Below are 144,179 nucleotides of genomic sequence, written 5' to 3'. Positions count from 1 at the left end.
ATTTTGATTTTTGGGGGGACATTCTTGTTGATTATTTTTTTAATCACTTTTGCTTTTGGATAAAGATCATGCCAAATGTCAGCCCTAGTCAAAGAAAACCTTTTTATTGGCAGGGTTTGTGGATTTCTATCACTCCTGCTCTGTTGAACTGATCAGATTAGATAGGATAGGGCCAAGATTTCTCTTGGCTGTAGTACTTTCAAATCATTCAGTGCACCACTGGGGAAAGGAGTGTAAGGGACAGGATGCAGAGCGTGCCAGATGAAAGCTGTTGCCTCTAGAATGGCCGGAGATAGCTTTCATGAAATGCCGCAGCGTCCCACATGCTGGGTGCAACCCTAACAACCTCTACAAAAAAGATTTTGTATTTACAGAATTCCTGCCTTCATAAGGGGCTTGGCAAAATGTATAGTACGGACAGTGAAGCAAACAGGGGCTTCTATATGTGTAGCCATCTTCACGGGGCAGAAGCCGATGGTCCAACAGCTGAAAGTGGTATTGTGTCAGGCAGTTGGGCACAAAAGGAAGAGTGACAAATCTCTTAGTCCATTGCAAATTGCATGAGAAGTTTGGGAACCTGGAAGGTTATAATACCAGTTAAAACTTGGCCGGTACAACAGCATTATCAGCGCCTGTTCTTGGGAGCAGTGCAAGCAATTCCTTGGTAGTTACACTAGGTCAGGACTTCGGTGTTCTCTTTCATTCCAAAAAGTGCAAATGGAAAGTCAGGTGACATTCAAAGCAAGATGAACCACAAACACATGAGAATGAAACCTCATATTCCCACCCATGAAAATATGTGAATAAATAAGTGTATGTATATATAAATATATAAATATATAAATATATATATATATGAATCAGAGAGGTGAAAACCTTGGATAGATTTCAGACTCCTGGATGCTTTCCAGCAACACTTTAGAAATACAGTACTAAATTTACATTGGTTTCAGTAATGCAAGCCTAGAATTTCCCCCTGGAGATCCCATCTGCTCCTCACTTACACGAAACCCCCAAACTGGGGAACAGCAGGGCAGACATCATATTAAATCACTGGTTTTATCATACCCATTCAGTTTTTTCCCTGGATCTGATGATCTGCCAGGGCAGAATGCTGCATCATTTGCTTCATCAAAATGTACAACGTGGCGTGCAGTAATCCAGGCAGCAGTGAGGTGCTAGGCTCAACGGCTGGTTGTTGGAGGATGCAACCCACGTAAACTCTTAAATGCTGAGTTCTTGGGAGCTGACACACTGGGGTCTCTCTGTCATAGTCAGAAATTAGCAAATTAACTAAGCTGGGAACAGGAGAGGAAGTAGGTCAGAAGTTTTCGTGGAAGTTAGTGGAGTGAGAATAAACTTATGAAAAAGAAGAGAGTCAGGCATGACACATGGCCAGGCTTTCACAGAAACTGCAGAAACGGAGGAGGCCAAGGCGACACGAGTTGTATGAGGCTTAGGTGACAGGAGCTCATTCATGCTCCACACAGTTGCTTACAGACTCTTTCTAAAGAATTATGCAGGAAAAACCCTGACTGTTGCAAGGGATCCAAAAACATTTTCTAAACACAAGCTGCATTTAAGCTGCCATTAAAATACTGCTTAGTTGACACTGTGCACAGCTAGGAGCAAAGATGAAAGGATCAGAAAATGGAAATCATTTTCTCTGCATGCCCTGGTGAGAAGACCACAGCAGGGCAGGGATGCATGGGGTGGTGGAGACGGAGACCACTGCGCCGTCCTCTTCTCTGCAAAACAGCGCTGCACACAAAGCTAGCCATCAAAATAGGGAGGATGGAAAGAATAGGAATATCTCGTAAAATCCTACCACAAAAGGCCCTTTTTAATTCACAAGAAGGCTAGAGGAAGGTCGAAGGATGACAGAGGACATCTGCATGAACAATCCCTTCCCTGGGCTCAAGGGGGCATTTGTGATCTACAGCAGCTCTGAAGGCAGCGGCTGTGCTGATGGTCACTGCTTCAGCTCCGTCTTTCGCTGGAAAGGCTCTGCTCTCACCTGCGTCTCCCCTGTCAGCATGAGGAAAAGGAATTTATCCTCTAGGCAAGCCTTTACCTGAGGATAAAAGCACACAAATTCCTTTCTGTGGACACCCACAGCTCCCCAGCTATCCCCTCCGATAGCTCCGCACGGCTCACGGAGCTGCCTAGCGTGACTGCTAATGAGCTGTAACATTTTCCTCCAGCCTCTGTCTCTCTGACAATTTGCTTCCTCACTTCAGCTGAGGACCCACCTCGGCTGTCCGGGGGAAGACGTGGACGCAGGATGTGTGGCAGCCCGGGGCTGATGCACCACCAGTGCTGCGAGTGAGCAGCCTTCTCCTTTCAAAGTATCTGGTGGGTTTTGTCCTGAGCACAAGCTGTTGGGCACTTGGCTGCAGGGCTCGTCTGGCAGGTACAAGTTGGTTTTGGAGTTAAACCATATCCCCATGTCCAACCATGGACAAAAGGCCCTTTTCCACCCAGACACAGTAGCAAATCTGAGAGGGGAAGGAGGGCAGGAGAGGACCAGCCAAGTGACGATGGTACAGGGCCAGGCCACAGGGTTGCAGACATCCTCCCCTCTCCTCGCAGAATCCATCCCCACCATGGAAGCGTGCACCAGCCATGGCCAGGCTGCCAGTAAATTTTAGCCCAACAGTTTTCCAGTTCAAAGAACTTCCATCACTCCGGTATCACCACAGACATTCTTGGATGTATTAATCTCTGCAGCACGGCTAAATGTCACAAATACTCCCATTTCACAGGTGGAAAGCTGAGGCATAGAGAGCAACAGTAATGCATGCAAGATCAGGGCAAAATAAACATTTTAACCCACATGAAAGTCCTGGACTGAATCTTCTCTTTCCCGCCTCAGAAGGTATCAGCAGATCCTGCCCTCCCAAAGGGAGCAGTCACCTCTCTCAGGTTAGAATGACCGAAGGGAGCCAAGACAGACAGCCTGAGTGCTACATAAATCACAGAAAAACAAGAATAGATCACAGAAACGCTGGCAGCCAGTTCCCACCTTCAACTGCCATAACACACTTCTGTACATTGTGTACATACTTCTGCACATACATACATTTCTCTATGTATGCAAATTTATTTCCCCTGTCATATCTGTTAGTAAAATCCGTAACATTGCCTGAAATAATCCAAAGGCACAATAATTAGAAATACAATGTTATAAGACGTGACGTAGATAAGGAGCACAGGGTGCCTACACGTGAGTCCGGCTCTGTTCCCTGTCCTACCACATGTTGACGTCTGACCTTGAGCAAGTTGCTTAACTTCTCCATGTCTTCAATAAAACCTGTCTCATAAAATCTGGATAATAGCATTAAACTTATCTACATCAGATGAAGGTTTTGATGCTTAATCAATACAGATTTGTGAAAAGCTCCGAGATCCTCTAAAAAAGGGAAATGTCTACGACAGGTTTCATCATTGTCTAAGAATAAGAGAAGGCAGAAGCTGCCCCGTTGACACGTCCATGCTGAAGTGGGGCCGAGTGTTGAAGGGGCAGCCTTGGCATGTTTGGGTTACAAAGGTCTCAGGTGGAAGCGGCCGCCAAGCTGCCAGTGCAAGCCTCACATCAAGCAAGGGCTTCTACTTTTGACAGGTTTTGGATCAGCTGCTTCTAATTTCAGAGACACCAAAGACCGTTTATTTCTGAATTCACATTTCACCCCTTCTTTCCTTTCCTTTGCCCCCTCAGGCTCTGGCAATTTGCTGTCGCCTAGTAGAGTGGAAGGAATTATTTCTTTGGCAGCATAGTAGCACCACCAAAGCTTGATGCAGTGCTGGGTGATCAATATAATATAATGAATATAACAATGTATTAATATTGTGTTTACCCAAGCACATTTTGAGAGTTATCCCTAACTTTTCAACTTTGAAAATAACAAGAAACTGAAGAAACAGAAGGACTTTCAGATCTCAAATCTAAGCAGAAAAATCCTGTCTGCAGAGGGGAGAAAAAGTCTGTTCTTATGGTGTCTCTTGTCTGAGCAGAATTAGGAGATCTCAAGGTAGATACCATCCTGCTGAGAGCTATTTCAACTCCTTCTGAGATACTCTGCTGAATTTATAGTACAGAGAGCTTCTGATAAGATAATCTGAATTAAACCTGATCTTCCAAACCTTCCTTTGAGACGCATGTGTCACCTGTATCTGCGTGTCATCCCTGGAAAGGCCATGGGCACTGGTCAGTGGTCTGCCTCGGACTTATCTTCAGTCAGGTCCTCTCAGAGCTCCAGTTCTTTTAGTTCAAGAACAAACAATTTTCTTCGGCAATATTTAATTCCGATATTTTTTTGGAGGTGTAGGAAATCGGCAGGTGATGTCCTCCTATTCTTCAAACAAATGATTCCTAGGTCTGCGTAACCTTCCTGACAGCAGCCGAGTAAGCTCTGCACACTTTAATTCCCAAAGATGAGCTGGGGATTCGCATGTTACTTACTGAGGTATTACATGGAATTTTAATAGGCCTTTAACAGGACTCCTGTGAGTTCAACAGCTGATCCAAACAAGATCTCTGCTCCAAGGCCTAATCCCATTATAGCCTAAAAGGATCTCCTTCAGAGAAATTGTTTTGTCTTCAGGCAGTGCTGAAAAGAAAGAGGAAGAAAGAGATGGATAGAAAGAAGAGACTGAGAGATAAGTTTAAAGAAAAAGTTATCTGAAAAGAGAAAAGTGATGCTAATGCAGGTAGAAAATTCTAAAGAAAAAAAAATAGAAGTATACAGCTTTTTTTTAATCTCACTAGTTAGCACTTTATGTCAAAATCCCCTCATCTTAACAATCACAAGAACTGAGTGAATAATTTAAAAGGAATAATTTATTCAAAGAACGTGGCATACTGATGCATATTCACATATTGTCTGAAGAGATCACAAAGTTCTCCAAATTTCATATGTTATTCAGATCTATTTGCCAGTCCCTTCAGCTGACAATTCTTTGCTTCCAGATACTTTACGACTTAACCCATGAAAGGAAGTAATTTATTCTAAGCACAGGCTTCTTTTGTTTGTATACAACACCTCCAAAATAAATCATTATTTCGACAACCACTCAAGTGATGCCACTGTACAGTTACGAGTTTCTCACAAGTACTCGAGTCCTTTTTTTCTCGTCCAGAGGTTAAATATCTGAATTCTGTGTGAGTACATGCAGGCACTTTCTTGCCCACATGCACTTCACATCACTGGCTCCTATTTGTTGACCCCTATAGAAATGAACAGAGCAACTACATTTCTCAGCTATAGAGCTCCCAAATCCAGCCAAGGATTTGGACAAAACCCTGTCACAGGTGATTAAAGGTGGCACAAGTGTAAATATGCGTTGGGAGATGTCAATGAGCAGGCGGCAGGAGTGATCTGTTATTTCTTTGTGGTTCTTAGCCAACCTGATGAAGCCAGGGCAGCATCAGGGCAGCCACACGGAGTTGATAAACACACGTCTTCCCCACATTTCCAAGGGCTGAGGAGCCAGGAGCTTTGCTCTGATGATCAGGTCAGCTGTCCAGTAGGCAGCCCAGACAGCTTAGGCATAACAATGTCTTCTTGTAATGAAAATGAAGACATTTCATTAAAGAGAAAGAATTATAACAGCGATAAAAGAGCTGAATGCATGGAAAAAGTCTTGGATCTGGATAAAAATTCTGTAAGTGATGCGCTGCACCCCTCACATTCACAGGTTTCATTGCTCCCCTCCTTGCCTGCGCTACCACGAATAAGCAAATGGCACCCACAGCTGATTGCCTCTCAGAACCGTCCTTCCTGGGTGCTGTAGCTCCTGCACATCGGAGCTGGCGTTTCTGTGGCATTAACGAGTGAAATGTACAGGTCACAGGCTGAAAACTATTAAGAAACAATTTGCTTCCACTGATCTGTTTGGGGCCTTCCCTGCATGGCCCTTCATCAGTGCTATTCACCGAGTGAGCACACTTCACCTCCTATGGGGCGGAGGTAATTATCCCTGGTGAATTAGACCCTCAATCACTGCTCAGGAGACACCTGGTGGGCCTAAAATACATATATACATATCAGTCACATCAGTAATTGTGGACGTATTTCTCACAGAATCCTTCTCCCCTGCTTTTTTGCCCTCCCTGCAATATGTTTCAACTTCATAGTGTTCACTAAATTAGCACTTATGGAAGTATTTCCATTTTTTTCTGCATCATGGCCAATTGCCTTCAGAGCCCTTCTTCATGTGGGTTGCTGAGCATCAGTTGCATTAGCCCTATGGGGAAACAGTCCAAAAGAGTGCATTTGCCCAAAGCTATAGAGCGAACATCCCTTCTCTTTCCCTTTTTTCTGGCTCTCTGCATCTCAGGTCCATGAAGTCCACAGATCATCTTACACAATGAGTCCCACCTTCTGTTTCCCTCTCCACAGACACAACCCTCTCGCCCAGGCTTCTGCTTCATGCATCTGCAAGGTAGCAGCAGGACCTCTCACTCAGTCTGTGGTGAAGTGTCCTAAGTGTGTCTAACAGCCTTAAACTGGGATCTGCCAAGCAGGGATGCAAGAGTTGTGAAAAGCAGGAGATGCTCTGAGATGGCACTGAAGGATGAGAGACTGAAACACTTCATGCTCAAAGAAGTCCCACTGGAAATACACTCCCCATTTGCAGCCTCATAGTATGGTCCTCATCTCACGCATTGGATGGGCCATATGAAGGAGGAAGCCTAATTTTTGCAAATATAAATATGGTGAAGAATAATTGGATTTTAACACAATCTGCACATCAAAAATCTTAAACTGATCTATATCTCGTTGTGTATCTCTAATGGGAAAGAGTTTTGTTCTGAATTTTGTATTGGCACTGCAGCCTGTGGTTTGTATGAGACACACCTGAGCACAGTCTGGACATGGCTTACCTGATGTTTCTGCTCCTACAAAAACTCTGGCTGCCTGCACAAGCCTGAATGCTCAACACTGTAGAAAGTAGACCTGGAAGGATTTTCAAGGAGTCATCTAAGGCAGGACCACCTCTACCTCCATCACATCTGGCAGATATTCATTCATTTAGAGGCCACCAGTGAAGGAGGACATTTCAATCGCCCTGCACACATAGTCTTACTGCAAGCTGGAAATGGGTGTTAGAAGGCATAAGAAATGTCACCTTCACTTACAAGTGCATTTGCTATTCTTAGGATATAGTTAAAAATCCTTTAGGGATCATTCCATATATTCACAGATTTAAATAAACTGGGATAACTTGGCTTGCTGGATTAACCCATTTGTAATCTGTGGCTGGAGGCTCAGCTTTAAGGGAGCGGTAACCAAACTGAGTGCATTTGTCCAGATTTCTGTCTACAGCAAGAAACCCTGCCAAAGGAGCCCGCTATGGTGATTCAGGTTGCATAGTACTATGTTTCTATTGGTCTCTCTATTCCTAGTCAAAAATAAGCTGAGAGATTCACTGGTGTCACATGAGAGGTACGATTTTTTTTTGCGAGGAGTAGAGGAAGAGAAAGTGGGAGATCCAGGAGCCTGTGAATTGAATAGCAGATGGGCTTTTCATTAAGAGGAGCTCCAAAACCTAATGAAATCAGTCAGAGCCTTTTTTACTGGCTTTGGTGGACTTTGGAGGAGGCCCTAATTTAGGCACCTAGCTGCAGGGACACAATTACAGCCCTTGATCTCGGTGGTGGATGTTAACAAGCACTTCTGTCACACTCGCAGGCGCTGACAGAAATTTGGGCATCATTTCTGAGTCGATTTTTGTTCTGAGACTGGCTTGAGCTTTGAACTCCAGCCTCAGGGCAATGCATACAGATAATGGATTTCCCTTCATCTGATATATAGATATTGCTGCTCATTTACTAGCTGCTGTGGTATTTGGTTGCTACAGTGTCCAACCATAATGTTTACAGATTGCAGCTGTACTGAACATGCCCAAAAAGATGCTGTCTAAGGCTGTTTTGGAGTGTTACTATGATCCGTGGGGTTTATTTTGTTTTGCTGGAGCTAAAACCAGTTGTAAAACTAGCCTAGCTTCCTAAATAACCACATTTAAATATAACTGAATTTAAGAAAGTGCAGAAAAAGCTCCATCATTGTCATATTATTCCCACTGGCATTTCTAAACAAAAATGGATTTACACTTTCAGTTTTGAAATTCTAGCTTATAACACAAAAAACCAAACAGGGATGAAGGTCAACATTGATGTGAAATGCAAAGCATCATATATCTTGATCATCTGCATCTCCCCACCCACTGCAGATGTTTTGTTCATGACAGTGGTTAAAATGTTGAATTTTCAATTTCCAGTATTTTTTTCTTTAGAAGAATTTTCTAGAAATACACTCTCTACTATCCTAATTCAGATACCATTTAACCTTTTCACATCTTCACATCCTGAAGCCTCAAAGTAAAATTCTGTTAGACCAGCAACAGCCATTCTGGAGACGATGATGGCCATGTGAATGGCTAGGGAAGGAAGAAAATAGAAGAAGGAGGCTGAAAATAGACGAGACGCCCCTGTTGCTGCAAGCAAACAATGTGCTTTGTCAGAAACATGGACTTGCGTTATATTTTCATAAAGCCACAACCATCATAGACTCTAGACTTGATTTTTTCTGACTTGCAGGAAGACTGAAAAACAAAGCAACCCCCAAAACCTGCCACACCACAGCCACACAGTAATTGGTTGGTGTAAAATATTGTTTGAAAAGAAAATCAGCAATAGCAAAAGAGAGAAGTTGTCCATAGTCCCTCCTGTTCACCCATCCACTGAAAAGAGAAAAAAGAAAAAAAAACCCTAACAAAAAGCCAATAAAATATCCCCAAACTGCCAACACATTCCACTAAGCATAATTTCTTGCCTGAAGTTAACACAAGATGGATGTTCACTATGTGTCATCACCTCCCCATCAGCCCTTCCTCTGTCTGGCATAATATCTCAGGGCCTAGGGACCAGGAGTGACACGTCCCAACAGTTGTTGTATTGATTTTAATTCTAAGTCAAGCTCTCTGTTACATACCTGATTCTACTGTAATATTAATTACAAAGTCTCCCTTTGCTCCGGCCCCGCTATGTCATTTGTTATCAAAATGCAGCCACGCAAGTGACTGTCGCCTCAAATCCATTTTTCATTAACACGAGTGACCAGTCCTATGTTAAGCATGTCTGGGTTCTGGATGACATTCGTTAAACACTGTCTGGTAGATCGTAAATCACTGTAGTGTTAAAAGAATTCCTACACTGAGCAGCAGGGAGCTAATCTGTGTCTGCAGGTTTTTAATTGAGTAAAACAAACGACGACGAAACCCTCTTTAGATGCACTCGAGTCCTTTCCATTGGATTAAAATGAGCTGAAACCTTTCCCTTTGGGACTGCGTGCTGGCTAGTGAAGGAAGGTGAGATCAGCTAAGAAGGGGCATATTGCAATAACCTTCTTTTTCTTTCCATCACCTCTGCCTGTTCAAAGGAGCCGCAGATGGTTAGGGATTGAGTAGGAACAGTACCAAGAAACTTAACAGACATCTCTGAGGAGACAGTCCTCACTGGCACGGAGCTCCAGTACAATCCACATGATGGATCCTTTCATGCTCTTTCTGAGAGTCCTTGTCCCCATAGCTCCAAGTCCCCTCAGGACACATGGTCATTATTCTTTCTGAAGTACTATGTGATAGCAGTGCATAGGGACTTCCATGTTAGTAGCTAAAAAACTGTGCCTATACCAGGCTGCATCATTGTCCAGAAAATGAAGAACTAAAGGAGCTTTGTAGGCATCCAACAGAGCAAACAGCTGGGAGAATGGGGTCACCCAGCTCCTCTTGTGCCTTTGAGTGGTCACCCTGGATCCCTGCACACATCCAACACACCACACATTGACTTCTCTCCAGCCCAGCTTGTGCTCAGGTCTAAACTTTCATGCCTGTGCTGAAAAAAGACACTGCTGAAGAGTAGTATGGGCTGCAGGAGAACAAGGTTTAGACGAGGAGAAGTAGGCAGAGCTTGGCTCAAGTGAGGATGAGGATGAAGCCCTTACTTAGGAAAAACATGACCAAGTATGTTGCTCTGTCCTACATTTCCAAGTTGATATTTAAAGCATAAATTAAAACTACATCCCTCACTGTCATTCTGCATTCCCAGAGCCACCGTGTTACTAGCCATAACATGGCCTGAAAGATTCAGACTCCTTCAAAGTCAGATATAAAAAGAAAATTATTGAGGCCAATAGGCAAAAATATCTTCCATGCACTGGGAGAAACACACAGAAGAAAAGGAGTTAGATCTCTCAAAGACTATCAATTATTAAGCTGAATAGACTGTAAAACTTGTTAGTTTGTAGTGCAGGGAGGCAGCATCACCACAGCAACTTAGATGACGGTCCAGTCCCTGGGAAGAGGAGTTGATGGAGTAAACTCAGGACAAGGACTTTAAAAAGCAGTCTCGATGCAGTTCCCCGCTCTGTGTGAAATGTCCTGTTGGAGGGTGTGCGGCTATCCCACAAACCTGACTTCACTTAGTCCCAGGCTGAGACACTCAACATTTACGTTGCAGACTTAAACTGAATGCCCAGCTGTCCTGCCTGTCTTAGGTCTCTGCATTAGTGCTGGATGAACTGTGCTAGGGCGAGAGAAGGTGTCAGGGGAATTTAGAGTATACCTGCTTTGTCCTTCCATTTTCAGTTTTGACTTCACTCTGGTCTTAAGCCTCTGTCCAAGGATCCTGGAGACACACTGTTCTTTCCCTTCCAATTTTGCCATTTTCCATTTGGTCAGCACTGACTGCTTTCCCTCCTGTGTTTCTTGTTATGGTGCTGTCTGATTTGTCTTCTTTCTTGTATGCTAGCCTCATCAGCGATGCTATTGGCAGGTCATTGGCACCAGTTGTGGGAAAAAGGCCCGTGTCTAACTTGTGCTCAATGGGAGATTGTTCCCAACCTTTCCATAGATCTGGGGGTCTTCCTTGCTTTGAGATCCTTCTGAGATCTCAAACACACAAGAAAAGCAGAAGGTGGTTTCCAAGAAGTTATAACCAGTGTAGTTGGGAAAGCCCCCTTTCTTCCTCTCTGAAAGGAGATACTCATAGTAATGAAGTCATATACATGAATCAAGCTTGTTAGATTTCTCTCTAGGCACGTTGCCTCTGCATAATATACAGCAATAGGTCCTATAAAAAAATAAAGTATGTTTGGCTTTCTAAATATTTTATCGATATAAATGTGGATGGGAATAATCCCATGTGGGGAACCCTGAGCATATTTCCCAACTGGATAAGATGAAGTTTTAAGGCAGGAAATTGTAACGGTAGGTTGTTGTTTTATTTTAAGCTTCAAATCCCATGTTCAGAGATGCGTAGCACAGCTCCTTTTTATGATATAATTAATCATCATTCCATTCAACGTAGTAAGAGGATCTAATGGGATATATTGTCCCATTTTAATGATAAGCACGTCAGATAACATAAATAGGTCAATTGACGTAATTGCAGTAAATACAGAAAAAACCCTCAATATTTCAAGATGAATTATGTAATTTACATAATTACGTCTAAAAACGGCATGTCACCGCTAAGTGTACTCATCTAGCCCTACCCTCTGCTTTCCTCCTTCCCGTTCGGCAGGAATGCGTTGCTAGACATTGTCATACGTGACTGGAAATTTCTCCAGGTTCTCCGCCTTTGTCAGAGACATTTAATGTTGTTTAGACAAGAGCGTTAGCTTGACTCGCTGGCTGCAGGAAAATGGCAGATTCCCAAGCTGAGCTCTCGGTCATCCTGCGTTGCATCAGGGGTCTGTGCGCAGGCGGGGGCTGTCCGAAGCATGAAGGTGGCATGCTGGAGGATGATAATCAGGGATGACACGGGGCTCAGCCAAGAACTGGATCTCCTTCTAGTACCTGAAACAGCAGAGCACTTGTAACATTTTATTTTTCTGAGCCATGTCGCTTATGCTGATGGGGGATGAAAGAAGGTGATGCCAGAGAAGCACAGAGCAGCCTTTTAGCCTGTGGCTCAGCCCTGCAGTGGGACTCACTGTCTTCTCCAGCAAGTGCACTCACAGCAGCCCCGGGCAGGGGAGTCCTCTTTCACAGGACAAAGGTTTCTGCTGGAAAAATAATGCAGTCATGTCAAAACATTAATTTGCTGTAAAGAAAAAAAAAAAAAACAAAACCAAAAACAACAAAATGACTGATCTCAAGGTGCCCAGCAGGAAAGATTTCATTAAGTCCACTTTGTGGACAATGTTCAGGCAGCTGTTGACAAGTTGGGGTGCTGCTAACCTGGTCCATCCCCCCCCCCAGCCCTGTTAGTTCCTTCATGCTGTGTGATTGCGATGATCTTAAGGGTCTTTTCCAACCTAACTGATTCTATGATTCTATGTTTTGCAGCTGGTTGCAGACCCAAAATCTCCCAGAGGAAACAGGAAAAATCTGTCCCAGGCTTTACTGTGTCTCTATCCAGATGAGACTGCTTTGCCCAGAACAGGGAGAAAAAGGCTGGCCACTCTCTCTGCGTCTACTTTTATTAGGATAAATATTTTATTAGGATAACTTCCCCCAAGTTATTCCACACTTCAGTTGAACAGTACCCGATGCAACACCTTTAGTACCCTGTTAAGCCTGGGTTTGTCTGCTTCTCCTGCAAAGAGGATTGACCCTTATGGGTGTATTTTAGCTGAAGTACATCCTTACATCCAGAAATCCAGGTTGTGGTCTAATGGGGGAAAGGGGAAATTTATTACATGTGTAAGAATGAGGATAATGTGAACCAGATCTCAGACTATTTGGAGAATTAGTCGTTTGGGACAAAAAAAAAAAAAAAAATCTAAATCATGTTTAAAGTTTAGGCAGACAGGTTGACACAGGCTTGCTCTTGTAGCATGTACAGCTGAATTCTCGTTGCTGGGGGAGGAGAGGGGGGTAAATCGAGCCAGCAGCCATTCCCCCTCCCTGTTTCCTTCCTTTTCACTTTCTCTCTCTCCTGACAGTCTCTGGGCTTGTCCTTGTTCAGTTAGCTGTGCAGCGAAAGCCATTTTCATTGCCTCCGTACATCTTACCCAGCCACGTCTGAAAATCAGGGGAGAGAACTCCAGCTGCTGAAGTGCACAATTTGCTCTTAGCTACAGTCCGGTAATTGAAAACTGTCATTCTGCGGGAAAATGGCAATGCCGTGCAAGAGCAGGAGCGGGCTGGAGTTTGTCACACTGCATCTTGAGATTTTGTAACTAGTTTCGGCTGAACTTTTCCCCCTCTGGGCTCTGATAGCTTGCCTGCTATTTACCAGCCCCTAGGAGAATTGCTTTAGTTATTTTGCTATTGAAATACTTTGCAGGTTGTTACGTTTGTTTACACTTTCTCTTGTTTCCAGGGCCAAGGCAGGGGGAGGGGGAGATGAAATTGGGTTTGAAGAGAGGGAATTTGGGCTAGTTCAAGGTTCCCGTGACCTTCATTATTTGTTTCTGAGCACAAAGACAGAGGGACACTGGAGGGATCAACAAGTTCTAATATAGATTTCAGTTATTAATTACCTTTGTTTTCTTGTTTGCGTGACAAAGGTTATATAATAATAATACAACAAAATAAAGTTGAGGAAGCAGAGAGTTCTGGGATGTGCAATAGCACCAAGGAAGGTGAGGGATGGAGGTGTGGGTCCTGCACATTCACAGCTGAGCAGCTCCATACTCCCTGCTCAACCACTTCCGATGCTGGACAGCGGGAAAATACATCTTCACCAGCAAAATATACAACTCTCCCTTTTGGCTTACTCCGAGGAGCAGAAGGTCTGCTGTCTGATTATTTTTTCCTAGGACGTTTTGCTAAAATGTCTTTCTTGGCTTCAAACCAGACTCTATAGAATAGGCTGTGACGGTGGGAATTAGGCTGGTGGCTCTATTTGAGTGACAAGTCCTCGTGCATCACTTACAGCCATATGCTTCCCCTAGGCACCATGCGAGCCCCCACTCAAGAGAAGATGCTTCGCTGAGCCTTCTCTCTCGCCTGCTGTGGTTGTTCTTGTTCTCCCACAACCTGCAGCCTATGAAGTTCTGGGATCCACGATGACCCTCTCTGACCCTGGAGGTGTCCTATGCTTCTTCTAAGGGATCCTTTATCCTCAAAAAATAAGTGTTTTCTCCATAAGCTCACTGCAATCTTGAAGATGTTGCTCCTTGGCATGTTTCCTTCATGACTGTCCTACCACAATACTTGTGTACTTTTGCATGTCTTATCTCTTCACTCTGAGTCAATTATGTCATGAGAAGATTTGGGTCTCCTGGCTACCAGCTCTGAGTTGTACTGTGCCTGGATGCCACAATGCCTGCCAGAGCACATTGATTTAAACAAGAAAGTCACATTCTTCTGCATTATAGACAGCAGCTTATAAAAAACCACTATAAATAGTATCCACAAATTAAAAGTTACTAATTCCAAGGTGAGATGTGGCAGCTCTCTCTTTTTTTTTTTTTTTTTTTTTTTTAAATAGGGGGGTGTTTATTTTTGTCTGGAATTTTGTTTCACAGCAAAGTTTGACTTTGATAATCTATTTTTTCAAAGTGGAAAAAAAATTAAAAAAACCTGAAACATCTTTCCTACCTTTAAAGATAAGTAGCCACCTATCTGGATAGCTGCCAAGCTATGACGGCAAATGCCAGGTGATGTCTGTTCAATTCCATGCAACACTCATGATAATGTCATTTCTCCTGGTTGAATTATTGATCACAATTGACATTTCTTACAACTTTTCTTCCTTTTTTGATTAAAAAGAAGAAATTTATTATCTGATCCAGATTTTTATATAGACTTTTTTTTTTTTTAACTCTGGCAAAGAAGTGGATGAATAATTTTCTCCTCTCTATTTTTCTGAAACTGGCTCAGTCCTTGTTTATGATAACATCATGTTTTTTTGTCAAGTAGTGTGGCTGGTCACCTCTGTCATGGGAATTTGTCTCAGTCCCAAACTGCATGGCAAATATTTTAAGTGAATAATGAATAGTCAATATTGACCTTCTGGGATCTCTTCTCACATGAATACTCAGTGTCTCCTCCACAGCCACCGCCTGGCCATAGTGGGGCTGCCTGCTAGGCTCAAACCCCCTTTGAGATACAACCATCTGCTCCGCTTCTGTCAGAGGCACCCTTGCAAAACGCACGGAAGCAACCCAAAAATCCCCAACAAGACATGAACTACTGTCTGCAGGACTGGTGGACTGTGAACATTACTGTGTCACCTTGAAAACATGTATATTTTTCTGAAAAAAAAGAGGAAAACTCTTGTCAATCTCAAATAGCTGGACTAAAGGGAAATGCTTAGCTAGTTGTGTAAAAGGGAGGGGCCTTAGTAGGGACCTCATGTCTTGCTAAGATGGTTATCTGAAGTTATATCAATCAATCAGAAATGCTCAGTTCAGGCTCGCAGGGCTAGGTTGAGTTTTGATGCAATTGGAGAATGTACTTTCCTGCATAAGCCAAGCATATACCGAAGAGGATTGATGACAGAGCTGCAGATCTATTAGGTCCTCCCAGTAACTCATCCCAGAGCCCGGCTGGAGATGACTGCTGGGATGCATTAAATGGCTTTGGGCTGAAACGCTCACCTTAGATCCCTTAGATCCATTTGGGGAAGCGGAAGAAGACAGGACCTGGAGATGTGTTCTCATTTAAGACACCAGGGTTCGATCCAAGGAAGAAGGTAAGCAAGGAATACAAGCTCCATGGACACAACCTGCTCAAACCCCTGCAATCTGTCAGATCATTACCAGTGGTGCATGGGAGCTAAAGCTTCTGGCCCGCAGAGGGAACAGATCTAAAACTGAGCTCGGCTACCTGGTGCCTAGGGCTGTGGAGGGCTGGGAGCCTGGGGGAGCAGTGCAGATTTTGGATTATCAAAAATATTCCTTCTAGGCCAGCTGTAGCAAAATCCGAGCGGCTGCAGTTTCTCACGTTTTTTCCCTAACCCTCAACAACTGTTTTCTCCTTGCTTTAGTCAAAATAAGCATCGCAGAGCACACTTGTGGCAGATAGGACTAGGACCAACAGGTTGCCTTCTGAAGTGTCATTCACAGTGAGAGATGTGGCTGGCTGACGTGCGACAGCTCTTCTCCTCTGATAGAAGAAAAAGGCCTTGCCAGCTTGCTAAGCAAGGATCAGGGAGAAGAGGTTTTGTACAGCCTTTAAAAGTTCCATATCTTGAGAACTGAAGGAGTTCTGGCTGATTCTACATTGTTTTGCCATCTTGATCCCCCAAATCTTCCTACCGTGGGTAAAGATTACTGCTGCAGTTGCTGTCTGCATGCAGGTGAGTGCGTTTGCCTCTATAGACACTCCCTTTCCCACGAACCTGAAGTGGCCCTTTTGTCCTCCAGTGGGACAAAAAGTAAATTCTGTAATTAGGGGAAGGAGGCGAGACAAAGGGAAAGGCTCTGATGGGAGCCTCGGAGGAACAGAAGGTGATGCATTGTGACAGATGCCTTTTGTGATGCTGTTTGTTAAACACTCTGCCACTTCCCTTTGATCAATTCCCCAACCTGCCTGTAGGCTCCCAACATCTGCGTGGCCCCACAAGACAGCCGCTTTCCAGAGATACAGAGGAGAAAGGGACTGCTGGTGCTCACCTCTCACCATCCCATCCCAGCAGCTGAGCTAATGCAAACTTCCAAACACCCCTCCCTTCCTCATCATTATCTCGTGTGGTCTATAGCTAGATAGATAGCCCCAAAATTATGCTATAGAGCTCCCTCTCTTAAAAAAACCCTCTGCTATAAATGTCGGGCTACTTAGTTGTATACCTGTACCCGTCAGGAGAAGTTACAACTCTGTGTGAGTACCTTCTTCCATGCATGGTTCTTTTCGAGCTCTGTTACCTCTAGCTCTGAGGAAGGTCGGTGCCTCTTGCTGTCTCTGCAAGAGCGGGCTGCCCCCCGCGGCAGAAGCAGAGGTGCTGGGAAAAGGCACGAGCAGCTCCCTCTGTCCTTTCTTTCCTCCTCCTTCTCGCTTTGGGGAACAGAAAGGAAAATAGCCATTGTGGCTGGCATTAAGGCAGATGGCAGCACTAAAACTAAGAGCATTAATTACTACTATTATTTTTAGCAGAAACATATTGCAAGCAGCATGATTCAGAGCTGTCCAAGCCCCTGCAAGAGGCTGAGCACTCAGAGCCGAGCAGGAGGCAGCTGGCAAGAGCAGGGAGAAGGGACTGGCTGCTCCTCCGAAACTTTGGGACACCATCATTTATTTACACTGCACCCTCAAACAATTTCCAGGGACAGATATGCAATGGATCTGAATTCAAAATGGGAAAGCTCCCGTATTCCCACTGTTAGAAATCAAAGCTTGGGTGGGATCATGCTGTTGCTTTCACTGGCACGTTTCCGTGGGCATCAGCAATGTTCCTTTAGATGTACAGCTTTGGTGCTGTAAGTGGGAGACAAATCAGTCCGTGTATTTTAATCTCTAACATTTTATTGGCTTCATAAAACACGGTATGAGGTGCTGTATGAACAAGAAGTGAGCAACAGTCTTGGCTTAAAGAATTTACAACCAGAGAGATAAGACAATGGTTGGAAGGAAAGGGAATACTCATTTTATAGCTTGAGAGCTGAGGTATGCTGGGGAGGGTTCAAAGACGCTTGTACGGCTCCTAATCACAGGAAACACGGAGATCGTATGCAACTTGTGCTTCTAATATGTACGTGCTACTGGAAAGGTCATAAAGAGTCAACAGCAGAGCCGGTAACTGCAAGCAAACCACTACTGCAATGATTTAAGCACAAGGTCAATCTTACCGCTAAAGCGCATGCATTGTCCAGCAAGATATCTGAGGTAAGATCTAAGCATGGGCTTAAAGCAAACACTTGTTCAAATGTCTGTCTAAAAAGAGATTAATTTAAAACTATTGTCAAAGGTAAGTGTGTTCTTCAAGGGTTGGTTAAATTGAGAGACAGACTTGTTGTTGGAGTCAAATAGAGGAGTGAAAGAAAATGCTTGTCAAATATATTATTCTGAGGATTCTGTGTTCACTCATTAAATCATTTATTAATGACTCCTGGAGAAAAAAAAAAAAAAAAAAAAGAAAAAAATCACCAGATAGATAAGTTATTTAACGAAACCCCACAAATTCAGCATGTAGCACATTCATCAGAATCTATTCAAGCAGTTTCAATGCTTGGACAAAACCTTGTTTTTTCATCTAATTTCCCAGGCAGGAAGACTGCCAAAAAGTGCAAATGATGCTGCAAGAATGAAGAGAGGCTTTTCAGCGGCCAAATACCTAAATGATGTTTACACGGACACTTAGCATCTCACTCCCTAAAAGACACATTCCTATGTGTCAGTTGGACACAGGATTTATTTTTTTTAAATGCTGATTTTGGAGTAGGGGGGAGACAGGGTGTATTTGTCCACGGGACTGAACATATCACACTGGATTCATTAGAGAGGGATGGATTGGAGGCAGCAGCTCCTCTGTGCTGAGCTATTGAAAGTGAAATGGGATAATTGCCACAGTTACAACTAGACTGATCAAGCTGAGAGAAACAAGTTTCAAATTGTACCAATCAGCCCTAATCCGAAGGAGTTATTAACAGAGCTCTACCCTGGTGAGTCCGCATCTGCTAACTTGAGATAATGATTTATATCACCCTTTATGAAAGTTCCAATTTATCCTAATTCAATAAGCGAAAGCCAGCAAGCTCGGAGGGAGTCGCAGACAAGGATTCAGTGTGAGCCCCTCAGCCGCTCTCCTCCTCCCAGGCAGGGCAAGCGGCTGCTGCACCGTGCCATCCACTGCGGGAAGCCACGGGGACAAAAGGAGAAAGAAATACAGAGTTTGGATAGGGTTTTTTTAATATCTTCAGGTGATGTAGAATCAGAAGGTGCATACGCAGATCAGTGTGATGACTGAGCCTTCAAAACTCTTGAACTGAGGATGCGGCAGGGGAAGGGCAGACGGTGCCTCCACCGGGACAAAAGAAGCAATCCTGAACGCCTGGACAAGGGAAGTTTTGTTAGGTCCTCAATACAGGACACGAAAGCACACGGCTTCAAAGGCCGTGGGCTCACCTTGTGTCAGCATGCACGTTTTTGTGGACACAAGGCTGTTTTGACCATTGTGGGAGATCTACCCGGGATGTGGCTGTTGGAGCCTGAAATACCCCCAGGGACAGAAGCTAGGCACTTGTTAGGAGTTACTCCCTTGAAATAGTACATGGGATTTTCTGGGTTTTCAGCAGATGGTGACACCGTAGCCCCAGCTATCACACAATACACTTCAACAATCCCGGGCTCTTTGGTGAAATTCTTATTACAGCCCAATTCAGAGCTGCCACGAGGCTGCTCTAACCCGTCCAAGTCAAATGCCACCACTGACTCCCACACGTCCCTTACAGCCTGCTCACAAAAACACGTTAACTGATCCCCTCAGGATTTAAAAGGTGTATAATAGAAGGACACAACCACTTTCATTCTCTGTTGGGTCCTGCACTAAGAGAACCAAAGCATCAAGATTTCTGCATATTGTTCTTCTCCTAAGGGGAAGCTTTATGTTATTTGCTGTGTTTGCACAGTTCTAGTATCTGCAGTGTTTGCTTGGCTTTCTTTTATTCAAACACATTTGTTCCAGTTGCGTTTCTGACCTATTTTACTGTTATTCTGTGAACACTTATTGAGTGATAGTTTTTGCCTTTGTTTCAAGAATATTCTGAGAAAGTAAAAATACCGCAAGCACTTCAGCGACTATTTGTGCACAGGTTCACAGGCAAAAGGGCTTTTCCCTCTTTTTTTTTTTGAGGATACCTTAATATTTGATTGACTTTCTTCTAACTGTAAAATTTTTGACCATCCGGTCAGAGCAGAAACAACACCTGACAACTGAAATGGCCGGTGATACTCTGCCAGGAGTAACTATGCTGTAGCTGGACACAGAAAGGCATTTGCAAACAGACTGGAGAACAAGATTTACATGCTGACCTAGGAGTTACTATTCAAACTTACGCTCCTAAACTGTTCAGCAAACAACGTTTTGACGAGAGACACCGCTGATGCCCATTTATAGGCCAATCCCGAAGAGTTCCTGTCCCCTTCCACAAAATACAATACTAGTCATAATTTCATATGTAAACTCCAGATCTAGGTTTTACTGCTTTACGCTATTTTGATGGCTACAGCAACCGCCTTGAACCTCCCTGAGGTTACTGCCCTGATACTGTGTTGGTTCATTAGCTGCTGAACAGGGAACATGCTGCCTTTCTGGAGTGATGCAAGGTAGCAGTACTAGTGCATGTCTTCTTAGCAGCCTGTTGAAATATTGACACAAGACTATTTCCCATCAAAGTTAGAACCATCAGCCAGCTTTTTTTTTTTTTTTTTTTTTTTTAAGGACTTTAAACAGTATTTGAGTGAATCGTCAACTGCCATTGATGCTTACCCTATTTGCGTCAGGCTGTTTGGGAGCATGATATGCTACCCCATTCTATCTGAACCTGGTTTTCTGCCAGCTTCCACATCATGTAGCCTGTAAAATACGGTGGCAAAACTTCGACAAAAGGAAAAAAAAAAAAAAAAGAATGCTGCAAGGGAGAAGGAAAGAAGTTACTGTCAAATGTTAATGACATGTTTCTTGCAACGTGAATGAGATGAAGATTGGGTTGGGGCAGGGGAGAGGAGGGAGGTGAACCCAGCTCTGAGTATAGCTGAATTTTTAGAGGCACAGGTTGAAAGGGAAAAAAGTGAAAAAAATCTCATGTTCCAGCTGAAAGAATACAGGAAATTATTTGTTCCAAGACCAGTTTCTACTCAGGACAAAAACAGCATCCTGAAGGGTCTTTAGGCTGCTGAAAGGGGGATCTAAATCCCTGGGCTATCCTGTCCAAAGCAGGACTGATCGCTCCAGTGCAGAAGTGGTTGTGATGTATAGCCAGGCCACTATGTTGGCATTTCTCATCTGCTGTACAAAGACTCGGGTCATGCAAAGCAGTGAGTGTGGAGCTGGATTCTCTTCCTTTTGTCACATTGATTCATGTGTTATCTAGGGTCATTAGTTCTTCCATATGGAGATCCATTACTGCCAGCAATTTCCAAAGCCCAGTGAAATGCCTCATACAGCATCTCCATAAAGTGAAAATGATATCAAGACCTTGTGCAGCACAGTCTCACAAAGTTGAAAGTGTCTAAAACATGTTCCTCTTTCTCAGGGCACCCTGAGTTTTCTATTGATCACAATGAATTAATGCAGGGACAACAGAAAAACTCCCACAATATATTCAGTATTCATCTGCTCTGCAAAGATGGATGATTTCTTACCAGCTTACAGTTCACTTAATTGCCAAGCAATCCCTTAAAAGCACAGCTTGCATTTGCTCTGCCATAACCACTTGGCTGGTTGATAGGACTCTGAGGTTCAACCACAAGTCCCGTTTAATCTCCCTATGACTTGCTTCAGCCTGGAAATAGTCCAGCAAGAACCCACCGGGGCAGAAATCTGTCTCCAGCCCTGTGATAAACCCACTGAGCCAAATACTACCTGCACCTCCAGAGAGTGAAGGCCCACAGTGACCCTGAAGCCATTCGTCATGACCATGGCACATCCAATTTACCTGCGTGCAGATGGTTCTTAATGAGAATTAACTCAGAGAGGGATGAGGGAACCCAGAGTCCCGATGCTGTGATTTACTGAACCCCACGTGAGGCCTCAATGAATCAAAAAAGATGGGTCTGTGCTGCCAGTGGAAGCGGTTGTTGAACACCAGACAGGCTCTGGTGAGCCGATGGAGGTGGCCGAGGTGGTGGCCTGGTGGCAGCAGGCTCCACGGAGGCTGTCCCCTCCATGCCCTGGTGCCTGCTCCCCCCGCACCAGGAGAGCCTGTACGTGCTCCCTTCCAGCTCAGCGTGTGCCAGATGTCACAAGTGTTAGACATTCAATCTATAACAATAAGGGAGACGTAAAAACAGTAACTATTAAATATTTATCAAGATTATCTGTTTGACCTTTATTTTTACAACTATTTGCACGCTAGCAAGGAGCTGTGGAGGCTGGCTGCAAAGAGGGGGCTGCGAAAGCAGCTGTGCCTGGTGCCACATCCCAGCTCTTGCTTTCTGCCTTCCCATCTTCCTTCCTTCCCCCCTCCTCCTCCTCCTCCTCCTCTCACCTTCCCTCCTTCTTCTGGGCATGCTGGGAATAAGCCCACAGGGCTGATAAAAGCCTGAAATGGCCACTGTGGTTGGCATGGAGCAGATGGCAGCGGTAAAGCTAAGGGAGATTTCATTATTACTATCCGATTTAGCCAAAGCACGTCACAAGCCATCCAACAAGGCACCACTTCCCAAGCTCGTTGCATCTTAAGGAGGCAGCACAAGAGCTGAGCAGGACTGAGGAAAGATACACCCCTCTCCCTGGTGTGTATTCCCCTTCTTTTGTCCTTTTTTCCTCACTGTAGTAAGCTTCTCCTGTGTAGGCACCGTCCTCCTCCCATCCTTGTTCTGCACAACTTCTCAGGATGGGGGTGGACTTCTGCGTCTCCAGGCTTCAAGATGAAAATAGAGAGAGCAAGGTGGGAGGGGGGATGAAAAAAGAGATTTCAATTGACCCTCGGTTTCTGTTTGACCGTCACAGCTAATTGAATTGCCTTCAGTCAGTGCCAGACTTTGATGGCTGCCTTAAGAATAGGGCTGGCAGAGTAACAGAGGATGACAGCTGCTTTCTGCAGCTGGTTCCAAACCAAGGAGCAGGTCAATGAGCATGGATGAACTGGGGCTTGAAAGCAAGGGAGTACATGCGCATTCGCCTCCCCGACATGGGCTGAACGATGGGAGAAATTGCCATTTCTCTCTCTCTTTTTTTCCAATTCAGCATAAAATATCTAGACAAATGTCACTGCATTATGGTAGGTGTTGAGTTTTTGAGTACTTTTTTTTTTCCCCTCTTTCCTTCCTATTATTTTTCTAAGCCCATTTTTCTGCCCAATGGCCGGGATGGAATCAGTAATCGAAAAGCAGCACTGCTGAAATCAATTGAAAAAGTCATTAAGCAGCTGTGGTGTAAAAAAAGCTTCCCCTGCACTGAACTCTGGAGCTGGCCCCATTCATTCACTTCTCCCCAGCTTGCTCCGGCTGCCCAGTTGGGACACCGTATCCTGAGGATCCATTGGCTGCAGCCAGGCATGGAGGAACCAGTCACCTGTTAAATTTAGATTTCTTGAATCTGCCAACAGCCTGACACATTGATAAACAGCCGCGATTTTTAGCAAAGGTTGGGAACGCTCACTCACTCGCTGTTAATTGCTTTGTGGTACTGAACCATAAAACCTGCAGTGACTCAAGCCTGAGCAACCAGTGATGCAGGCGGTGGTGACTCGCCGTAGTGAGATCAAGGTCCCTCCATCACTCTTCAGACTGCGGGCCAGTTGTATCACTCTCAGAACAAAACCTCCCAGATTTACAACTGGCCCAGCTGCTGCGTCAATAGGAACTAGGATCTGCGGCCACCAGGTTGTCACCGACAGAGCCGGACCTCCCAGCCAGCGGCCACCAACCCGTGCCGTGATACACTGCGGCAGGGAGCAAAGGTGCTGCAAGTACAGGGCGCGTTCGTGGTGCTGTGAGTAAAAAGGAAAGGTCGGATGCTTTGAGAACTCCTTGCTCGGGCATCTCAAAATGATGGTGTCCGTATGAGCTCAGGGACAGAGCAAAGGAAAGAAAGTAGCACTGGTGGTTGGATTTCTGAAAAGGAAAGAACAACAACAACGAAGTCTTGCCCTTGCCCAGATCTGAACTCTGGCCCTGAATACTGAGAAATCAGACTTGTTTTTTTATTTATTTTTTCCTAAATCTGGCCACAGATATTTTGATAAGTTATGTGAAGACTATAAAACAATTTATTATGATAGGCCATTCTACTCTAAGCTGATGCTCGAATACTTTCTAGAAAACAAAGGCATAAGATACAGCTAACTGATATCTACAGGAGAATGACCTAACTTGTCAGTGAAAGTTATTGTTTTTTCACCAATGAGTATTTTTTCCAGCTTTCATTAAAAAAAAGGAACAAGAGCAAATCCACTCTTAAAGGATACAGCTTTCCTTTTTTTGCCCTTTTTTTTTTTTTTTTTAAAAGGGGATATACCACAGATTATTTCTGATGGAGCCAGTCTAATCCTTGAATGGAAGAAATTAGCATGACAATCAGTGACTCCTCTATAAATAGAGCAATTATCAGGAGAAAAATAAGGTCAAAATGTATTTACTAGCAATTCAAAATCTTAGTGAGCCACTGAACAAGTGATTTGCTATAACATGGAAATGTCCTGGGGGTATGAGTTGAGAAGCAGAACTATACATGCCGTTGCCTGCAATTTTATAACGTGGAAGTGTTTGAAAATGCTGTCTTTCAAGGCTGTGGGCATAAGGCCAGCTATTTTTCTGGCATGTAAATGATATATCTCTTTAAACTTTACAACTCAAAGGTATCCCTCCCATCAGGGGATAATTAATTAATGAGAGAATAGAGACGGGGCAACAACAGAAGATACTGATATAAACTGAAGAATCTCTTATTCTTATACTCCTGCTTAAGCACTTGTTACTTGGATTGTCCCAAGAAGTGTAACAGGCTGGATGGACTTTGGTCTCTTCTAAGGACAGCACTCATACATCTCTCACTAACAGATGGCCACTGTGGTGTGAAAGACAGAGAACGTTTCACTCATACTATTTTTAATGATTCAACGACTAACCCACTAGAGTTATTCACTCTATTGGGATTTGCAAATAACAGAGGTTGATCTGAAAATAGGGCAGATCTCTTTCATGATAGGCACTTAAAAGGTTTAAGTTGCACCTAGGTTTGTGTCCATACATACAGATGTTAAAAGTTAAGGAGATGAGCAGGAAGAATCCAGAGTCAGACAAAAAACTTGTTGTGCTTCCCCCCTGAGAGTGAAAAGTGGTCCTTTACAAGACACTGACTTTTTCGAGCTGACCTGAAAGTTTCTACAAAGTTTCGGTAGTGGATGGTGTCTGGGAAGGGTTTAAGATGTTGATGGTGGGGATAGAGTGTCCCTTGTGCTGAATAAAAAGATGAATTGTCCTTTCTGTACACACTGTTCAGAGTGGGTTCCTTACAGTACGGGCCATCCATCTCGAGCATCTCCTGGGGCTCTGTGAACATTCTCCTTTGCCCACACCATGTGCATGCATGGCTCCTAGGAGCCGCTGGGATGAGAGGGTACCCGAGTCCTCAGGGGCACTGCTGGTCTGCAACCAGGCTCTGTCTTTGTGCTCAGGATGAGGAGTCTGCAGTTCCACCATGGCGTCGTTCACACAGGGGGTGGCACTTTGTCTTCCCTCTGTCCTCCCTGTCACTGTGCCAGGTCAGAGACTGTGCATAGCCCCAGTAATTAAGCCAGATAAATAAAATCACATTGCTCATAATTACTGTGGACAATTTTGTGTAATTAGATGTTAAGTGTGGTAGCCACTCTCCTTTATGGCCCTAGATAAGTACCTGCACCTTGACTTGGAAGAAGCCTGGTGGAAATATAACTGCTTTGTTGCTCTCTGTGTAATTAACTACCATTAAAGCCACTAATTAGATCATAAGTTTTAAATAAGATGCCCTAATTATCTTTGGTACACGGTGAACTGATTTGCTGGGGCAAAGCCTTCCAAAATGAAAAAATATCTTTTGGCAGCTCTCAGGGTTATTTTTATTGTATTATCTTTCTATATCTCAGAGTCTGCACGAGAACGTGTTACAGGTGCGCTGCGCACTTGCCAGTGAAGAGGTAAATTTGGTGCCCACCGGTTCCTACTGCACTGGAAGACCCAGCCTCGGGGCAGGAAGGCAAAGGAGTAAGTAGAAACCCCCAGCAAATAATCTGCAAATAGGTGCAAGTGTATGCACACATAGGGGAAGTTTTTACTTCCAGAAAGGAATGCAATTTTGTTGTGATGAAGATGTTCTTCATCTGTCTTCTATTTAAATTTTGCTTTTGTTGGTAATACTGCACTACAGAATAAGTTTAGAAGATTTTAAGTAAAGCAATTTGTTTCTCAATTCTGATTTGGTTTACGCAGCTTTCTGTGAATTGTCCAGCCAGCCAGCTTTCTGAACTGCCAGGCCCTAGGAGCAGAGACCACAGTGTACACAGCAAAGAGAATATAATCTAGCAAACACCTGCATCTGAACCCTGATTATGAAAAAGTTTTGTCCAGTTGAAGAACAAATATTCCATGTGGTTTAGCATTCAAAGCTATCTGACTTTGCATTTCATGAGTTTCTGATGTTTGAGCAAAGGTGAGCCAAAGCCAAGGCAATTCATGGGGTGAAGACCTGCACAGAGATTTCATGGTGTAAATACAAGCGATACAGACCCAATAAATATTCTCACTGAGCTTTCCATCCATTCTAATTGGGAGAAAAATGTATGCTAGTCTGGCACTCCACTGTTAGCTCAAGGTTTTAGTTCAATCCTGTCTTGGATTCTGAAGAACGAGAACTGCAAAAAGCCAAAGAAAGCTAAAGAACGAGGCTGAAAAGGCATGGAAGGGCAGAACTGAGCAGCAGGAATCAGTGAATGCCCAGAAAGAGCAACCACATCTTTCTTTTAGCCCATTTTCTGTTTCCCAGGGTCAGGTGAAGCTGGAAACTCCTCAGGGTGGGACTGAGTCAGGGCAAAGTACTCCAGCTCTGAGAAAAAAGCCCATGTGGCAGTAGAAACTAAGATATAGAGACAGCTCTAAATTGTTTCATTATTTTGTGCTTGTAATACCAACCCTGTGCTTGGACACAGGTGATAAGGGAAGAAATATGGTTTGATACAAGCAGTTTCTCTATGGCAGAAATACACTATGCCGTTAAGCTTTTGTCCTCGTCACTCAGCAAGGGAGCCGAGGAGCTGGGTTTTTATGAAATCCCTTAAGCGAGCCAAAATTTTGCAGACCCGAGACCACTGACCCTTTCCCAAGGCAACAGCCTTCTCCTACCCTCCCTCAGTGAGTCTCGGATAAGTGACCCTCTGTTCTCGGAAAACCCTGCAGTCACTTTCCCTTCCCATCACATCAACAGAGAACTAAACTCCGGTATTTACGGAGCCTGTGCTACATGAGATTTCACTCCTGCCATAACTTGAAGTTCCCTTGATTAAGGGAAATACTAGTTTATTTTCCCTCATCTGATATATCATTTGATTCCCGTGCAGGTACAACACTCCATCAATAAATGACCCTTCAGGTTTTGAAAGATGATTGAGAAAGATGGAAGCATTTTAAGACAAATCAGTCTTTTACTTCAGCTTTCCACATGGTGGTGGACTTACTTGTATCTAATCTGTTTATATTGAATTAAGAGGCATATTTCAGCTTTCAGAAAGGTCTTGAAATCCAGGGCCATTTCTGAGAGGCCTGGGTATTATTTGCCATTGCTTCCTGCAGCTGCCAGACCCTTTTAGAGGTCTGAATCATGACATCGATGTTGTAATTTAATGTTTCGTTCCTGTGAACACCTTTGGCTCCCAGGAACGCTTTGAAAGGTCGAAGGAAATTTTAAGCAGTCCCTTGCCTCTGTTGCTGCATACCAAAATAAAAATATGAATAAAAATACAAAACAGCCCCTAGTTAAAAATACTTGCTCATGTCCCAAAGACAGCATACTGTATTATTTACTGGGAGGGCAGGGAAGCTCGTTTTGCTGAGTACAGATGTCTAAGACAGGACTGATCTTTTACCCTTAAGGCAGCTCCAATAAAAGTCAAATAAAAATGAGCCTCCCCCACTGTGGAGCGGAACACTCTTCCTCAGCATTCCTCGTTTTACTTAGAAATGTTCGCATGTCTGAAAAGAAAAAAACCAAACTTATCTGGCCACTCTGGTGTTTTTCTTCTCAGTTGCCCTGCTCCTTTTTCCTCCTTTCTCTCCTCTCGGGCTGCGAAGGAGGATTTCGGCAGCCAGCCTGCCGTCAGCAGAGCAGCACCAGGTACTTCTGGACCTGCTGGACTTTGGGTGAACGAAGGGAGATGGGAATCACCCCAAACAGCTCGGAACTTCAGCTAAAAGCCCTGCAGAGGTAGGCGTGATTGCAGACTAGACATTTACCCGCTCAGCAATAGCACTGACGTGCTCGTATGCACTAATATCTTTCTGATTCCTGTTGACCGTAAGGGAAGACTGCCGTCCTCCTGCCTCCCTGCCCCGCCACAAAGCAGCACCCTTGGCTCCAAAAGAAAGCGAGCGTCTGTGCCTCTCCTTTTACCTGTTGGCTGAGCACAGAACAAGGGAAATGCACATGGAGCAGAAAGTTGTGCATGCAGGTGGTAAAAAAAAAAAATAAATCACTCTTTGTAGTACAATCCGCAAGTTATTTGTTACACCTTTAATTCCTAGATGAATCAACAGAAAAAAAAAATAATAGTCCTGTGTTCTTATCCTCTGGTACCACGGTACTGCTCAGCCACTCAACCCCAGCAGCTTAATATCTTTCATACAGAGCCAAAATAATGCAAGTGATAATGTTGTGTTCATGACTAACCAACAGGTAGCTGAGCCGAGCACACAAAACAATGGCAGCAATTATGGCCCCTTCTTCATGACTCACGGCAGGAACTGAACTGCTGCTAAAGAAAGCTTTTGACACCCTCTCCCCGGTCTGTTCCCACACATATGCCTCCTAGAATTTCAATTTAAGATTAAAAGTGCAATGTGTAATTAATTGGCTAAAAAATCCCTTCCTGTACAATAAACAGCAGTGGGCTGCAGGCCCTGGCTGGGTGCACCATTTCTGTAACTGCTGCAGCAGCTCTTCCCCCTTTATTTTGGGGTAAGTTGTAGGACCTTTTGAATAGATACTTTCCCAATATCCCGATGTGCTAATAATAGGCATCACATTAATAGCACTCCGTTGGGATGGGACATTCAATGAAACTGGCTTTTACAGGGACAGCAGTCACAAAGCAGCTTTGGAAAGAATATAAACTTTTGGGAAACTACCTAATAAAGCATTTTCTTAGGATCGCTAGGGCAGAGCTTCACTGGAAGCCTGACTTGTAACAGAAGTTAAGTCTGTGTCTCAAAGCTTAATCTTTTGCAAAAATGTGCCACTTGGCAAGATGCCTGTTGTCCTGCGCTCCGGCTAGGACGGAGTTCCTGTCCACAGGAAGCTGGGGGGGACCCAGCCAGGACAGGTGACCCCACTTAGCCAAAGGGCTATTGCGTGCCACATGACGTCACGCCCAGCACAGAACGGCGCTGAGCGTCCGGCCGCGGGCCGAGCCCGTTGCGTGGTGTATCACCCGCTTGGCAGGGGCCGTGCTAATCCTGCCCTTGGCATTTCCTCTGCCTTTGCTGTCCCAGGAAACTGCCCCGATCCCAGCCCGGGAGTTTTCCCTTTGCCTTCCGAGTCTCCTCCCCAGCCCGGGCGGGGCGGGGGCAGCGGGCGGCCCCGGGGGCTCGGAGCCGGGGATGCGCCGCCGCTCCTGGGGAAAGAGACCGGGTCATTTTGGTTGCAAAGAGGCTGAAAGAACAACAAAGTTGTCGAGCTTTTCTTAGAGAAACCAGCCCGAACAAAACTCGGCTCATCCCGGGCAGTCGCTGTCTCCACCTTCCCTTCCTGTCCTACCCACAGCAGTGCTGGCTGCACCTTTTGGAGCTAAACTAATCCCTTTCAAGTTTACTTAAAAGACTCCCATTGAGTTCAAATAGGTATCAGATCAAGCTTCATTGACTCCCGCTGTCACAGAGGCAATCACTCAGCAGGAATGGAGGGAGGCGATGCTTGTACGTAGGGTTTATAACTCTCCAAGGGACACGGAGAGCAATTACCCAGAGTCCAGCCTGGTGCAAACCTGGGCAGTGAACCCACTACAAAGTGCTTGGGTCTCAATATCCTCAAACAATTTCTCCTGTGCTATTAAACACAAGCTTTCCCTACTGCCCAAGGTAGATAAGGATGTAGATTTTGCCTCCAGCATGCCCCGTCGTTAGACGGTCTGTCAGCTCCAGAGCACTCCCGTTCACTGGAGCGGCCCATGTAATTATAAAGGAAGGGTAATTGAAATAAGGAGAAAGTAACACTTGAAAAGGAAGCAAATGATTCAGAACATGCAGAGCCATCCACCCACATCAGCAGGGTCAGGAGGTCTATCAAGCTTGGAAGCAGAAATGCTTTTGTCTGGAAGGAAAGAAAAAGAAACCCTAATAGGATATATTTATAATCGTAACTACTGGAACTTCTTGTTTTCTTTTTTCTTAAAGCAATCCCTCTCACTTGGCAAGATGAGGAGCAAGGAATATATTTGAAAGAGGAACAACCTTAACCAGCAGCTGACAGCCCATGCTGGACGACACGCAAGAGACCAGGAAAGGGTCTGGTGCAAACCACCTCCAGCAGGTCTGCCTCCACCCAGCGCTCCTGGCTTCTAAATACAAACCGAATCCCACTCCTTCTCCCTCCAACCACATCAAGCTTGGTCAAGAAGATACCTTTCCTTCTTTCTCAGCCCTAACAAGCAAGAACTTACAACAAAACCAATTCCTACAGGATTTGCAAGCCAGTTGTTTCAATGCCAGTGCCTGGATTTCTGGCCCAGGTCTGCAGACTAAGCAGGAGCCTCAGAAGCTGTAAATTGACATTGCTCCATTGACTTCAGCAGAGCTGAAACCATTTGCACTTGCAGATGATCTGGTCCACTGTTTTATATACTCATTTTTCCCCCTCAATTGCTTTACAATCACACCCATGCCAAAAATATTTTAGTGTCCTAGTGTGTCTCTGAAAGATTTGAGAGCACCAGCCATCCTCCAGTTTACATATCTGACACTAAGAACAGGGACAGAAAGTGAAGAGATGCAGGTTACAAAAAAAATCCCTGGCAATGCCAGAAAGAGACACAGACCTTCCAGGTCCTAGTGTGGCATGTGCTTCATATACACTGGTAGATTCTGATGCTTATTCAAGAAACTGTTTAAATATTGTATTTACATTTGCTGAATCTTCTAATGTTGGTCTGTAATTAGCTGCAGATTTAACCAGAAGAACCAGCTATGAGTTGATTTACTTCATTTTGACATCAGGAGTGAATCCAGGGTTCCCATCCATCCCATTAGAGCACAGAAGGCTCTCAGAAACTGAAAGTTCAAAGGTGAAAGCCTCCGAAATAGAAAATTCCTAAGGGACAAATCCAAAGCATGTGAACCATGGATTAGAAATAAGCTTCTCCATGATTTTCAGTGGTTTAGTTCAGACTTTTTTTTTCTGAACATAGGCTTCCCAGGCAACATTGGATGAATTAGATCAGTGTGGATGCTTACCTGTAAATTATTATCTCTTCTCTCTTTGGGACAGTCTGCATGTAGAACAGTTTCCTATTACACACAAACACAGAACCTGTTATAAAATATTTTTCTCAGATAACACTTCTAGGAAGCACTGACTTAAGGAAGTGTAAGCAAGCATTTTTAGTCCTTTGGAAAGTATTTTATGTATTCCAGAAGTCTTTCAGTTTTCTAATCACACCTTTTTCATAGTCTGATAGTTTTCACTTTTAAAAAGATCTGATATTCTAGTAACTCTTTTTTTTTTTTTCCTTTTCCTCACTTCAGCAATTTTAAATACATCTTGTCACAGGCCAAATATTTTCCTCATTCCAGTTCTTCAATAATTTGACAGATCTGCGGGGAATTTTGCCCTCAAGTTGGATTATTTGTCCTAGGAGTGAGAAAGAGAACTAGAAAACACCTTCACCTCTCCACCAACTCATGGATGGTGGCCAATGCCCTGTGGGGGTGGTTACAGCAGTGGAAGCGGAGCAACTGGCAGCGTAGAGGCAAACCCATCTGGGCTGCCCCACTGTGGCCAGATATTGCTGCCCGGCTAGAGAAGCTGGTTGTAAAGGTCCGTCATGTAGATGCCCACGTACCCAAGAGTCGGGCCACTGAGGAACATCAGAACAACCAGCAGGTAGATCAGGCTGCCAAGATTGAAGTGGCTCAGGTGGATTTGGACTGGCAGCGTAAGGGTGAATTATTTCTAGCTCGGTGGGCCCATGACACCTCAGGCCATCAAGGAAGAGATACGACATAGAGATGGGCCCGTGATCAAGGGGTGGACTTGAGCATGGATGCCATCTCACAGGTCATCCATCAGTGTGAAACGTGCTGCAATCAAGCAAGCCAAGCGGGTAAAGCCTCTGCGGTACCGAGGATGATGGTTGAAATATAAATATGGGGAAGCATGGCAAATCGACTGCATCACACTCCCACAAACCCACCAAGGTAAGCACTATGTACTTACGATGGTGGAAGCAACTACTGGATGGCTGGAAACATATCCTGTGCCCCATGCCACTGCCCGGAACACTATTCTGGGTCTTGAAAAGCAAATCCTGTGGCACCCCAGAGAGAATTGAGTCAGACAATGGGACTAATTTTTGGAACAACCTCATAGACACCTGGGCCAAAGAGCATGGCATTGAGTGGGTGTATCACATCCCCTGTCATGCACCAGCCTCTGGGAAAATTGAATGATACAATGGACTGCTAAAGACTATACTGAGAGCAATGGGTGGTGGGACCCTCAAACACTGGGACACACGTTTAGCAAAGGCCACCTGGTTAGTTAACACTCGGGGATCTGCCAATCGAGCTGGCCCTGCCCAATCAAAATTTCCATGCCCAGTAGAAGGGGATAAAGTTCCTGTAGTGCGCATGAAGAATATGTTGGGGAAGACAGTTTGGGTTATCCTGCCCTGCTTCAGGCAAAGGCAAACCCATCTGCGGGATTGCTTTTGCTCAGGGACCAGGGTGCACTTGGTGGGTGATGAGAAGTCCTGTGTATACCCCAAGGGGATCTGATTTTGGGTGCAAATAGCCAATTAATTAAATTGTATGATGTTAATTGCTATATGCTGTATCAATGGTATGACCACAAGAATCACCCCAAAACTAATGAAGGATAGACTTTGAAACTGAGCAAAGTATCACAATAACGGAACTAGAACTGACTTCAGCAACTGGTGCCCAGGAACTTCATTGAAAATCACATCTTTGACACACAGACTGTGAGCATGGACCATACCAGATACACCAGCTGTGAAACTCCGGATGCAGCATGCACCAATCCAGCAGCACACACCATTGCTCCCGCCCTGAGAGACTGTCAGGACAGATGGAGCCCAAAGCCACGGACTAAATGAACTCGACGGACATCCTAGAGCCATGGCCCACAGAGGAAGGGAAGGAGATCTGTGAATAATCGGGGCATGACATGGAATGAGGGGTGGATAATGTCCTGGTTCTGGCTAGGATAGAGTTAATTTTCACAAGGAGCCAGGCTGGCCAGGGGCTATTGCGTACCATGTGACGTCATGCTCACCATAAAAAGGGGGGTAGCCGGGGAAGGGCGGGTTCCGCGTGGCTCCGGGACGGGCTGAGCATCCGGTCGGCCGTCGGATGGGTAAATGGCTTTCTGCTCCCGCCCGTTGTGACTCTCTGTCACCAGCGCTGTTGTGGGCTGTTCCCCTCTCCCTGCCCGTCCCAGTAACCCGTCCTCATCCCAGCCCGCGGGCTTTGCCTTTGTTTTCCCATTCTCCTCCGCATCCCGCCGGGCAGGGGTGAGCGGGGGGGGGGGGGGGGGCACACGGTGCTCAGCTGGGGCTGAACCACGGCACAAAGGTAATTTTTTCTTCCTGGTTCATGAAAGTTCACTATACCAAAGAGCTCAAAGCTTCCATTCTAACCACACATCTTGGAGTCCTTTAAGACTAGCCTCATGCCATAGTAATGCTAGCCAACAACTACAGATAACAGCTAACCCAAGTTTACCGTTGTATTTCTAGGCAGCATTACTTATGCCCTAGACTACAAGAATTACTAACCTAGTTTTCAAATAATAACCTGCCTACAATCCTACTATAGAGATTTCCACTAAAAAGCGCTAATAATAGCCTGTATAGACTGCCTACAGAAGAGCTCAGCTATTTTTAGGAAACATAACCATTTCCATCTTGCTCAGTCACAAAGAGCAAACCTTCCCCACCACCAGCCATGCCCTGGTCCCACCAAGGGCACCAGCAGCTGCTGCTGGTTCATGCTTTGATTGGGAGCAGCTTTCCCAGCAGGCACCTTTCTGATCCTCAGCCCCTTAAATTGGGGTGGGGAGGGCAGGAACCTCCTATGTAGTCTTTATGTTGGAGGAGGAGGGAGTAGCTGGGTCCTTTTCCTGGTCCCTTTAGGGTTTTTTATTGTTTTTAGGGTTCTGTTTTCTATGGATGATAAACTTTAAGAAGTTCTTTTTATACTTTTTAAGGAGAGTTAGGCTGCCTGTTACTGAGTTTGTTTCTCTTATACTAAAGACTTGTCAGAACTAGTAAGTGTTTTATATAGGCTTTTCTTTTTCAAGACCATAAAAAAATCTGGCGTTCCCTGGAAGAAGGTACTAGGAAGCAGGTAATTGGGAAAAGCAATTCATGTTTGTCTTTATTTTTTTTTCTACTCTAGGTGGAAAGTCTAGGGGATATATTCAGATGAGCAGAGAGGCTTTAGTGCCTTAATAGGCAACTCCTGTGAACAGTTATGCTAGACTAGGGATTTTACTACTCCTTGTTCTGAGCCCATCACTAGTAGAGGCTGCTGATTTCCTGGGACTTGGGATACTTTTAGTATCTGTTACGTGTTTGTTGGGTCAGCAAGCTGTGGACTGCAAACACTTGCTTTGGGAGGTGATGACTTCCTAAAGAGCAGCTCCTCCTCCTTTGAAGGCATCTATCAGTCTGCTTCCAGATGGAAATGGGGGAAGGTGCATGACTCCAGAGATGTGCTTCAGTGCTGTGGTTTGTTTATTTTCTGGGGCCCTTCAAGAAAGGTCAAGATTATTTTGAGATGGATGGCATATGATGTCCCTGCCCCAAAGAGCTGGTGTTTAAGAAAATTCACTCAAAACTGTAATGAAGAGAGGGAGGCGGCTGTGGCACAATCTAGTCAAATTATATTGATAATATGTAGTAATTATATAGCACTTCACATGATCAGAGCACTTTACAAACATTAACTAATTTACAGCATTTACTGAAAACAGATGTGCTTTTTCTGGGAAAAAGAGGGAAACACTGACTGTGCTGGCAGTAGAGAGCAGCGGTCAGGTTGTAGTCTCCAGTTTATGAAGAAGCTGGAAGGTGGTGCAGGGCTCCACAGAAGGACCTTTCTGGATGTCTTGTAACTACTTGCACCTCTAGCTAAACCATGTCAACAGGGAGAAGTACCTTTGTGTTCTATGGTAGTTCCTGAATATGAATGATAACCTTATTTTGTCAGATGATCATTGAATGTCCAAGAAGAACATGGACTGCAGATGAAGACAAATACACTGCTCTGCTGTTGTGATCATCAACCTCTGGTAACACTTGGAGCAAGACAGCTGACGGCAGCAGCAACCCATCTCTGGTGGAGCAACAAAAAAGGTATGGGTGCCTTGGTAGACCTAAGGTTGTATTCTGAATTTTGAGTCTTGCTTTGTCTTCCTTCTTGGCTTTCTGTTTAACATTCTCTGCATACCCAGCTAGCCTCGTGTGCTTGTAACACCACCAGTTCATCTCACATGGTACTGTGTGTTTAAGCAGTATGCAGCTATAAATTGTATTATGCTGGATGCCCTTTAGCGGCATGGTAAGGATGTTACTTTGACCCTTCACCCTGTGTAGCCTGTTTGCTCACCAAAATGAGTAGCTTCTACAGTGAATCTGGTACAGCTTCTTAGAAGGTACTGGAAGAAAAATGCCTACAAAACAGGGGTGTGAGAGCACAAATACCTGAAGTTTCTGTGATAATTTCCTTTTCCCTTTCCTGTGATCAGCCACTGTTTTCTTTGCCTCCTGTTTTCATTGCAGAGTAATTAAAAAAAATATGTTTACTTGACTAAGTATTTTGCTATCAATACCATACACATTAACCTCACAAATTAGCCTTTTATGTGGTACTGTATCAAAAGGCTCTTGAAGTCTGACTGAATTATGCTTTACATCTTCACCCTGTCCCTTGTCATTGTCACCTCCTCAAAGAAATTAATCAAGTTTGTTAGGCATGACCTCCCTTTAGTAAATCCAGGATGACTCTCTAAACAATCTGTACTTGCCGAGTGTGCTCCCAGATTGTCCCTGAGCAATGAATGTAGACTTCTGCACAAATACAGAGATTGTAAAAACTGTGCTAAAGTGGTGGAGGGAAGGGTGAACCTTATTATGGGACTGCAAAGCAGAATCTGGTCAAGGATGAGGGGCATGTTGGGGTAGGAGGGAAATTCTTGTAATGCTACAGGTAGGGATTAAAAAGTGTACAAGATGGTAAAAAAAAAAAAAGCTGGGGGATGCTTCAGCAGTGTTGCAGCCTGGTACTGAATGGAAAGAGAAGAAAATGGGAGGGTTGATGCTCCAGGGCTGGGCTGTGCCACAGAGCGCTGGAGGGAGGTGGCAGAGCCAGAGGATTTCTGCAGCGCTGCAGTAAAAAAGCTGAACCCTGGAGCAGGGATGTGGGAGACCAGGGAGGCTCTGGAGCTGCTGCAGCGCAGGGCTGGGCGGCAGAGCAGTGCAGGCTGCGATGCTCCAGCCCCAGGGTTGCAATGTAGGAGAGAGCACGGAAAAGAGCTGGGGAAAAAGGGGTTTCTGGTAATGCTGCAGTGCAGAGGAGTTGTGCAGAGACGGGGGAGGGAATGCAGGGAGCTTGGTGTAATGATGCAGTGCAGAGCAAGGAAGAGGGAAAGCTGTGCTGCAGATCCTAGAGCTCAGGTAGGATTTGGGGAAGGACCAAGGACTGGATGCTGTAATGTAGTAGCACAACAGCTCTGGGTATTCACTTGCCTCTGCCATTCAGAGCAGGAGGGAGGTGACATTTTTTAGGGCAGGGTCAAAAATTGTTCATTTTATAAACTAGTTTTTATTTTTGAGTCTTTTAATGATTCCTTTTTTCAAGCTTTTTTCTTCCCTGAGAGGGTGGAATTTGATTTGACAGGTGATTCTTGTGTCATCATATGACTCCAGGAGCTGGGGCTTTTGGAAAAAGATGAGTGATGGGTTCTGCAGATCTGAGCTTAAGAAGCAGAGTCACAGTGCCAGCAGGAGCAGAACTGTGCTCATTTGATACTGCAGTGATTGCTTTCTTTTAATCTCAGTTTTCACTTGCATTGCATGTTTTGCTCAAGGAACTCTTTTTTGCTTAAAATTGCTTTCACCCAGTCTCATATAAGATTCTTCTGTCTTAGTGTGGTGATATAATGGATTTACTGGACAAGCAAATGTCCACAGTTTTGCTACAGAAATAAATGAGGCCCTTAGCAAACAGATTATTTTTCCAATTTAATATGTATGTTTTGCTTGTTATGTGTCTGTTGGTGCTAATAATGCTTGTGAGGAACTCCAGCAGAACTTGCAGTAAACCTTCTTGAAGTCAGGAGAATGTAATTATTCTTTTTCACTTGGTTTCTGTTTCCTTTCAAGTCTCTATGGTATTTTTCTGCATTAAAGCCTAATGGGTTACAAATTCTAGTTTAGGAGAGGAAGGCTGTACTTGAGGGACAGGAACAGATGAAGCACAAAAGAGTGTTGCTTCCTCCGGTAGCACTTGTCACAAATCAAGAAATTCACTGAACAAAAAATGCTGAGGCTTGGAAGTTACTTTTTGTCTTAAACTTAGAAATGAGAACTGTTTAAAAAATATTGTATGAGAGATCAGCGTGAGGATATCTTGTGTGGTGGGTAGGAGCTCCACTGAGGATGCAGAAGGACAAGAACTGCAGATGGAGCTGGGACCGTGGGCATCGCTTCCAGAGTGGCCGGTGAATACGTAGCACTGAAAGGACTGTTATCTTTTGCACATATCCAATTAGACGTCAACCCATCCCAGAAATTCCAGCCTGCACCTGAAATACTCCACAGAGTTTTCAGTGGAAGTGCCTAGCCTTCCTCAGTGTGTTTCTGGAAAGGAAAGGGCGGTTTCCGTAATTAATTCTGATGCCTTTAAGTTCTAGCTTAGTGTGCTCATGGCTGAGACTCTTTCATCAGGAATCAGCACAGGTGTGACTCTACTCAAGTAACATCCTCAGAAGCAAACCTACGTGTTGCCTGAGAGCAGGTCTACATGACCAGCTGGGAAAAGTGCTGTTATTTGCTATCATCTCCGTGATATTACTGCTGGAACTGTTATTACTCCCCACTACAATGTCCTAGATTGTCAGAGGGAGCGCTCCTCCAGAGCTCTAAGGCTGTTCTTCAAGGAATTATATAGGACTCTTTCAACAGGTTGTAGTATGAATCACTGTCATCTTGGCCCCTCCTGAAAGAGGAGCAAAATGCAAGAGGAAATGCTTAGCTGATTATCTGTTTGGATCTGGAAAAAAGCAGGGAGGTTGATCTCTTGACTGATTATTCACTGGTTTAAACATTGGCTAGGTCTTTCCTCTATTCAGTTGCCTGCCTTCCTTATTCTTTCCTCACCAGGATTAACAGATAAGAAGATGGAGTGCTCATGAAAAGTGAGAGGTTTTGTTAGTAGATCTGTTCATCTATCAAAGTCCAGACTGCAGCCTTTTGTAAATTGACTCTGCTACTTTTCTTCTTTCATAAATTACTTTAAAAAATAGAGACAAAAGGCTGCCAACTGTGTTAGTTCCTGGAAAAATCCTTCTTCTGTTTAATATACAACTCTTGAGAGACATTTAAAAGTGAGATGCAGCCATGTGTGAATGCCTGCATATATACTGAAGTGCCATATCACATGAAGAATTTCAGCATCCCACATGGTGACTTTGCTGCGGATTCCGTTTTTTTTCTGAAAGAAACCTGTTTCAGGTTTGGGGAGGTGTTTGTGGTCAGCCCTTCAGAGACTGGGCTCTTCACCCACCCACACTGACTGTATCATCTAGGGTGATGCTGGTACCCGAATCAACTGTCTCTTCCCAGTCGTTTCAGCTTGGCTGGGCACAGGAGATCTGCAAGCATGTTGCCATGTCTACAGCCCTTTCTTTATATCTGTGGTTTGTGGACTTTGCTATAAAGACCAAGATTCTGAATTCATTTTCATTTTTAGCTATTGCCATTTCCTGGGTCTTAGGAACTCTGCAGAGGAAAAGTCACTCACTGTCTCATTTCTAACCACGTGCATGCCTCTGCAAAATCTTGTTGCAATGGACAATTGCATGAAACATGCTTGTGGTGATGGCACTCGAGGTATGGATTTGCCATACTTGGAGTCATTTAGACAATGTGATGATAGGGAATTCATGTGGCAACAAACCCAGAGGCAGCTGTTGATCAGAGCACGGGAACTCTGGAGGTTCATTGATAAAAATCACACCGCCTGCATGTTCATGTGAACCACTCTAACCTCCAAAATATGACTCAAATTTGTAATATCTTTTCACAGGAGTGTGTTTTCTTGATATTTCCTCTCTGCCTTCCCCTGTATTAAGTCGCTGCTGCTGTCAAAGCATCTGCAGGGAGATCTGAGTACTGAATAGCTCATCTCTTTTCTGAAACAGGTGGTGATTCATATCTTCTTCAAAAATGACTTATTTTTGTTGGGAATTTGAGGTTTTAACTTCAAGTCACTATTTCTGTTTTGCCTTTCTCTGCCAGAGAAGTTCTTTCATACCTGATATTTTCCTACTCTGAATCTTCATTCACTGCCATGGCATCACCTCTTAATCTTTTGGCTTAACATATTAAGTGTCTTTAGCTGCTCTGAAAATAATCCTTAAGAGTGAGCACTGTGACCCCTCTGCGCTTTCTCCATTTCCTGCTGGGCATTAACACGATGCCAGCATCTATCAGTGGCAAAGCATCAGGCATCCGTGATACAAGGTTGAACCTCTGATGAGGGCAGGGGTGAACAGAAACAAAAGGCCAAGCCAATGCATTTTAAATTCTTGATTTCCAATGACGCATGGAGTACTGGAAACTGCTAACTAGAGTGAAGCAGAAGCATTTTTGGTGCAAACAAACACTTAAAATTTCTGTGGTATCTGGCAGGACTGGTCCTAGGACACCAGTTTGATGGACTCCTTGTGTGCTGTGCATGAGAGCAGTGCCTTCAGTTGAGATAATGCTACACATTAATTTAGAAACTTGAAAAATTGAGGTATGGGAGCAGAATCTGAACTAAGGCATACATCTGGAACAGCAGCTTCTGTCCTCACAGGCACCAGCTTTGCCCCAAGACTTCAGTCCCTTTTCCCGAGCCGCGGTGAAAGGACCGTGCCACGTTTGCTGTTGTTGTCGCCTGTGGGAGGCACAGTCCTGCTCAGCCACCTTGTTGCAGCTGGGAAAAGGAGACAGTACTTAGACTTGGACCTTGTGTTCTGATTTGGGACTGCAGAGCAAAAGGAATAAAATGGGCAAAAAAAGGATATCAAACATCAAAGGTAGCTAAACGCCTGGAAAGGAGTCAGTAAAAAGCAACAGATGGGAAAAAAAATTCAAGACAGCATCTTTTTGCCTAGAGGTTAATAGCTTGAGAGATGAGTGTTTGTTCCCTCAACTTTGCTTTCATTAGAAACCGCTGTTTGCAAGACAACAAAATAAAGATTTAATCTGCAGTAGATGTACAGGAAAAGATTGGCATTTGAACTGACGGAAGAGTTGGCAACTGTTTGACACCTAACTTTTGCAGCCTCTGCTTGTGAACACTTCATAAACAGGCTGAGATTTTCCTCTCCACAAAATAGTTTCATCCTTCAAAGCTGGTCTGTGTGCTTGGAGTCGGCTCTCTTCAGCCACGGCTGCCCGGGCTCCTCGCTGCCACGCTCCCCTCTGCGATCACTTTGCAAGATTGGTCCCCTCAATCACACGGTGCCATTTCACCCCGCTCCCCGCCGCCGCTGAGGAGTGACGTCTGCCTGGGATGAATTTTGTCACAAATCTTGATTGTATTTTATGCTCCAGTGCGTTCTGTTTACAAGGGCAAAACCCTCTCCTCCTGGCACTTTACACCAGGCAACCTTCCCTTACACAAATGGGTTTTTCCAACAGGAATAAACAAATGCAAAGCCAAAGTTGTTTTCTATGCAAGAGTCCCTGGAATGCAAGTAAATATTTTTTTTTTTCTCTGGCTATTTGACCAGCCTGGGGTGACAGGCTAGCAGAGCTGTAAAAACATTTGTCAGACAGTTTTGCAGACTATTTCCTTTCACTGAGCATTGAAAAAATTGTATAGGTGAGCATCAGAGTGGGGAATTCATCTGTGTTACCAATGAGGAAAATTCATACTTTTTAGTTGTCATGAAGTTTGCAAAGTTGCTTATGTCGGCTTTGGTTTCATTGTCAGACGACTTAGTTCCAGTTGAGCTCTTCCACTTAAGCTGTTAAGCAAATGAAAAGCAAAATTGTCACTTTTAAATAGAGTCCACACATAATCACATTTTGAAATGGTCCTCTGTGGTAGGAGCAGAAGTTGTGTGCATTATAATATTGAATTTTAAATAATATATTACACAATAGCTTCCAATTTGATTTGGGGGGATATATTTTCATGAATTATTGAGTATTTGATTATTGTAGAAAGCCTTTGCTGTTATGCACTGAAACTGTCACTCTCCCAGGCCTATGATATATGAGTTTGGTTATCAATATTTAAAGTTACGGTCAGCCTGTGCGCACGGCTGCTGATACTGGAGACACGGACTAATCAGCAGTAATGTATATGTGCCTCCTGTCTCTTGTTTGCCAGGCAGGGCTGGAGCAAATTGAGTGTAGAAGATTCCCAAGTGATTTGTGGACTGGTTTGTCATTCTGAGCAGAAGCCCCTTTGACATCGCTGAATAGAAATAAGGTGAAGAAAAGTTTGCTCTGCTTTCAGGAGAGGAGGTATACGAAGCCTAGCAGGTAGCAGGCTTCCTCTTGCTTCTGTGGTGATAAGGGGCAGACTCAGTAGTTTTTGTTTAAAAAAAAAAAAAAGAATTGGCAAGCATCGAGAGAGTCTGGGGAGTAAAAATTTACTGTCCTCTACCAAAATATTCTGAGTTACTGCATATGAGCCCAAGCCTCTTGGAGCATTGTTAACCCCAGAGACACCTTGGAGACTTGTGTGCAAGTAGGAGGTGGGCTAGGAGTTTTGTTCTTCAAAAAAAACAACCCCTATCGTTATGTGGAGAACAGCGTGTGTGCACAGGGCTTTCATTTCAAGTAGCGTGCCCACACAGTGTGGTGTGTGAGGGGGATTACAGGTAGAAATACTCACGATGCACTTGTAAAGCAATATGCAAAGCAAATATTATGCAGCAATGAAGAAGTTAATCATCTGTCGCTTAAACTGTGGGAAAGCAAAGCCCAGTGCTGAGTGACCTCCATCTCTTCTAGATGGTGTGGAAATGTAGATGATTGCACACAGGTTAATTAGAGCAGGTCCAAACTGACTGACTCCAGTGGGACTGCTGCAGGATAAATTTGCACCCAGAAGTTTATGGCGTTGCGCTGCGATTGCAGATGCGAGAGAACCAAAATAAAAGAAGCACTGTTGCAGCTAATGTGCTGACTTGTACTTGTCTAATTGAGGCTGGATGTGCCAGTGGGTAACAACAAAGCCGACTACAAATATTGTGCTACCTGTCGCTGTGGAATCCCTTTATGAATTGAGGAGCGCTGTGGTTTAGCTACCTGCTTTGCAAACTGCATATTTAACTTTAATTCAATGATTTGGCTGAGATCAGAGGCCAGAGAAGAGCCCAATAATTCCATTTCTGTAGCTCTTGTATAAGACTGGTTCAGTTTTATTTTCAAAAGGGAAGATAGAGGAAAGAGGAAGGGGAAGGAGCTGCTACGCAAGCGTTTAAAAAGGTGAAAAGAATAGTACAACTTTTTTCCTTAAAGGAGGAGGCAACTCTTGTGGTGTGGAACAGAAGCCAAAGACCCCTTGGTTGTCCTTGTATTGCTCGTGTATTTAGCAGGTGTGTATTAATCATAATCAACTGTATACTGCAGCACACAAAGCCACCCATCCCAAGGCCTGCATGTCCTTGACAAACTGTTAAATATAGCCTAATCAAAAAGGCAGACTCCAGTAATTACTGAAGAATTTGCACCTTGGCAGCTGCTGAAAGGTAGCAAAGATGTTATAAACAACATCAAAATCACAATTGCCACTTTTCTCCCCTGGAGCCTTTTTGAACATCATCCTTCATTCCCCAGGTCTGTGCACAGGCGAGGAGCAAGGGAAGATCAGAGAAGGTTGTGGTGCTGCCTCTGTGGATGAGCGGGGACGGCAGGGCAGAGCAGTGTGGTCTAGTGGATGGTGGTGGCTCAGAAGGGTAAATAGTCATTGTTATGCCTCCCATTTCCCTCTTCTTTTTCCTCTCATTTCCCTTTTGTGAGTCCATCTCTCCTGGCCCCTCCCTTGGAGAAGGGAATATCGGTTGGTAGAGCTGTAAAAGCTTTATCCTTTCTGCTGACTCTGCCTTTCCCCAGAGATGTTTTCCCTCTCGCCGCTGATTGCGGTGAAGTTTGCAAAAGTTAAAAATGATGCTGATTGGGAGGTGTAATGAATCAGAAAAGCTTCGTGTGGACAGAGGAAGGAGTCTCAGGGCATGCTACACTATTTATATGCACTTCTTCAGGAACTGCACACCTTCCTAGTCCAGATCTTCCCTTGCCTCCCCCTCCTTCCTTATAGGAGATGGATTTATTCTGTGACTGGGGTCAGTACTGCTGGCTTTTATTTGGTCAATTTGCATAAGCCTGCAGTAAGTGAAGAAGCTGACAGGGAGGTGTTCCTTTCTGTTACTCTTATTCTCATAATTCAGCTCATAGCTGTGCTTGGCCTTTGTGGATGGCAGATTTCCAGCTGATGCGCTGTAATAACATGCGCACAGGTTTCATATTTAAAAATTCACAGAAGCTGAATAATTACAGCATCCTGCCTAGCAGTATGTTTGGTGATGTGTCCTGAAGAGCCTTGCTGACCCGAGATGTTTTAGAGACCAGGGAAGGGCAAAGATGCTATGAGCCTTTGTTTCCTATTAACTTTGTGGACTCAGAAGAGGCAAGGTTGTGTCCCCAGGTGACTAGCACAGGTACAATAAACTCTAGTTTTTCTCAGTTTCCTTCCTCCTATCGCTTATCTTCACGAAGGTTTTAAATAAGACCACTTGCGTTTATAACCTGCTGCAGTTTCTGCATGGCTTCATCAATAATATATTTCTACCTATTTTCCTGACTTAGGGGAAATGTGAGATTTGCCTCTTGAATATTTGAGACTGGGCTCATCTCTGGTTCCTAAACAAGTTCTGGGACAACTTTTATCTTTCCTTCATTACAAGGGTTGTCATTCATGCCCGTAAAGTGACAAAGCCATCCCTTTTGCTATGCCTGGCCTCTGCAGTCAGAGTTTGCCCTGGGCAAATCACCATCTTATGTTAGGGGATGTTTTCTCCCATGTTGCTCCAAGTTTTTTTAAATAAAGCCTTCCTCCCCTGCTGCAGTGTCCTAGGTTGTGCTGGGACTACTGAGGAAACTACTAAAGTTTCAAGAACATCTGAGCTGAATCTTAGCTCTAACAAGGACAAGTTAGAGGTCCTAGAGCATCTAGGGACTCCCTTGGCTCTCCTAAGTGGAAACAACCAGGTTAAAAGGGCATCCCTTGATGTATTGTGGAAGAAGACTTCATAAAGTCCTATCGGAAACAGAAATCCATTAAGAATTTAAATACATACACATACTGTCCAGTAATATGCTGATGCTGCTAGATATTATGCTTTGTCTTGGAATATGGGAGAACTTGGGCAGTGACTTTCTGCAAATAATGTCTTCTAGTATTGTTCTAATCGCTCATGTGCGTTCAGCTTAGTCCTGTATCTATAAATATTTTAGCCCTGTTACTTTTTACCTAGGTTCATTAAGCACTTAAAAGCTCATAACTGAAGCAGCAGAGATGGAAGCAGACCCCCATGCTCTACAGAGCACTAGAACTTCTGTGCTGCACTACAGCATTTATAAAATGTTTTGCCTGGGTGTGGAGATGGCACTGGTTGAGGAGCGTTTAGAACATCTTAACTCTATTTCTGTGTTTTAATAGATCTTGCTTTAGTGAACAATTTCTGCTGCCTTAAGAGGATTTTCTGCTGTTTCTTTTCTCTTGACTTATCTGACATGCGCAACCTTAACTACAGCTTAACAAAGGCTTTTGGGCTATCTGGGTACCAAGCTCTATTCTTTTTCTGCACATGATAGCTCTATAGAGGTTTAAACATAGAAGTATCAGACATGTTTTAATGCTCGAGGACCATTTCCTAGCAATTAAAGGAGAGAACTGAAGGCATGAGCCTTTTCCTATAGCTGTTAACCACAGCTGCCCTTTGGCTATTTGGGAAGCAGGCTGAGGTAGATGCCTTGGCTATTTTAACACAGCTGCAAAGAACAGACATGCTAAAACAATTCGAATAAATACTTGTATCTCCAAATGTGTGTTTAGTCCATGTGTGGAAGTATGGCGTGATGTTCTATGTAGGCTGAAGCATAGGCGTTACCACGGATGTGGTGGAGGAATTTCCTAGGATGGTCTGGAGGATGAGGCTGTTGCTGGATAAGTCATTCCGTTTCGTAGCTCATGGTGAGATGGTTCTAATGAATGAAAAAAAACCCTCTGAGGATAAAACACAGCCATAAGCCCTAGCTGTGTGGCAGAGATCACATGGGATCTTCTCCTGGGGAGTCTCCTCTTGGCACTGAACCTGCCTTGGGAGATCAGGAGCATGCCTGATGCTGTCTTTTTGAGAAGAGATGGTCTACCAATGGCACAAAGTGAGGAGAGCTTTATTCACTGGGAGAGCGCTGACTGTGCTATCAGTCAACCCTCATACAAGCCTTGAGTTATTATTAAAGAGCCTAGTAATCTAACACCTGCTCTGAATCTTCCTTTCTGAGGGCATAAAAAGCCACAAGATCAGCCTCAGCAGTTTTGTGCATCTCCAGGACTTGTTAAATCTATCTCACTTCCTTTAACCCACTTCCTGAAATCTTAAGCATCAATGCTTTATGCTCTGGCTTGTAAATGAAGCTTGTTATTATCATTGAGATAGTGTTTTTATGGCATAAATAATGAGCTGAAACAGGGGAAGAGGCGTTGTGTGGAATTACTGCCTGAACTGAGATGGAAATAATCAATATGTCCTCACTTACAAATCTCATCTGCATGTCGACTCCATCTCCCTGGCTGTCTCGCTACCAATTCATTGCACAGGAGGCCCAATAAAACATGCTGGTGTCATTGATCTGTTTTATTCATAGCTGAAGATAGAAATGCATCATTCAAAATTAATGGAAGGGGCTTCTACTTACTGCCTCATCCAGATGGAAGTATCCCACAACCCAGCATGGTTGGAAGAGGGAGGTGGGATTCAGCAAGGAGCAGCATGTTCAGATCCATCACAAGATGAGCGTGCTTCAGGGTCAACCTCTGGGGTTTGGAACTGATGTTGTGTCACCGTGTTGGGCCGTATGTGATAGAGTGAAAGCAAAAAGGCTTTTTTTTTTTTCCTTAGGTCATTTTGTATTCATCACTTCATATAACCAAGAAGTTTGCAGTGGAAGCTGTGTCTGCAGTTTCAGTAGTTTTGTCTGGAGACATTTGAGAAGTTAATGAAAGGCTAGGCAATAATGGCATAATTAGGTATTTGTGGCATCCATGGGGAAGAATTGATTTGTGATGTATTGATCATATAAAAAAAAGCGTGGACATGAAACATATTAGAGAAAGTATTTATCAAATAGCAGAAATTTTGGCAGGTTCTTTTACATGGACAAATGGAGGGAAAACCAGCACTGAAAATGTTACCTAGGGAGAGAGAAACTCTTGTATCTCTCCACAATTGCAGCTACCTCTCTGCCTGATAGAAGGTTCTTTTTCTATTTATATGTGAACACCTGGAGAAACTCAGTAGTCTGTCTTCCTCAATTGGTAATTAGAACAGAAAAGGAGTGTGGAAATGATCATGTGCTGTGGATGACCTAATGATGCTGGCAAAAATCCTTGCCTAGACACCTCAGAGGAACACTTTTGTTGCTGCTGTGTAAGTCTCTTGAAGAGGAAGTAGTGTCTGATTTGAAGTTCACCTGGATGAAAAGAATTATTTGGGATCTGTCTCCAATGGTCACTTAAAAATGGATTTAGGGAAAAGTGTAATTAAAAGGAAGAAACCTAAGTTTTCCATTCCTTACCCATTCAAAATGACTGATCAACCTGTGATGCTGTTTCTTGTCCTTTTTAGGTTCTCTTGCAAAGAAATTGCCAATTATTTGCTGAGGAGAAAATATTCCTTAGAAAGCAGTTTTCTTTTCCAGGTATCTCATTTGCGACCTACTTAAGCTTGGCTATCAATCTTGGAGGTGAAAAGCAAAGGAAATCTATTGCATCAGCTGCCTGAGGGAGGAAGGAGGTTTGGTTAGTAAGCATGCCTCTAGAAGAATTTCCACTCCTGTTTGCTTTGTCATCCCTTTTTCTGTCCTCAGCTGTAGTCAGTATCCCAGGGAGCCTTTTTACTGTGATAATCCAATATTTATACACAGAAAACATGGTCCTGCAGTATAAGATCTTCACTCACTTTGTCCTTTGCAGCTAGTTTTAGATGTTGTAAATCCGAGTCTGTCCAGCCATACTATTTTTACAAATGGAGTAAAGGAAAAATGAGATCAAGGAAAAATGGCTGATGAAAAGCCAGTTATCTCTTAATGATATGGGTGCTGGAAATAGTTCAAGTTACTCTTCCATCTGAGAGAGAACAAGACCTGAAAATAGTACAGGGAGCTAAAGACTTAAGTCAAATTTATAGGACTGAGCTGGCTGCCAACAGACTGCCATGGAGTAAAGTCTAATTGCATCTGCAAACAATGTAGCCCATCGATGAGCACCGAGAGGTCCCAAGTTCTTCACTCCCAGACCGAAGCTGAGCCTGACCTGCCACCACAGAGTGCTCCCAGGTTCAGATTTACTGTGGCTCACTGCAGAGCAGCAAGCCAAACCTTCTGGCTTATTGGAAAATCTGCTTTCAGACACAAATTGAGTTCAATAATTGCTCAACCAATTGTCCTTTTCTTGAATTTACTGCATCTAGTACATATATAGAATATTTTAAGAGCTTCTCTCTAGTGTCTGTCTTAGTGGGAGCCAAAGCATTGGACTACATGGTAGATCTTAAGCTAGAATAAAGCAAGGGACACAGTTCAGCTGGCTTCATGGAGGACTCGGTATGTGAGGCTGATAAGAACTTCTCTGGGTACCAAAGTGTTTTCTTTCCTAGATTTCAAAATGTTTTCTAGTTTACCCTCATCTCCTTCAAGCTCCACTGACTTTGATTTTCACTGAACTTTAAAATAAAATTAAAGCAGAAAACTAAGGGTGAGGACTATCGCTGAGGACAATTTCCCCATCTCCGTCGTCTGAGAGCTTGAATACACAATGGGAGAGGAAGGTACAGCGGAGAAGGGAAGGAAAATAACCGTTAATCGCAAAGTTTGTTCTTTCCCTGTTTTTATTTTAGTACTTGTCAGGGTCAATCAGTGCCTTTGCTAGGTCTGCTGGAAGGCAGCCCTCTTGGCTAAAGCTTGCCTCTACCGCTGCTCCCTGCAGAGCGCACAGCATCCATTAAGGAAGCGAAGGACATGTTTTGAGGGAAGCTTCACCCTTCTACGTGTTTAATATTGTTGCAGGTCTGATAGGAAAGCTGAATTGGAAATCTTGCTGCTTGTGTTCCTCTTTGAACAATTTTCTCCCCTGTTCCTTTATTCAGTTGAGTCTGTCACCCAGAACGTGGCCCACTACCAGCTGTGGCTTTGGCACATATCGAGTGTGCATGCTTTATGTTTTTCAGAATTTTAGCAGAGGTGAATTGTGGCTAGGCACCAGCTTTAGCCTACCTCAAAAGCCTGGCTTTGTATTCCAGCCTGGCACACAGCCTACGCTGTACCGTAGCCTGGCAGCGTGGGCTTCAGTCTGAGACTATTTTATAGGAATGATGGCTCTTGAAACAGTTAATTTTACCTTTTTTTGTTGAGGTTACAATTAACAGAATGCAGAATTTTCATTTCAACCAATCCTGTATTTAGTTTTAACAAATTCCAAGTTTAAAATATTTGGAAAAAAAAATTGGAGGCTGGCAGGTGATAATACGAGACTAGTTTGCATAGAACAATTAATCCTGTGTATTTTAGCATTCCTTTTATGAACCAGTATGAAAAAATAAGTTTGAAATCAAATCTTTTTGAATCGTTTCCCACTTTCCCCTGAGTTCATTTTTAGTATTAAGAAAACTGCCTTTTATAAATGTTTAAGCACTAGAAAACATCAGGTGGGGTTGTGGAGATATTTTAAGTGTAATCCTTTGAGTTGTATTTTGCTTCCATGAAGCATCGTAACCCCCGTAAATGTCAGTGGAAATTAGGCATTTATATTAATGGAGGCTCCCCCCCTCCCCTCTTCATTCTTAAAGGTAGGGTTTTTGCATTGCATCAGTGATTCAGAAGCAAGACTGAATTTCATCAGCATTTCCTCCAAAGGAGGTTTTGCTTGTTTGAGAGATCTGCTGGCAAGCAGCAATTGTTTAGAGGGGCTCTTTACAATCTAATTTACAATGAAACAAATTCAAATAATATGCAAAAGTAAAATTAAAAAGTGTATCAATTAACATACAAAAGTAGAACTACAACACATGTTCAGCTTAACAACTCCTCGGAGGGTACAGCAGCTCATAGAAGGGAAACAACACTAAGCGTGCAAAGTGAACGGCTCCTCAGGGGGTGAGGAATGGGAAAGGAAACTCAGGGTTCCTATTAGAGAACCAAAAGCAAACAAGATTTGAGTGAACTTTGTAGGTGAGGGGTAAACCCAGCCTAATAGTCTCTTGAAACTATCCTGTGCCTGAAAAAGAGCTTGCCTTTGGATTGCTTTGGGTTGGATAAGCAGGATGTGGTATTGGATGTCTGGGGTTGTTACTGGGACTGTGTTAGCAGCTGAAGATCATAGCTGAGTGGGATCCCATTATGCCAGGTGTTGTACCTCTTCAAAGATACTGCTCTTGTACTGAGCAACTAATGGACTTGAATTTTTATATATTTTCTGAAAGCCAGTGTGAAAAAGGAGATGTTACTGCTGCCCCATTGTGCAGAGTAAGGCAAATGAAGTGACTTGCCCAGAGCACAGGCTTCAGCTCACCTCTCCCCGGTCCTGAATTAGCTGTCACTCATCTAAACTGATGTCTTGCCACAAAGCAGGAATATTGCTTTCTTCTGCAACCCTATCAAAGCAAGAAGGATCTCTGGTTCTGGGCGTATTCCATCAGAAGACGTGGTGGCGTTGGCTATGACCATCCCTATAAAGCGCAGAGGTCGCCATCCACTTGACATGGCCCCGGGGCTATAGAGGGCTCTCTGGAAAGGAGCGAGGACTTCAGATGATGTCTAAACGTGGGATGTCTGTGGAATTGGTGTCATCTTGGTGTGAATTCGGCTGTCTGCACCACCTTATTCCAAACCAAACTGAATCCACCTCTGGGGTGGTTCATCCAATTAGTGAAAAAGCTGATGAATTCAGAAGGATTACAAGCATGGCAACACAGGATGTTTGGCTTTGCGAAGTCCAGGGGGAAAGGAAAAGGGTGAAGAATTTCTGTTCTGTAGCCAACCCCAAAGGAAGTGCATCAGTGCTTGTCTGAATGTTAAGTGTATAATTAAGCATTTTGCTGAATCAAAGCTTAAATCATTACTGTAGGCAAGGATTGTGTCCATATTTTTATCTCTACACAATAGATGAATATATTCACATGTTCTCTCAAATTTCAGTAGAATTTTATTGGGTGTTTTGGTATTAGTGTAGTTGCTAGGCATCTTGAAATGTTTTGTATGCCAGTAATGATGTCATTATAGAATATATATACAACTTAAATTTTAAGCAAGTGATAATTAAATATTACATGACATTCCTATTTCCTGCAGAGCCCACAGGCTGTCCTGTTGTCAGCTCTCAGAGCAAGGGTGAGCCAGGTCAGCATTTAGGAGAGGACCCCAAGGGGGACTGTGGGCAGAGGAGAGGAAAATAGATATTTTGGGTTTTTTTTTCTCCTGTTGGGGTGGTACTTGTTGACTGTGTGACTGTATGGTAGGAGTTGACATCTTGCAGGTGAGATGCTGACTGGTGTAAGGTGGGTTTGAGCCTGTTCCATGGCTGCGGGATCCAAGCCAGGGCTTGGGGAGCATCTCGTGACTCATGCACAGCAGGTTGTGGTACCATCCTGGGAGCCAGGAGAGCAAGGACTGTCTGTGTCCAACTTCAACAGAGAATGCTCTTTGCATTAATCACTGCTCAGCCCTGTTTCTTCTGCCTTGACAGACCCTACGCTGACCATTTTGGACGATTAATGATCCAATACGCTTTTTTTAAGGCTGCAGGAGCATCATACTCAATGTCAGATTTCAGCTTGGGCCATTTGTTTTATTCATTTCTCCCACTTCTACTAGTATTTCAACTCAAATCACCCTTTCCTTTTCCCGTTTGTGCTATGTATTGTGGTTGGTACAGAAATGGGGTTCCTGTTTTACTCACAGGTGCCTGCAATTCGCTGAGTGACTGAAGTGGTCCTCATATAAAAGGTTTGCAGTGGGCTTTAGGATCTGTCTGCTTGAGAAGCACTATGTATAATGTGTTTTTATTAATATTGCTCATCATGCTGAAATAGTTACCTTTTCCAGATGAATCATCACTGGCATAGCATTATTCAGTATATTGAAACTACCAGAAAATAGTGTTTTTCTAGGAGTAATATTCTCTCAGCACATTAGTTAGTAAATGTCACACACAAATTGCTCATGATTTCCCTTAGATCAAAGGAATATTTCATAACAGGTGCAATATGCTTTTTTGCCTTCAAAAGAGAATGTGAGAGTCAGCACGAGATACATCCTATGGAAGAAGCTGTCTGGGATAAATCAGATTATTATGAGGGATGTGTAAAAGGAAGGACAGTTCCTATTTGAGATCCTGCATGTTGTCCGTGGTCTTGAAAGATGAAATATTTTGCTGTGGTGTGTAGTACTTGAAGGACAGACAATGCCATGACTGCAGGTGTTCTCACTAGCAACTCGGGAAAACTTTGTTCTACTTTTGTACCCAGTCACACACACGCTAACATATAACTGATTATGCTGTTGGCTTTTTCTTTCCCTCTTCCTACCCCATCAACAAGCAATGCTGAATTGCTTGCCACACTAGATTGTGGGGTGCAACTGCAATGGGGGAATAGCAAAGAATTTTGTGGGGTTTATAGTGGAAGTGGAGCTGGGTACTGCTGTGTCAAATGGCCTTTAAAGCTGAGGATTTATGAGATGGTTCTAGCCTCCATGCTTCCATGTGAAATCCTGGAATACGTCAACCAAAGGGTAGGAAAGAAAGATCACCATGGTGTCTGGATGTTTGGACCTGTAGCAAGGCTGGATATTCCTGTGAATAAAGAAAAGGCTCAGCAGTGCATTTCGTAGGCTGAAAAATGAGATGTAAATCTTCTGTAGGTGATACAGCCTGGCCCAGGACCCCCAGGACACATCCACCTCGAGCAGGACTTTTTGCCACATGCTCTGGATGAGAATCTTGGCGTTTCAGAAGTTTGGGGTTATCGCTGCCGAGAAGCGTGAAGCCAGGTTAGACGGCGTCTGCGATCCAGCTTGGCAATTTGTGTCCTTATGACCAAACAGCAGTGAAAACAGGTAACCTGATTATCTGGGTGGAGGAATGTAAACACTCAAATTCAGACTTATTCGAGGTTGCATAGTGAATGTATAGCAGGGCGCAATGGAGCCAGCAGTTTGAGACTCAGATCAGCTCCCTCCTCCCACAGCAAAAAATCTTCTGCCCACACAGGTCTCAAAGTTATTAGCAGCTGTTTCCAAGCTGAAAGCTGCTTTCTGAAATTGGAGCATAAAAATAATCTTTCTCCTTCTACTCAAGCTGAACACAAACCTCTGCGGATAGAGGGGAATGGAGAATTAGGGAAAGCAAAATATTCCTTTTTATTTAATCCTGTAGCAAAAATACATCCTTCTTAACAAACAGAAAACCTGTGCTGCTATAGATCTTGTTACTAAAAAGGAGTCTATCCAAGCAGTCTGTCCGCCTGCCTTTCTTGCTGTGCTGGTACTTTTCTGAAACTGTTGAGTCTGCATTTTTATTCCTCCTCACACTCTGTATCCAGAGTAAATGATGCCAGACTCTATCAGCGATCTGGACATCTTTCCCATACCATTTGCAATCTTGGCTGGGGGGGAAGAGGAGGGAGAAGTTATCTGCTTCAGTTTAAACACTATGAAACAAAACCATTCCCTACAAGAAAGCAGTAGAGAGCATCTGAATTTTACATACCTTGGATGGAGGAAGCATAACTTTGCTGTCCTTGAGATTGCTTGTTCTCCCTTCACACTATGTTTATTGTCAAAAGATCATTTATCAGCCCAAAATGCAGGAAAAGCATAGGAACTTCATTGGAAAGTCTGGCAGAGAAGCAGCAGGCATGATTGCTTTGCTCATGTCTTAGGGTCTTCCCCAGTCCCCCTTCTTTATGTCTTTGTGCAATCCTGACAATAGGACTGTTTATAGTGTCTGGTTTTACTAAAAAAAAAAAGTCTCAACTCAATCCTGAGCAGGGCCTGGGAGGTGTGACTATTATAAGTAGTAATGAGAAGCCAATTGGACAGGTCATAGAAAGTAAAATTTGTCTTTTTTCCCCTCCAGGGAATTCTCTAGCCATGACAGAGCAAATAAGAGATCCTAAAAAATAAGGTTTAACTCACTTGATTTCTTAGCAGATAGAAGTAGAGGGTGAAGTGCTGTGCGCCATGTGAAGTATTACTGAACTATTGGGTGTAAATAGTGATTTATGTTCACCTAGTACCATCACTGAAACTCCTAGCCATCTGATCAGCTACAGATGCCTTAAACCCGTGGTAGCAGAAACCCTCTGTGTTGCCTCATTCGAGCAGCAAAAGACAAGACCCTGATATTTTACCGAAAGGAGAAAAGACGCTAGGCTTTATGTGAAAGTTACTTTAGAAAAATTTGCTTTCCTTGTAGAGAAAGGGTTCTCAAGCATGCCATTCTCGGAGCACAGCGTGCCTTTATAGCAAGCAGAGCCCGTTCGTCCATGTCACCTTAGCTTTTAGCTGTTACTTTGCTGATATCAATTAAGGAGGAAATTCATAAAGATCAGTTAGTTGCCTGTTATTCCCGCAGCCCCAGAACTTATGAAATTATGGGTAACTCCCAGCTAGAGCAGCTTGCTGCTTAGCTCACATCATAGCTGTTTGGGCTTTGAACTCGATTGCTTTTAGTTCAGTCCCTGGGATTTTAGCTAAGGTGGGTTCTGTCTCGTTTTCATGTGCGAAACCTAGATGACACCCTCATGGAAATTAAGACCATGTTCCCTTCCCCACTGGGAAATGTTACCCATGCTGCCGCAGGTCTTTTATCAACTTATGTATAAATCCAAATAAATTAGAAATATCCAAATAATGTTTTCCTGCTTGCTAGTGGGCAGGTGGCATAACCTTAAGGAGATTAAAGGCTTTTCCCCCTCTTTAGGAATAGTCATTTCATTCTATTTTTAGAGGTGGAGACTGTCTTTATCTACCCAGAGAGTTGTCCTTTACCCAACATATGTAAATAACAGCCAGCATTACCGCAAAAATAGAATGAAGCCTCTTAAGTCCTGCACGTTTGGGACACTTCCAGTGACAAAGCCCTGTAAAGTGTTTTCTTTTCCTGGCATGAGGATGGCTTGGTGCCGTGCAAGGCACTCAGTGCACCCGTTGTCTGCTGAGTATTCCAGCCCGTGTCCCAGCAAACGGGCAGCCCTTGTAGTCATTCGGCTCACGCCACATCGCTGTCTGGGAGTCCCTCATTTAGCGATTTATGGGCCATGTCAGCGTAATTTAGTGTCTTAATACTGCTGGTCAAGGACCATCAGCGTCTTCTAAACCTCCGTTGTCCTTGGTAGGGAATGGAAGCAGAACTCACTCGGAGTCAGCTCTCTGGGCAGCTGAGGGACAGTTGTGTTGAAGGCAGAGCTGATATACATCCTTGGAGATGAAATTATGTCTCTGCTGACAAAATTGGCTTAAAAAGCAGCATTATAACAAGAAGTGAGAAAGAGTGAAGTTTGAAATATCCACTTGGTGGGTGTCTGCTGTTCCCCGAAGGCAGGGCCGTTGCAGAATAGGCAGATGAGCGGGTGAAGTGCTCGAGCAGGGCTGTCCTTGGACCTTGCTCACTGGTGCCAGCCATCCCAGCTGGACAATCATTTCCATACTCAAGGACATGGAGAGAAATGAATGGTGAAGTGTTTCCAGCAGCACTTGAACTCTGGGGTAGAATATTCATGGTTCTATACTTAGGATGAACCCCGCTTTCAAGGCGAAAAGAAGTTGTGTGCGCCAACTTAATCATCTGAACAAGCCTTTCAAACTTGCTCTAATCTGTCCTGGTTCACGTAGTACAGCAATCAAAATAGTGCCCTGTAATTCAAAGGTCCACTCACCAGGAAGGGTGTTAGAGGTGGCTTTCTACTGTTACGAAGGGAGACAGTAAGAAGGAACTGTCCAAAAATCTACATTAAAATAGAATAGTAGCTTAAATAAGAGGTTTCTAAACAAAAAGTAAGGGCATACGGAACTGGGGATTACCTGAGTGTGTGTCTTCTCTGAAGTACTGCAGGGGAAGTGACATTATATTCCCTTTCTGAAGGATTTGGGGGAAGGTTTATATCCGTTCTGTCTCACAGAAAGAAGTGCGTATACCCTGGCGTTAGAGGTCTGTGCTGCTGGACTCGGGTCCTCCAGCCCTTTCTGCCAAGCTCCCAACGGGAGGCTCTTCCCTCTCAGCGGGTATTTGCTTGTTTGTTTTTCTAAGTGGGCTTTTGTTCCGTTTAGATGCTGAGTGGATTTTGCACAGGATGTAGCACTGTGGAGGTTCACATGTGATTGCTCTTAGTGACTTCTAATAAAAAAAATAATCATTATTGTCATTATTTACAACAAAAACATTCTATGGTGAAGCCTTTTCTAATTCCACTCCCTGTTCCTCTGGTCCTGTCCCCTGCTGTTGCTCACAGAAGGTCCCGGAGAGAATCACTTTGCTGGTTTTCAGAGTTTTTTTCCTGTTCAGCCTTGCTCCTCTTCTGTTGGCTTTTTTTGCAGGGAGTCCAGGCCAAGGACACGTAGTGAAACAGTTTGCTTTGCAACTGGTCTTCTCAAGCCATGGGGAGGCAGGGAGAAAACCCTCAACTCTGGCTTTGAAATTCCCCATACAGTGAGAGCAAGGCTTTTTTTTTTAATTTTTCTTCCAATAAGAAATTTTCGAGGAAAGGAGTGAGGAGCATTTTATCTTGCTGATAGGAGAATATTAAAAACACAGGAGGATGCCGTGAGAATGTGTAACCTTCGTTGCTCTGAATCCAAAGAGGCAAGAGATAAAGTGCCAGTGCCTTTGTCCTATTAGCTGGTCCTGTTTACTGTGCAAGTCTGTTGAGGTGTTTAATGACTTTTCACATCACCATGGGGACACTGAGACAGGAGAAGCATTCATTTCCAGTCTTCTCTCTTTCTCCTCCTTTTTTTCACTCTTCTGCCTCACTCTCTGATACTCTTCCATGGTGTCTTGGCTGCCCTGAATTCACGTGTAATGTTTCTATTTGCTGTGCTTTTGTGGTAGGCACCATCTCTGGGGCGATGGCGCAGGTTAGCGGTAGGCAAGCAAAGGAATTGGCTGTGTTTCATGGCAAGAGTGTGCTGGAAAAGCATCGGCTGGTGTTGCTGCAGCAGAAATATGGGAGGGATGTCCAGTTTCCGAGGACTTCTCCAGTCCCGGCACTGCCGTGCTCCTAGTGAGCTGCCTGTGTTTGCTGGTGAGAGCCCTAGGCCGGCCGAGCTGCTTGGCAGTTTACAAACAGCTCTGTGTTCAAAAGTTCACCAGGATTTATGACGTGATGGTGCTGTGTGAGTCATCAGCGCTGGGGACTGAACTCGCAGACCTCTCGGTCTAAATCCAAGAGCTGCTACAGCCCGAGGTAAAAGGCCACTTCTGTGAGATGGAGGTTGCAGGAGAGCCATAAAACACTCGGTGGCCCCCTCCCTTTGGCAGGGAGGATGGTGTTGGCTCTCCCCTCAGAGCAGTCTGGGGGAGATGTGGGGGCTCTGCCCTGCTGCATCGCCCGTGGTCGGTCCCCCACGCCGTGCATCCCCTGGGGCACAGCAGAGACCGGGAGGGAGGAGAAGGGCGGGAAGAAAGTGCTCCCGAGGACCAGGGGAGGTGAGGTGCGGAGGCAGGCGCTGGGATGAGGGGTCCTGTGTTGGATGCAGCAGCTGGAGCCGAAAGCCCCGGGGTTACTGTCTCTGCAGCGTGGGCAGGCCCCAGATGGGGCTCGCTCTGTGTGCAGGGCAGCACCCGGGAGCAGCAGGTCTGTAACAGCAGCGAAAAGCTGCTTCAGCTGCCTTCACGCTACTGACTTGAGCAGGTACAGGCAAAATGGATGTGTGTGCTCGCTCCCTTTATCCACAGCTCCCTCACTTCAGGTCTGCAGATGAGGCTTTAATAGCAAATACTGAGAAGGTTTTACTACAAAGGCCGTTTTCTCCTGATAGCTCACCCTTGCTCAAAACAAACAGTATGAGGGGCATGGAGACAGGCTGCTTGGAAGTTCAGCAGCAGCCTGTAGCCTTGAAGGTGTGTGGCTGCTGCTTGGTTTTCTGCATTCTGGATTCTGCTGGTGTCCCTGTGTTTAATGGAGACGCTGAGGAGGGGATGGGAAGTGAATAGTCCCTCTGTTTTTGTCGTGTGTAACCAAACCAAACAGCAGACATCGGTAGGACAGCAAGTCACAGTGAATTACTTAGAGAAGGTGTGAATTTTAGTGGTTCCTTCTCTGCCTAGCAGAGGCATCGTGCTTGGCTCCTCTGGATGCTACATAAGCATTAATTGATCGGGTGTAAAACGGGACTGGCGTAGACCTGGTCCGGCAGTGCCAGGCTGCAGCAACCTGCTAATGTCGTGTAACTGCAGTGTGACCCAGTGGCTGCACTTAGTGTGGCATGTGGCGGCTCCAGGCAAGCCGAGGGTGCTTGTCTGAGAGCAGCTTCTCTAGGCACCATCTCTTGCATCCTGATCTTACATCCTGATCTTGCAAAGGCAGCCCACTTCTGTGTAAGTGGGACTGTTTGGGCATGCAAAAGAAACATCGTGAATGTGTCTGTTGGGAGTCAAGCATATATACCTGTCTTGACCCATACCTAAGAGAGTCAGTCTAGATGTCTGCACATCAAGCAGGGCTGCAGAGTCCAGTGGCCTTAGAGGCACTGCATGGCTGTGGTGGCGAGAGGTGACTTGTGAAACGTCCTCTGAGAACTTAATCTTCTTCTTGGTGGTTGACTCCCTGGAGCATGGTGATAAGACATCTGTATGTGAGACATTGCAGACACCCGCGCAGAACAAGGAGGGCTTTGGTTTGCAATAGGGCCGGTGGAAAAAGAAAAAGGCTTTCTGTTGCCCTTCTCCACAGCCAAACTATCAAGGTTTGGAGCTCTGTTTTCCTTCTGATGCAGTGGGATGATGAATTGCTTTGTGGAGGGATGTGAACATTGCCTGTTTACGGCCCAGTGGTGAACCATCCCTGCAGCCGCATGTATTTGCATTACTGATGCTGGTTGCACCTCACATGTTTCAGGTGACTGATTAGTCTACCAGGCTGTTTCTGACTTGAGAAGTCCTACCCTTAATTTGAACCAGAAAGGTTTCCAATGGGGAAAACCAATAAGGTCTGCAAGAATTAAGTCATGGGGGAGTTCATCAAGGGTCCCCATCCCGTGGAGCAGAAGCTCATGGAGGTGTTGATACTGCCAGCCTGCAATTATAGCAGTCTCACTGTAATTGCAGCGGATAAAACTATGGATTTATCCCCATTGTCTTTTAATCAGAGCTCAGACCATGGCCAATATTAGAGATAGAGTGATAGACACCAAAAACATCTTGAGAAAATAGTATGTGTTCCAAAAATTGTGATTTTATCAAAAACAAAATATTTTGCTGAAAGGATTCTGTTTCAATGATAGTTCCAGCTGGGAATAGTTGAAACAAATCATTTAGATTGTGTTTTGATACCACTTCAGTGTTTTGATAAAATAAAAAGTGCCAACTGCATTTATTATGACAGTTCACACTATAATAAATACAAATGTCTATGGCCACTGTTTTGTAATATATTATACTACTTTGATGTGACCAGAATGGACCATTTTCCTATTAAACACAATTGAAATAAAACATTTTAAGTCACAAATCATATCTCAAATTTTAATTCAATGAGAAATATAAAAATCTCAACTTTTTTCCCTGAGTCAGATAAGACGACAATTTTCTATATAATTCATTCTCCCACCCAAGTAATTTTTGATTCAGAGAAAGAGGTGAGAAATAACCTACTTGACAATTCTGAAATAACTTATTCAACAGATTAGAAACTGATGGAACTTGTTCTTCTGCAAAATTAAGTGATAGGGTAAGGCCACATATGTGCATGTGAATATGGGAATGAATGTGTATATTATCACTTATGGTAGTTGACATTGGGATCAGACCCCTTCTGTGCTAAATATTGCACATTCCCACAACTTATCTCAGTAGATGAGGCAAAGGAAAGATATAGCTGCACAGCGGAATGCAGTTGGGTGTGTGACATGTTTTAAGCCACCTTTGCTAGCATGGGCTGGCGATCAGACAGCAGCAGGAAAGATATGAAAGCTTTGGTATGGCCAATGTACTGGCATAAAAAAAAAAAAAATTTCTTGGAGGTGCTAGGGATGTGTTTGCTTGTCCCTTTGAACGGGTGATAGCAATGTGTGGAGCACTGTGGTGGCCTGCAGTCTCATCAGCTTTGCAGCAGAGCAGAAATTGTCCTCGCATCACCTGCATCCTCAGTGTGTATCTCTGCCACGCCACCCCCGTGCACACGCGGTGGGAGGCTGCTGCTCTTTAAAATGAAACGGGACCTCTGAGTTGATTTCAAAACCTTCTGAAGACTGCACTTATTTAAAATGTTCTGATTTTTGTCACCATCCTGCCATATAAAGAAAGTTGCAAGCCCTTTTCAAAGAATAACCCCAGCACACAGAGGAGTACAGAGGTTTCCTAGGAAAGAAAAAGGATGTTGGTACTCCTGTGCCTTTGTACAAGCACAGACTCTGTGTGTGTATATGCTGGCTGAGCCCATCTTAGTCAAACACAAGTGTGTTTTGTGAAGTACATTGCTTGAAAGACCCTGAGTCAAAACATGAGTTATTTATGCATACATAAAATGAATCCTCAAATGATTAGCTCAAGAATGCATGTCCTGCAAGTAATTGTTGGTAGTATTTTAATAACAAGAAGCAAGATCAGGAGAAAATTCTGCTCTTAGTTATTTTGTTAGAGAATGTGGCTGCTAGTAATGAAATAATAATTAATTCACCGAGTTACACATTTGCTTTATTTATAGATGTACTCTTTACTTATACATATTTTTATTACTTAATATTTAAAACGCACTAAGGGCATGTAAGGTGCAGTAGCAGAGCCCGTGTGCTGCTCAAATCCTGTGCCGTGAGATGCTCTGGAAAAACCTCAGCAGCTTGATTTGCAGAAGGGGTCACATCCCTGAGTTCTAGTACTGGCTCAGCAGTAGCCAAGGAGCTGTCTGGGGGGGATGGATGGTGAAGTTTTGGATCCCGCTGGAGTCGGGAAAGGGCCAGAATATGGCCCAAAGCAGGGCTGCTCGTCTGGGCTGGCAATGACGCATCCCTGCTGCACACTGAGCATACGAAAATCGTGGTGTAAAACATCAAAATCATGAAATGTACCAAAGAAAATAACAGCATATGGAAGATTCCTTTTATTTGGCACACTTGCTTTTGAAAATTTAGGAGCTACATTTTTAAGCCTTTCCCCCTCCTCTTATTGAAGCAAGGAGGGTTAGAATTTTGCTCTTAATTATTTTTGCAAAAGAGATAGTCAGAAAAATCCTTTAATACTTTGACTGAAAAATACCAGTTTATTACAAAATGTGTGGCACAATAACATCTTTCAGGGTTGTCTTTTGCACACATTTGCACCTAGATGTACCCAAGTCTGTTTGTACAAGTAAGGGGTTTGCTCAAGTGGATTTTTTTTTGAGGGGAAAAAAAAAAGGTAAAAATCTATCTGCAAAAGTTGATAGGAAAACAGACTTTTTAAAATTTTTTTTTATTCCCCCAAGAGGTTTACAATCTGGTCTCTGAAAATAAATGGGTGAGGCCAGTAGTCTGAAAGCACTGCTGAATGATGCAATGATGTGTCTTAAAGCAGTAATATTTCATGGCAAATCATCTTGCTCTAAAACAGACGAGATGCTGCCATTTTTCTCTAACTGCATCTGTCTTCTACTTTTCTTACCTTTCTCTCCCAGCAACCTGCTTCAAACCCAGCCTAGGGCTTGGCGGCTCTGCTCGGCTGGTTTGGGAAAGTGATTTTTTTTTTTTTTTTTAAGTCTTGGTAGCAGGAGCCAGTCTGTAGCAGTTCACTTGCTCGATGGAAAGTCACTGATGGTAGAGAAGAGCAAAAACCGTGGGGTTTTGTATCCCAAACAACCTCTCAGTGGTAGGTACGGTCTCAGAGCTGATGCTCGAAGGCACGTTGGAGATCTGCGACGCACAGGGCGGCAGGCCTGATTGCTGTAGGAAAAGCCATGCGGTTGAATGGTGTGGGATGAAAACAGTCCAATATTTTCAAACTAGGAATTTCCTGAGAACAATTCAATTTAGGATGGGGAGGGGAGCCACGAATACTGTCACTGATTCTCCTTCCTTTTCTCCTTCCTCTAATTTGGCCGTTTTTCAGAATTTTTTATAACAAAAGTATTGTTTCAGCTGCTGCTTCTGAAAACACCTGTAGGCTTTTTTATTTCTCTTCAATAATCAATCTTATTTTGAAATATTTCCTTTGGAATATTATTCAGCTAAGAGGATTGGAAGGAGAAAAAGCAGTAGCAATGACATTTTCTTCTGTAAAGTCTTTTTATACACAGACACACCGACAAACATCAGAAAGATTTTAAGAAAACATTGCTTAAACAATTTTTAATCTCTGTGGTGGTGGTGGGGGGGAAGTCATTCTCTGCAAACTTCTGCCGCCGGGCTTCTCAGTGACTCGTGCAGGTGGATGATGCATTTTGGAGCACGATCTCGGAAAAGAGATACTGGCTGCTTTTGCCTCAGGTTTGCTTTCCTATGGCTGTGATTCTTGCAGGGATATTACCAGAGACAAACCTTCCCAACCCGAGTACAGCATCACACAGCTGACTTACGTGCATTATGGGTTTATTTTCACTTTCCTCTGAAGTGTCAGATGTAGGCTATTGCCCGAGGCAAAAAACCAGACGCCGTGTACCGATGACCTTACCCAGCGCTGAAAACCCTGCGAGCCGAACGCGCTGCTGGTTTCTGGCTCAGGAGTCGTATGGAATTGCTGCAAACCTTCTCCTGTATTGTTATTGGGTTTAGATGAACACAAGGTAGGTGTGCTAGGACCGGGCACTCCGGGGCTGTAAATGCAGGGGGTGCAGCTGGGGAAGGGAAGGAGTGGGCAGGGGTCTGGCAGGAGGAGAGCACAGCCCCTTCCCGTCCAGCTCAGCCGAGTGGTTTGCTGCAGGCGGGCTCAGCACCAGCAGTAAAGGGTAATTTCTGTGCGTATGAAATGTTAGTGTACGGTAATGCGTAAATACGACTGGCAAGCCCCTCACGGGTGTACCTGGTGCTGTGACACTGCTGAAAAGTGTTGGTGCTGGTTTTTTTTATCCTTTTCCTCGCCTTTCAGTGAGTTTGCTCTTTGGATAGGGCTGGTCTAGGGGTCCTTCGCCATCCTGCCCACCCCGAGCAAAATGCCATCGCACCTTTTGCTGCCCCATTGCCTCTGTGTGACTCCTTGCTATTTATCATCCAATTTTGGAAGGGAACAAGAAAAACCAACCCAGCCCTGCGCTGCACTAACGTTGTGAGCTTTATTGGCTCTCGCTTCCATCTAACGCTATTCATTAGCCTGAATATTTGCAGCGGGTTTGGTAGCCTGGGCAGAACGCATTGATCTTTTTGCTTTCTGCTAGGAGGCAGTGGGAAGGGGGGAGAAGCCGGGGAGGGAAGAGGCATCGACTGGTCTGCAACGGTGACTCAGCTGGAACTGCTTGGCAGGGCTCTTTACGTGCTTGGGAGAGGCAATTGCAAAGCATGTTTTAAAATGAAATTTGCAGGAGGGCTTCCTTTCAGCCTGGCAGAACTGTCGCTGTGTTGATTGTCGTGGGTTTTGTGTTGTAGCTTTTGCAAATCTGTCTCGTCTCGAAATAGTCCGAAAGGTTTATTTCACCTCCCGCTCCAGCCAGAAGGGGTCTGAATATTTGCGTGTGTGCGCGTGTTTTTATCTCCAGCCCTGCAGCGGTTTCAAAAGCCGAGCAAATGCTAAACATAAATGCTTGAAAGATGTTGGGTTTTTGTAATGCCCCTCTGGTTAAAAAAGAAAAAGGTAAATGGGAACAAAAAACAGAATAGAAGAAAACTGCTCTGTGTACAAGGGAAAGAGAAAATGTAAAGAAATAGGATGTTGAAAATGAAATGCCCCAAAACAGCTCCTCTGCAGACAGAAAAGTACCTACACCGTAAGCCTCTCTTCTTCTCTTTCTCTTTTTTCTTTTCTTTATGAAGATGCTTAGTTTGTAGCCGACAGATTGATGGTCCATTATACTTATTTACACTCTGGCAGAAGTGAGTCAGGGTCACTTACAACGAAACCCCCATTAAAGGCTCTTTACGAGGCCGGAGCAGCATTAAAAGGATGTGGTGGTCCAGAAAGCAGGCTGGTTCGCAGCCCCTGTCTGTGAGAAGCAGCATCACCACCATAACACGCTCCTAAAATGTCTGGCAGGCCTCTTCGATGGCTCGCTCCTGCAAGTTAATGCTGCTGCTTCCAATAGCCGTTGCAGCCCTTGAGATTTATCGATTCGAATGTGCTTTGGGTCCTGAAGCCCTCCGGTGTGAGTGGGAGAAGGGTTGCCCATCTCTGGCTCCACAGGTCCTGGCTTCATCGCCCCTGTCCCGGGGGTCTGTGGGGTTCTTCCCACCTGCCCAAGCAAGCCCAAAGGCAGTAACGTCACCAGACGTCTCGCCCTGTCCTTTGGTTTCTGTGATGAGACAAGGCGCTCGGTTCGCAGTGCTGTGTGCCGGCGTTACCGTGCAGGCAGGCTCGGCCGGGTTTCCTGGAGTCCCTTCAGGCAGTTGTTATGCACAGGACCAGGAATGGACCTACGACCTGTCCACACAAATTAACAGAAAAATTCCCCTAGGATTTCACCTCCGGAGTTGAAAAGCTCCATATGGAGCTATTGTACCTGCGAGGCACGTATTTCCCATCACCTTGCAGGCTACAAATGGCCTCTCCGATGCTCCCTGTGAACATAATTTCTGCCGCAGGACTATTGTAAAGTGCTGTGGGGCAAATTGCTCACGCATCTGAGCTGTGCTGGGTGCGAGCTGAGGGAAGGAGGAGTGCCATCGAATATCTCAGGGCAGTTTTTGCACGTGAATATTTGGTCACGGCAGCAGCAGGCGCTGACCAGGCTGGCCTGTGATCGGGGCTGCTGAGTCTTGACCGGCTGCTGGTGGCCACAGGAGGGTAGTCTGGTAGCCAGGGCCTGTGGAGAGTGGAGCAACCCCAAGCAATGTTGTCTTTTTCTCTCTAGGTTAGAGTCTGCTACAAGCACTGCAGAAGCCCTTTGCCATCAAAGGATTTTCCACCATAGGGAAATCCCTCTGAGACCACTTTGGATGGGGTTACGGCTCCTCCGCATTGCCAAGAGCGTTGCCAAGTGACCAGATGGCACTAGAGAATCAGGCCTCAAAATATTAGTCAAAAAGCCCATCTCCTCCTCCCCTTCAATTCCTTATGTGGCTGTTGGCACAGAGAAGATTTCATGTTCCCGGAGCTGGACGCTTGTCAGCATCCTCGCCGCTCACCCATCCACCCACATCCACCCCCCCACCCCCTGAACAAGCTGCTCAGACTACAGATGTGATGTGTCTTTAGCTATTGAGTACCCTTTACTAAGGGATTTGTATTCAAGAGAGGTTAGGTTATGTATTTGTATTGCTTTTTTTTTTCTTTAGCGTACCTTGTATTTAATTTGGCAGAAAGCTCCGTTGAAGCTGCTTTACCTTTACTACATTATTATTCAATTGTATTTCCCTTGATGAAAAACCTGGCAGTGTGTTGCTCAGTGACAGATGTGCTAGCTTTGGTTGAATCACCACCACTAGGCTTATTATCAGTTTTACTAATGTTTGCTGTTTTACACTATAACAGGTAGGGTGATTCATTCAGTCAAGTCAAACACACAGACACACACATATGCATACACAGATTTAGATACTCCCCGCACACACATACACAGAGGTGAGTCAGCCTAAAATGATCCTTCCTTTATGCATTTCTTTGACAAAATGTTCCTGGATTCCCTGCCTGTGTGTCCCTCCCTCACTGAGCAGCTACCCATGAGTAAATACCGCTTCCTAGGCTGCGGGGTGTCTGCCATAATTTGTCACCAGGACAAAAAAAAAAAAAAAAAAAAAATCCTTGCTAACCACAAACAGCTCTGACTCGTGGTTAGGTCACGTTTGTGTAAAATTAATGGAATGCTTCTTCAGTGAATTCAGGTTGAGGAAATTCATATTATTTAATCCAGAAGTTTTGAATTTACTTTTTGAAAATGGCTTGTGCGCTCGGGGAGTTTTCCCTCTTTTCTACGTGCAGCAGGGACTTGTGACTGTTGAAGTTAATTGTGTGGGTTAAGTGTGAGCCTGAGCCTGTTTTGACGGACCAGACTCCCTGATCCCTTGCCGTGCAAATCCAAATGCCTCTGCAAAGGTGCTGGTACGCCGAGGCCTCGGGGAAAGGCCATGCTGCCTGAATATGGAGCCCCATCATCCATCCAAGCTTTTCCTGTCAACAGTGTGACGAGTGCGCGGGTTGCAGTGCTCAGCGCAGGTGAGCCCACTCTGCAGATGTTTTGCTGCAAGTTTGCCTTCCATGGGGACAAATCCTGTTCTTGGATCCCATAATAAGAACTTTATATAACATCATTTACTGTCCTAGGTGTTTAAAATATCCCCGGCGCTTCCCAAATGCAAGCGTCCTAGCTTCAGAGGAGCTCGTTCCTGGTCAATGGACTTCTCCCTGCAGGAGATGGAGTTTGTGGTGGGTCTGGGAGGAGGATCAATCCAAACGCTTCAGAAATTGCCATCTGTGTCGCAATCCAATTCAGTGCTCCAGAGAGCTGCTTTATTCATCGTGGTTTTCTCAACTCACGATGTCAGAGAGCCTGAAGTGTTTGCAGATTTAATTCTGTACATCCATACACTGCGAAACTGTGGTGGTTGTTCCGAGTTATGTCAATCTCCAGAGGCTGCAAAACTGGGCCAGGAGTCTCCCAAGAACAGGTTTCTCATGGCCGTGCACCCTCCAAACTGCTCGGTCTCCCAGGTTCCAAGGTGGACTTGGCTATGCAGTGGAGTGCAGCAACAAAAAAAAAATAGTTGTTTAAACTAGGAAAACTTTGGCTTTGTATTTAGTGTGATTTTAAGGGACAATATTAGGCAGTTTATATTATATACAAACCACTTGGTCTCTTTAATTAAAACTCAGATGGACTAGTTGTAAAATAATGAATGTCTCACTCTGCAGTATTGAAACTTTGTCTAATGAATTCTTTGCCTTGTCTGCCTCTGTTTCCATCTGACATCCTGTATTCATTCACAAGGTGTTCCTCTTAATGAAAACAAGGTCACACTTTCAGTATTTGATGGCCAAGAAAGGAAAAGGTGATAGAACTGCAGCCTTAGAGAGCGTGTTATTTTTTTTTCCTCCTTCCATAATTGCAAAGAACTTCCACTGATGTCGACAGGACTTAAGCTTGAATAGCAAGAGGAGAATAGGTGCCAGATCGGACCATAGGACAAATTGGAGTTCAGTCTAGATATTCAGTTTCTTACATCGATTTTCCACTTTTGTCTGTCGTTGCTTTATGGGACAATAATACCAGTTCATAAGAAGGAAGCATTTGTTCTTCTCTGCTTATAGGCTCATGTCTAATACTTATTAGTAAGTAATAGTGATGTTGCATACAGAGCGTAAATTTGGGATCCAAACCTTGCAGCGCTGCCCTCTGTACAGAAACATAATAGTAGAGGTGCCTGCCCTGGCAAATGTACCAGCCAAAGAATGCAGGAAGGGAAGTTTTTTAAAATTCCCTTACAGATAGGGAACTGAGGAAGAAAGGCAAATTGTTTTTTCACGCTATGCATGGGTTGTGTGGCAGTAATAGAGCCTAAACCCCCATCCCCCTGTGCCTCAGGGTACAGCCAGAACTGCTGGAGGAAAAGGTGTAGGGCTGATCTAGCAGTTCCACGCCACCGTGTTCTCCAGGGCCGTTTCCTTCACTACTTGGAGCAAAGAGTTATGCTTTGGTGCAGCAGTGTGCAAACACTTTGCGCTTTGGAGGTTCCTGGTCTCTTGCCTGTCTCTGTGGCCTCCTGTGAAGCTCCTGAGCATCCACCCCAGGTTGCTGCTCTGCTGAGTTCCCTTCCCTTACTGTAAAGGTTTATTCTCAACTTCCCACCACAAGGTGCTGCCCCTGGAATAGTTTCACACTTGAATATGGTAGGATGGGGTTTCAAGAGCCCCATTGTCTTTCGTTATAGGTCCCATCTCCCAAAGCGTGTGTGTGTGTGTGTGAGGTTGTGGTGCAGAAATCCCATGCTGAAGTACCACCTCGTGTCTGCTGCTCCGGGGAACAGAACAGGTCCCTCTCTGGGGTGCCTGACGGAAACTTTGCTGGGGGTGGTTTCTGGTATGGCAGAGGTGGGCTAGGGAGAGGCTGTACATACAGATGTGCTAATTAAAGACTGGTCATTTAATGTAATTTAGGCAAGGGCCAGTGATTAGTAGTAGTCCAGAAGGTGATAGCTTCTCTCTCCTGATCCTCTGTAGCTCAGCTATCAGATCATGAGCCTCCAAAGGCAGAAATACAGATCCGTGATTTTTATCTCCTATCGCATTTTCTTAAATAGTAGGAGTTGCCTTTCTCTGTTGGTCTGTCTGTGAGAGCTTAAGGCTTTTTTCCTAGTTCCCTGGGAACCTGTGATTGGAAAAGATAATTATTTAGCATACATTGGCATAGTTCTCTGATTCAGCCCTAAGAAAAGTAAATGGCCCAGTACATCTGATAGCTAGCAGGAAGAGCTGACTTGCACTGCAAGGTTTTTCTCCAGAAACAACCTGGAAAATAACTTTGAGCAGCACGTGATATTGGGAAGAGAGAGGTGGGGAAGGAGGAAATCACAATCTGCTCACAGTCAGCTGGTAAATATTACCAAAAAACCAGGCAAAAGTTGCAAAATTATTATGAATTATTTCCTGTCCTCTATAGAAAAAACCAAACATTCGAGCACCTCCAGAAAGCCCCAACACGTAGTGCCTGCCAACTGTAATGAGTCCGGGAGCTAATCTGTCCAGGAGGTGAGTGTCAATGCCAAGAGGGACACATTCGACTTAAGTTCCTCATGACATCCACCTTCTGGGGACACTAAGCCAATTTACCTAATTCCAATGAAATTTCAGTAATAAAAGTAAAGGTGGCTTGCTGAGCAGAGGCTGGGGAAGGATTAAAGGCATTTGCATTAATAAATAGAGATGTTATCGTGGAGAATTAATGTTCTTTGATATAGATCTTGGCAGCATTAGAAGATGCTAGGTACAGTGCCTCATTATCTCTCAGAGGTTAAGGGGTCGGCCTGAGACAAGGGGAAGTGATTTATGCAGCATCTTTGTCAGAGATATGAGAATATGTATGAAATAATAAGATTTGCAGAGGCCATTAGTAAAAACCTCCCAGGATCCCGAGGTCTCGCATTGCACTAGATTCCCTGTCTCTGTGCTGTACATCATTCAAGCACTTTCTTCCTTTGCTACGTCCCATCTCTCTCTCTCAGCCTTTTTACATCTCATAATAGGGTTGTTCCTTCCCCTTCCGGCATCTGGTAAGCAAACATTATTTAAAAGGGGTGGTTAATCCAGGAGACAAGGGAGGTTTTCTTCATTTGATATTTCTCCCCCTTTCTCTAACTCCTTAGGAGATACTGGCTTGGGAGGTGACATTTAGATGAAAAGGACAAGTGAAGAGATGTGTTGAATAGTTCAGGTATTAATTAAACCATCAAGGACAAATGAATAGATGTGTGGATCTCTTCTGCATGAATTGAGAACCATGCAGGTGCACTTTGCAGGAAAAGTACCAACCTGCTACCCCTTGGATATTGCTGGAACACTAACCTGCCATGAGCAATGGCCAGTCCTGGTTATGTCAGAGAACTTCCCTCTGCTCTGTAAATACCACAGTCTCCACATATCTGGGATGACATTTTTATGTCATCTGAAGGATTTGCTGACAGAGGGAAGGACAGACCCCAAGCAATGCTCAGTATCTCACAGGGGACGTGATACCAGCCTAATACTGTATATGGTATATTATACAGTATAATACATCTCACACAGTATAATATTGTATAATTTCTGATAGTTAGAAAGTGAACACTTCCAAGCAGCAGCGAAGACCCAGACGTGCGCACAGGTGACTCCTCACATTGCCTGAAGCTGGCATCAGGCTGCCAAGTCGAAAATTCTTTGCCAGATGCTGCTTTCCTGTACAAGTCGACAATATCTTCAAACACTCGTTAGAAGGGGTTTTCTGATTGCTTTCGGTTATGATGTCTCTCCTCTGATCCCATTCAGGAGCATTTCAGAGAGGGTCGCTCCTGTGAAGCAGGCGCTGCTCATCCCTTGTCTGTGGTGGGACCAAAGTCATGGGACAAGGGGCAAAGTTAGCGGTGACTTGTAGACGCACAGTAGACCAAAGAGGAATGGTGAGGGTGGCACTGCAGACTGCAGTTAAGAAACAGTCACGGCTCAACATTTCTGACTGTAAATTCATCCTGGGAATCGGTGAGAAGGGACTCAAACTGACCTCCTCATTGAAAACAGACCTGGATGAGCAAAACATAACAATTTTAATTCCTACATTGTAGAAAAAACATAATAAAACAGGACTTTTAAAAGCTTGTTTTCTCTAAGAAAATGAAGTTTACTTGAGAGCATCGTGTGGCCGTGGTGTTCTGATTATCATTTGAAAGTGTCCCATTTAAAAAAAAATAAAAAAAATAGGAAGATGGAGTCCTAAAAGCTATTGATTTTGTACACGTTTTCTAAAAAGAAACAACTGAGTAGCAGAGAGAGATCTAAGTAAATGAGGGAATCTGTTGATGGAGAGGCTGAGACTGAGCTCAGATCCAGAGAAGCCATAGAAAAGAGAGGAAAAAAAACCAACCAAAACCCAGTTGTCATCACTTCCGCTGCTGTGGGACTACTTGGATGACATAGGTGTCCCTGAAGTGCTCAGAGCTAAGGATGCCCATTAAGGAAACATTCAGATAATCTCCACTTCTGTACTCAAGAGAAACCGCCGCAGCACAGGCCCATCGCAATCTTTCCTCCTCTGCATCACAGCAGGAAGCCACGATGGACTTCAAGCACCACCAGCAGGAATTAAGCGTTTAATTGTCATTTATGTTCTAAGGGAACTGGGCCCTGGGCTGCACCGGCTGCTTTAAAGTCTTCCCATCTTCTCCCCTCTGCAGCGCTAGGCTTGTCAATATCTTTTGCTATCCAGAATCGGGATAACAGGCAAAGTTAAAAATAAATTGGAGTGCAAGGGAAATGGACAGAAGGATCTGGATCAGATCAGATGAGATGGTCTCTTTGCACCTTTTCACATTTTGTTCTATTTTCTTTCCCTACTTTTCCCCTACATTTCAAGAGAAATGTAATGCTTTTGAGCAAAACCACCTGAACTTTTCATTTTTAAAAATATTCTCTATAATCCCATCCCATATAGTGGTATTTGCCTATAAAAAAGTGGTATTGAAAAGTTGCTGTCCAGCCCTGTAAAAGTTATCATTTTTGTTAGAGACTATCCTGGGTCTGTCCTGAGCCTTATTTATGGACTCCTTGATTTTCAAAACTGAATGCTGTCAAATGGAGTGTTTTTTACAGTCTGTCAGTGAAGAGAAAGATCATAAAGGAAAATAAGAATGGAGACTATTATAAAATAAGAAAAGCAGAAGCAAAACATAGGACTGTATAGGAGGCAGGAGACAGAAAAAAATATAGCAGAAGATTTTGTTATAATATAATGAATGTTTTCAACTCATTTGGACCAGCCCATTTCCTATATGTGTGGGTGTGTGGAGGTTGGGATTGCTTTGATTTTTGTACCAGACCAGTTCATAGGAGATAGATAACACACTGCTAGAGTGAATGAAATTATACTCTTTATACCTGTTTTCAGCATAACTTTGTGCAGAAATGAGCACAAGATCAATAAAAATGTGTGTAATGAGGAACCTCCATCACCTGAGATAGCAGAACAACTGCATTACCCCAAAAGAGAGAATATTAGAGGACTTTTACTCTTTGTATAGTCTGGGTACTGCGGGTGAAGGGGAGGGAATTTCACCAGCTGGTATACACTCCTCCAGTATGTCCCCTCTCCGAACTGGGTTGCTGAATGGTGGGGAGCAGCCTTCCGTGGTGGGGGGTAACACCACCTGGGATATTTGCTACTCAGCTGCAGAGCTTTGAGAAGGCAAACAGGCCTGTCAAGAAACTGCAAGTCTGTTTTCAGAGATTCTTTGAATGCTTGGGAACTTGAGAAGTTAAGAACTTCTTCTTTTAACATTAATTTTTTTGTCTGCTATGTTTATATATGACGAGCTTATGCCAAGGACCCAATTACGATTTTTTTATCTCTCTCCCTTCTTTCTTCTCCACTTCTTCCTCCTACCGTCATCAGGGACACCTGGAAACAATAAAGAGTTGTTTGTTTGGTTCATCCTTCTCCCCCTTATTTTCTTGTATATTTGATGTTGTGAAAGCAAGGCTGTTAGAGATCCGTTAAGCAGTGTTTGTAACGGAAGAGAAGTGTTCTATCTGGTTTGAGGAAGATAAGGCACATAAATCGAACTCACCCTACATCTAAACATTTCTGCAAATAGCTGAGAAGGAGACAAACATGTAGTCGCTTTTACTACGTGCTGCATGCTCCGTCTTGCCACCACTGGAAGCCAGGAGAGCTTGAGAATTGAGATCAGAAACTTCAGACAAGACTGATGAGCAATTTTCCAGGTTGGAAATAGGTATTTACAATAAGATAATTATTTTTCTTGCCACTGTATTCTTTATGCAAGAAGCATCCAGCATGTGCACCCAACCAGTGAGGCCATTGTGCAGTAATGATCCGTTTGATAATTGCCTCCTCTGGGTTTCAGAAAGGCCTGCTAGTGCCACCTGCCTCAGCCATGGGGCTGGGGACAAGTGGGTCCTGTCTTTATCCAGAAATCTGTCTGGAGAGCCCTTTTCACAGGCGCAGCTGTCAAACCAGGTCTCCACCACGAGTCTTGCCTGCAGGACATACTGGATGCCAGGGGAAGCATGAGAGAGATGGATTTGAAGAGGGATATGCAGCCCGACCAAGCGTGCTTTTGAGAGGGCTGCCCCCCGTTCCTCGGCGTCTCCTTCCTCCTGGCTTGGTGCCTCCTCCAGCCCATCGCGAGACCCAGAAGCCGCAGCAGAGCAGGGACTTGCCGGCCGTTGTAGGTGTGAGGGGGTCAGCGCAGATGGAGGAGCAGGAGTCTCCTGCTCTAAGTAACCTTTTATTTTGTTGTGTTTGTCCTGCGAGCATCTATGAAACCGGCTTGATCTTATGCGTCCCTGTGGGATGTCCATACCACTTTCTTTCTTTCACATCTTCAGGATTTTTCTCCCAAGAGATATTCCAGAACTTTTGTTATAATGCAGTTCACAGCTCATAGGGAAAGATACGTGGAGTGTCCTTCTTAGAGCTTTAGCCTGGCTGCCTTGGCTTAAATGATACTCTTACCTTTCAACAAACTTAATATGGATTGGAAAGACTCCCAGCTGTAGAACGTATAAATTAAAATTCTCCTCGAACAATCAGGAATGAGACTATTTATTCTCACTCTTGTCCCAACCTCTCAGAAACCCAGGTCAAAAAATTATCCCCTGCATCTGAAGGAACGGATGAAATGTGTGCCATAGCCCTCGACAGACAGCATCTTCATGATCTGAGCTCAGAACTGAGTTCCCAGGTAGATAAATCAGTCCCCTGCTAAATGATAAATAGTCCTTGGATTTAATCTGTACTGGAAGGGGCTTGTAGGTAGTTAACAGGTTAAAGCCTCTCACCGAGTACTCAGGAAATGCCTTTCTTTGGACTTCTGGCAAAATTGTTTAAGAGATATATTGCTATTGGGTGGGCAATCAGGTTTAACCCTATCTTAATTAGGGACTCCGCACCTAATCATTATGGCAACTGTGGCACAGCATTCAGGTGTGCCCTGTGTTCAGCACAGAGGAGCTGGAGGGAGCTAAACTAACACGAGTCCTGCGCTTTTCTCCAGCTCCCGCTCCGTGGCACCGAGAGTCATGGTTTTGAACATCCATCTACGGGTAATTCTGTGTTCCTGTCCTAAAATACAATCCCTAGTAGACTTTTATGGCTCTAATCTGCCCCCCCGCCCCGAGTGAGAAGCCACATCGTCACAGAGCCCCCACTTTGCCAACTGATCGGTTTTAGTATTACGTGGGAAAAGATTTTGGAGAGGCAGGGGAGAGTTGGAAGGATTTTAAAGAAACACCTCAGCAAAAGAAGAAAGAGCTTGAGAAGGCAAACCAGCCCATTAATCCCTTCCCAAAGACAGTTTAACACCCGTTAGGAGGTAGACACAGGGTGTATTTCCCAGCACCGACACACAGACTTGGCCATGGAGTTAAAGATGTCAACTTACTGTTTCAGGGACTGACACAAAACTCAGGAGTCCATTCCCCTTTGGGATGTAATTTCTTAATATATTAAAAACAAAAGACACAAAATGTTAAAGATGACTTAAAAAAAATGTTACTAATAACTCCCGGGGGTCAAGAGATCTACAAGTGTACTCATCTATTTCTGACTTTGAGCCAGAACTACCAGGGTTTTTCGCTTTAATATCTCTGGTCTCTGTAGCTGTGATGTGCTGCCCATATTTTAACAAGAGATTCTGACAGTTTTGCCCTCTGAGTCTTACAGAAATCTACTGTCCCGGGGGAGCATGCCCTTGCAGAAGGTTTATACTTAATTTGTTTTTCTGCTCAAACAGAATCACTTTCTCATGGATGTTTGCTAGGCAACAACAGCATAACTGTCCTTTTCTACAGAACATTTGTGCTAGGCCTGGTTGAAAAACTTTAAAATCCTGTGAAGAGTCGCATCATGCTGCTGTTGCGTAGTTTACATGGCGTAGGTATGTGAAAATCAAAATTAAATGTTACATAACATTTTGAAAAGGGAACCAAGGAAAGATCCAAACGTCATGTTCCCAGGATATTTTCTCCAGTTTTGAGATCATTGAACTGGTCTCGTGCTTTTATTTTTGATCGCTGCATGAAAATTTTTTTAAAAGGTTTCTACCAAAATTAGGGATGCAATCTGTGTGTTTATTTTACACTGCCCTCCAGCTTTTGATACCAGCTTCAAATTCTCACTCTGCTGCTTCCAAATCTATATCATATGGATATGATCCATTTTCATTTCACAAGAATTTTGCCTGCTGTTTTAGGATCCATCTCTCTAAACATCATCTCTGCTTGTATCATGCTGCTGAGCTCAAGACCGGGTGAAATGGCACAATTTTAAACCAGATCTGTCATTTTGATGCAACTTGGTCCATTTTAATGCTCACATTAAACTGTTTGGTTTTTTTAGAATTAAGGATTAGTCACATCCACCAAAGAAAAGAAATTTCCCAACAGACTATGAGTTGGAGAGAAAAATTTAATACAAAATTTAGAGATTTTACACTTCCTGGCTAATTTATCTGTCAAGGAAGGAGATTATTGTTAGACACCTCCATGGGCTTTGTCCTTTTAAAATCTTGTTCTGGACATGCTGTATCCTGAAAAGGTGGATCATGCACTTAGTGGGGGCTGAAGATGCGGAAATGCTCAAAGTTGCCTCAGTCACGAGGACCATGGGCTTTGTTTCGGATGATGTCCTCCTCAGGGTAGTGGTCCAGCTCTGCTGGTTCCCATGGGAATCCTCGGTCAGCAAGACCAGGGAGGGTCGTCTTTCTATAGCTCCTGCCTCTAGGAGAGACTGAGCAAAGTAGACACGTATCGGCAGACCCCCCGTTTCATGTCTCCGTTTCCCGGAGTGCCTTGCTTAAAGGGCCAGGGTTACACCGCCCAATAAGGTACCTTGAATCCCCAGCAGCTGTTCTTCTCCAGTGTGAACGTTATTAATGGGCATAATCCATCAAGTAAGAAACTTGAGGAAATGAGACTGCAGAAATGCACCTTTATGACTTGTGAAAGCTCAGTTGGCTGTTGACAGGGCTGAGGAGTCTTAATAAGAGGGGTAGAAAAAAAAAACCACACCTTTATGAGGAATTAATTTCCTGTCTCCATTATGAAGTGCTGGGATGTTCATTTAGCATGCAGTAGGTGGGTGTTAAGATTAGAGCTGTGGAGGAAATGGATATCGGAATGTGCTAAATCTTCCTCAGTGCCAAAGCAAGAAGCTCTGAGAACTTGCTGATGATCCTTCTTCATTTGAGCCAACCCTAACAATATCTGGCCAGAAGCGGGAGGCCAGTGGCTCCCATTAAACCCATTCTTCCTATGTTCCGAGCCCTCAAAATAGATGTAAAATATGTCAAGACCCAGAAGAAGAGAAACACAAATGTTACTGATGAGAAAACTTTAAAGAAGTCTTTACAAATCCCTCCTTAGCACTTTGGGATTCACTTTGTTAGGTTAAACCTGTATTTATAGCTTCCTTTACGCTCTTTATTGTATCCAACGCAGGTAGTCTTTGGTAAGAAAACGGAGGGACTGAACGTGTGTTGGAGAACTTCACATCTGCAGCCCTGGAAGCACTCGAACAGAGCTCTGCTAATCTGGTCAACAGACCGAAAGCTGATCTGATCTAGCGACGTTAGTCGCAAAGTACATTGAAAAATCTTACTGTAGGTCTGATTTCAAATATGAAAAGTGCCTTTGTTTTCCTCAGCCAAAAAGAAAATGGTTTGGGTCATCTCATGGAAAGCCGTAGGCACGCTTTGGAAAACACTCCCCTCCCTCCATAGTCAGGGCTAGTTTCTGCTTTGACTTTTTCAGGAAGAATTAGGTTTCCAACATCCCTAATGTCATCACACTGCTGCCTTGGACGGTCGTGTCTGTTGATAATGTACTCCCACGGGGAGACATTAGATATTTAGGGTGAAAGCTCTTTGGAGCAGAGCACGTTTATTCCAGAGTGCCTTCATCCAGCACCTGGTGCAGTCCCAGGTCTGAGCTACCACCCCAACAGAGATGATAATCAAGGACATCTACCTTTATGGCTGCTGTAGCATCTTGTCGCCATCAAAGCCGCATCCCTCGCGTCTCATGCGGTACATTCACTCTCTCTTGTTCTCCCCTTGCAAAGACAGACATTGTGTTTGGTGTGATAATGTAACTTAAGGTCATATTTTGCCTTCAGCCATCAGCATGTGCAAATGCTGTATGACTAATGAGGCAGTCTCAAATGACTATCCCGCACTGTTTTTCTACAAGATACTTCGTTGTGTTTGCAATCCCTCCTGACAGGTGGTGAGGAGCTGTGTTTCCCCTGGGCTTCTGACTTGAGCTGGAAATCCAACAGCAGCGCGGGTTTCTGGCCATAAGGGACTTCTCTCCCCTCCTCTCCAAAAAAATGTGCTAAAAGGAAAATCTGCCTTTTGGTTTGTCTGTCTTGCTTTCAATTTGTTTTCAGCCCCTTTTCTTTTCCTTAGGGGACTCTTTTCGCCAGCTCGGGGAAGCTTTGTTCTTTCTGGGATGTCAGAGGGCAGCTTGGCCAATTCACGTGCCAGGACAGACAGATGTGGAGAAAATCGGACAGCAGCAGGATTGGTGCATGGCCACAGTGCTGCGAGATGAAATAAGGTTCTCCTCCCTAGCCCTCTCTTTCATGGGCAGAAATGACTCAGCTTGACAACAGAGAAAGCTTTCAGACAAGCGAGGTTTAAAAATGATAGATTATAGCGTGCAACTCATCAATGACTCAGCTTGTCAGCGTTCATCACTTGAACTCCGACCCTTCCTCCTCTCCTCCCAAGCCTGCCAGAGGTCTTCTAGCCCTGGATCGTTGCCAAGGATGAAAGGGGCAAACAGACAGTATTTCCAGACACTGTGCACACTTCTGGAGCGTGCATTCCAAGTGTGAACTTTAACAAAGGTGCTTTTAGAAAAGACCTGCTTTTCAGGAAGCACCGAGTGTCTCTTCATCTGAAAAATCAGGTCTCGTTAAGGATGTCCATATTGGGCATCTTCAAAATATGAAAGCTAAGAAAAAACCCCTAACTCCTGACTCAGCTTCCTTTGGAAAAACACCCTAAGGAGCTGCAAGGGACTTTTCAAACCGTTGTCTTAGAGGACAAGTCCCTGCTGGGTGAGACCGATGCTTCTGGTGTACACGTGGACCAGCAAGCTTTCCCTTTCTCCTGCTATAATGTAGTTTGCAAAGTTTCTTTCCCATTCTGCCTTACATTTCTACAATTCATTCACTCCCCGACATCCGAATCCACGTTTCTGCTTTGCTCTGAACTAGAGAGAAAAAAAGCGTTGATAGAATTTTGTTTTGATCGGACGCCTGACCCTCTCTCCTCATCTCTTTATTTTTTTACGTGTTGAAGGGGATCCATCAAGATAATTTCCTGTTATTAGGTCTGAAGTGTTTTGAATTTGAAATGCCTTTTCACTTAGAAAGAATTGATGCCTATAACTTGTAATGTGTTAGCAGTTTCATACGGTGCCTGACAGCCCAAACTACATTACAGGTAGCTAATCCCAGTTGCTGAGCTCCATTAAAGACTAGATCATATCTGTTAATACAGCTATACTGTTTGGGTCATTGTGCTGATGTAAGGAGCACAGCTGCCTGGAGAAAGATTATGATGTGAGGGGACATCTTTATTCTATTTTAAATGGGAAAAATGTATGGGAGATACACTAGTCATGATTGATTAAAGATATGAAAAGGATTTTATGAGCCTTCTTATGCACTCCGTGTTTCTCATTCTGTTTGTCATCCCTCTGTGTTTGGTAAATAAATAAATACATAAACCCAAACCTTGAGGATAATAGGAAAGACAGAGACTCGTAGCTGTTCCTCTTATGTTCAGTGGTTTTTGTTATGATGGGCTAAGGACTGCAAGTCTCAGGAATCATTTCCCAGCTCTGGCACTGATCTGCTACGTAGTCCTGGGCCATCTTTTCCCCTTGTATCTTCTCCCACTATTTTTTCATCGTATCTGTTGAAAATTATAAGCACAATGTGGCAGTGGCTTTCCGATCCTCTTTGTGTGTGTGCGGTCCCTATCTTACTGGCAATCCAGTCCCAGCTGGCGTCTCTCTGCACCGTCCAAGCAATCTCTAATTCCCCATCTACTGGTTTTCAGAGCCGTGTGCCATTTTGCCAAGTAAATACTGATACCTCATTTCCCAGTACTAGCTGTTCAAGGGACACTCTCACCTAAAGCCTTCAACCTCCTTATCTTCCTTCTCCTTATCAGTAACATCCAGGGTTTGAGATCCTCTGCACCTAGAATAACACCTTCCTTCTTCATCTTTCCACGTGTTGAGAAGTTTCTGCATGCTGTGCTATAGCCGGTGTTCATCTGACTCCTTTATCTAGGCAGAAGCATAAACCGTGCTGTCTCTGGCTCTGTACCCATCTCACCACTATTGCCACGGCTGTTCATGTCTGAGGTTGTTCTCTGACAGTGCAATGTATTCCTTGGCAAGCTTGGAAAGGAAACGGTCTTATAAAAAAAAAAATAAAAAATCACATTAAGCATAGCATGTGTTTCATGCTCCTTTAGCATCTTATCCTGCTGCAGAGTGTTGTAATTCCCCTGGCTGCTTTTGAATTTCATGTCACACTTTTAAATGTGGTTTGGTACATTCTCTACATGCTCTGTCAGTAGAGTTCTGCCAATAACCTCAGCACACGAGCGCTAGGGAAGCAGCTACTGATTCTGCTTCCTTGCGTGCGGAAGTGTGTGGATGTCACAAATGTAGATATGTTCTGCATGGGAAGGAGCTGTCTTCCTACTGCTGGAGCCACACAGGAGCCTCTTCTCAACAAGGCTGGGTTTTTTTTTTAACTGGGCCACTCATCTGCAGTTCTGTCTTGAGCCACAAGTAACGATAGGACGTGCCTACAAAGGGATGCTTGAGTATGTTAGTTTGAATTAATTTCTAAAGCAAATGAGTCAAAGCTTCTTGTAATGGTCTTAAACATTCTCACAATGAATTTCATAAAATTATCTTGAACTTGAACAAGGTTTGACAAGTCCACTTTGAAAGTTCATTCAGAGGAACGTTCAGGAGTTTCTTCCACAGAGACACAAAACCCCTGGCTGTCCTTAAACCAAGCCAAATCTTAACCATCGTATCTTTGCTAGGAAACAAGAGAATGCGTGACTGTGGAAACCAGCTCTTGAAAAACCTGAATTAATGATGGAGTTGGAGTCGACCGCTGAGACCAATGGCAGAACACAGAAAACAGCTAGGATCTTTGGGAAAAGGTGGGAAGGAAAGTGCTAAAAAGCACTTATTCTCAGTGGAAGGTGAGGGTAGCACAGATCTGGTAGGAGAGTAATGGTGTATATTGACCTTCAGCCACTCCTGAGTAAAGGGCGGTATTTCTGCCTGTTGTCTAACAGCAGCCTCATTTATTCTGTCTTCCTATAGTCCCTTTGGAACGTAGTCACCATTTATAAGTGTGCCCGATGTGCCAACACACTGCCTCTGTGTTGGTTGCACAGGTATAAAGGAACCAAATTCAACTCCTCCCTGGTACTTAAGTATATATTTGATTTGAAGACAAGGTAAAGGCTAGATTTCAGAGCAGTCTTGCAGACGTGCATTGGTTCTTTAAGCCAAGAAACAACAATCCGAAATCGTTTGCCAAGAAAGCCAGCAGATACTATTCCAATGAGAGAGGAAATGGATTTTTAAACTGAGAAGTTTTTGTTTAGCCACAGCCCTTCTTCAGGGCAACATCACAGCTGCAGATGCAGTTTAGATAGTTTGAGGTGTTTGCAAAGATTAATTAGCTGCCTAAATGGGAACTGAGCTCTGATGAAAGTCTGGCCCTTGTGGGTACTGAGCCTCAGGCTCAGTATGCTTTTGAAAAATCTCACCCCAGAGGACTCAGTGGATGCACTTTTCTGACCTGAGCTCATGCATTAGAGAAGAACCGTAGAGTTATTTCAGTACTTCCAGGAGTTCAGGCTCATTCTTTAAAGTGAACAACCTAACGCTCTCCTGGTTCTCCAAGAAGTGGTGAAAATCCCCAGAGAGTTTCCTTTTCAGAGAAAGTTCATATCAGGTGGCAAGTCTGGATAGACAGCAGACTGTCTGGATGTAGCTGTGTATTGGAAGGGGTATAACTACATACATAACTACGTAGTGGGAACCCAGGCTGCAACACCTTCCTTTGACTGATGTCCTGCCTTGCTCCTCCGCAGCGCAGCCTGCCCGGCCCTCTCCTCTCTGCAGGCAGCAGGGTGAGCCGGGCTGCTTCCCCGCCGCCCTGCCCGCCTTGCTCCCCGCCTCCCTTGCCTGTGCTGGAGCCCTGCTTTGAGGATGCTGCTGACTTAGTGCATTTTTGCAAACTTGCAATTTCACGCTGCATTTGTTGCTACGGCAACATAAGGGGGGGGAGTTCAAAGTAGGGGAAAAAAGTTAAAAAAAAACCAAGCAAAACTCTTGAATCAGCCCCTTATTTTGTGCGTTGCCCGTACCAAGTTGGACACGCAGGTTCGTTAGGAGCGGTGTCTGTAAGGAACCTTTTTAATACCCCAGGCACTTTGGGGACCTCATGGGGATCCAAACCTCTTGCCTTCCCCTCTTCCCCCCTTAGAGTTGCCTTCTCCCATCTCTCTCTTGCTGGGTACCCAAGAGGCGGGTGCCTTCGGCAGCATCCCCAGACATACCCTGTCTGAGAGGCGGCTTTAGCAACGAGCCCTGCTGTCTTTGCAGGGAACGGCCAGTCACTCGCTGGGCTGGCACCAGCCTCCAACAGGCATGACAGCACCGCAGGCAGCACTGCTTTACCTTTATCTTTCATCCCAGCAAAGGATCCATCAGGAAGGATGACGGAGCGCTGGCTTAAGCTTGCCTACGTCCCTCCACCCCCTCCTCTTTCCAATCACCGTGGCTAAAGGAGCAGCAGCCCTTAAATGAAAACTTTACGGCGAAGAGCTGCTGACACTTTTTCATTATGAAGATACATGGGGTGGCTGGTAGCTAATGAATGTCAGTGCTCAAAAGGATAATCTCTGCTTCTCTCTGATACAATTTAACATCGTATTTCCCTAATTTGAGGCTGATTTAGTCGCTGGGGTATTTGGATGCCTCTTCTATGGTGCCGATAGTTAATTAAACAGATGTTGCAGAGGGAATCATTAATTTTAGTGCTGCAGATGGGAGCGGAATGACTTTGTGAAGTTAATGTTTCAGCAAAACAATAGGCTTCTGTCATCAGTTGGTATAAACCAAGTAAATTAAGAGAACAAGTAGAGTAAAGGAGATAGCTTCGAAAGAATATCAATTATTCATTTTAGAATTATACTTTTTTCCCCCATAAATCATCATGCAAGGAGAGGAGGGGAAAAAAAATCTGCAAAAGCTGGGCAGAGGGCAAGAGAAGAATCCCCAAGTTAGCAGCCCAAAAGAGAGTTTATCGCTGCTGCTGCTGTCTCACTCGAGCGTTGCAGGGCTCCGGCATCAGCACGAGGAGCCAAGGGCTCGCGAGGGGCCAGGCAGGACAGCCTCGGGGCCAGCGGCTGGGGAGAGCCTTTGGTTGTTGCCCTCAGTGCAGCTTCAGGCAAGTCCAAGAAAAATTGTCAAGAGCACCTGAAGTCATCTTGATAAAGACAGACGTCTTTTTCCATGCTTAAAAAGCAGGTGGGCACAAGCATCTTCTTTTTTTTGAAGTTTTTGCGCTCCAGGCTGGGTGTCCCATACCTAATGACAAGGTTTCCTAGGGCAGCTGGCTGGATTTTCAAAAGTATATGGGTATGGGGACAGTTTTCTAATCGGAAGCTGACATGTTTTATAATGTTTAGAAACTTCAGGGCCTGTGTGAAAAGCTCCTGAACACTTCTGAAGAAATTGCTGTAGGGTTGCACCTGTATATCAGATGTGGCTGATCTGCCGTGGAGTCTATGGCTGGATGTGGAAAAACTGCAAAAGCTCGAGGTCTTTACGAGTTTCTTGCTGGCATTAAATGCCACTAATTTCTGTTGAACAGAGGTTCCTATATTTGAACTCAAATCAACAGTGGGACAATCCAACCGCCTCTAAACCATAAAACGGCAGTGGCAGAAGAGGATTGGGGAAACAAATGAAGTCCATCTATTGTGTTGGAGTTAAAGTACTACTGACTTGCTTGAGTGCCTCGTAATATGAAAATTATGTTTCTCTTTTAGAACAGATGAGTCATTTGACCACTCAGACATCTATATGAACACTTCTATGTCCATTTATATTATCTTTCTCTTTCTCATATGTGCATGTTTTTTCCTTATTACCAGCTACTCCTTTCTCCAAAAACAATAATCAGTGGTTATTCTCATTTATTTGATAAGGCCAAACAATTTCAGTGCCCAGAAAGTAATTATGAATTTGGCAGTTCTGATTAATAAATCTTTCATGAAGCATGATCCATTTTGTCCATAAACAGCATCTTCCAGAGATTCATTGAGAAAATATGAAGTAATAGAAAAGACACAAAGTGAAAAAAACCCCACATTCTTCCTGGCAATAAAGTCCTGATCTCAATCTTACATGTGTAAGGTGAATTTCACCATTGGATTTATTTCTTTAGCACTCAGTCTGTACTCACCATTTTATTTTAATGCATACTGTTCTTGTTTTACTCTTTCTGGCTTTACAATGCCATATACTAAGTTAGCTCCAGCTTCACAATCAAAATGTCCCAAATTATTTTTAGGAGCTAATTTCTGTCCTCAGCCTTGCTGCCAGAGTAGCATTGCACAGCTTGAAGGCCTTGTCCTGTGTTACAACTGAACTAGTTCTTGCATCAAACACCTGCTAAATTGGCCAAAGACTGGCTGAAAAAGAGGTGTCTAGTACATTTTGAGAAACCATCAAGTATCCCAGCTAGCTGCCAGGATGCCAGTCTGCTCTTGGTCCTGTGCTGTTTCTGCCAGCCCAATGCAGGTGTTTAGGATGCTGTAGGGTCCCTCAGGTGATGCTACTAATCTTTCTTTTAGCCAGCTGAATTGGTCCCCTTAGGCATTGCAAAGAAATCTCTGTGGTATAGACTTCAGCAATAGACACTGAAGTCACTCATAACCAAAGAGAATAAATTCAACACATCCCAAAGTGACCTGTTGAAAGACATGAAAGAGGCAGTGATTTTTGCCTGGTAAAGACTGAATATGAGGGTGCTGAGAACGCAGGATCCTGAGACCTGTCTGCTGTTGCAATATATTACACTGAATTGAAGGACTTTGGCCGCTTCCTTTAGGAAATATAATTCTCATTAAAGGCATGAAATTGAGCTCCTTGGAGACCTAAGCTTCGGTCTGCTGAACAATCCGAACATAAGTTTTCAGCAATACCAGCTTCTCGCTGTATGTGGTTGTGTCTCAACAGTATGCTCCAGGGATTTGCTTCTTAGAGTGAGTCCTAGGGCTTGCTGTGTTTGTTCACTGGAGTCTCTTCAACGCCCGCTCACTGGGATGGCTTTTCCAGCACAGAATTCTCCAGGGATCTGGATCCCAACCATAAGAGTGCCTTTGTTTCCCTCTCCCCCAGCACAGGTCACCAAGCACCTATTGAGCAATAGTTTTTGGGCTTTCCCAGTCCTGCTCAAATAAGGAATAAGGTGTCTTAAAGGGAACTAGATCTCACCACAGTTGTGGTAAAAGATGTTCACAGTGCACTCTGTCTTTATCTCCTCCTCAGGTCCTGGAGAGCAGATGCTCCCTGGGGGTTATAAAGACTCCCAGGCGCAAGGGCACCTCAAAGCAGGTGGTTCAACAGCATCTTCCCCTCATCATGTCCTCTTGGATGGTATCACAGTGCCACTTCGTGGTAAGCTTCCTTGGAACCACCAAGAGCATCGGCTGCATAGGGCTCCCCAAAGAGCACACTGGCCCCTCTCCTCATCAGGGAGCCTTAGCATCCTGCTGCAATTCCTTTTCTCCACACGGCATCACCTGCCAGTGGCGTCTGCCTCTGCAAGAGGTAATTGATTCCCTTCCCCTTTAGAGCCCTAATTAAAAATGCGCTGTATTAAACTTGAATGCATTGGAAACAATTAGCTTCCTCTTTTGTCTCCTCATTTGAGTCGGCAACGCGAGGCAGCCAGGTGTCACGTTCAACAAATCTCCGTCAAGTGATTGCTGTGGAAGGAAATGAAGTTTGAAGAACTCCTTTGCTGCTCCTGACGCGTTGGCTCTGACCTTCTCGCACTCTTAGCTTATCTCCATGGAGATGCTCATTTTGCAGATTGGCTCCATATTCTGCCAGCAGCCGCATCGCGTGGAGGCAGAAGGCAGGGGCCTGGGCAGAGAAGCGAGGCTGTTTCGAGGATTCAACGCTGTTCTTTTGAACACGACAGCACTTCAAAACGGACAGTGGCATCTGATTCTCCCGCAGAAACCATGTGTTTTGAGCCTCTCTAACCTCCCATGGTTAGCCGAGACCTCAAAAGAGGAGAATTTTAGCTTGGGCTACAGGCTTCTGTGGCATATCTGTACCTTGCTGCCAAGTGGTAGAGTGGCCCTCCTCACCCTGAGGACAGGTCTGCACTTGGTTTCAGAGAAGCCTGATCATGCCCATACTCTTTCCAGAACTGGAGGAAAGAGGGTGACATTTGCTCTGTCCTACAACCAAGAGAATTACGCCTGTCTACAGGCAAAACGTACTGCTGGAGGCACAGCGCTGCATGGCTGCTGGGGTTTTGGACACAGGGCTACCGCCACTAGTAGAGCTGTTCATGATGCGTAGATTAAAAATAATGGTTGGGACAGGGGGAAGAGTTGAAAATGTTGTAATAGGTCTACAGCTGCAGAAGTCTCTGTAAAATGGGAAGCCCAAGGTGAGTGTCTGCTCTCATCACCCAGCTCCAAATGCAGCTTTGAGCTCAGGTGAGACCCACAACAGCACAGCTCCCGTGGGGTCTGAGGGGGGATCTGCACCCTCCACAGGGAAGGGAAGTATTGGTAGGACTATGCTTAGTGCGCTTAGTAAAAACGCTGGTCAGGAAATTTTCAACAAACCATTTTTCATCAGAAAATGCTGATTCTTTGAAACAGGCTTTCTGCGAGAATAAAAGGGCAATTTGTCCTCATTTTGGCAACTCTAAATATTGCAGCAGCTTTAAGTGAAAAAAGAAACCAAGAAAAGCCCTGCTTGAAAGTTGGGGGTTTTTCCCCTTGTTTTAGGTTGTAACTTTATTATGATGAAAAACAAAAGAAAATCAAAACAAATTGTGTAAAAGTGAAAGGAAACTTTTAAGACTGACATAAAAATAAAATCCATTGATCTGACTAGAGGTATTTTTCCCCAGTGTTTGTTCCTACCGTTTTTTCTTTAACTTCAAGTACTAGAGAGTGGAAAGGGATGGCAAGATCCCACAAGAAGGGAAGAAGGCTCTCAGCCCAGGACCAGCCTGTGGGCCAAGCTGTGTGTCTGCAGCAAGTGGCTGTGGTGAATGACAGGTTACAGCTTCCCATGACTTTGGAGATCGGAGGTAGAATCCGTTTTAGGGCCAAACCACTTTGCTGGCTTGCCTGGGACCACCTGCCAGGAGGAGCTGGGGGAGTTAGCAGAGCTCAGGGGTCGTTACACCAAGCTCAGCTGCAGTGTGTCATCTCACGTAGGAGGAGGGAGAAGGTGGTGCCTGAGACTTTGGCCAAGTTTCCTCTGAATTTAAATGCCGACTCAAGCTGAAGCCAAGGCTCTGCCTGGTGCCAGATCGCTTCCCAGCCAGATGGCACCTTCTGAAGCTCTTCAACCTTCATCCAGGCTTCAAGGGATGCAGTGAAGGTGTTTACAGGCAAGTGTCTCTTCCTTCTTTCCTCAGTGATTTCAGAGCCCTGCCTGCAGATTTATGCTGGTGTGAGCTGAGAGCAGAGCATGCTCTGAGCTCCAGAGCTCTAGCATCTCCTCTTCTGTTGGCGAGAGCAAGTCTGAATATTGACATGAGGCTCCCTCCTACATGCAGAAACCTCTGTCCTTTTCTCAGCACCACTTATACTTTTGTCTTGGTTGTGCCCTCACATCAGGCATCCCTTAGGGAGTTAAAGCACTGTCTCATCTCTCCACATCGGTGCTATGCAGTTGTTGCTGGAAGCAACAAGGATTTTCCTTGTTTGTTTGTTCTGCAAAGTTTTGTGGAGATGGATTTGTTGTTGTTTTAAAAAGATGTATTGAAGAAAGTAAGTTAGAGTTGGAAATGTGCACAGCAAGGGGGAAACGTCATTTCCCATGCAGCCAGCCTTTGGTGGAATTAAGACAATGAGTAGTAAAATCAAAAGCAGAAAATGTCTGAATACTTAGGATAGGTCAAGACCTGAATGGTGAGGGAGGAATGGAGCAAAACATCTGTGCCGTGGGCCTCAGAGCCGCAGCTCTGAGAGCGGATGGAGTTTTGTGCCTGTGCATTGCTGCTTCCCCCTCCCCAGCCAGGTGAGTGGAGAACAGCCCCTCCGGCTCAGCAAGGGGCTGTGTACGTGTGTAAGTATGTATGGATTGCGTGTGCATCTATGTGTGTTCATAGTGTTGCCACACGTGGATGAGCTAGAGACATCTGTCCCTCTGAGAAGTAAATAGGCTGTAAGCTGAAGTGGAGCCTGTTCTCAGCCCTTTTCTCACCACCCACGTCTGCCAGTCCACCTCCAAGAACGGTTCTTACTACCCAGTGTGATTAGTGTCTGTTGGGATCAGTGAGAAGGGCTCTCATTCAGTACAATGCAAGTTAAAATTTCTTCCCGTTGTGCCAGAAACTGTAGGCTCTGTCTGTTGCAAGCCAGCGATAGTTCTTCTAACCTCTGTTTTTCTGGCTATTTCTGATCCCACATAAAGCTGAGAACATGGCTGCAATCTTCAATCCCCACTGAAGGAATAGTTGTCTCCCTTCTTAATTACCTTTTTGTGTCAGGACAACATGGGCTGGCAGTAAGAAGCACAGGAGAGATCCTCCTCGTTGAAAATGTGTTGGTGATGGAGTGAGTTGAAAGATGGGAGAGGGATGGTGGGACCAAGGAGGAGGACCGAGGAAGAAGCAGAAAGCTCATACATGAAGAGGTAGAAAGACGCCGTTACAGCTCTGACGTTGAAGAAATGCTGGCTGGAGAAGCAGCAAAGGGGACAAGCCAGCCCTTGTTAAAGGTCCCTGCCTTTTTGTAGAGGTGATAATTTGGAAGATCAGAGCCTGGCAGCAGAGCCTGTCTGGATGAGAGTGAGAACACGTCCTCCTTCCCCTTTAAAAAGCAGAGGGAGCCACAAAGCAACCATATGGAGTTGCAGCAGAGTTTGCCAACACCTTCTGGGTTTTGGGTTTTTTTTTTTTTGAGGGCCAGATCCAATAAAGGACATAGTTAGGCACAGTTTTGCTTTCTTTTTAAGCACCTGAAGTGAACTACATGTTTTAGAAGGTGGATCTAAAAATCTCAGTGCTAAAACAGGAAACGTGAGGAATACTAAAGAATGTGATTTTCTGATCAAGTTAAGAGAGTCCAAAGACCTCTTCCTTCTTCTGAAGACCTGCACAGGATTCCCTCTTTTTATTTGAAAAATCTATTGCTGCAGTGTGCATGAGACCACCTCCCTGGTGGAAATGTTCCCTTAGGAAAAGGAAGACCTTCAGTCCCGTTCATCAGGCTGGGTGGAGGGGTGTCACACCAGTACCTTCTCCCTTCCAGGCAGGGTCCTACCCACTGTGCAGAAAGTGGGGTGTGGAGGTTCTCCATCCCTCCTGCTGAGACCAGACCTGTTGGGGACTTCAGCGAGCCCTCGCAAGGAGGGCTGAGTTACTGTAAATCATGCAGGAAAAGGGAGTGGTAGATTCTGGGCTGTGCCCCGTTTGTCACTTATTCATTTTGCTAGATAAATATTGAGTTAAAAAACATCTCCTTCCACTGATGGAGAGGAAAGGAGCCCCACATTCCACCCTCCGCCCCCCTTTACCTGGTGCAATGCTACTGTTGGTGTCAGGAGGCATTTGCAATTATTTCACAGAAGCTGCACTGAAACAAAGAGGATGGTGTAATCCATTTATCACAAACTACTCCAATTCCTATCTTACTTAAGAGAGGAGTCAATTAACAAATGAAAACAGAGTACCAAAACACTCTCTCCGTTTAGAGCACTACACATCAGCAAAACCCTGCTAGCAGCGTGGCGTGAGCGTTGTTTTCCTGGATGTGGCTTTGGAGGGGACGGGAGAAAGTAACACAGTCTGGGATTCAAACTTTGAAAGTGGGCTGTTATCTTTATGATGAGATCTCTCTGCTTTTATAGCTCCATCACCAAGGTTTTCTAGCTTCGTGGATTTGTCTGCCCAACAGATGTGACAGAAAGAAGTATTAGCTTTACAAATGGGAATAAAAATGACATATACTGAAAGCCAAAGCCGGTTAATGAGAAAGGATTTTCAAAATGTCACTCATCCAGTTGCCCACATTTAGTTTGTATTTCCAAGAACTGGTATCTCTTTTCTTTCCATGAGAAGTCCATTTTCAACTAAACTTCCTTCAGTCTACTTCTAACCAAATAATTATTAGTTTCCAAATTAAAGTAATTGAATTTGTTAGTCAAATTACAACCCAGCAAAAAGGAAACCACAAAAGTATTTATGACTTTATTTTATCTTTATTAAGACTAACAAGGTTTGAACAGAAATGATCTCTTGACAAAGCCATTAAGAGCACAGACAAGATCACAGTCTGTAACACATCTGAAAGGGCACAGCAGAAAAGTCAAACGCTCGTCTTCTGGGAGACAGAGCAAAATTATGCTGGAATTAAAGAAAAATACAGCAACTGAAGGGCCAGTCCTGCAATAGTATTGATAATTATTCATTGCTTTTTTTAAAAAAAGCAATAGATCTTAAAGGTTTGGGGGGTGTGGGGGGGTGGTGTATGTTAAGAGTCTGATGGCCATGACCATTTCAAGGCACAGAAAGGTGTAAATGCTCGGGGTAAGGGCTCAGGGGACACTGCTACTGGAGTGTGGCTGTGTCAAATCCCAGGGGTGTCGGGGTCCCTCTGCGATTCGGGCAAATCCAGCTGCACCAGCAGGGCTTCATGGCCGGGATGGGACACATCTCCTTGCATGGCACCGGGCAGGGCTGGGTGCAGCCAGGCTCCTCCAAAGCCCCAGCGAATCTCCCCCCAGATCCACACCTGAATGTACCAAGTGTTTCTGGAGCCACCTGGACAGAGCTCTCCAAGGAGGAAGGCATACCATTTCTAGCCCCAGGTAGCTCTTTCTTTTCAGTGTGCACAGCCTCAGCTTTGAAGATCTTGGGAAAATGAGTGGAAAAGCCGATGGGGTCTCAAAACAGCAAAGTTGTAATTCCGCTGCAGGGATTTCCCAGCTGTGTGCTCTCCCCCTGCTTCCCCTGTCCCCTTATTGCCCTGTGTAAATTTGAGAGGTGACTTGAATGATGTCATCGACTGAATGATGCATGGTCATAAAACCTGCTGATGTGAGCACATTTCTCAGCTCTGAGATGCCATCTACTTAGTTGGCCTGTCTTCAGGGAGAAATTAAAACAGCCTGAGGGCTTCCCTGCATCTGACCCCCCTTTCTCCTCTCTGCACATAAACATGCCCTTTGGGCATCTCTCTGCTGCCTAAGTGTAAAATGGACCAAAATCCAGAATAAAATTGGAATGAAAAATCAAGCAAAAGTATGCAAGCCTCCCCTTCAAGTGAATCTAAATCTCTGCAGAGCTCGGAGAGCCCTTGGATCATCTGCCTGACAAAGTAACCGGCAGGTTATCGCCTTTATAATCACGGGAGCTCATCCTTTCTGGTTGTTGTGGGTGCAGGCCAGTGAAGATGGGGAGGTTTATGGGAGCGTGTAAGAGCTCTGCAGGCCCGCAGGGAGGGCTGGAGATCAGAAGGGATTTGGGGAGAGGCCAGGCATGGGCTTGGGGGAAGGTTTGTGGCTCAGGCAGGAGGGCAGCTCAGCCAGAGCAGCCCCACGTGTGTGTCTCTTCTTTTTCTCCCTTGCTCTCGCTGCTGACTTTCACTGTGACATCCCAGCTCTGCCAGCTATTCAGCAGCCTAATCTATTTCCAGTCTCAGCTCTTGCCTACTAATGTGTTTCAGGCACAGAAATTTCATTAAGGCTGCACTGATGTCCACAGGCTTTAGCCATGGACTTCATTGTTAAGTGGGTTTTATTTCAGCCAGTGCACAAATTACCCCCGGTCTTAGGTGGGAGAAGGGGGGGTGGGTGGGGATGGAGGAGGTGTACAAAGAAGGAAAAGAAGCAAAGAAAAATCCTTTCCATCCATCCGGGGTTGTCGTCAAATAGCTGCCCCTGTCTTAATGAAAATAGATGCACAGAGATGAAAATGAACCAATAAAGACCACATTTCACTAGTGCTGTGGCAGTGTTTAACACTGCCAGGGATGAGGGTGAGAGTCAGAAATGCTGCCTTAGAAATGCTGCTCGTCCCAGCTGCCCTCGGAGACACCCAGCCTGCTTTCCTCGCTGCCTTCACCCCGCGTGCTGACCTTAATGTTTCATTTAATTGGAAGCATTTGGAAACTCAGTTCTCTCGTTCAGCTTTGTGGAAGGTTTTAATATGGGGATTATTTAGCCATTAGCTCAGGCTCTCCCTTTTTCTGGATTAGGATTCCAACAAGCTACTTGTCTGATTATCCTCGGTGACATGGATAGACCTGAGCAGCAGAGTTTTGAGCTGGAGCCAAACTTATTTCTCATTTGGGGCTGTGGCTCAGTTCTTCCATTCTGGCCTTTGTTCAGACCCCCTGGCACCAGAAAGCCGTCTATAATTCCCATCCGTGGCCTCATCTGCCTAGAAAAGGGAGCTCAGAGAAGAAGTTTGCACTGCTTGGAAACGGCTAGGAGAGGATTTTATGTTCCCCCAGTGACAGAAAAATCCTTCCAAACATATGAATCCCAAAGATTCAGGTGAATCTACAGTTCACGTCATATAGGAACATCTAATGTGTGTGCAAACTTATTCTTAGCTATAGTCTTAGAAGAAACTTTCTTCCCTTTCGCAGAGAGTCTGCCCTGTATCATTAATTCAAGTGAGGATGCTGCTGGATTTCAGTGGTTGTGACTCTCTGCTGTGGCACAAATTTTTTATATGGGAAAGGAATATAAATAATATCCTCAGTAACAATGGCAGGTTAGTCAGTCACCCCGAAGCAGACACAGGGTTGAGGGAATGTGGATGCTGGGAAACCAGAAACTCCACAGGTCCTCCCTGTGTGGATGCTCCTGATTCTGCTCCCAGAAAAGCCAGTGTTGATCACAACTGCAGAGTAAAGCTAACTTTGACCCCTTTTGGAAAGACTCCTTAAAGCTTCTCTATATTTTTATTATTCCTATTCGGAATTTAAGTCCAATTGTGGTTTTTCAAACAGTCCTGGGGAAAAAAAAAAAATAATCTTTTCCTTCTAGCAGAAGGAAGTTTGCTCTGGCATCAGGTGTCTTCAGCAGAGCCCACAAAGCTCTGTGCATTCACTACGTGGAGGGCCATGGGTGACAGGGAGCGTCTTATTTGAAGCTAATCAGAACAGCACACAACAAAAGGAGCAGCTGTCATCTTTTCCTTACCCTGAGCCACTGCTTGATGGATCAATCAGATCAAAACATTTTCAGAAGGATTTTTTTTTTTGGTAAGGATTTTTCGAAGCAATTTCTTTTCCTCTAAAATGCTTCAATTTAGAAAGGAAATTTGTGAAACTGAAACAAGTCCTGTAGGTTTGTAACAGAAATAAAACTCATTTTTCCTCTGAGAGGACATACATTTGGCAATCCATACAGCTCATCTGTGAGAGACAGAAGCTTTCTAAACATCCAGCATGAAATTTTTCCAAAATTCACACAGCACTAAACCAGTGCATTCATTTTGTTCTTTGTTAGTATAATCCCAGTTGCATTTCCTCGAGGGTTTGAACTGCAGAGCCCCGTTCATGACCAGACAGTCTCAAACGGGATTTCAGCTGATCGTTGCAAGCACGACACACCACCGTGGCTGCGGTCCCTCTCGCAGGCAGAAGGTCCTGAGGTCCTCGTCTCGTTTTTCCACCGGAGAGTCTGGCTGCAGAGGCGAGGGAGCTGGTAGCAGGGTATTTGCAGGCTCTGGGATCGCTCTCTCCTGTTGCTCTGTTTAAGCCCTTTACATGTGCTTGCGGTGACCCTCCGTTTATCGGGGGAGCTGGATTGGAGGGACGCAGTAGGGCTCCATCGTGCCACAGTGCTTTGGCAGGGAGGAGAGAGTGGCTTTATCGCATGAGCTCTGCGAGTACCCAATGAAGAGCAAAAAAAAAAAATATAAAAATCTCCTGTTGCCTTTTTCCAGCCAAATGGCTTTTGCCAATTATAACTTGATGTCTGGGCCAGTTTACTATCTGATGCTTATATTTTATTATCTGATCACATGAACTTTGCTTTATCTGACCAGAACGTGGGCTGAGGGGTGCCTGCTGCTAATTTATAAACTGAAACGAGTAACTAAATTTAACTAACGTTCATTCTGTCTCTGTGGGCTAGCTGGTGGGGTGCAATATCCCTGCAGTGCTACAGCCTTAAGCTGCCTGAAGGTGCCACTGTCCTAATTGCTTCCAGTTGGAGAACAACGGCGGAGTCTGGGGGTCCTGGGTTAGGCATCTCGTTAGCTGGCAGCAGTCGTGCTGGGGGGGAGCAGGGGCAGACAGTGAGGAGGTGATGCTGGGGCTGGGAGTCTACGGGGTGCTCTCGGGGAGGAGATGGGACCATCCTTCAAGCATGAGGGAAGGCAGGTGCCCAGCCAGGATGTTCCTGTCCCCCACCTTGGCGTGGGCAGCAGAGGACCCTTCACGTCTGTTCAGCAGCTCCAGAGAACAGCAAATAAAACCCCTCAGGTCATCCCAGTGCCTGATGCCTGTCATCTAAGTGATGTTTGACCTATACTATAGTCCTTATCCTATGGTTCTGCTGGGCCCACAGGGCTCTATCCCTGCACAGCGCTGACTTGCTCTGTTCAACCCCATCATGATTTTGCCCGTCTGATGCTTCTTCGCCACTGTAAGCCGCTGTCTGCAGTCATGGGCCATGTTAGCATTGATTCTTCCAGCTGCCAAAGCAGAACACAGAGTTAGCTTGAGATGTTTCCCCTTCACAGAGTTCCCTCTTCACGGACTTGTAGCATGGAAGGAGAGGAGGGATGGGGGAGAGGGAGGAAAAGAAAAGAAAGGAGCAGGGCAGTGCTTGCTGCTGATGGGAAAGTGTCAGACAGACTCTCCAGAGCACTGTTGAATGTGACCTACTTCAATCGTCTTGAGAGAGGTATCTGTCTTGCAACAGTTCTTTTTGGAGGAAAACAAACTCAGGTAGCTCCAGGGTAGGAACCTGATTTCTGATGGGGACTCTGGCAGTTGCTCTGTGTTCAGCAGGGAAGGGAGGAATCTCAAGGCCTTTCCTGGCTGGGAACCCTTTCAGCTTTGCTCAGCACTGTGGTGATACGCTGGGATGTGGGAACTCTCTTGCCCTGATACAAGCCCAGTGCAGTGACACTGGACGTCGCCAGGAAGAGCAAAGTGAGGTGAAGGTATTGCAGGGTACTGAACACCTGCGTTAGGCGTGTTTTCCATGCATGTGGTGAGTGTGACTGCATTCAGGCAACGCTGGAGGGAGGACCCTGCACCTCTTCTCCCTCCGGTGCCCCCCTGACTGGGCCACGTTGCACTGGGAGTCTGTATGGTGGCCATCTAGAAGATAGGCTGGAGCAAATGAGTTTTTCCCTGACGCACAATTTTAGGGAGAGGTGAAGAGCACCCAGGACTACAGGGCTGGTATTTTAGGGTGGAGAACGCTGTGAGGCTGCTGGAACAACAGTGAGAATCTAGATGCCCCTCAGTCAGGCAAAGACTTGTGGCAGATGTCCTGGATCCAGCAAGGAAATGAATCCCTCCAGCAGCCAAGTCCTTTATCGGTGCCCCTGGCCAGAGATTTATCTTAGCCATTTAATATTTTTTGCATAATGTTTTGTTACCCTTCTTCCTCTCTACCTCCCTATCTCCCTCTCTCTCCTTTTTTTTATTCTCCTTTTCCCGGAGCGCTTTGATGTGCTTTCTGAATATAGCTACATGAAGTAAATGGTAATACCAGACTGATAAATTAGCGATGTATTAGAGCCTTGTATTAGCTCAGGCTAGTAATTTAACCTGATGCCGGAGATGCTTGCATTTGTTATATTCATGCACCAGCAGATAGCAGCTATCCCAGAAAGCTGACACTTGTGGGCAGTGCCCTTCCCATAAAGCATCCCTGTGGCAGACCACAGTCGCTTCCTATTTGTCTAACCTCAGGGCAGGCCGGGTGAGATGGTTTAGGCAAAACCTTTTAAGAGGGAAAGAATGGGAAATGAAATATTTACTTTTTGTTTTTACTTTCTAGCAGTGTAAGGATATTGATGTGGTGTAGATGGAACATTAAAATCAGAATTATGCTGGGGAATAAAAAAAGCCAGGCATAAATTAGCAGTGTTTGCTTCCTCTGTGGTTTAAGAGAGTTAGCATTACGCCAGTGCTATATAACATGCCGGAGATGTGTTTGGGGAGCTGCTGGGCCATAAATCACAGGCAGCATTTAAACCGACAAGAAGAAAGGCCACATAGAGATGGATGGATGTCCAACGAGGGGACTGTCCGAGGGGCAATCATAAACAAGTCAGGAGACGAGGCAGCTGGAGCGGGAGGGGGAAATAGGATTTGAGGATTGAAGTCTGAGCACTGAGGGCAGAGCCGAACGCTCGCAGGGTAAGTCGGAGGAGAAGGTGACCTGGAAAGGCATGGGTTTTGAGAAGTACGGGCCATGGGATGGCAATTCTGTTTTGCCACACTTCAGGATTTCTAAATTACTTTTTGCTGTCTCACAAAGGGAAAAACGGAAATGTTGTAGTTTTCATTTTTCACTAAAAAGGTCAAGTATTCGATTCTACTTTCTCCTTTTGGTAAGAACTGACCAGAAAACCCAGGACCTTACGTGCTTTCTACAGGATATCTTCATCCTGAGGTGCCTATACAAAATCCTTTGTTGAAAATACTCTTTGCCAAAAACAATCAGTGATGGAGTTCCTTACCTCGTGTTAAAACAGAGTGGCAGTCTGTGATCGCAAAGGGTGCCCAATTCACCCCAAAGAGGAGGGGTGCCTTTTCTTTACCTTAACCTGTCCGTGGGACCCTGCCTGGAGATGTTGCTGTGACTCTGAGGGCTCTGTTCAAGGAGCCCTCTTGACTTGACTGGGATTATTTCAGGAACAGTGTTGTGAAATCACTCTCAGCTTTCTATCCCCTGGAAATCACAGCTCAAATGTGCCTGCAGCCAAGGGAGAAAGTTCTTGTGTGACGGCAGCTCTTTTCAGTGTTTCCTTGCGCTGTATAAACTGTCACAGAAAGGTTAGTGATTTTTTTGGCATGGTCACCACGCACTTTCTCACACTTCCAATAACAAGAAAACAAGAAGGGCATTTGCTCTTTAGTGAAGTGCCTCAGTAATGCTCTTTAGAAGAGGACATGAAAAAAAAGAGTGTGATTCAAGTCAGGCTTGGGATCAATATGCAGACCTGGGGTCAGGGCTGGAGTAACACTGGGGGATGGAGAAGGCAGGAAAAGCATCAAGGAGAAGGAATTGAAGGACAAGGATAGATGGTTCTTCAGAGGAAAAGTGAGGCTTATTGGCAGAGCCACGTGGGCTGGATGGGTGGCGAGTGAAATGGGCTCAGGATGGGGACAGCCAAGGTGGCCCCAAGTCAGAACTGGAAGTCTTAGTACAATTTGGAAAAAAGCTTAGTACTAGCAGCTGGCAGCCTGGGGTCTCTCAAACTCCAGCACAGCTCTTGGCTTTGAGGTTTTCCCTCCCGCAGGAAAGCAACTCCCCTGCTGAAAAGGCAGACGCACGGTAACCTGTTCCAAAACCAGGCGGCTGTCAGGACAAGGGAGCTACCTTAGCAAGGGATGTGTTAGAGCTCAAGAGGGCCCTGCCTCTCTGTACAGTGAAAGGCAGAAACTGCTTGAGAGGGTGATTAATTCATCAGTAAAACATTAATTATCCTAATGACTCCTTTCATTAACCTCTGAAGTGAGAGGAACTGGCCCCTCTCCATCTCCAGAGAAATTTAGCCCCTTCCAGCTTCAGTGCTGGAGTTCCAGGTGCGGAAAACTAGGTACAGGAACCTGTTAAAAATGGGGCAATCTGGGGTGCAAATATCCCGCAGGCAAGATCATACACAGGGCCGAAACCTCACACAGGCCCCAGTGCAACATCATTAATGTCAGCAGGACGTCTGACTTACCCAAGCATCTATGACTTCAGGACCGAACGTCACGCTTGCTCTCCAGCACAGTTGTTCTCAGAGAGCAATTGTGGTTGTGATTCCCCAGTTCTATACAACCAAGAAAATACCCTGCTTTTTTGGCCAGCAGAATATATTGTTCAGTCCCACTGGGACTGCAAATAATATTCTGTTTAAGAGTTGGTCTGAAGAAAGATAGGCTTAAGCACGTGTGTAAATATTTCTTTGACGAGGACCTTTACTATGAAGGCAGTTCACCTGTGTGAACTGATCCCGCAGTCTCCCCTGCATTTGTAAAGGCCTGCATCTGTTAGATAAAAATAGCTATGAAGCTTGGAAAAGGATGGAAACTGTTCTTCCTCAGAGAAGCTACGGTTCTGCTCCTGGTTCTGACACTGGCTGGCTTTCAGCTAGCCCCGCTTCCTCTCTGTGCCTGGGTTTTCTTCCATGCAAACTACTTTACAATCTATTAATTAGCAGTGCTGCATGAGAGCTGAAAAATAACATTATTTCTGGGATGCAGCACACCTGTGCCCTTGGGAGACATAATGACTGCTTCTGAAGTCATGTGCTGGTTAAATTGAACTTCATGGTCCGCTCAAGTCATGAACGAATGCAGCTTGCAGCTTCCAGGGACCTCAGTAATGCATTTTCAGGTGAAGTTAACACTTCACACCTCAGTTTCCTCTTAGCTCCTAGCACCTGTATGTAGGTATTTGAGCCTTTGCTAGGCTCTGCCAGGGCAGCAGAGGACTCACGGTCCTTCCTCCTGCTTCAGCTTGGCCAAAGGGAATGCAGCAGAAGTCACCCTGCTGCGTTCCCCCCACATGCGTGTTCCTTCTTGGCACTAATGTCAAAGCGGTATCTCCTGCAAACTGTGTGTCTGCACCGCCTGTGATCTCCTGGGCTGGATTCTTTTTGTGTGTCAAGTGCCAGCATCCCCCGTCGTCCCAGCCTGCGTGCTGGATTGCTGTCGAGTTACTGGACCTGGGACAGACCTCTCCGAAGTGCTGGGTCTGAACTGGATCCATCCTGGTCTCAAGATCCTTTCCAGAAGCCTTAGCAGAGCCATTCCAGAGTTCAATAATTTCATTTTTAAAAAGCTTTCAATTTCTTTTGACAGGGCTGGAGTGTTTAAAGATGGCAAAGTGAAGGAGATAAATAGATTATTGATCGGACAGGCTTGTAATTCCTTAGTGAATTGGATTTAGCTCCTTCACTGAGATCAGGTCTCTGCCATAAATCTCCCAAGGAATCGATAAGATGGAGAGTGCGTGGTGAGGAGGACTTTTGTTTGTTACCATGGCCACAGGTACGGACTGGGAGCAAGTCTTCCACAGCAGGGAAGGGCAGGAGCTTGGAGCCACGCGTCTCTGCTGAGCCAGCCTTGGCAAATGGTTATCCTGATTGCATCAAAGTGTTAACTGCATCAGGGACTGCAGGCCAGGGCTTCAGAGGCATTGCACACATGGCCTGCATTTGTCACGCTGAGATAATGCCGCGTGCAATCATCGCCATAATGAGTTATCCTGGCATCAGAAGACAGTTCATCTGCAGAGGCTGAGGTGGGAGTAGGACCTCGCTTCCTGCTGACACCGCACCAGGATGGAAAACTCCCATCAGGTGCAGGTGCCGTCTGTGCCTTGTCACCTCCAGGCTCTGAATCCCAGCAGTGGCCGTGTGCTCGAGTCCTGTCGGACTGCAAACTGGAGGCAGCTTCAGAGCCTTCCTGGCTGGGCTGGGCAAGGATTCGGACCATGATTAAAAAGACAGTGGGAGGTGCCAGCAGCAAAAAATGCCAAAAAAACAAACTTCTGTTAACTCCCTGATCTAGCTCGTGGTGCCAGAGAATAAAACTAGCTGCAGCCTTTTCAGTTTCTCTCAAGGGTCTGTGCGTGCTGTGTCTCTGTGCACCTGGCACCAGCACAAAGTCTGGCTGCCGAGAGCTTTATGTCAGAAAGTGGTTTGTTATTTGGAACGGCAGTAGGTTAGAGCTCGGAGCCTGGTGTCCATAAAAGCCTTCGTGGTCTAATAATGTCTTGAGCTAATTGTAGTTCTGTGTCTGAAGATTTGTGGCTTTCTAGATTGAGGATGCATAAATGTCCAATGCATTGTATTTCTGTGGTGGTGCATAGGTCGGTCTATCAATCCTCCTGCATTCTGTTCCTCCTCATCCTCACCAGTAAATTCAGAGCAGAGAGACAACCATGACTTCCCCAAAACCATTCATGAGCAAACCTTCAATCAAGTTTTTCAGCATCCATGTAAATGAACGTGAGCATGAACTTAGGAGAACATATAAAATGCAGACCTTCTGGATGAAATTTTTTTCCAGGCAGATGTACCTTCTCCCCTGGTTCCCATCAACCCTGCTTTGCTCACACAGCTGAAGTCTTTGGGTTGTATATTTCATTTCCCAGAAGTTCAGCCACTTTGCAGAACCCCTGGAGCCTCAGGCCTCAACTAAGTGGGCTGGAGGTCTTCCAAAGCTGGGCTTAGTTGGGAGATTTCCAGTACTTCCTGTTTCCAACTGAGCTGGCAAGAGACAAAATAGCTTTTTTCACTCTATTTCATTCTCCTTCTGGTGCTGGCTATACCCCAAAAGGCAGAGAGACAATGAAAGGGATAGGAGGAGGAAATCCACTGAATGTTTTCACTGTTGAGTTAAGAACCTGTGGGTCCTCAAGTTTGAATCCAGTATGGGGAGTGCGTGTAAAGGAGGGTGTCTACCCACCTTGTTCACGTGTGGAAGTGAAGAGGCATTTTATTTAGAGCCAGTGAGAAAAACTTTTTGGTTTCCCATCTTCCATGGAAAACCAACATGGGTGTTTGTTTGTTTGTTTTAATTTCAAGAAAAAAAATAATCCTGCATGTCTCATCAAGAGCACTTGGGGCAGGGGGAGCGTTCTAATGAAAAAATGCCTTGCAGCTTGGGTTGAACATTGTATTGATTTTTATTTTAGAACCACTGCAATCCAGGAAGAGATTTCTAGGAGAATAGATCTGTTTGCAAACTTTATCTAGTCAGAAAATCCACAACCGATGATTCACATTTTCTATCAAGAAAACCTTTAGAAAACATAAGCTACTCAACCAAAACTCATCTTGTCTGACCATTCCCAGAAGTGAGTGATGCAGAAGAATCTGAGCTACCTATAGCTGCAAATCCAAACCCAGTCCAATTTTCTCATTGTGTACAAATCACAAAGCTGTTGTGTGCTGTAATCCAAGCAGTCGTTGCTTCCAGCTCTTTTAGCTCACCCAGTGGAAAGTCATGTTTGCACCTACCACGTTCAAGCCTTGCTGAGGGGGTAGAGTCAGGATCAGTCAGATTACAAACTCTTTCTGCTTTCTGATGGATCAGATGAGATGGGCTCCAGAACCGAATGGTTCCCTCTTGGAGTTAGGCAGTGGTTAGACAGTTCTCACTGGCTTCAGGAAGCCTTTTCCTAGCCCAGATTCCTGTATCAGCAGCAACGAGGCGCAGTGGGAACAATGTCGAAGCTGGCCGAGGAGGCTGGTGCCTATGAGAAGCCAACAGGGAAAGTCTGAAAGGGGCCATCTGGGATCTTCTGCTTGCTCTGGGCAAAGGAGGCTCTAAGGGAGGTGGAGACTGACATGCTCTGAAGCAGGGATTTAGGTAATCACGTGGGTTGTGTACACCGGCACAAAATGGGCATTGACTAACATAAAGGGAAACCATTCTGCCCTTCCAGGTTTAACGGCCTTTTCTAAAGTGATGACCGAAGGGGCGGGAAGATACCCATCCAGGCAACTGTGACCACCACGGGCTCTGTAAGAGCTCCACAACACCGAATGTCAGCGTGACATTAGCTCTGGGACCTGGGTCTCAGGTGTGTCTGTGGTGGGTATCACACATGGGTGAGAAGAGGTGGGAACGCGGCATGCGCTGGATGGGGGGTCTGTGGAAATCGCTCCTCACTCGGTGGGGGCAGCGTGAAGCAACGCAAGACCCTCTGCGCTCTCCTGCGTGCTTTGTGTGCAGAGCTGGGCTCCAGTGAGAGGGAGAGCTGCCAGGTTGGCTCCCTTCCCCCAGATGGGGTAAACCATTCCCAGCGCTCCATCCGAACCCGTGCACGGTCCGATCCCCGCTATTCGACCCTGCTGCCGTTCCTCAACGTGGGAACCAAAGCAAACACTTCCCCCCCGCTAACGAGACGGGCTTCCCAGCACCTGACGATGCCTGGCTCTCCCTAGCTCGGCACCACCGTCCCTCACCTCGTTTACATATCTTCATTTGTCAAGCCTCGTCTGAACACTTTGTAGGCTGCCTTCTCTGTTGCCCTCCAGAGCTATGAAAAGGTCACCCGTCTAACAGGGAGAGGTGCTGGAAATAAACTGGTGTGTTTTTCCTCTATTCAAACATCAGATGTGACACGGGAAGATGAACCAGCTGCCAGGAACCCGCTTGGCATGTACGATGCTGTGCAGCGGTTTGTCCGGGCCCTGCTTGTCTGCCACAGATCATTAGTCGTTCCTGTTTCAAGGCTGTACCTCTCCGTGCTATCTCAATGCCGCGGATGCGTTATTTCTCCTTGGAAACAATAATTTATGGTAGTCTATGATTCATACTAAAAATCCCAAGGAATTGTGCAGATGCCCAGCTCCTAGATTACCTGGGAGGTCTGACACGTCTCTTACCGTGGGCAATGGAAGGAAAAGAGGGCTCACGAGGTCTGGTCCTCCCCGTGGAAACTCAGGATGCCAAGTTGTGATGCTGTCTGGAGAGAAACCTCCGTGACAGAGTAGCAGCTCCCTGCGTGCAACAAGGGCAGCAAACCCAGCCCGAACTGTTATCTTCATGTGTGCTGTCGTAGCTCCAGGGACTATGACCTTGCTTTGAAAGGTATTTAATGTCTACAAGGAAGATACAGTCCAACCAATTCTCTTCTACCAAAGTGAAACACAGCAGAAAAAGAAGTGAGGAGAAAGAGTGAGAGGAGACCGGGCAGTATTTCAGTCGCGCTGAGGAGCAGCTCGTTCCTGTTTGGAGGTAGATGTCTGCCGGGGGCCAGGCGCTCGGTTCCGGATGCTGAATCCGAACCATTTCTGAGGATGGCACAGCTGGGAATGGATCAGGAAAGGTGGTTCAGAGGGGACGTGGGCAGGGTAGCGGTGGTTCTGGCACCCCCTCCCCTCCTTCATGAGGACATCCCATTCACTGTTTTCATGGTTCATATCTAACGCTGGGACAAAGCCTTTTTCCTCTGTAGCAGCTATCGCGACATGCCTTCCAATGCAGCCCATCCAGGCGGCTTAGAGTAGAAACAGGACAAGGGAAAACTGTGAGTGAAGGCAGGCCTGAGACGTAGCAAGCAGCTGTGCAAAGACAGCTGAAGCTTCCTTCCAACGGTCTCCCTAAGATTCATCCATTCCTCCCCTGGCAATGGAGTCTGGGGCTGGATTCCTCTTCTGCATCCAGAACACGTTTGCAGATGTGACGCCTTCCTCCACCTAAAGCCCTTGCTCCCGGGTGCCCCGTTCAGCCTCTTGCTCGTAGCATCTGTTGCTTGTCGGATCCCCACGCCGAAGGAGGAGGCTGAGAGCAAATCCATGAGCTGGACCAAGGATATTTGCTGTGTCCTTCCCTGACCCATGTAAATCCATCCTTGTGTCCTCTTGTCCCCCCTCTATTTACACTACAAGCGCTTTGACTTTTTGCTTTTTCTTTTCACAGTGAGCGATACCAGTGAAATCTCATCCACACCTGCGGTTCTCAGATGTTACCACAATAACAGCGATTACAATACAGCCGTGTGCTTTAAACATTGTGTCCTGAGGCAGGTGGCATCTACTAATAAGAGATGGATTTAATCCTTTGTTACTGGCTTACCCAGAAGTCCTACATAATAGGGGCATTGCTAAAGAGGGATTCGGGATCCTGTGCAATCATACTTAACCCTTTCATGCTGCTGCTGGTGACATTTATGGCTGCTCAGAAATTAATATTTCAGATGTCCATAAGGCAGACTTATCTGTTTTCATCCCCAAATTGAGAAGAAATATTTTAACTTCCACAAAATATGAAACTCTGCAAAATGTCCATGTCCACTTGACAAAATCAAGAATCTCAACCCTTTCATTAAAGGTAGAACAGCAGCATTTTGAACGTTCAAATGTTTGAAACGTTCCCTTGAAAAACTAATTAAAAATATTCCATTTTTAAATTTACAATGGAGATGCAATATTTTCCAGAAGAGGGGCAATATTTGAAACCATGTATTTTGCAATGGGCAGAGAATCTGATTAGAACTGGACAGCACAACAGGGAAACTGAGGCACAGCAGAAGCCACATGAGTTGCTCAAAGACATAGAAGAGTGACTTCAGAGCCATGGTTAAAATTCATGAGGACATAACTTCTAGCGCTGCTCTCTGTTGACTGGAACACACCGAGTAGAAGCTGTCGTATCTGATGCCCTATGCAAGACCTTCAGCACTGCGTGACTTGCTTTCCAGGGTATGAGAATAATCTCAGGTTTTTAACAGCTCCGCAGTGACCTGAGTCCCACAGGCTTTTCTGTAGCTATTTAATTGCTTGGTTATCCCAGGCTGAGCAGCCTGTGCAAAGTACCCTGAGATGATACCCTCCAGCATTGACTGGAGGGGGAGCTGTTTGCCTGTAAATGAGAGCAGGACCCCCTTTTTTTTTTCAGGCACTGATGAATCATTTCACCTTTTTTCCTGACTTGTTATATACAGTCCTGCCATTTAAACAGGTTAGGTGTGGAAGTCTGCCCTGTTCGTGTGGTGTCTATGGTCACCTTGCTGGTCACAGGGATTGGAAGAGCCGGACACATCACGGTTTTAAAGATGGAAAGGTATCTGGTAGATACGTGAGTCCTAGACCGTTTTCCCAGAAAACAGTTTGGATTAAGAAGCGAGGGGAGAACTGGGGCTGCCTGGAGACCCAGAGATGTCCACACAAGCTCCTGAAGCAGTCATGCAGACAATATGCAGGTCAAGGTAGGTGCACTGTTAGGACGTCAGACTTCGCAGACCCACTTTCCATCTCTAACGGAGACCCTGGGCTTGGCTGAAAGGTACAAGTTCTCATCCTTCCCTCCAAACTCAGTGTGGAGCTTGATGACCCATCCAGCTGCCATCCCCAGCTGAGGTTTTGGGATTCCCACCCTAGGCCATTTCATCTGCCTTTAAATAGAACAGGGCTTTGAGGGAAACTGGAACTGGAACAAAGCTCCTTCCCCACTGTGAGGCCAGCGGGGTCGATGAAGAAGCAGCTGAGGGTGAAATCAATTAATTCATTCATTACAGAGCTACTGCAGTCACAAAGATATTTCAATTGTGCTTGCTGGGAGGTCCTCGTGAGAGACACATCTCATTTTCAGCAAGGTCCCCAAGGGGAGGGCATAGTCACACAATTTCATTCCTGCTGACTGTAGGGTAATACAGACATTCCAGGGAAAATGTACCCTCTTGTCACCTGAAATTTCACTCCAGAATAGGCAATGGTTTGAGTGAAATCAGACCCCGCTTCAACCAAGGGAGATGTGTGACAGAAAAACCCAAAAACCTGGGGAGAGAAGGGATGGCAAATGCTATTTCAAGGGTTTGCAGAATGAGAAAGCGAGGCTGGAAGTACATTTCCCATGGGCAGAAAAGTTTGCCACCAGGCTCCTGTTGCTGGGAAGGATCTCTGAGATGGCTCAGTACTTGCAGGGAAGCCTTTCAAGCCCCTTGGTCGTGATTCCACCAGAAACCACGTGCTCTGGTCTGTAGCCTTCTGCCCCAAATTCATCATGGTGGCCTGATGGGCATATCATGCACCTGTATTTGCATCCATGCCCATCGTATGGCCTCCTTGTGCAGCACACACCCCTTTACTGTCTGGTCTTGTGAGGGAAGTTTAATGAAGTTGTATTTAAATTCAGGTAATTGTAAAAAGCCTGCCGAGGTCTGGTCACTGAACAGCTCTTATTAGAAGGTACGGTCCCTTTTTTCATGCACCTTTGTACCCCAAACCAGAGAGCAGGATGTCGGTTGCTTAATCTCAGTGTTGATTTCAAAGCCTTTGCTCCTTCCAGAGAGATTTTTCAAGAGTCCTACAATCAGTATCTCAAAATCTTCTGAAGATATAGCCATTTATTGCAGGATTTGGCTGGGTAATGTTTCAGGGAAAAAAACTGTCATCCTGTCTAAATATACCATGTTAGCAAGAGAGAAAATGTACCTATCGACAGATGAATAGACAAAAAGAGCCTGCAATTCTTGAGAAAAAAAGCAGGACTTTTCAATCATTTCTATCTACCTGACAGCAAAGTTCACCTGCGAAGCAAGGGCAGAGTCTAAACAGCTACAGCATAATCCAAAAAACACTGAAGTGAACAGGGCTATGGAGTAAAAGCACTAAAGTGCTGATGAATTTAGTCCATTCCTCTTATATATAGAGGATACAGATTGTACAAACAGTCCCTTCCTGGGCTGGGCTGAAACCTGAAGAGGAGCAATACATCACAGGAGGAAAAGACGGAAATTCAAGGAAGGTTCAGTGACAGCAAAGGAGCAAAGTAATAACTGCTTTTCCTTTTTTTGTCTTTCCAAACAGGGATCATTCATAAAACGGAATAAGCTTTCACAGTTTTGAGGAAAGAAGGATGTATGGAAACGTTGTTTTTACAGTTCCGTGTAAAAAATGTCTTTACGCCTGATGCCAACAACATGTGAAACTTCATTAGCAGCTTAGTTAAATAGGAGTAGGCAGGACTACCTAAATCCAGGTCTACCAAGGGTGAATTAATTCAGGTTTGTAGATGCAGGTGGCTGACTTTCCATTAAGCGCCTCATGCCCCTGTTTCATACGGTGCATGGGCTGGGGGGTGTTGGATGAGCCATGCCTGGGAAATTACTTGGGCTTCTGAATGGTGAGAAGAAGAGAGAGGACAAAGACTTAACAGAGGCTGTCAGAAACTGAAAGTTTCATGTTTCCATGTCCCACATTCAATGCCTTTTTTTTTTTTTTCTTTTTTTCAAAGCTCTGATACATATATAGAGAGATTTTCTTTCTTCCATCCCCATTTTCAGTCCCCAGCCAGGAACCAAAAGTGCTAGAAATACTTCTGAGGGATGTCTGCATAGCCAGTTGTCCAGTTTCACAGACTTTCATGGCTTCTAGTGGAACTGGCACGTCCCTCTCTGTCTGCCATGCTCCAAACCAGACACAGCAAATGACAAAATACCAAGGTAAGTGGCCAAAACAAACTCTTTGTTATACAGGAGACTGAAGGGGATTATATTTTACTATTTTAACATATTTTTTTTTTCATTTTCAAGATCTTTTATTCTTAATATAACTACTTTTAAGAGATGGAAGAAAAGACATCAAAAGTATGACATACAGCTAACTTTAGGGCTGAATTGAATAACTCTTTAATGACGTATATCTTTACATAAAAATCCCAGTTGGTCGCTTGCTCAGTCTGCTAAATTTACAATATTCAGTAAGACAAATACAGAGGGGAAAAAAAGCCTCCCCAACCCCAAGCCCCCGTCATCTGAAGCTTGCTCTGGCCTCATTGCCTCAGCTCTCCAGACACCGGGGTGCCCTCGGGCAAAGCAGAGCCCCTCTCTGCCCCCCCCCGCTCAAGAAAACAGTCCTGAGCTTGGTCTGCTGTGCCAACCCATGTCACGCCACAAGCTGATTGCCGTGACATTTCCGATAATGCAATATTTGCCCAGAAAGGTTTTGCCCTGTTAAAAGCAAGTCGGACCTGCGGACAGCCCTGTTAGCATCAGTCTACTGAGCAGCTGGGAAATAATCGCGCTGGTCAGAGGAAACTGAGCCAGGGATGGAGGCAGGGCACAATTTATCTGGCACTGGTGTCTGTGTCAGTCCTGCTTTAAGCTGCCTGTGCAGACCTGCCCAGGGGTGGCTGGAAAAAGGAAGAATGCAAAACCTTCTCCCTAGCTCAGCAGCCAGCAGGACGGAGTTGAGACCCTTCGGTCATTTGGTTGACTGTGACACTGACCTTTCTCTGTGACCTTGGGTACAACCATCTTTCCAAGCTTTAGTTCCTCCAGCTATAAAATGGAGACACCAGCACTACCATTTATTTTCTTGCAATTCTTTCATAATGAAGAAAAGTAAATTTTTGCCTCTTAAACTTCTCCATCCCGCTCTGCCGAGCAGCACCCGCATCCCAGCCACCTTGAAGTGTTGCAGATTTGTGCCAGGTTGTTACGAGGGCACAGAAAGAAATTTGGGGGCTCTGACAGTCGATCTTTCCCCTGAGCCTAGCTCATTACCTAACTTCCCTGGTTTGACTTCTAATCCTCCAGAAATATACAGAAGAAAACCAAAAGAGCCAATTAACAAGTGAACCTGAGAGAGACAGAGGGGCTGATTCTCCACCACCCCGTGCCGAGCCCTCCGTGTGCTCCCCGTGTCCTGCTGCCGGGGTCTGCCTGCACGGGAAGACAAACGGGAACTGCCTCTGAAAGCCTCAATCTCTACATTTATTTAAGCAAAGCTTCGGATGGCTGCTGGGGATCAGTGTAAAATGAATGATTCCACATGGCAGCGCAGTCATATCCCCCTCCTTCCTTGGCTTTTTTTCGTTTCTACAAGAAAAATGAAATCCCCAAAGTCTGTCTGCCTGCCTGCTGCTTTCAGGGGGGTGGGTGGTTGCTCTGCTTAATTGAACTCTGATGTTCTAAAACTCCAGAAAAAAATTAATTTAACCTGGAAAGGCCTTTCTGATTCCAACGTGTTGATGTTTTCTTAAGGGAGGGAGTTACAAAAGGACTTAATTCCTGTGTTCCTGCTGCAAGATTTAAACCCTCTTTCCTGGTGGGATTCTGCTATGTCCTAAAATCCAGGCTGATGTTCATCACAAATTCACCAACTATGTGCTGCTTGGCTGTGCAGGAGTATAAACTACAGGTATATGAAATTCTCCTCCTCATTTTCTTTATTCCCACTTTTAGCTGTCCTGATCCTTTACTTGCTTCTCTCTTCCCTCCTTTCTGCTTTGTATTTTTTTCGTAGATTTGATTGCAAAGATGGGAGAGCAGCGGGTACTTGTGCCTGTCCCACGGGGCCAGCAAACACCGCAGGTAGGACGGGTCCCTTCGGCACCCCAGGGGCTATGTGGCTGCTCCCTCCGGCAGCGTGTCCCGGGGGCGGGGGGGCTGCGGCACACGCAGCAGCCTCCAAAAAAGAGCCCACGAGAGCCGGGCACAGGGCCGCACGGTTGGCGCCGGCTCCGGCGAGGAGTGTCTGCAGAGGCAGCTCCGTACCCTCACGACTGTCAGCGCTGTATTTTATGGGAACAAATTGTCGAAGCCAAACCCTACAGCTAATGGCTAAATTGGGGAGCGCGAAACCTGTCAGTACTGAGATAGAGATGCAGGGAAACGAATGGGTCACTGGAATAAATTCAGGCAAGCTTAAGGAGGGGAGAAAATAAAAAAGAGAAGCAGAATTTTTCTAAGCATTTAAGAGTTTATCTTACCCATTTAGGACTATCTTAGGCAAGGCAGGACAGTGGCAAGGCAATGGCTTGTTATGGCTTATGCTTGCAACTTCTCCCATTGAAATACTCTGCTTTTAACTGCTTATAATTATCGGGGCTCTGGTTTGTCATGCTGAACATCTGTTGCAAGTTAGATTTTGCAAAAGCAGTTTTAGATAAAGTGAAGCAGCCACAGCCACCTTGGTGATCATTCTCATGTTCTATCCACTAAAAAAAAAAAATCTGTGATAAAAATAGCATGAGGTGATGTCATTAAAAATTATCATAATGCATCTGGAAAGAAAAACCATTGGGGATACCTAGGTGATCTTAAATCTGACACTTTTTTTTTAATCCCTGATTTAGTAATTTTAACCTGCTTCTAACAGTAATGAGGACGTGATTTGTATTTGCAGAGGTCTGGCTCTGATCTGAAGAGTGTGTAAGTGCAGGAGAGGGGATGGGGGAAAGGTGCGTGGTTATATGTGACCATTTCTTGTCCCCTTTCCTGTACAGGTTTCTGCACAGATTCATGCCATGTCAGGGGTGCAGTCTGCCCTCCTCAAGATGGAAAGTAGAAGCAACCACCAAAAATTTCAGCCTCTCTGCCATCCACCTTAATACTACCCAAATTGACTGGAAGGACTAGCAGAAATGAGGACAGGATGTCCAGGCAATTTATATCCATCCTCACACTGATAGCATCTCTGCTTCCTTAAGCAGGTAGCATTTCTGTGCTAAGAAATAGCCTAAGCTGGTAACTGTGCAGCATCTTTTCATACTGACTAGCTGGGGCTGTTCCAATTGAGTATAATAAACGATATAAGGAACAATATAAGCGGTGCTATAAATAATAATGCTGCAATTCCACTGATGGCTTATGGTGGCATTATAAATGATCGGAGCAAAGTCAGGAGGTCTCTTCACACCACCAGAGCCTCGTGGTGGAATTATAGATCTAATTTAAGTGCATTTTGGGGGTAAATTATTTATTAAAGTGTAAAGCTTATGGAGATAAATGTTCAAGTAGTCAGACTCCTGGACTAGGTGAGCATTCCTGGTCCTAATAATTACAGGTAGAATTTGCCCACGGGCAAAAGGGCTAGATCAAGATTTTAGCAACATTTTAGGTATCCAAAAGCCCTGGAGGACGCTGCTTGGCACAGGGGCGCAATCTCCAGACTTACACTGCATTGGCCTCCTCGTACAGGTGATCAATCCTGAACACCAATTGCTCATACCTTGATTTTCATCATTACACTGGGGTTAGGAGATGAGAGCAAACAGAAACATTTTTTTGGCTGATGAAAAAACAGATATTGGTTGTTATCTTACAATTTTTGGTGTAAGTTTTCCTGAATCGCAGGCCTGAAAGGGAGTCCTGGTGCTGGTGTTTTCACCTCTTCCTGCATATTTAATTCTCCTTTCAGTCAGAATTTGTCACTGTCACCAAACTAGGAAAGCGTTCACAGGACTGTGCTGAAATTCTCTCTGCCACACACTTCTTGAGCAACCTCCGGCAAGTCACTTAATCCTAAACTCTCAAAAATGTACATAGACACCTGGATATATCTAATCTGCAAGTTGTAGGGACCTCTCCACACCAGCCTGGCTGATCTCTATGTGGCCAGAGCATAGAGATCCCTAAAGGCCAAGCTCGTGATGGCATTACCAGGTGTAACCTGAAGTCTGCCTTTAGCATGGGAAGAAAAGGAAGACTCAGCTTATAATCACTCCGAAAACTGCATTTTTTGGAGTCTTCTGCAAGATAAAAATTGTCCATGGAGCACGAGACTCAACACTGTCTTGCGCCACTGGGCTGCAGTAAGGATAAATACATTAAGATGAGGCATTAAGATACTGTGGTAATTAGGAGCCGTATAAGTAACTTAGATATAGAATGAAGCTACTAATAATGCATGAATGCAAAGCATTAAGAGGTTTCCTTCATATAAAGCACCCAGCCATTCGGTGGCTTAGCTCAATTCTCTGAAGCTGCAAATTCAGGCTGAAAATCTTATGAGGATATGCTCTTTCTGTGAGGGGTTGTGGGTTGGTTTTTTTCTTGTTATACTTAAAATATTGCTGAGGCCAACTTTTTGTCTATAGGCAGTGTTTTTCCCATTGCTTCCAGCCAGACTAGAAAATGTTGAATGGCATGGGGAAAGGTTTTTGTTTTTTTTTAAAAAGCAAGTAAAATTAGGCAGAGGGCTTGGGGGAAGATTCTGATTAAGGGAGTGTATCTAATGGTCAAACCAGGGAGATGGAATCAGTATTCCTGCCTTTAATTCACTGTGTAACCTTGTGTCTGTCACTAAGCTTTTTGTGCTCTTATTTTCCTCGTCAGTAAAATGAGTATTATAATAGTTACCTTCCTGATAAGGGTTTTCAGTTAATCAATTTCTAAAGCCCTTAAGTACAGAGAGACACAAGATATCATATCAACAAAGTCCAGCATTTATCTGTGGCTGGATACTCTCTGAACTGCACCATCTGTAAATGAATAGGACCTGATCTATATAAACCATAAAAATTCCTATTGACTTTGATGAATAAACACTATTTCTTGCAAATAATACCTATGTGTTTTTGTCACAGGCAGGATTTGCTTCTTAAAAATCTGTTTGAAAAGCAAACTAAAAAGGTTTCAGGTGGGTTGGTAGAATTAAACTCCCCTGATGACTGAATTGCTTGCACAGTTTGCCTGTGCTGCTCCTTATAGTAACTCGAGTCAGTCTTCGTGCTGCTGCTGGTGGTAGCAGTAGACAGAAAAAGTACTACATTTGTTTTTGCTCAAAATTCTGAATGTTTGCCAAGGGAAAAGGAGGAGGAAATAATGAACTTTTGACAGGCGTTTTTCAAACAATAGAATACTAAATTATGGTCTGGGAATGAAGATCCTTTCTTACAAGAGACAACTAAGGAGCTTAGCTTTTCTAGCCAAGCAAAACTGAAGGCTGAAAAACAGGCAGCGATTCTTGCACCTAAGTAGATTGGGGCATAACAGTGGGGATGGAAAAGAGCTATTAAATCAAAGAGTCAATGCTGAAAGAAGAACAAATGGGTATAAACAGACCATTAATAAATTTGGGCTATTAATTTGAAGAATATGTTTAAATATCATAAGAGCTGGATTACAGAGAGCCTGTAGATAGGAACAGGCATAGGCAGGTGAAGTAGCCCACCTGGGTTTAAGATGGAGCCACTCTCACACTGCAGCCAAGGGGCACGGGCAGAGGAGTGGACCTGAATCCAACTCCATACCTTTCTCTTCCTTGGGCAAGTCAATTGATTTTAGTATTTCCTTCAGTCTACTCCATTTCCAAGAAAATGTAGAGGATAACTTCCTTTCTTCAAAGTGCCTTTCTACATATATCGTGGCTGGATTTTAAATTGAGGAGCTAGCTATCACATCACCATTGCATTATATATACCTTTCTTCTATTCCAATCTTTGCTCTACAGTCAAGTGTTTCTACTGCCTTCCCCTACTTCACTGCTGTTACCATCCAATCCTTATTTCCTCCTCTTCCTCCACTTTGTAGCCCAGACCGTTTCAGCCCTGTCAATTCATTAAGTAAAGACATACAGCTGCAGTTGATGGTTACAAGCTACAGCACAAGTGGAGCAGCTTGAATTTAAAATGTGCTTGTTTCCTTTCTTGCCCTGCTCACTTTGGGCTGCAGCAGCTTTCACTGCAACAGCTCTCAACCTGCCTGAGTCCCAACAGCTCGACACTTCAATAATTTAAGTGATTTACATTCCCCAAAGTGCATCCGAACAGATTTATTATGAGTGTTTGCGACCTGTTCTTCTAAAGCACTTCTCTGATGTCTGTTCTTCATTAGAGTTCACCACCCAAGTCAGTTTGGAGTGATAATGGGAAGGTAAGTGCTGTTTCTTGAAGGCTTGTCATGGGAGCCGAGCCTGTTAAGATGGGCTGATATTAGGGGTCTCTGTGTTCATTTAGGTTGCAGAATGTGCAGGTGTGATTAAGACAAAACACTTGAGGAAAAAAATGTTTGAATTTCTCCCATATTGAGTTTCTGTCCCTCTAACAAGAAATTGAGCATGCTACCTCATGAGATTTTGCCTACTTGTAGGTTAGTATCATTGATTTATTTTTTTTTTATTATTCTTACTTTTTCCCTTGGCCAGTCTGCCATGTGCCAGTGTATCCCTTTGGATGCATAAATCATCCTCTTTCTCCTTGGACCACTCTGGTCTTACAGAAGAGGGTGCCCCTTTCTCCAGGCCAACAGCAACCCACTTGGCAAAGCTTCTCCTACAGTATGCCAGGTTGGTGTATTCCCCATAGCTGCCCTCAGCTCTCCCTCACACCAAGGTGGAGCTTCCTGCAGGTGTCTGATTCCAACTGGCCTGAAGCATACAACTTTTGTTCTGTTGCTGGAAAATCGTATCGCTCTCATTTATGACTTGTGTTAAGGTACCAAGTACTCCTTCTAGATACGTGCCTCAGAGACTGTATTGTCCCAGTAGACAAGGAGAGCATTTTTATAGTTATTGTGGAACTATGGCACTGAGAAGGTCTATGGGACCTTAGTCAAGGCTGTATGAAAGTTTGTAGAAGAGACTGGTACAGAATTGGTACTGCAGGCTCTCTGCCCTGTGGATTAGTCCCAAAGCTGTCCTTCCTTTTGAATTTTTACAACTACCTGGCTTGGTCTGAGTTGCCCCAGTTCACTTTGCCACGTCTCAGTCCCATGTAGTCCAAATTTCCCTTCTGTGCTCTTTTCTGCCCTGTTCTTCACCATTTTGCTGGCTTGAAATTTCCCTGCCTTGCTGCGTTGCTGGGCACACATCTCTTGCTGCTCTGGTTTGTCCATCACTCTTACGCTCCTCTCCCTTTTGAGGAGTCTGTCCTTTCGCGTTTGAACACACACCACTCAAGCAGCAAATCACTCCTGCGTTCCCTGTCCTGATGTGTCGTATAGGAATCTCTCTGGAGCCTGCAGTGAGGGCTACAGCTTCCCCCCTGACCTGTGAATTCTCCCCTTCTATGGGGACTGAGCACTGGTCCCTCATCCACTAAAAGAAGAAGAATTCAGCCTCATTTTTCACTGGCAGTGACTAGAATGACCAATCTGCTGCCTGCTGAAGAGCGAAAGGTCAGGCCAGGTCTGTTCTGTGGCTACTTGTTTTTCTCCACAGTGACCAATTTCAGACGGTAATAGAAGCATCAATAATGTCTCTGTCTTCTCTGACTGCTTTGTTTCTTATTTTTTCCCCTCCCTATTGATTGAAATATTGCAGCCTCCGTTTGTCAGCTCAGCCCCTGTGAGGCAGGCTGAGCCATCCGCTCGCAGCACATGTCTTCCCCATGAGCTGAGCTAATTTGGGATCATGGAGGTGTTGACCACAGATTGCAATTTGTAATCTCCTTGGCTCATGCTCTTTTGTGGTTGAGGTCTGAGTTTTTGGGGTTCTGAGGAGCAACCTGGCAGCTGAAATTCTGCTAATGTGTTTGCATGCTTAGAAGCAGCAGATGGAAGACTCTGTCCAAGGACTCATCACCAACCCAGTTCAACAGGCTCAGCTCCTGCTGCCAGAGCTGCAGATGAAGCTGATAGCAAGGAGGAGCCTCAAGGACAGCGGTTGTGTGGCACACGCGTCCTCAGAGCTGCCCCAGCCGTGTCCGTGCTCAGCTCTGTGTAGAGAATGATCCAGGCCTGTAGGAATTCAGTGGAAACCAAATCTTCTTTCCATCTTGGTGGAAAATAATATATATTAAAAAAAAAAAAGCCAAACCACCACCAACAGCAGCAACCCACCCTTCCTGCCAAACAAGCTGCCTGTCAGAGAGCTTCATCAGAGCTCATGCTTCTTCCACATGGTTGGGTCAGGCCTAACAACATACCTCAGCTGTGAACTTTTTATGTTGAACTTCATGGATAGCTTTTCTCAGAGTAAGTTAAAGTTCATAGTTACATTTCTGGCTTAGTTGTCTCCCCAGTCTGGGAGTCATGAGTTTTGAGCTGTCACCCCTGAGCCATCGCTTCTCCTTGCACAGGGACAAGGAAATGGAAGATGATATGCTCGGTCTCCTCCGGTTTCCACCAGACAGATACTGTGTTTAGCAGGAGGCAGACCCCACTTCTCACTGTTCTCCTGAACTGCAGCATCTCAGCATCTGATGTACTGCAGAGCATCTCATAACTGCCCCGCAGCCGGTCCCACCTTGTCACAGACCTCCACGGTATCTAATTGTCATCTTGGCCACGTTTGGAGTGGGTGTGAGACATGATGCTGGCTCCTGCTGAACTACTGCTCCTAGACCCTATATCATCATCATCAGAGTCCTCCTTTCTAGAATACAGCTAGTGCTCTTTGCAAATGCTGATTTCTCTTGACAGATGAAAACTTGATGAAATTTGGTTGTTCTAAACAAATCTGTTTCTGTGAGCACATGCTTCTGACTAAGAGGGCTTTGCAGTTTAGAATTGCTTAAGTTAATTGATATTCAAGAGAGATTATTCAATAGTAATGCATTCATAAACAATGTCACTGTTTGTTTGAAAAATTAAAACATTAATTTAAATTAAACTGTAAACAAGGGAAAGATGTTGTATGAGTAAGGATTGAGAAGGCACTGCAGAACATCTTCTGACTGGAGTAATGTTTTCCCTATATTTGTATGGGACATGCCTATTTTAAAATGAGGAGAATCAAAACCATTTTGGGCCCTGTTTCTAGCTCTTCTTAGAGTCTTTCCTCTTCAGTAAGAGAAGATAGTTCAGCGGTCACCTGAGTCTTCAGAAACCTCTGTTAACTCTTTTCTCCGTCAGCCATCTCTCCTGTGGCTGGGTCTCACCGGGGCATTTGGCCATCTGAGCCTGGGAGGTGATGGCATTCCTATCCCATGCAATGTGTGCTGGGATTAAAATTAGTCCATTTTGGCTGAAAAAAATGCAGCTGACCATTTTCACAATACTACCTATACCACTTCCAGCAGGAAAGGTTTCTTGGGTAGAGTGTGGCATTTTTGGAGACGTTTCTCTTTGCTAATAAATCCCCGCTTTATAGACAAGCTGGGTTGTAAGCCTGGCTCAATAAGGCAGGCTACAGCAGTAGATAGAGCACGAAGTTAAAACTTAGATGACCTGGGTTAAAGTTTCTGCACTGCTACAGATCTTCACTGTAATCTTGAATAAGTCACCTCTTCTCTCTGTCTCAGTTCTTCCCTGTAACATGGGGCTGTCAACACCTTCTTGCTTCATGAGATTTTCAGAGTATAAATACACTAAATGTGTGGAAGCACTCAAATACAGAGGTAATGAGGGTCATCTGAATACTATACGTAGATAAGTAAGGATGATTATTTTCCATCTCCTTTATCCCTGCATGATAAAAATTTTTCCAGAAACCATTACGTACAACACATAAGCCAGAAGGAGTGGGAAAGTAATTCCCTGTCCTCAGCTATTTTTTGTATGTGGATGAGGTGTATATTTGGGGTGGTTATTTTATCACAGGGTCTTTCTCTACATATTGGTAAGCAGGGTATATTTTGCATGACTTTGTTCATCACACCACCCCAATAATATTAGGCAAGTAAAATATATAAAGTTATTTATGGTGAGGGAAAATCAAATTTCCTCTCAGAGATTATTGGCAATAGAAGAATCAGAACGACTTTAATCCTGTCCAGTACAGAGAATTCCCAGTAGCTTCAACATGTTAGTCTTCTGTTTTTCAGAAGTTTATCTTTGGTTCCCAGGGGTCATAGTAAACTTGATTTGGCAGAATGTGGTCCCTGACACTTCTTCTAACACAGTCTCTGTATCAGATAGGAATGCCGGGTTTGTGTTTTTTCCTTATGAGTGCAAGGCAATGACAGTGTTCCTTAAAATGAACATGAAAACTTGAGATGTCTAAATCAGCTTTCAGAATATGGGAAAACATTGTTTTTTATTTATAGAAAGAATATTAGAAGTAAAACTCCAAAGTTCTAGCTTTATATCTAGCAGCAAATGACCAATTGTAAGTTGTGTTCTTTTGTGCCTCAGTTTCCCAGTGTTCAAAAAAATGCAATTAATTTTTAAGGCAAGATAGGGCATATCTATGCAATGCTATATTCTATTATGGTTTACTTAACCATTAAAATATTTTCTTAAAGGAAATGATTTAAAGCTGATGGTAAGAAATACTTTTCTTACATAGCACATAATTAACATGTGGCACTCAATGCCACAGACATTATTGAAGCCAAGAGCTTTGGAGGATTCACAAAAGGATTAGACATTCATATGAATAATGAGAAATTCTATTAGAGAAAATAAAAAATGTATGAGGGATGGAGAAGTTCATGCTTCAGGGTATAAAGCAGCTGCTAATTGATGAGGGCTAGGAAAGAAATGTGCCCCTGTGGGCAGGACATCCCGTGATGGTTTGTTACGGGGCTTCTTGAACAGTACCTAGAAACTGAGATGTTGGCTGCTGAAGGGATTGCTGGACTGCCTGAGCCTGCTGCAGCAAGGCAACTCCCACCTAAAGGTAACAACTGAAATGAAAACCAAAGGTCCAGCCAAGCCAACTGTGGCTGAGCCGTGGTGGTCTGGTAGCCCGTAGCAGGCTGAAACTGGGATTCTTGGTATTGCATCCAAATGTTTCTGACCTTCCAGCTGTGTGAGGTCTCAGTGGCACCACGAGTGCCTGGTGCAAGGCGATGGCGCTGGCTGCGAAGGCAGGACATCCCAGGCACCTTGACAGGTGTGCTGAAACCTGTCCCATCCTCCCTGTGTGTAATCCCAGGAGAAAAAGAAAAAAAGAAAAAAAAAACCAAACCGAAAAGCCACAGAGGTGAATTGCACCTGGTCGCTCAGCTGATCTGAAGTCATTCCTGTCCAGTCTCCGTCTGTCTGTTTATCCAGGGCCTTCCACAGAGGTGTGTGCGTAGGGCACACAGCCATTTAACACACACATCAGGTAGCCAGCCATGTTTGCAGCTATCGAGCAAGCAATTATGGTTCATTCAATCAAAGGCTTTCGTTTGATCCAGCCCCAATTAACAGGGAAGGCATTGCCACATCTGCCCGCAAGTTCAGAAGTGTCCACGATTCAACTTAGATTATTGCTATATTTCTGCAGCTTTTGATAGAGTAAGATTGATTACAAGAAATAAGAAAAAAGAGTGACCTTCCTCAGACTTTTCCAATGGTATTTCGGTTAGTATTTTATAATCACTGTTTAACAGAGGAATTGCTCTCTGGTTATTAATATAAAAATTATCACCTTCTTTGACTAATAAAATCAATAAAGGCTCCTATCCTTTGAAAAGGCCAGAAACCTTCTCTCTGTTCATAATTAAACATTTCAACCTAATCTGGAGCAATAATAATCTTCAAAGTTTTATAAAATTCCTAATAATAATATCTTACAGAACACCTTTCCTCTCAGCAGGTTTCGCAAACTGTGGCCCAGATTTGGAAAGCATCTTTGTGCATGGCTGGACTTGGATATGCATGTCACTTTTTAAGGAGGTTTTTTTGGTGGCATTTCATCATCAGTGATAAACGCATATAGGAAATCTATATGTTGCATTAGTAACACAATTAAAAGGCTGTTGTTGCTGGGTTTGCCATATAGCAGCCAGATAACATATTTTTAATTGAAGGTGCCTGCAGTAAGGCATTTACATTAACTCAGAGACCTCCAAGGAAAGGGTCAGACTATTGCAGGTGCTGAGAAATTATAGCTAACTTTTAATTAAAAAAAAAACAACTATTTTTCCAAATGTTTTATTTCTTATATTTGTGTTGGAACGTAGTGGGCCAAAGTACTTCTTGTTGTCCCCTTGTTACACCAGGGTTAGCTATGAATATCTAAAGTCAACGTTCATATAGTTGGTGACGATGTAAGCACCGCATGTCACTTGCCTAACCTTCAATCCAGCCAGCGTGCCAGGCTCAACTGACACAATGGTAGAAGCAGGATCAAAATTCAGAATCTTATGTGGAGAGAGACTGCTTCTGCCTCTCTAATTTCTACTGTCCTTTCCTGGAGTTACATTTATCAGGATTACTCACTTCTCAGGCAAGTTATCTCTGTCAAGCTTGAATGGCTATTCTCACGGGGTACCGAGACACATGCGAGCTAATTAACTATCATCCTGCATTTGATGATGACGAGCATCCATTGAGAACCTTCCATCCCAGTGGATCTCATGGAGCTTCACATATTAAACAACCTGCATATGCCAAGCACAGGGATTACCTCCTCATCAATGAGTGGCAACTAGTTTTGAGTGGAATCGCTCGGCAGTTTAACAGCAGGCAGCAGAGCTACGCAACAGTTCACGGCGGGGAGTAAGGAGTACCTTTATGGAATGATTAACTTGTCTAAGAAAATGATGTCTCTGCAGGGCTTTCCTTTCACATGTAGCTGCCACCAGTAACCCTGTAACAGAGCAGGCATGAAATCTGGGGTAGGGATCCCTTTTCACCATTGCCCACGTATAGAATTCCTGCAGGCAGCACAGGTATATATGTCAACTTAGATTTAGGTAACGATAACTCAGAATTGACCCTTTTGATCTAATCTGACCCTTTTGATCTAATCCAGCCCTTTCTTAGGAATAAACATTTCCAAACCCGGGTGTTTTCTTATAAAAGAATGTCCTTTCAGTGCCAGTCATTGAAACCTGTGAAGCAGTCCCAATGGATGACCGAGAGAATGCTGTACTCTTTTTTTTTTTTTTTTTTTTTTTTTTTTTTTTTTTTTTTTTTTTTTTCTCCTATATATATTCAAGCCATCTCGGTGAGGGAACTTAATTGATGTTATGTAGCCCTGAGTTGTGTTGTATGGGTAAGTCCTTTGGCTCCCTTAGGCATTTTGGAAGCATCTGATTTGGGGTGAATGATGTAGTCTTATCTTCAGAAGTTTCAAGCATGCAGGTTTTTTTGGAGCTGACTTGGCTCTGGCTTTCGACAAGGTCCTCGAATCCCGTAACAACCAAAATGCACAACTGCACTTAGGAGAAAAAAATGAAAACCCACAAGTCCTTTGTACCCCCCCCCCCCCTTTCCCCATACGTGGGTGAAGATAATAGTTTGTGTGCAATATCAATAGATGAAAGAGCTACCTAAATACTGAGTGCTATTGTAGGACAAGACTCGCTGGGTGTGAATCTGTGCGGCCCCACTGAAGATGATGAAACTGTGCTGATCTCCACCTGCTATGGATCAGGCCCTTAAGTATTTATTACTGTTATCATCTGAACCTGAGTTGCAGCTCTCCCCCATATTTACTCATCACTGACTTTATCACATCCCCTTTCATTTTCTTGCTTTCTGAACAATTTACATTTCACCCCCTTGGAGCTTTTTTGGATGAGACTCCTTTCATCTCTCATCATAATGTTCAATAATGACATTTCCATTTGCTTCCCTTTTCATGAGGCTCCTCTTTGAAAACAGGATCTGACCCCTGTCTTTGTATTCTCCTGTCAGCCAAGAATCACATTGTGCACGAATTTAATTGACTTACTACATCTTTACAGAATGTGGTTACTTTAGTTTTGTGTGTGTTCTGTTTGTTTGTTTGTTAATTTCTGGGTCTTTGAGAACTAGATTATGCAATTTCCAGAGCCTATTTCCAATTACTATTGAATCTTTCAATTGAACTGAATTTCATTGTGAGATGGAAAATAGAACTAACTGAAAATTCAACTGAAAACATGTCAGTATTGTTGATACATGTGTTAGTGCTAATATAGAATTTATCAGCTTATTTTCTTTCTCTTCTGGGGCAATGTAGGGAGGGGAAACATCAAATAAACAAAAGCAAGTACAGTTTTTTTCTTTTCTTTCACAGTAAGAAACATCTGTATTGCACTGAACAAAACTTTATTTGCCCTATTTTGATGCACATGAAACCCACCTGATCCTGCTCTTCAATCCTCAGATGCAATGAAAAACTACTCTTTTCAAGAAATCTCCAGCATTGCTGTTATTTAACTAGCTCCTCCTTTTTTGGAGCTGACTTGGCTCTGGCTTTCGACAAGGTCCTCGAATCCCGTAACAACCAAAATGCACAACTGCACTTAGGAGAAAAAAATGAAAACCCACAAGTCCTTTGTACCCCACCCCCCCCCCCCGCCCCGGTATAACCTGGCCTATCGCTATCGATCTAGAGGGAATGAGATTGATTTACACCCATAGAGTATCTGGTCCGTTATTATGACAAGTGACATTGGTGCTGGTGGCACCTCGTGGAGGATGAAAGCAGGTTGCTTCTGCGACAGGCACACAGTGCGCAGAAAGGACCGGTTGGTACAAAAGCTGTTTAAAGTGTTTAGGTTGCGTAAACAAATGTCGCTTTATTGCTTGGTTCGTGGCAAGGTGCAACGTTTCCTGGAAAGCAGAGTATGGTGGAGAGCTAAATGGACTGTAGTCCCTCTCTCCTACGAGCTTGCCTGGTCCTGCACGTGCTGTGCCACATGGCAGAGGGGGGGACATGGAGCCCCCGCTCCTCAGCACTGCTGGGACCATCCTTGACTGGGTGCATCTCACCCACGTGCTCTGTCTCTCCTTTATGGTAGCTTCATGGCTCCAAAGAGGGCTAAATACATATCGGTGTGAGAGAGAGGGCTTTGCCTTGTAGGAAGATGTGTGAAAGTAGCTCTTTTCCCTTCTAACTTCTTTGAGGGAGAGAGTGCTGGCCCCATCCGCCATCAAGCTTGGTCAGATCAAAACTCCCTACAAGGAGATGACCAAGTGCTCAGTGCAAAAATGATTTGCAGGTGTCATTCCAATCCATGGAGTACCTTGCCAGGTTCTGGCAGCTGGTGGCTGGAGGGCTTCCTGAGGCCTGGGTGTTTAAAAACCCCACCAAACCCACAGATGCGCATACCCTCTCTGAGTCTCCTTGCTCCCTTTTTGAAGCTAGGTGACCTCCCATAGCATCCTGAGAGAAGGACTGAAATGCCTGTGGCTTGAAAAGGGGCTTGTTTCATTTACTTGAAACCACTTGCACAATGACTACGTAGAGTGCCCCATAGTTATTCTGATATAAGACAGTCTGGGGACCCATTCTGCACTTTTTTCCACCCAGATCTTTCAAGACCTCTCTTCTAAACTCTCGATTTTTCTCTTTCCTGAGCCCTTGGTTAGTGAGGCTCTCCTCGCACACCGTTACTTTGATCCTTGTTCCCTTTCTCTGCACATTTTCCATTTTTAGTTATCTCTTTTTCTTTTTCTTTCCTTTCTTTTCCTGAAATGGGGAGAGTAAAATTACATGCACAATTGGATATTCAAGTGAACTTTAGATTCATACAGTGGCACAACCATGCTTTATGTTTTCTTCTCTGAACTTCCAGCAGTTCCTGCTATTTTATTTGCCTTTTTGAGCATTTCTGAGCACTAAACTAACATTTTTCAGAACTATTCACAATGATTCCAAGATCTTATTCCTGACAGGAAATATAGCGTTAGGCTTATTTTCCCCATGCACATTACTTAGCACTTATCAGCACTGAATTTCATCTGTCATTTTATCACTGAATCATTCTGTATCTCAAGAGTCTTCTGTGATTCTCTATAGTCAGCTTCAAATTTGACTATGCTCAGTTATTTTGTGTCTTCTACTAACTTCATCTGCTCGTTATGAATCCCCTTTTCCAGCCCATTTATGAATATGTTGAATATGTTTGCTTCCTGTCCTTTTAAGCAGTTAACAAGAAAAGTTCTCTCATTCCATTCGGTTGTAGCTTCTTTAAGAGCTTTTGGATGTTACCTTGAGAGGTTTGTTTGGTTTTTGGGGGTTTTTTTAATTCCGAAGCACTACATTGACTACATCATCCTTATTGATATATTTCTTAATTACTTAGAGGACCCCAGAATGATTTGTGAGGCATGACTTCCCTCTACAACAGCCGTATTGACTCTTCCTGAAGAACGATGTGTCCATGTATTCACTAATTCTGTTTGGTTTCGTTTCTAATAATTTGGCTAATTTGCCTGGTGCAGCAATCAGACCTGTTGATGGGGACTGTGGCATCAGCTCCAGAGAGTGATTTTTAAGGCTGGAGTTTTATTTCCAAGTTTTCCTTCTTGTGCGGAGACTGCTTTCCAACGGGTTCAGAAGGTGGCTGGCGTGATTCTGCATGATTGCTTACTGAGGAAGGATCAAGATGGACTGGAAGCTCTCTGTTTCAGGACTTGAAACCTCACATTTGTCCCAATCTACTTTCCCTTCGTCCTCATCTTTAGGTTATGGGGAGAGCAGTGACTACCTTTTCAGTCCTTAGTATGGGGGCTTGTCTCTGCACCAGGCAAAAGTTGTATTTACAGAGATATGAGCAAATTGAGATTGTGTGCTTTTTAAGAATAAGGTTTTGCATGCCCTACATTTTATCTAACAACTGAGAGTCTGAACAAGTAATATTTGTGCTCAAGTCTTCTTTCTGATGGAAGGGGAAGCAGAGCTGTGAGCAGCAGGAGCTGTAAGGGTCCTTCAAATCAGACCACTTCACTGCCTCTTCTTCCTGAATTGTTTGTCCAGCAAACTCAAGAACCAAACAAATGTGGATTATCCCCCAGTTGAAAAGTATTTTACTTTTAGCTGGTGTAAATCAGAACAACTCCAAAGAAGATTTTTTTGAGCTGAGGATCTGGCCACTTTCACACAGTGCAGTTATATCTATGTATCAACAAAAAAAAAAAAAAGATTTTTTTTTTTTAAAATGACATAAATCCCACAGCTTTGTCAAAAAGCCTTGTATCACTCTAGCAGTCCCAGTCAGCCTTAAACTCATGCTGTCCATCTGTCTTTAGGAGAGGTTTCTGTATTTTTGGTTGGTAGGTTTGTTTTAAGGCTGGCTGCTTCAGTAAAATGCCCGGTTGGATCAAAGCCCAAGCAAAAGTAATGACCAGTTCAAATGGATGTGTTTATGTTCATTTCAGTAAAATTCTCACTTCTGACATCAGCTGAGGAACTAATCTCTTGGCAGAGCAAAAGGTTGGAAACTGGCCCCACTCTTGCCTACCTTCCCTTGGTTTGGTGGATAAACTGGGGAGTGCCGCCTGCAGAGCTGTCCTACCCCTTTTCACCAGCATAAACTTCACTTCCAGGATCAGATAAACTTTTATTTTGTGAATATAATATATGTTCCTTAAATGAGAAGCCAACCCCTGCAAAATTACTTTTCCTTATGGACCAGGGTTGGCCTCACCAGTCCTTACTATCCCGTTCTGATTCTCTCACAGCTACTTGAAAGTCTCATCACTCTCGAGTGGGGAGCCTTAAATATTTCCAGTGACATTTCCTTGGCCCCTGGTGATTTAATATTATTAACCTGGTATGTTATTAAAGTGACAGGAGATGTCTCCCCTTCACAGGTATATTTTTCCGAAAACTCATTTGAATTTTTATTACTTTATTTTGAGGGGCAGCTAGTGGAGCACAGAACGGGCAGGGAGGGCACAGGAGGGAAATGAGCCTGGTCCTGGGTATGAAGATCTTCTCTGTATGTACGATACAGGTTCTGGCATAGTTTCTTCCACCATAGTTTACTACAGAATTAAGAGTATTTCTTAGTTTGAGCAGTCAAACTAGAGTATTTCCAGGAAAAGTGTCTCTTTTCTGAGACTGCAGCCCATTTCAAAGGGATCACCTGGAGGGGAAATGGGCTTTCATGTGCTTTGCAAATCCCACAAATCTTATGTTTTACCCAGATCTCAATCTGAGTCTGCTTAAGTTTCATCTTACAGCTGTTGTGACTGTAGGAAAAATCTAAAGCATATAGGGAAATCTATAAACTGAGGACAGTATAGAAATAAATCCAAATTCTTAGCTAGCATTAATCAGTGACATTAAAATCATTTGAATGGAGTTGTATCTGTTCCCTCTTGTTGCACATATAATCTGCAGGGCTTGGGTTTGCCCAGATATAAGGGGAACTGATTTTAACCACAAAAAACCCCCTAGCTCCGTAATGAGATCTCTGTTTACAGAAGGTCCACAAATTTTCAAGAATGTGTTTTCAAGATTTTGTTCACTTTTTATGGGGAGGCTGATTCATTAAACATTTGGGGAGAAAACTCTCAGTTAGGATGTGTTCTTTTTGGCTCTAGAAGTAAGGAAAAGAGATCTTTTCTTTCTAACCACTCATTCAGGAAAGCTGGGTTGTTAGATCTCCATCAGCTACTGATGCTCTTGGAATTTATTTTGTCATGCTTTTGTTTTTCTATCTTTCCATACCCTGTTCAGTCTGTCATGTGTATTTTTTTTAGGAAATCTGAACAAATATCAACATCTTCATATAGTTCGTGAAACAGACCCTTTTGCATTTTTCCAATAGATACTTGGTTCAGTACTTAGATCCAAACCCATCTCTATGCTTTGTTCATTAAAATGGCATCACTTCGAAAGGATATTTGAAGATATTTTCTTTGTCTGTGGCTTATCAGCTCCTTCCCATCTGCCTGTCTCGATATCACAACATTGGTATTTTAGACAGTTCACTAAAAACTTTGCAAGCTAAGAAGTGATATCCTATACTGCCAGGGCTTCATTCTTAAACAAGACATTCATGACTTTTCCGTTAGGGTTTGAAACTGGTATTGCAGCAAAACCCTCCCATTCAGGTTTATTTTTACCTTTGCCATCTATGTAATCTCCAAAAATCACTTTAGAAAAATACTGTATCAAAAGCTGATATTAAACTCTCAAGTGCCTGGCAAATGATTTAAAGCAACGGCTCACACTGGGGTAAACCCCAGAGATTTCTTTTGTAAAGTTCCACCTACATAATCTCTTAGAGGTAGATTTTTAGAGCTTTCTATTTACTTTAGTCTGGAGACGTTTCTTTGCTTTTATGGCTCATCTGCTTTCTGTCCACCGGTTCTTTTAGACAGGAACGTTGCTGTTTCCCTACAGTTTAATATTTTTTCTCTTGCTTAGCGGTTTCCGTTGCTGTCATCCCGTACACATGCAAAGCATGAGCAACCCACCTGCTCTGGAGCTGGTCGCTGGAGAAAAGACGGTGCCGTACACCTGGCAGCGAAGAGAACCGATGCTGGGAACGGCAGGCTGCGTGAGTTTCGCTTTGCTGCGGGACGGTACCCGTAGCCCAGGAGCAGTCGGCTGCTCCGATCCTTGGCTGATGCAAAGCGATCAAGTGTCAGTGGATTTACTTTATGAGATCTTCTGTAATGGTGTATTTGAATATTCTGGCTTTGAAAAGATGTCTGGCTGAATTTGTTCATTGTCTTCTCCTTTTCGGTCATCTTCTCTCTCGCAAGGGACTGAGCGTCACTTCTCTCCCCAGCAGCCATGGGAAGCATCGTAGGCCAGAGCTCCAGCAGCACTGCAGACACGTGTCCTCTCTGGCCTGCAGCAAACGCCCCTTTATAATTCATGGGATAACCGAGGGTAAAGGAAACACTGTGTGTAGCCCCATGGAGGAACTGCAAACTGAACATCTGGACATTTTTTAGAATGTGTAATGGAAGGGTGGCGTAATATTCTCTAAAGCATTTGTGTAATAGGTATTGCTAATATCTGTATCTACTTAGGACAGTTTTACTGGTTATCTCAGCTGAGTTATAGTGGGCTAAAGTATAAGAGCCCCTCTAACTTTCCATCTGAAATAAGTATTTTTTTTATTCCCCCATGAAAAGCTGTAATGGTCTTTCTGCCTCCTGCACAAGTCTCTTCCTGACTTACACGCTAACCTCCATGTCATTACAGTAAGTCATCATTTATAATCTCTTACTCGAGACTTCTTAGTCCTCATCACCTCGTAACATGACTTGGACCATATTTCTTCAGCACAGAGAGAGAAAAGGGAGTGTTTAATTTTTTTTTTTCCCCTTTTGTTTAAGGAGAGGTTAAAGAGTGGTTTTGGTTTGGTCTTTTTTCCCCTGTTTGTCTTAAACTCCTTTTCTAGTGACAAAACTGACATTAAAAGAAAAGTCAGTGAGTTACTTACCAGAGTAAGTAATTTCCTTTAGGTGTTTAAATCTTTAAAAATATTCTGTATTTAAATGCATGCCTTATGATGCATTGAAAAAATCATTCTTTAGCAAGAAATTCTCATTTATTTTTAATGCTGAGTCCCTAAAAAGCCAGCTTTTGAAAGGAACATATAACTGAGTGGAAGTGATATGTGTTCTTTTCAAATCACTCTGATGCAAACATGAAGAAATCCCATAGCCAATTTCAAACAAAACCTTTCCTTTTCACACCACGTACTCTCTGGGAAGTGGTTTCATCTCTCCCTTGCTCTGAGGAGCACACGCAGGCAGAGGAGAACCTGCCCTTCCTGTGGTGTCCCGATGCTCTGTGATGTTTGTGACCCTGGACAGTCTCACCTCTTCTTTCCTCCTCTACAGCCCAACACACCTCTACCCTTTCACCATACTTCATATAGTCCATTTTTTCTTCTTTTTTTTTTTAAAGAAGCTTTTTCTTCTCCAAAGAATAAGTATCTGTGCATGTTAATCCTTCATCTTCCACGCAAAGCATAAGCAATTTCTTACTCCTTCTCTTGCTCAAATACACAGATAACACGCACAATTCAGCCATGAACGTGCATCGCCTCCTTCCTGCTAATTTTACACGCTAACTCCTTCCGCAGTCATGCACTACGTGCAGCCTTTCCATCCCATTACAGCCTCTCCCACGCTTCGCTCCCAGCCCTGACCAGAGGCGAAGCTGCTCAGCCCCATCACCACGTCATCCTATGCACGCTCTTTGGCTGCTCGCTCTTCATCCGGTGAGCGTATCCACAGACACAGGTGACATATGCCTCCACCATCCCGGAAAAACATCCATCTCCAGATTCCCCCCGTGTGCAACGGAGAGGTGCGATCTCCCGGAGCAAATCAGTGCCAGCTCCCGCTTGCACAGCATCAAGCGATGCACCTGCGCTCACGCACACACGCCACGCTTTCCCATCTCCCCTGTTTCTCTCCACCTCCTATTTCAGACTCCTAGACATCCCGGTGGCCCATTAACGTGATGTTGACATCCAAGTAATGCTCCGTTCCCTTCTCAAGCCCGCTGCCGTTACGTAAGGCTGGGTGCTAGGTGCGTGAGCGGGCCCTGAGCACATAATGGATGCTGCGTTTGCCTACGCTTACTGTACTTCCAGTATCTACATCAGTGCTTTGTAAAGCCCTTTGGGATACTGTGAACATGAAAGACGCTATATAAAACCCAAACCTTATTCTATTCTAGAACAGCGCTTTTAAGTCCTTTTATCACAGAATGAGGCAAGGGTTGAATTGAGCCCAGAAATAGCAATTTAAAGTTTTCATGAAAGAGGAGAACGGTGTATGTTTGGTATATTTTAACATAATCTGAGAACAGTAAGTGCACTAAAAGCATACCACTTATTTGTGGGTGGGGAAGTGGAGAGGAGAGGGAGAAATGTAAGTGCTTGTTTTTCTTTCGGATTTCGTTTTTTACGGGATCTGACAGAGATCTATCAGGATGACAAAAGGGAGGGGGAGAAAAACACCCTCACAGAGGTCTCTGATTGTCTGAGTTCAGGAAAATAACAACCTGTTTCAGCTGTTTGTGCGTGGAGGGATGTTCGGGATGTGATCTGAAACTCTGTGCAGCTGATGGAACATGAGAAAGCTTCAAGTTTTAATACTGTATCGAAAGCTATAAGGTTATGAGTTGAATCCAATTGCTGGCAGGATGGCTGCAAAGAAGTGGCTGGCTGCAGATGGTGTGGATTTAAGCCAGGACCTTAGGATCTAAGGGTAGGCAGTAGACGATGTCACTGGGAAAAAAAGGTATCGGATGATTTTGATTCAGGCCGTCACCTCCAACAGAGCACTGGACACTGCAGTGGGATCCATGAAAAAGAAGAAAAGGGGATCTGGAGTATCTGGATTATGTGGCCCACACCCTTCCATATCTCCGTGCAGGTCAGCCAAGGTCAGCTCTGCACGTGGACAGCAGAACAGCATCGCGTACTGCACAGCCCCCATACGTGGCTGGATATTTTCTTGAACGGACCTACCTGTCAGTCAAATCTGAGCGCTCTCTGGAAGTATCTAGAAGTACCTTCATTTACTGCTTCGGCAAACTTTGTTCCATTGACGCGTTTTAGCAATAGTGATTGTATATTGTATATTAATTTGGGATTCTTTGCTAGAAGTATTGCATAGTACTGACTGTAGATACACTTATCTATGGGAATTCCCCAAGGAAAAAATGCTTATGATAAAGCCCCATTAATTAGTACTTGCTGAACTCACTAAGTTTGTCAGTTTTTAATCTGTTTAGCGTATTTTGTATTAGTGTAGGTCTAACTTTTAAAATCAAAACATTGTACGATACTGAGTCAAAGGCTTTAATAAAGCCAAGTCCATCAATGTGATTATCAGTCCAAGTTGGAATCTTCCCAAATAATTAAATCAGGTTTATTTGATAAAACCTATTTTCCATAAAATCATGTTGACAGCCATTAATTCCATTCCTATCCCTTAATTCTTTATCAATTTGTTCCTCTATTAGCTCTTCCATTATTTTTACTGCATTTATGTCAGGATAAATTATCAATCCAGAGTAACCAGTAATCTCATATAGGGTTTTTTTTTTTAAATGTGACATTATTATCAGAGCATCATGTTACCTGCAACTCTCTTATTATTTATGACTTTTATTAGGATTTGTGGGATAGGTATCTTCCAAACCATCTCTTGATTTAGAGTATCTAGACTGGTCCATAATAGTTGTTGTTCAGCTACTGGTGAACTTTAAAGCCCTCCTCACCTTCCTTGCCATCAGTAGTTTTCAGTTGGGGTCACAGTAAAATTAACTTCCCAGCTGGGCATTTATGCAAGTCTTGTGACTGATATATCCTCGCTCTGTTCACATCTCCATGCCTCGTAACCATGGTCTTCTCATCCTTCCACTCCTTTTTCATTCCACTCTTCCTTAAAAGATTTTCTTCTTCAGTTATTACACATTTTCTTTAGAACTGCTTTTTATCGATCCTGCTGATCAGCACCTGGCCAGGGCTGGGGGTCCCCGTAACCATTCATTGCACTGTTTTACATTCCTGGAGAATTTTACATTTGACGTTCCTGGATAATTTGGTGGGGTAGGGAGGAGCAACAGCTGCACGTATCTACAGGACTGTGCATTTAGCGCTTCTGGTTTCTCTCTCTGGAAGAGGTCCTGCCCTTGCAGTCAGATGTGATACTCATCCACAGAGCTGCTTTAAAGCAGTGTGCTTTTTTCCCCTTGAGTTTTGATCTCTCTTATCTCCCAGATCTGTGTTGCAATGGACATGGCTGCTCTCATGCCTGACTTCCTCTGCACACTCTGTGCACATTAGCTGCCTTGATTTATTGCTAAACCTAGACATAAAAAACTCTGCAACCTGTTCAGGTCCTCTCCCTTCTTCCAAAATCACCAGCTTTTTTTCCCCGTTACGGACATTATTTCTGTCTTAGAGATAAAAGTGAAGGGGTAATAGTTCTTTCCTACTACAGCATACAACCTATTGGTAAAATTCCGTGATTCCTGTAGTGAGGACTATATCATCTTCATACTTCAAATTACAAATCAACCTGAAACTTACTTCAGGCATCCTCTAAAATCTTTCCTCAGAGCTATCTCTTTACGCTGCAGTATATAAACTGTTATTGAATAGAATTGCCTTTTTTCCACCATTATTAACAGTTTGTCATCTCTGCTTTATCATCACCAGCCGTAGCATGTTGTAATAGGCTGATACTATTGTTAGGTTTTCCTTTATCCCTAACATACTTTTAAAACTCTTTATTTTCTTTCGCTATGCCAAAGATGGATTTTCCCCTGATGTTTTTTGCCTGTATTAAAACATATTCTGTTTAAAAGGGCCAATAGGATGTTAATTTCAGATGTGGATTCCTCCTTTCATATAACAGTAATCATCGTAATAATAAAAATACGGGAAAATAGCACTTATGTATTTTTATTTCCCTTGTCACTGCGGGTCTCTGTATACTACTACTCAATACTACTATCTCAGTTAATTTTGAATGTCACAAGCACTGAAGTTTCTATCATTTCTCCACAGAGATATGTCCAGAGTCTAATAGATATTCCTGTTTGATTATTTTTTTCCCTAATAACGACCTTATATTTTTACTCCAGTAAAGTTTCACCACATCTACGCTGTTGTAATTAAGGGCAAAATTTGGCCCTTTGACATCAATGGAATTATAGCAGAAATGAATCTATTCCACTTAGATCATAAAATCTTTCCTTGTAAATCAATCTTTCCAGTCCCTAAATCATCTCTGAAGATGTTCTTTGAGTTCCCTCCAAGTTGTCGATATGTTGTTGATGCTGAGATACTCAGAACTGACTGAATGTTTGTCTCATTGAGCCCAGAGGGAGGGAAAAAAATGACCTCTCTTGACAAGAATTTATATATATCCTAAATAACCCTGTTCTCCTGTTATTTGCTGCCATATTAACCTGATGTGCTAATGTGTGATTTATTCTTATCCTTCAGTCTTTCTGAATAATTCACTTCCTGAGTAGCTGCGATTCAGGTGGTTTATATTCATTCATTTTGTTGTGCAACTGAGACGTTTTCTGCCTCGTTTTATTCCAGCTTGACCAGCTGCTTACTATTTTTGCACTTGGGCATTTTGCTGATTTTTCACCTTAGTCAAAGAACTTTCTCTTTTTGGTTTAACCTCTAAAACAAAGCTAACAACGTGGCCAGCCTGTACAAGCCTTATAATCTGTTTGCGTTTTTAAAGGATGTTTTGGCTTTCCCATGAGAAATGTTATGCTTCTAGTTACTTCCCGGTGCTCTCAGAGCCGAATGCAAAGTATATTTAAATATATAACGACACTTCATTGATCTGGCCTTTCAGTGCCTTTGGCACCATGTGCCTCTCCATGGATATATGAGACCAGGGCCAAATCCTTTTGGTGTAAATCAGCACACTTTTTTTGACACTGGCTGAGAAACTGTCTGGCACGACGACTCATTAGCTGCAAGACTACTTTAGGGTGGGATTTTATTTTTTTGTATTTTTTTTTCCTATCATTTTAACATTCCCGTGATTTTTCCACGTCTTCCATCCTGCTTGAGAGCCTTGCTTGGATGAGTCCAGCCCCAGACTGTCTCTCTTTGCCTGACTAAGTCAGACAGTTTTATTTCTGCTGCTCGTGGTCTTTTTTAAGCTGAGTGCCAGAAAGCACTGAGGTGAGCAGGGTGAATGGGCTGGGAAACCTCTCCGAAGAGGGAGTGGCGAAATAGAGGAAAATTCTGGGACTTCTCTTTGAAAGAGCGGTGATGAAGGTTAAGCTCGAGCCAGCTGGCCCCGCTGGCTGGCACTACTGATAGACAGAACCTTTATCAAGTGTCAGCAAAGACATATGACATTTATCACCGTGGAAAGCCGGGTGCTGCTGCACTGACAGAGCATATTCAATACACGCCATCTCCACTGTACTGAGATCCCTTAATGGCATGATTTCTCACTGAGACCGGGACAGCTCTTCCTTCCGCCTCATCTCCGCTTCTCCCTTCAGCTGCTTTTTGCTGCTTTTTCTACCTTTCCCTCCATAAGTTTTTCTTTCCTTTTTCCCTCCATATTTTCCGTTCCCTATCATTCTTTCCATTTTCCTTTTGTGTCTTCCCCCCCCGCAACACATCACCCCTCTTCTCTGCCTTTACTCCCGCTGTGTCTCTGCCCACACATCCCAGGAGAGCACCGCTGTACCCTCAGGCAGGCATGGTGTGACTGCAGAAGAGTAATTTCCAGACCTGGGTTATAAAAGATTTCAGATCACTTTGGGTCATGAGGAAGGTAAACAGCTGCTGTTTGTGAAATTCAGGCTAAAAGGCTGGAATTCCTTCATCAATGGAGCTAAACCCTTTTCAGGTATATTAGGACTGTGAGCCGGGCTTATGGACACATTGCTCGCTGCACAGAGCGCTGCTCAATGGGAAGAAAAGAGATGTGAGGCACTGCAATTAAGTGATTATGCAAATCTAAACAGGGATTTTGTTTTAAAGTATTTTCCAGTATGAACATGATGTGATTGCAAGAGACGTGTGAGCCGCTCTCGGAGCCCAGAAACAGGGACGGCCTGCCCCTGCAGAACACACACCTGGGAATAACCGAGCCAGTCACTGGATGTCACCATTGAGCTGCAGAAATGTGGCTGAAAGTTCATTATTTATCTGCTTTTAAAAGTACTGGATTTTAAGGAAAGCATCTGTCACTGGAAACCCTTGGGTGAGTCAGCACCTTGCTAAGGACTGGACCTTGCCTTTTGCTGGGACTTGGCATTGGTGTCTTGCCTCTGTGTGGATGAAGGCAACGTGCTCATCCTCAAAGGGAACAGGGCGACCAGGGACCTCTCTGCAGTGAGGGAGCGATTTGCTGGTGGTTAGATGAACGTCCTGAGAATGTGATGACACAGGGCCTGCCAAACATCAGGAATGGTTTCCCTTCTCTGCAGCTTGTATACAGTGCTTGTGGTGCTGTGGGATGGTAGATGCTCTGCTAATTGCGAATCATAGTAATATTGCGCAAACTCCCTTAAGCTCAGCAGAAGAGCTCAGACCAGTATTGCCCTATCAGGCATTCAGTAACCACCAGCATCAGAAGGACTTGGTGACCTACTACATGACTAGTGTAATGAGAATGAGAGCCCTAAACAGAAGGAAAACAGAATAATTTTCACTTAACTGGAAATGTTTGGTTGTTTCTAGTCTCTTAGGTTGTTATGTAGGAAATTATCTCTGATGATCCAATTAGTAGAAGGGAATAGGGATCTACATGAGACTGAGAAAGTACTCATAGCATAGATTAAAAGAAAATTGTATATGTCTATTTAAAAAAAAAAAAATGGAGGGGAGGAGGGGAAGAAAAAGCCAACAGCCATAGAGAAGAGAGATCCTTTCTCAGATTCTCTGAAAAATAGACAAGACCTCATGAGATTCCTGAACCCGTTAGGTAAGTTTGTTTTTGGTAAGAGCGATGTCTTAGAAACTCAGTTTTATATAAAACCTTACTTGTTATAGACAAGCCTGGACACATAGTCAGGTCAAAAGAGGCAGCTGAAGAACAGGCAAGCCCAAGGAACCTTCTCAGGCAGCCTTCTTCCCTTTAAAGAAGGAGAGAAGGCAGAAAATTCTGGAGATGAAATTCTAGTAGCATTGTTTCAGACAGAAGAATCTGTTCCAGTGGAAGAGAAGCCAGTCAAAGAGGAGGGGCTGCGCAGAGCAGGCAAGGTGCAGAAGAACATTACGCTAATAGCAAAGGGGAGGATGAAGAGAAGGGACAGGGAGCGCTAATTTAGCACAAAATCAAGATGTTGAGAACCAGATTAATTGAGGTACCAAGAGAGTTGAAGGAATAGAAAATCTTTAATTGCCTGTACACCAATGTGAAGATTCTGGGTAGTAAAGGAGGAATAGGAACTGCTCACATATGAGTATAAATTCGACCTACTTTGGTGTTACTGAAACCTAATGGGAAGATTTGCATGACTAGAATGTTAAAAGCACTGGTTACAATCTGCTTAGGAAGCAAAACCGGGTAAAAAAAAGTGGGAGGGCTATATTCTTATGTCAAAAATGGCATGGCATGTTTGTGAGTCTCTGAGACCTCAGAAGCAAATGAGAAACTAATGTTCTCACAAATAAAGACCAAATCAGGTCCTCACTGCTATCCATTGCAGACCAGAGTGACTTGATTTCTTGTTTGGCTCTTTAAACACCTCTCTATTACAGGTAGGAAAAAAAAGACTTTAATCTGAATGGCATATAAAGGAGATCTCACACTGCTAGAACTACAATATCCTTGATTTTTTTTTTTTTAAATGAAGATGACAATTTCCTAACTTTAAAAGTGTTTTATCCAACAGGAGGGAAAATGGTGCTAGACTTCATCATCTTGACAGATAAAGAGAATTCACTCACAGAATTAAAAGTCAGAGAGTTGTTTAGATGCAAGTGACATAGACTTGATTACACTTGCTACATGCAAATGGAATAAAGTCCACAGATACTTGCACACACAGGACTGATTTCACAAAGATGAAAGCTATTATGAACCCAATCATTTGGGTAAAGGGATTTAAAGGAAAAAAGTAAGTAACTAGGAACTCTATGACAACATTTTATATGCTTCAAAAATACTATTAGTACTGGCAAGGGAAAAAGATTTAAAAAACCCAAACAAACCTGAAACAAACAAAAAAAACATACTTGAAGAAAGGCTAGCCTGATATTTAGAGGACAACTGATAACTTGCTATGTAAAATGTGACCTAGTAAACACATGCAGGTACCAGATTCAAGACAGTCTACATTTAGGTTTGCTCAAGGTACGAGTGGAAAATGTGTAGCTATCTCGAAGCCACAGGAGTAGTTCTGCACTAAGTGTTTGTGACAGTTCAGTTTAGATATCTTCAGACCAGTGAATAAACTGTGTGTGTGGATGAGCCCTCAGTCATTTAGCTGCTCATTGACATTGAAATTCAACTTTGTATACCCTGCCAGCCCAAGAGCTATGCACCATCTGGTTCCCACATCCGCTGTGTTGAAGGGACACCAATAATTCCTTGGCTTGGCTTGTGCCACTTTGGGAGTGAACTTCAGAATAAACGGGAAATGAAAGGCAGGGAAACACAAACATTTCATAAAATACAGAAGGAGTTCATAAGGTGTCTCCACAGGCCTTAGACTGAAACCTTTGGCCCATGAACGACATTTCTGGAGCTTCTGATTTCCTCCATCATGGATCCTTACTGAAACCATTTCAATGGGGACTTAAGAGCCTAAACATATCAAATGTCTGGGCCCAAATCTCTCTGTGTCTCTTCTTTCTCGTAGGATTGGGAAGTGTTCAGTGGAGACTAGAAATAGCATATAATGCTATTTTTCTGCTTGTGCTTTAAAACACCCTAGGCTTTAATTAGGATAGCAGCTGTGCTAGAAATGTTAGCTATACTTTGTGATAGAGAAAATTGGAGGGGTACTTCTGTCTCTTACAATTCTTGTCTTTTTTTGAATGGGTTGATCTGAAATACAGTTCTCCCAGTACTTGTGTAAACTAACATGTCTTTAAAAAGAATCTGCCATCCATCTTCTCTATGCCAGGTTGATGGATTGTGAACCTCTGAGTAATATCTCTTGACTGAATGAGCCATCTTAGCACCTCCATGGAGAGAAGAGACATCACTGGGTGAAACACAGTGGATTGATGTATTTTTTTTGCTAGTAGCGGGAGAAAGATGGTTTTCAGTATTTTCAGATATTGTGTAATTAGAGAATTTGGATGATATTCAGTGAAAAAATAGGCAATTTAAAAAAAAAATAATTCTGATTATATTCTCTGATAAAACATGTCTTCTTATATTTCCATGAGGATCTTGCTTATAACAAGACAGAACTCTCTGCCTTCATCATGTGTTGCTCTTAGTTTCAGACCTGTCCCATACCAAGCTCTAGGTGAGGAAGGGCATCACTGGGTACTGGTGAAGCTTACGAAATGAAAGCCCCTTTCCCAAACACTGCTTAAATGTTCTGCCTGAGTTGTGCAACCAGAATTTTCACAGTGGTAACTTGGACCGAGCCCAACTTTGAATGTGGATTATTCAGCTCTGCTGCTCCTATCTGCGGGTCCATGCTTCAGCAGGCACAAGGGCTATTTAAAATAAGGACACAGATGCCTAAACCCTCTTTCAAACTCCGAGATGCAGAACTGTGAGACTGTGTTTGCAAAAATGGTTTGTGCTTAGGAGAGGGGAAGATTTACAACACTGGAGTTTAGATAGCTTGTCTTCGAGGTATTCCTTGAGAGTTCAGAAGAAGAGAGGTTTGTGCAGCAGGCCTTCAGGTCTCCTCTCAAACTGTCTCCTGGAAAAGGCTTTTTCTTCACTGAACATACAACACGTAAAGCCAGACCAACCAACTTAACTGCTCCAAGTCAGAGACCTGAAGTTTAGCAGTATTAATGTCCTTCCCATGTCTTAAAATCTTACCCATTGACTGAGAAAGTATCCAGAGGGCAGTGCATTATCAAAGTACCGCTCACCCCATGGACCGGTACGTCACATCAAACCGCAGCTAGTGTGCTCACCAGCACAGTGGTTCAATGGCACACTCAGCCGAAGGCAGCATCTCTCACGGTGTCAGTGCATAACTGCATATAGCCCCGAGCACTGTCAGGGACTGCGTTGTCCAGGACCCTTTCCAGAGCAGCATCTGGCCCTTGAATTTTAGGGGCTTGAGGCTGGCCCACATGCCACATGGGAAGTCAGTTTGGTTTATGGCATCTCAAGAGTTAAAATCTCTACACTTTTTTTTTCCTTGGTGGGAATGAGAGAAGCAAAATAACATGGAAATGGAAAAAAAAAAAAAAAAAAAGATAAAAAAAACCCGCAAGCCTAAAACAAAACTCTAGAAACAGAGAAATAAATATGGTTTAATAACTGGGACACAATCTACAGTCTGTGGAATTAAAGCCCTGTTTTCTACTGGCCAGCTGCCAAAGTGAGGCACAAACAAATCCAGAGAAAAGCAGGTTAATGAGAGACTTCCCGAACAAAAAATAGTAAAAAAAGTGAAAGCAACGAACTCGCAGAGCTGCTACTGATGAGATAAATAAGATTTGAACTGACATTATCTGATCCGCTTGCTGTGCATATTTTATTTGCTAGAGCCAGTCTTTTAAGTCTCCTAGACACAGGTTTCAGCCCCATCCTCTCAGCAGCCATCACTGCATCCATCTGATCCATCCATCAACTTGTCCATCCCTGATCACAGTGGGATTTGGTTGCATCCTGAGCCTGTTGCTAGGACAGAGGCAAATGCATTGGGAAGGCATTTGCTGCACACTGCATCTGTCAGGAGGCTGAAGAGCCAAAAGAATTCCTGACATGATAGACCAGGTGTCAAAAGCAATAAATAAAAATGATAGTGAGAATCCCTGATGAGGAATTCAGCTTTTCAGAACTGCTGGCCTGTAGTTGTCTTTGCAGAAGATATTTTTAACTTGTTTTGATTTTTTTCTCTCTCCATCTGATGCCCCAGCTTGGGATTTCTCCTGCAATTATTTCCCCCCTGGTACATGCTTGTTTGAACTTTCAAGACTAAAGGGATGGCTTAAGGGACCAAATCACAAGGTCTGTAATTCTCACCAGGTTTTCTGAAACTGCAGGTTTGAGTCCCAGCTGGCCAGACTTAGGAGTTAAATTAAGCTCAGTGGGGTTACAGCTAGGCTGCTGCAAACATCCTTCTCTTCTGGAGCTGTTGACCTGCAAAAGGGTAGAGAAGGAAACAAAAATCCAAACAAGTTTCTCTACCTCATGCACACTCTCACGTGCATGAGTGAAAAGAGCACGCAGGGTGCTTTGGTAATGAGGCAAAGCCGATTACAAAGAAATGGAGAGGCTGCTATAAAAGTCTTTAACAATACATTTTCTTCTCCTCTTGGGAGTCTGCAAGACCCATCTTCCTCACAAAGTCATGCTGAAGCAGACAGAGTCACAATGAAGACAGGCTTGGTCTCTTTCCCAGTTTCTAGAGGAGTCTATCTGGAGAAAGGTCTATGACCCAACACAGAGTAAAATCCCAAAGCCCCTAAAAATTGTCTTTGACTTCACAGACAGAACCTTGGTATTTTGGTTTCCATGTTCACAAGTTCCACCTTCTGTTTCCTAATGAGTTGTACCTACCAGCTTTTTTCTTGTATCCATTGAGCTGATGGCTGAAGGCACGGAATAAAATGTACTTTCAACACGGTTGCAAATGTGAGCTAAAGCACAGAGTTCCAACTCCTGGTTAAAAGAGTCTTCCCAAAAAACAACCTGGAGCTTTCCTTCTTCAGCTGCACACATTTAGTAGTATTTATCTATTAGTCAAGCTTCGTTCCAGAAGCATATACATCTTTGTCTTTGGGCTCGAATGTGAAAACAGCTTCAGCAACACACTGACTGCTTAAAAACCACTGACTTTTAAGGCCTTGATAAATTAAAGCTTAGCCAAAGAACTTTCCTAGAGAAGGGATTTTTTTTTTTTTCCCTTGAATCAGGACTGTATTTCTCTCCCGCTCCAACTATTACCCTTGGACAATAAAGGTAGTCCAAGGTGCCTAGTCTATGTTCATACATAGTCTAGTCTATTTTATATATATATATGCAGATTACAGAAAAAATAATTCCAAGATGATATTTTATCCCACCTATTTTGATAACTATTTAGGCTGGGATGACTGAATTTGGGCTGGTAGGTTAGACTGAATGCCTGACCTTCAGGCTGCTAAATTTAGGGGAAGTAAGTCCCATTTTCTTGGACAAAGCCCTTTGAGAACTCTTTGTATTTCAGAAAATCCAGCTCCAGCTATCAACCCAACAGAACAGATTTTGATGAAGCGTTGCAGCCTTATACAATCAGAAGATCCAGCTCTGACAATTCACTTATTTTACTTGTCTCATTGAATGTAACCCCACAGTGCTTGTCCACTTTCTGTGCTAATGAATCATAACAATCCCATATGCAAAAATAAATAAAAGCATATTTTTTTTCTTTTCGTTTTCTTCAAGTTGCATGCATTGGGGGAGAAAAGGTTTCTCCAAGCAATATAATTCCATTTTAGTTAAAATAGATATGCAAGAAAATATGCCACTGAAAAGCTAGAGGGGGTTTTGAACATCTTCCTGCTGACAGGACAGATAGATAGCCACTGATGTGCTATTAATTTGCAGAAAGGGTAATCATAGATTGAAAAATCCTTGGGACCGCAAATATCTTTTTCTTTGATGTCTTTAAGCCTTAGTCTAGGCTTGGAGCCCCATGTAGCTGTAATCATAACAATAACAACAGTTCCCTTTATGATGATGCCAAAGCCTAAATTACATGTAAAGACAAATGCTTTTGATAAGTACAAGACCAGATGCACACAAGACAGTCCCCACCCTCAGAATTACAATGTAAAATCACAACATAAAACCCAAGAAATGCAAGGGGAAAGAATAAGTGAATGAACCAAGATCAGGAAAAAGAGAAAAATCTAACACCAAGTGTAAAGACATTCACCAGTCGTAAGAAGTCATTGCAAGTCTTCACATGTCCGATTGCAGTTTATTGAGAGCACTCTAGAAGAGATGAAGGAAGTATGATGTGAAGGAAGGCAAACATAGGGGTGGGTGATAAGAAATTACCTGAAAACAGTCTTTAAAAAAAAAAAAAAATCATTAAAAAGATGACATTAAGTAATTTAATTTGGGGGAAAGCATGTCTTTAACATGAGGAAAAAAATTCTTATGCTGAATGCTGGACTCTGATATTTTCCACTCTGTGCACTTTGGTTACCTTGAACCACAAGACACAGAGATGCAGTGATTAGCTGAGAACTCCAATACGTAGATTTGTACATAATTCATAGTTTGACTTCTCTAAGTTTGCATAATAAATAGTTTAAACACTGCAGAAAATGTCTGAGAGAGGAAATTAGGATTCTGAATGAAAAAGTTAATTATACCTCGAAGGATATTTTTTTCAGATATATACAGGCTAAAAAAAAAGCCTAGGAGTGGATAATTTAGAAGATGGAAATGCAGAAAATTATGGGAGTGGTAGCAACAGGAGAGTTATCTCCTTAAATAGGATAATTAGACTAATTTAATTTTTTAAACTGTGGCATTGCATTATAGATAAACAATTCAATAAATAGCAGCCTGGACACCGATGCTGCTGCTATGGATGCTTCCTGGGTCTGTGTAGAATTTTGTTTTTTGTTTTCAGCATAGTTTTCTGCAGTAGGAATACTGAATTATCATAATGAGTTGCTTCCTATAGTAAGTCATAAAGGGCAGGGACAGGAAATTATGGAGGAGTGGAAAGGAATATTGACATCATTAAATCAATCACTGCTGATTGGATCCAGAGACTGATGAATCAGTGATTGGATCCTGTAGCTGAAAGGCACTGGGGATCAGCTCTTCAAAGATATTTAAGTACCTAGCTTTTGCTGATTAAAATAGGAGTTAGTCACCTAAATAGGAGTTAGATGACTGATATCTTGAGGAAACCAAAATATCTAAGGCCTAAATATCTATCCTGAAGGAAAGCACGTTTCTTCTAATTCTCAGCAATTTCACAGAGTGATTACACCAAACTGGTTTTTTGAACGTGCATGATGGTGTACCTACAGCCTATGTGAATGAGAGGGGAAAAAAAGAAAACAGAAAAAGAAAAGATCAAGCATATGAACTAAAGGAGACTTTAGAGCAACAGAGGGAGATAAGAGTGCATGGCACAGAAGTTTCTTTCATCGGTTTTTCCAGTCCATGTAGTGGAAATCCAACGTACACCTGTTTCCTTCCAGCCACTGACAGTGATGAGGTAGGACAGCCAGCGACTGGGAGTTTCTCTGATGTCAGATAACCATCTTGATGCACGTCTGAGATGCCTTTCAACTCAGGCTGCCTCAGCTGTCATCCAGACACTGCTCTGGAGGAAGATAAGCTTCTGCATTCTCCTGTTTCTCTTTCCCCTTTGCCATCGTAAGTCAGACTTAAGTCTTGCGTTGATTCTCCAACACGCTACTGCAGAGGGGAGGGGCAGGAATGCAGCAGAACAAGCTGCGTTCAATTATGCAGCCATGAACTGACACCTGCCAGGTCTCTCACACAGCACCTGATCACCAATTAAAGGGATGATTTATGGGTTAAAGAGAGGATGCCCTTCCTATCTTACAGCTTGGTTGCTTGGGGAAGAGGCCAATTCACAGACAGCAATAAGAAATTGGGGTTTCTTGGCAAACTGAGATCTTTGGATGCAAACTTCACTCATTGGCTCATTAGCACCAAACATGGGGTAAGGAAGATTGAAAATGTTTTCCTTGAGTGTAATTTACCTTCTAGGCAAAACATGTGCTGACAGGATGGGAGAAAGTCTTTCTGCCAGCTCCCTGAGAGATGACCCAAAGTGGGCTTGGATTTTGTATGAGAATAGCGAAGGACACTCTCTGGACTCCCAAACCTGCAAACAAACTCCCCCACCCTGATGTGCCCTAAGTCTGCTGCACAGGTCCCTGGCCTGGCTCTGGCAGGTTCTTTCTATTGAACTTATAATTCTCCTCTTTTTCTCTTTTATTATTGCTATTATTTTCCTGAGCATATTAATTGAGGTGTAGTGGGGAAAGGTTTCCAGAAACCCTACAGTGGTTAGCCATATGACTGTGGGTTGGGTTTTTTTGCAAAGGTTTGGGTTTTTTTTCCTTTATGTGATTCTTAAGAAACCTACATAAAGTAATGGCTCCCCATAGGGAATGGCAACCTATGGCCATATGGAATGGCATCCTGCTGCAGACATAGATGGAGTAAAATATCACAGATGGATGAAAACATGGAAGAGCTGAATTATTCACCTGTCAGACTTGAAGGATCTAATTATACAAGTCCTATTTTTTTATGGCATATCCAATTAAAATCAGTTCCTGGAGGCCTGATAGGGAATAATGGTTGGTAGGACTCACATGGGAAGAGAAAGACTTACAGATCTGGTGCCTTCGCTCAGGATTGTTTGTGTATTTTACAGATGACTATTTAATGTAGTCCTAACCTGAAGTACTTGGTCAGAATTAGCTGATGGAAATAAACCTCTATGAAAATAGTGACCACAAACCTATTGGATTCAGAACTCAAAGAGAAGGCAGAAAAGCAGAAAAATAGGGAGAGCAGAGGGGAGCAAATGCAGGAAACTGATAAATGAACTTCACAACAGGGAAGAGATGCAGGATAGTTGGCAGCTGCTAAAAGCAACCATGTTAAAGGCACGGTAGTAAATTATAGCAGCGCAGAAAGAAAAGCAAGAGTCCAATACAGACACACAAAGATGCCTTTAAAGACTTGACAAATTAAAATGAAGTCTTAATCAAATGCAAATGCCTTGATATATGACTGAGATGAATACAGAAGAATAGTGCAAACAAGCAGGGAGAGAACTGGAGATGTTCAACATCCAAATGAAAGCCTTTGGGAGGGATGCAGAGGGAGAAATACGGACTTATAAGTGTGTAGGTGACCAAGAAAAAAATAACGGGCATCTTGTGAAGCACAAGAATTTTCCACAATAGGAGACAAATGGGTTAAAGAGCGTGTAAGTGACTTGCATATGAGTCAACTAACCACACAAAACTCTCAAGGAAAGTGTTACTGCAGTCTCTGCATGATTAGTAATTATCTTCAACTACTCACTGATACTGGGGAGGGCCCAGAGGACCAGAGAAGGACAAACATAGTTCCTACATTCAGAAAGAGGGAAAGGTGGACCCAGGGATTTATAGACTAGTCATCTTAATCCAGAAAAATAATATAATAAATTATTAAACAATAAATTTATAAGCACCTGGAGGATAATAAAATGATAAAAGGTGCAGTCAACATGGGATTGTGAAGAACAAATCCTGTCATATCAATCTAATTTTCTTCTATAACTGAGCCACCTGCCAGAGTGGTTTAGAAGGATGCAGTAGTTGTGATGTATCTTGCTTTTAATGTGATCCTGCTTCATTTTCTTATAAGCAAACTAGGAAAATATGATCTAGAGGAAGTCCTCCAGATCAGGATGGGTCCACGATTGGCTGAGAAGTCACACATGAATAGTTCTCCTTTAAACTGGAAGGACATTAGAATTGGAGTCCCACACTTCTTCAATATTTTCATTATCCATGTGGATGATGTAGTAAGGTGCACATCTATAAAATTTACAAATGACACTTTGCTGGAAGGGACTGCAAGCAGTTTGGGAGACAGGATTAGAATTTAAAATCATCCTGTTAGGTTGGAGGAACGGTAGGAAATCAACAAGATGAAATTCAATAGGACAATGGTGCAAATGACTCCTTAGGAAGGAGAAATCATGGCTATGTCCATGAAACGGAGAATAACTGCCTTGGTGGGAGTACAGTGGAAAAGGATCAAGGGGTTATAATACTGCACAAGATGAATATGAATTAACAGTGAGAAGGCAAATGTCGCTCTGGAAAGTAACACCAGGCAGATTGTACATTCTGCTTAGCTGGGCACTGAGGAGGCTTCTGCTGGAGTATAAGGTCTTTGGGGTATCATGTTTTATAATGGCGACAAATTGGAGAGATTCAAGGAGATACCATCAAGGAGGAGAAAAGTTTCAGAAAACAGGACCTATGAGAGAAGTTGAAGGAGTTAATCCTTAATAAGAAAAGACTGAAAGAGGACACAGTGCAGCCTTCTAATGTGCTAAAGGACACTTTAGCAGAGGATCTGTTGTTCTCCGAGGATGTGAGACAATGAGTATGAGGTTTAATTTCCAGCAGAAGGAAGATCTGTGTTAGATGAAGAAATCTTAGCTCTTAAATCAACTAGCAAGGACAGCCATGGACTATCCTTTACTGGTTGCTTTTAGGAATACCTTAACAAGCTTTCTGTTGATGGACATCTAGATCAGGGATGTTACTTTTCTTTAAGCTCAGGGGTGACCTCCATTTCAATTGGGATCGCAATCTCTATCTGTGGAAGCGATCAGAAAGCCATCCTGGAGATAAATTTCTCTGCCAAAAGCTCCATCAAAATCGATGCAACTCCATACAATACTGAAATAGATTAAAAAAAAAAAATAGTGCTCAGGAGTTGTGAGTACATACAAGGATGTTAACAATGGATGTTAATCCATTCTTTAATGATAAAATAATAGCATCCAAAAGCAAATTTTGTTGCTCCTATTTCAATTTTAAAGAAGAGTTCAGTGTCTGAAAGCTTTTCTGACTTCTTAGTATCCCCCCCCCAAAAAAAAAAATACTTCTCACAAGCCTTTCCTCACTTAAATCATAGTAGCTACAATATTGTTCCTACTCTTCATATCCACAGCACGCTTCTTCATAAATAAAGTCCATGGGAGTCCAGTACTTTGCATG

At 44.0% G+C, this 144,179-nt stretch overlaps 2 long non-coding RNA genes across 4 annotated transcripts; both read left to right on the top strand.

Annotated features, from left to right (window-relative positions):
* The first annotated feature begins 33,368 nt into the window (after positions 1-33,368).
* LOC142604628 (uncharacterized) lies at positions 33,369-107,397 on the top strand. 2 transcript variants are annotated; one of them, XR_012838480.1, is made up of 5 exons: positions 33,369-33,397; positions 35,254-35,399; positions 100,504-105,335; positions 105,801-106,008; positions 107,104-107,397. It is a non-coding gene; the product is annotated as an uncharacterized LOC142604628 (long non-coding RNA). The 2 variants fall into 2 exon arrangements; XR_012838481.1 differs by lacking the exons at positions 33,369-33,397; positions 35,254-35,399 and adding an exon at positions 36,638-36,719.
* Positions 107,398-107,677: 280 nt separating this feature from the next.
* Positions 107,678-138,410, top strand: LOC142604629 (uncharacterized). Of its 2 annotated transcripts, none has more exons than XR_012838482.1 (3): positions 107,678-107,707; positions 107,813-107,880; positions 132,285-138,410. It is a non-coding gene; the product is annotated as an uncharacterized LOC142604629 (long non-coding RNA). The 2 variants fall into 2 exon arrangements; XR_012838483.1 differs by lacking the exon at positions 132,285-138,410 and adding an exon at positions 108,795-109,085.
* Positions 138,411-144,179: the final 5,769 nt, after the last annotated feature.

This window comes from Balearica regulorum, chromosome 20 (assembly GCF_011004875.1).
Source record: "Balearica regulorum gibbericeps isolate bBalReg1 chromosome 20, bBalReg1.pri, whole genome shotgun sequence".
Taxonomy (NCBI): Eukaryota; Metazoa; Chordata; class Aves; order Gruiformes; family Gruidae; genus Balearica; species Balearica regulorum.
The sequence above is the reverse complement of the archived record's forward strand: the minus strand, read 5'-3'. Positions and strand labels throughout refer to the sequence as shown.